We start from the raw sequence: 144,179 nt of genomic DNA on the forward strand, positions 1-144,179 counted from the left end.
GTATTCTTTAATTGGTGGACAGTTCAGATCAATTCATTGGAGTGTCCAAGTGAAGCCATGCAACTATTATCACCGTAACTTATAGTGCTATTGAAAGGACCGGAGCAGGGCCCTTACTCTTGCTCCGGTGGTAGACTCTTAAGGCCCGTTTGGCCGGGTGGATTGGGAGGGATTTGTATTAGGGTGGGTGGCATGGATTTCATGGTATTGATGGTGTTGTCAGTGAATTGTCTTAAGATCCATAGGATTGCTATATCCCTGGATTGCTACATGGAGTTGTTTGGCACGCCCGGCCAATCCCGGATTAAACCTTCCCATCCCTTTCAATCCCTCAAATCAAACACGTCTCAGGCAAATTTGAATGGATTAGGGTGGATTGGATGAGATTTAAAGGTAATGATGGTGTTGACGGTGGATTGTCTTAAGATTCATGGGATTACTATATCCCCGGATCAGATCACCCAGTCAGTTTGCCACGCCCGACCGATCCCGGGATTTAACTTCCAAACCCTTCCAATACCATCCAATCCCTTCCAATACGCCCGGCCAAAAAACGAGCAGAGTTTCAACAACTGGTAAGGGGTTCAAGTACCCATATGGGTGAAATTCCACCACGGCGTGAGTGTGCGGGGGTGGGCATTCAATTCTAACCGGCCATGTATACGGTACTCGTCGTGCGTGGCCATGTATAGGGGGGGCGGATTAGACACTGACAAAGTCAGTAGCCAAATGGCTACTGAAGTGACGCCACCAAGCTCTGTGGACCTCACCATGATGCGTGTGTTGTATCCGTACCGTCCAACCATTTGTAGAGATGGTTTTATGGCACGAGGAAAAGAATTATATAAATCTAAGGTTCAAGTGAACCCACACAGAAAACTGTGGGATCAGTCACACCCACCGTCGAAACATTTATAGGGCCCACCATGATGTATTTTTTAGATCCAACCTATTCATAAGTTAACATAGAGATAGATGACGTTAAAAAAAATATAACCTTGATCGGAAACTTCTGTGGCCCCTAAGAAGTTTTGAACGGTGAATGTCACTGTTCCCACTGTTTTCTATGGTGGGATCCACTTGAACTTTAGATCTATCTCATTAATTTTCTCATGCCATAAGACTATCTCTCCAAATGGATGAACAGTATGGATACAACACATGCATCGTGGTGGGGTCTACAAAGCTTAGTGACGTCACTTCAGTCGCCATTTGGATATTGACAAGGTCAGTATCTAATCGGCGCCCATGTATGGGGCACGTGATGCCATGCCAAGCCAAGTAAGGCCATGTGAGGCCATACGCAGCTCATTCATGAACGCAGGGTGTGGGCGGGGCGTGACAGCAGCGTGACAACAACATGACAGTGGCAAGGCACCTACCCTCCTCCTAAGGTGGTCGGTGTGAAATCCCCACTGACTTTCGATGTGCATTAGAATAAGCTTTAAAAAAAAAAGTTGATGGTCTCGATTGCGTCACATCCCTGCCCATCTCTAGCCACAGACAGATAGTTCTGTGGGCGAGCCCACCGTGATATATCTGTTTATCTATGCCGTTCATTCCATCTCTCAGATCATTTCAAGGTATGTGTACAAAAATGAGTCAAATCCAATATTCAAGTGGACCACACCAACTAGTAAGATACACAGATTATGGTGATCCCTCGGAAAATTTACTCAAAGCTAGAGCTTTTTTTTTTTTTTTTTCACGTACTCACACGCATATACACAGGCGCTCACAGTACGGTAGGCTTTCACTGTAATGGATTCTCGAACGCATGGCCTTATGTTTAAAGTTTAAACTCTTGTGAGTATATCACGAGAAAATCTGCATCTATCATCGCTGCGGTGTGTACGCCCGCTGGCTATCCGCACGTACGCAGATTACAAGATTAATCCAACACCACACGGGTACGTGGTGGAAGGACCATGTGGAGCACACTATGTTGTATGTGTTTTATCCACTCCGTCCATCCATTTTATATATATAATGTGATGTATGCGTTTTGCAAGCATATTTTATGACATAAGCTTAAAATTGAAGCATATCCAAAGCTCAAGTGGAACACACCATAAGAAACAGTTGGGATTAAACGCCTACTGTTGAGAACTTCATGGGGCCACAGAAAGTTTTGGATAGGTTGATATTTGTGTGTTCCCCCCGTTAGATGAAATGATCTCGTGGAGTAAGTGCATGGGAACTTTCCCGTGGACGCAGTTGCTTCTGGACCTGTGGGCACCCACACAAGATACTATTGGACAGTCCATCAGGTCCAATCTACTTTTCATAAGCTTCCTTGAAAAATTCATAGCAATCGAGTGACCGAACCATCCAAACACGGGTACGACACTTGAATGGACAAGTGGAGACGTGTGGCCGGCCTGATTGGTTAACTGCCCTGATTTTGGACTAGCCATGTAGAAGGGGGGTTATAGAAAAAGCACCAATGTTGAAACCTCTTTAAGAGGGTTGCTGCCATACATTTGGACATATCATGGGGACTCTAGCTGTTGGCATTTTTTATTTTTTATTTTAAAGATAGGATGTTAATTTTTTTTCAAAGATGAGATTTTATTTTTATTAATCTCAAAGGTTCCCTGGGAAAAAAAAAGAAAAAAAAAAAAGGAAGTGGCTGGGGCCTCAGAGTAAGAAAGCCCACACCACATGTTAAGAAAAAAGAAAAATTACATGCCCCATAGCAAAGATAAGAGTAAGAGTTCACACCTATGGGCTAGAGAAGAAAAAAATAAAGTAGTTTCAAATAAGGCTAAAAAACACCAAAGCAAGAAAAAGCCTCACTATCAGCAGAGGTAGAAGTAAGTAAATAAGTGACAAGCTTAGCTGAGGAAATAATGTGGTGATGTAGGATGTGACACATATATTACTGGACCAAAAGAAGGCCAAATGAAAATGGAAGTACTTCGTTAGGCTTGGGCTCATTACTATGTAGGGCATGACGTAATTGAGCCCCAATACATTCGGTTCGAAAAAATTCATTTAAGATAAGAAAAAAAATTGTCTTTTGATGTGTGAATCGTAAATTGGTTATGATATTTTATCCGAGTATTGTTACCAGACGTACAACCTATCAATCTTTATCGTAATGGGCTATCCGAAGTTAATAAACCAACAAAAGTGGGTTCCATTTATCTGTTTTATGAGAAAACGTATGCTTCCAGTTAAAAAATGGAATTTCAGAGAAAATTTACTATTTTTAGTAATTCTAATTTTTTATCATATATCTTTAATTTTAAAGTTTTAGATTTTTCATCTTTTTTTAAAATTACTTGTAATCATGCTAGTAAGGTTTATCTGGACTTTCTATTTTTGGCAAATTATGTTTTAAAGAGTTTTATTATTTTAGGTAACTTTTAATTAAGATTAAAATTTAGCTATTTTGGATAAATTCGAATTAGAATTTTAATTTTTTTTTTTTAGTGGTGTAATTGAAAAAAATCATACACATTAGACAAATATTCAATAAAAAAGATTTGAGTACTTTTATTTTTAGGTCATGGATTTAAGATTTTTACATGCTTGAGGTAGATGTTGCTCTTCCTCCTCACACCCTTCCCTACGTCAGTTGGTATTAGAGCGATGATTTTCATCAATTTGATGGCATCTAACGATAGTGTAGACAACAATTTGATGGAGGATGCTCTAGGGAACAATTCTATGATAGCGACGGCGTTTGAAGCTTTGCAGCGGGAGAATCGGCAAACCATGTAAAGACTGCAAGCAACGATCGACCATTTGACGAAAGCCTTAGGACTTACTCATGTTCATAATAATGAGTAATATGAGATTGTTTGTAACACCCCGAACTTTTCAATTCCCGAGTATTAAAAGTTCTCGAGTGTCACCATGAAGTTTAACTTAGTATGTACATGTGTACAATACCAATTTAGCTATCCTAACCTTACATCTATTCTCCCACATGAATCTGATCGTTGAGAATGATTTTCATCCATAGATCAAGTCATCTGACCGTTAATTTTAAGACAAGATCATCATATGTTCAAGTATTCCTACTTGTCCATCATAACCAACCGTTCAGTCAACTATCCACTGATATGTAAAGATATCTGACCGTCCACTTTGAGTTTGGACTACCCGATCATAGTAAACTAACTACTTGATATCTGCATCCGCTCGTACACATATTAAATTGAGATTTTGATCTGTTTATCTTATTAATCATCTATGAAAATGCTTAACCCACCATCAGAACTACAATCTGAGAAACTTACACATGTGAACAAGTCGCTTGAATCTAATGGTATATGTGTTCTACCTCTTGATTACTCCAAAAACCTACTTCTATTCATCCGTTTACCAAACCGACTATATAACCGCTTGCATACATTTTTTTTACACACGCACACGCACTCACGCCGTAGTGGGATTTTACCACCTATGGGTACTTGAACCCTTGACCAGGTGTTGAAACTCCTGAGAGTCTACCATCGGAGCAAGAGCAAGGACCCATACATGATCAGAGTACTAACCATTAAGTTTTATTATTTTAAACATATTGTCTGTACTAACCATTAAGTTTTATTATTTTAAACATATTGTCTGACCGTCCATCATATTTAGATCCGCCAAACGAGCTGCCTAAATATTAAAATGAACAGCTCAGTTCGAAGATATAAGGTATATACCACAACTACGGGTTGACTTTTCTATTAGATATATGAAAGCGTTGATTTACACCTCGGGACGGTATAGCCCATTAAAAATGTATTTTGGTCATTTATAAGCGATCAAGGCCCAAAATGGGGCGATGAAAAGAGAATAAAAAATAAAGAATGTCTATAAAATTTTAATGTATTTTGAAGATGTAGTCCGACGTTACAGACGGTGGAAGTTGAAGAAATAAAAGATGGCAAAATCGTACATAATGCCATTAACCTATACCTTGAATTCTAGATCACATAGTTCCTATGATCCGTTTCATGTAAAATTTTATACCATGCTTATTTACCATAAATTAACCATAAGCGTCAAATTTCAGCCTTTAGATTATTGTAAAAGTGGCCCAATTGACAAATCAGCCCCTTAACAGTTGATTTTGGTATTGATCGAGTGAAGAAAGCTCATGGGTAGTCGTAGCAGGATATTTTCCTTTGTATGAATGACTTGAATTTTTCATCATATAGATTAAGTGTGAAATATGAGAACTCACATTGGTATGCTTTTACATTAGGCGCGAAGTTATTCGTTTTAGGCTTACCTACTCTTTCTAACTATGGAGCTTCTAATTGACTCACTTTACACCGTCAATCACAACTCAAATTTGGACCACATTTTACCTCATATGATTACGATATCATATAAAATTTAGACCCCAATATATGATTGTACACCGTTGAATGATGACCGCCTTGACTCCAATTCATTCCTTTTGGTGCAAAAGGTCAAATTTTAGATATATACCTTATCCACCATTGATCAACCACCAACTTTTGTCTAACCATTTGTCTATCTGACTACACATTTCTTTCAAAATTGGGCACTGATCATTAAGTGTGAACCATTAATTGAGATCAAGTTCATTTTGGCACCCGTTAGAAGAATTTTCAAGATAGGCCAATCTAAATTTCGGATCACTAAAAAAACATATACTTTGACTGTATTCGACGACCCTGACATACTGGACGAATTAGATTTAAAGAAAGATTGCCAGAAAATGTCAAATTAGATAAACTCAATCCAAGTGGGATATAAAACACCCCCCTCCCACATGCCCACTCCTTTATAAAAGGAGTGTGCGTTCCCTTCTCCACTCACACACCACCTCCCAACGTCCAAGGAGAGAGAGAGAGAGAGAGAGAGAGAGAGAGAGCTAAATGTCCATTATCCTCTTCCTTCTCCACATGTATAGTGTCTCCCTCTTACTCAAGCAATGTCGTAATTCACGTAGAAGCTTTCTTACATCGAGATCTATTTAAACTTTATATCTAAGGCTAATATGAGGGATTCCTTTAAGCTTACACTAATTTAAGTTGATATGATTTATTTTATTTTTATATACTTTCGTATTACTGTGATTTTTCATGCAATTGATTGATGGACCGTTATGAATTATTTATCATTTTGAAAATTATGGTTAAGGTATAATTTTAATTACGCGTAATTTTTATGAATTTATGTGTGGTGATGGATACAAGCCTTGCCCTTTGCCAAATTTGAGAGCAACGCGTGCTTCCACATTATATTGAGTTTACCTTTTGCTCATCTCCCCTTATTCTTATTGAGTTAACATATTTTCTACTCTTCTCTTTTATTGAGATAGTTTAGTGCTACTTTTCTCCTTTATTAAGTTAGTCTTGTGTTGCCTCCCTTTATGGATTGGGCATGTGTCTTGAAATTTCAAAACCCTCATGGTTCAACTTATTTATCTATTAATGCAAGTGATGTGTTATAGGCCTTATATATAGTTGTTCATATATTTTATCTTTGACGTAATGCGCTCTGGGTAGTGACCTTCTCAGTCGACGCGTAATTCCATGAATTTTGGGTAGTGTTGCATAAATCGATGTAAGTAATTTCCAATGCGTCTTATATCACTTTCAGGATTGGATGTCGCAAATAGTCGCTCCATGAACAAATTGTGTCACATAATTCATCCAATCCATGTGTTGTGCAATCTTGAAGTGTTTACGTAAATTCACGGTAACATTAGACACACCGACGAATCTCCATAGTGTGAAAATGCGGGGCGAGCTGAGTTTTCTATGAATTATATTGCACATTATGATGATCACTACGTATGATGGATCACACACACTTTGTTAGGCATGCATTCATATATATATTTGTTGCGCATACTGATATTACTCGTAGTGGTGGAGTACAAGACCTATCAGAACTCTTACATTATTCTTATGAATCTCTTGAATTATTGTTAATGTTAAAGGATAATCATCACTATGAGTAGGACATTGGCCCTCTTCAACCATACAGATGATGCAAGTGATGTGCAAATTGAAGATACAGATGACGATTTCCCTACGGAAGATTATTCTGAATAACGGAAGATATAGCTTTATGTTTAGTTTTATTTATTTTTCACCGCATACTTTAAATAATGTAATAAGTTTCCATTTTAGAGGACATTAGACAGTTAACTGAATTTTATGTTTTGATGAAATAATAAGCACATATGATTTTGTTCTTGTGAATGTATACCTTTGTGAAGGTAATTGGATGTGATCTAAATGAAAAAAAAAATGATTTTAAAGCATCCAATTATTACTTTATTAACACTTGAAATTCTCGGGCACGAGTATGTACTCGGGCTATGAAAATTCAGGGTGTTACATCGTCGATGGAGCTCGCGGTCATCATATTCATGGTGCGACACCGGTGATGAATTGCATGCCACAACCTGATAATGGTGAATCACAGGCTACCACTCTTATCATGCAAAATTTGTTGTATATGCCAAAGGAGATTATAGACCTGCATCGACACAACATCTTTCAAATAAGGTGCACCGTGAACTAAAGAGTGCGATTTGATCATAGATAGTAGGACTAATGAGAACAGCGTATCAAAGACTATGGTGAAAAAGCTGCAATTGAAGATAGAAAGACACCTCTCTCCATACACGATTGGATAGATTAAGGGAATCAACGAAACAACAGTAACTGTGAACAATGCTATATACCCTTTTTCATTGGTAAATATAATAGTGACGAAGTAATGTGTGACATGGTTAATATGAATGTTTGTCACATTTTACTTGGTCGACCATGGCAGTACGATGTTGATGTCATGCATAGAGGCTATGATAATATTTTTATTTTTGTTAAATATAGTAAAAAGATTATTCTTGCCCCTATGAGAAAGGAGAACCAACCCAAGACTTCTACAGTGGAGGGGTGGTCTCTCGTAACTGAATGAGATATCGTCAAAGAATTTGAGAAGACATGGGAAATCAATGCATTAGTAGAAAAGAAAAAAGAAGTCGAATTCATAAACATCATAGATAAGCCGAAACCAGTATTGCAAGAGTCTATGAGGATTATGCCTGATGAATTGCCCTACGTGTGGGATATTGCTCTTGCTCAGGTGGAATTCACATTCAACAACATATATAATCGATCCACCAGCAAGTCCCATTCCAGGTTGTGTATGGTTATGTTCCCAAACATACACTCGACCTAGTCCCTTTGCCTAAGTTATTAGGTATGAGCATTACTGCGGAAAATATGGTGGACCAAATCATGACAGTGCTTACTAATGTCTTGAAGAAGTTACAGGAGTCTAACATCAAGTACTAGGAAGAGGCTAATAAACATTGGTGCCAGAAAGTGTTTAAAGTAGATGATAATGCGCTAATTCACTTGCACAAGGAGAGGTTTCTTGCTATGACATATAGCAAGTTGAGGAATAAGAAAATAGACCATGTTTCGATCTTCAGAAAAATCAATAATAACGCTTATATATTATTGATTTTCCCAATGACATAAAGGTCTCACAAGCTTTCAATGTAGCAAATTAGTATGAATATCATGAGTTGAATAACTCGAGGACGAGTTCTTTCTAAATGGAGGGGACTGATGTAAGATGTGACATAGATACATTCCCAGCATGGTTGGACCAAAAGAAGGCAAAATGAAATTAGTAGTCTATTAGATCCGGACCCATTCCTACATAAGGCATGACGTAATTGGGCCTCAGGCACATCCAGTTTGAAGAAATTCATTTTGGACAGGGAGAAATTATCGTTTGAAGTATGAATCGTAAATCACCCATAACTTTTGATCCGAGTATCGTTATGGGACACACAACATATCAATCTTTACCGTAACGAGCTATCCAAGGTCAACAGACCCACAAAATTGGGTTATATCGTAATGGGCCATCCATGCACTAGCCATTCGCCCCAACCTCGAGTAAATGTAAACATATGTAAATATGTAATAACTTTTAATTTCATTTTCTTGAAACGAAAATATGAAATAAATTTTAATTTCATTTTCTTGAAATGAAAATATGGAATAACTTTCAATTTTGTTTCAAGAAGAACACACTATTGTGAAATTGAAATTAAAATATACAAAGTATCATCCATTATGCACATGGTTAAAATGCCATTTCATTATTTTGTGTTGGTTTATGATTCATCTAAAGTGGGATCCATTATTTGGATAGTTTAATTTGAGTTACATAATTTTTTATACGTTTTGTTTATGATCCATTTAAAGTTGGATTGTTTTATTTTGAGTTATATATTTCTCATGTGTGCTTGTGGATGAGTAGTAATGGGCGCAACAACTTAGAAAGCGTGATTATGGGTTAGGTATGGATCTATTTGCTTGGCCCATGTGCCTGGCTTGGGTTAACATGCATAGCCCAATCAACTTTTCAAGCCAAGCATGGGCTTTAGTCATTTTAACCCAACTTGCCCAACCTAGCCCACTCTTACCCAACGTCATGGTCATACGTATCGTCTTGTGTCCAACAAATGTTATTCTAATCCTTGATTAGACAACTCATATGCACATTGAATTTAGACCATTAATTTGTTCTTTTTTAGTGTTTTTTTAATTATTATTTATATGTGTGTGTGTGTGTGTGTGTAGACCATTTGATCTACAAATAGATTATAAACATTAAGGTAGAAAAAATGATTTTATCCTTTTTCGAGACGAGCTTTGTTGTGCCTGGGTCCAACCAATGTTTTGGGGCTCCGACTTAGCTTACTATGCCAATCCCATTTCGGGCTTTGGGTGAAAGGCCTTAAACATCAAGCCAGACTCTGGCTCTAACGCAAACACAACCCATTGCCACAACTACTTGTGTATTTAAGAGAGAGGAAGAGACATAAAAGTGGTTAACAGGGAAGAAAACCACTAGTAAGGGATTAAAAAATAATCATTTTTAGGCTTTTTAGGATAAAATTTTAACCAAGTAAAAAACATTTTCACTTTTCATTACTTAACCAAATAATGTTAAGAAAAGTCAATTAGAAAAACTTAACTGTTTATTGGTGTATCAAAACAGTCATTTAAGGCTTCTTAAGTGGCTACTTGAGGTTAGGTTACTTATCAAGATTAATTAAGATTTTTGATAAACTTTTCTCCAATTCAATTCATTTGTACATCCAAACATTGCATCGATCTATGTCTTTTTAGGGCAAATCAAACCATCGACTACTATTTTCTACTTGATCATCATAAATAGCCTTGTCAATGGGCCAGGCAACCAACTTGGCCCCTATTGGGTTTTCATGCCTAACATGCTTTGGGCTAGGCTTTGACTCAATAATATTCATGACCGCATGTCCCAGGCCTAAAGTCTTGTTTGTTAGTCTGGTTGAGGTTAGGTTGTGTCTTAGGGTCCATTGGGTCAACTAAGCCTAACTCATATAAGATTTCCTTTTGTGCAACTCGGGTAGGTTGGGAGTCAGGTTGAAGTTCAACCCAAGCCCAACCCTTAATCAAGAGGACCCAACCCGCAACCAACTCGGCCCAAATTCCAAACCGAGATGCGAAGTCCTCTATACCTTACTCAACATGGTCGAAATACATGTGAGTATTTGAGCTTGAGCATGGGCCGACCCTAGGCTTGTTGTCAGATGTCCTCAATCTGTGTTGAAAACAGGGGCTCGATCAATCGACCAGCCTGGTCAATTTATCGAGAGCACCCTAGATTTTACAGATTGGCCTCTGGACGCTTTTAGACAAGTCGATTAATCGAACTCTTGGCTTGATTAATCGACATAATTTGAAAATTTCATGTAAACTCTTTGGGCAATTTTGAGCATGTTCGATTGATCTAACATGGGAGCTCGATCGATCGAGAGTTTGCTCGATCGATGCTTAGATTGACGGCGCGTGGGATTTTGCACAATTGTACATATTATTTTCTATTTCGAGTGTTATACTATATATGTGGGTGTAATTGCAGGATTGAGATATTCTAATTGGGGGCTAAGTTGTTTATAAAGTTTGGAGAGGAGAAAATGAGGGTTTTTTGAATTATAAGTACTTCAATCTCTTATAATTCTTTTCTATAGTGATTGCTCGTCACTTCGTGCCGTGGTTTTTCCCCACGAGGGGTTTTCCATGTACAATTTGTATGTACTTGTGCATGTTTTGTTTATCGTCGAGTGATCCGAATTCAGGGTTTGCTTTCATGGTTCCCCAACAAGTGGTATCAGAGATATACGTTGGGATTCGAGTTTGAATATGAAACATGATGATCAAGGGATCGAATATGAAGTATGAAGTAGATAAGTTCACTAGAAAAAATAACTTTAAACTATGGAAGGCGAAGATGAGAGGACTTCTAATTCAGCAAGGGATACAACATGCACTCCTTGGTGTAGTGAAGTGTCCCGCATCTACGAGCAATGAAAAGTGGAAAGAATAGGATGAGAAGGCGAAAACCTCAGTCCAATTGTGTTTGGTGGATGGTGTTCTTTATAATGTCTTTGATCAAAAGACCACCTTAGGACTTTTGACGAAGTTAGATAGCTTGTACATGACGAAATCACTCTCGAATCATTTGTATCTGAAGAAGCAATTTTATAACCTAAAGATGGCAAAAGGGTTAAATCTTAATGATCATATCAGTGTATTCAACAAGTTACTTTGCAAATTGACAAGTGTGGAAGTAAAGATCGGTGATGAAGACCAAGCCCTAATCTCATTGAACTCTCTTCTAGAATCATACAAGAGCTTCGTAGACACTATGTGCCATGATAGGGAGACCATTGATGTCGAGACTGTCATCTCAGACCTTCAGTTGAAGATGTTGAAAAAGAAGGATAACGACATAGGGTCCTCTACGGATGCATTGGTCACAAGGGGAAGAGCTTTTGAGCGGGAGAAGTGGAGATTTAGGTCCAAGTCGAAGAGCAAAGGGAAGTGCTGGAATTGTGAGAAGCTGGGGTTTATGAAGAAGGATTGTCGAAATCCTAAAGCCTAGAAGGGAAAAAAATTTAGATGAAACGCCAAAGGAGGCCAACGCAGTAGAATTTAATGCGAAGGTGGGCAGTAATGATGTTTTGACCGCATCAAAATCCAGTTATCTCAACAATGAATGTATTTTAGATTGGGGGCATCATACCACATGACCTCTCATCGGATTTAGTTCACCAATTACAGCGAGTACGATGGTGGCCAGGTGTTTATGGGTAATGACATTACCTATAAGGTTGTTGGTGTTGGATCTGTACACATTAAAATGTTTGATGAGATGGAATGTATTTTGACTGATGTGAGACATGTTCCTAACGTAAGGAAGAATATGATCTTACTAAGAGTTCTCGAGATACTTGAGTGCAAATTCACCGACTTTTATTGTGTCCTAAAACTTTCAAAAGGAGCACTCATTGTGATGAAGGCACAATGAAATAGTAAACTTTATAAGTTCATCCGAAATACCATATCGGGTGGAGCTGCAGTGTCTTTAACGGAGTCCACATTGGCACGTTTGTGGCATGTGTTGCGATATGTCTTAAATCTAAGTCCCTTCGCAACTAGGATGCGAAAGGGAAGTTGCCTAAACTATAAATAGGTGTTCCTAGGGCTTTTTTAGGTGATGAGAAATAATTTTAAGGCTTTCTAAAGGGGTTCTAGGGAAATTCAAGGGTGTAGCAAGGGTGAGATTCGAGGTTGTTCAAATCGGGTAAGTCCTCTCTCTTTGTAATTTCTATTTTCACAGTGGAGATCTGTCGCTTTGTGCTGTGGTTTTTTCCCACAAGGGTTTTCCACGTTAAAACTCTGTATTCTCTTATGTGTGCTTGGTGTCATTGTATTGCTATCTTAGATCTAGATCTGTGTGATTCTGCAACACAAATCCCAACAAGTGGTATCAAAGCAATCGTTGGGGCATAGATTTGAATCTGAGGGATTAGTAATAATGGCGAGCAATAGGTATGAGATTGAGAAGTACTCAGGAAAAATAATTTTGAGTTATGGAAAATCAAGATGATGAGTTCCTTAATCAAGCAAGGCGAAGATGGTGCTCTTGAGAAGCAAAAGTCTACTATGACTGATGATGAATGGAATACTCTGGATAAGAAGGCTTTATCATCGATCCGTTTATGTCTCACGGATGAGGTTCTCTACAACGTCATGAGGGAGAAAATTGCGGCTAAGTTATGGGCGAAGTTAAAGGATGTTTATGCGAAAAAATTCTCTGAAAATCGCCTACACTTGAAGCGGTAGTGGTATAACTTCAAGATGACAGAGGGTGGAGATATGGAAGCTCACATCAACAATTTTAATAAATTAGTTTGCAAATTGTTGGATATGAAGGAAGTGATGAAAGATGAAGAACAAGCATGTATGTTGCTGAATTCTCTTCTGGCGTTGTATGAATCATTCAAGGACACCATGTGCAGCACGAATAAAACCTTGAGTGTCGACACCGTTATCTCAGCCCTTCAAGGGAAGGCTATGAGAAAGCTAAACAGTGACATGGGGACATCTTCTGATGCACTGTTTATAATGGGTAGGAATTCTGAACAAGGTACGGGTTCTTCAGGTTATAGATCCAAATCCAAGGGCAAGGGAAAAGGAAAGGTAAAGTGCTGGAATTGTGGGAAGGAAGGACATGTGAAGAAGGATTGTGAAAATTCTAAATTTAAGAGAGAAGATTCTGAGGCTTTATACAAAGAGGCTAATGCTGCCACGTCAGATGGATCGAGTAGATGTGATGGTGATGTTTTATCTGTGTCTTTGCTCAGACGGTCATACGATGATCGTAAGGACAAGTGGATGCTAGACACAGGGGCATCTTTTCACATAACTCCTCATCGGAGTTGGTTCACCAGCTACAGGGAGTGCAATGGTGGACAGGTGTTTATGGGCAATGGCTTTGCCTATAATGTTGTGGCTGTTGGTACGGTGCGCATCAGCATGTTTGATGGGGTGAAGCGTACCTTGACTGATATCAGGCACGTTCCTAATTCGAAATAGAATCTGATTTCTCTTGGTGTATTGAGACAAAAGGATGTAAGTACACAGGTATTGATAGTGCTCTTAAGGTATCTAAGGGGGCACGGGTAATCAGGAAAGCGCAACGACTCGGTAACATGTACAGGTTGATCGGAAGCACTTCAAAAGGTGGAGCTGCAGTGGATGTAGCGGATTCCACCTCTGCGCGTGTGTGGCATGCTAGGCATGGCTACATGAGCGAGCAGGGTAGGAAGGCTGAGATACGCGAACAGGGATATAAAGCAGGTGGAGCAGCCACCTGTGAGAAGAATCACATAGCATGATCGCAGGATATCGGCGAGGTACATGGACGACTCCAATATCGCAGGGAATTTATCTTCTATTCAGATGGCTCTAGGTGAGCCTGGTGCTGAGAAGTGAAAGGTGACTATGGGTGATAGGATGGATTCGTTATACCAAACCGACATATGGGAGCAGGTGGAGCTTCCAGTGGGCCGGAGAGTGGTTGGATGAAGGTGGATCTTCAGGAGGATACAGCATAGATACAGGGCGAGGTTGGTAGTGAAGGGTTATGCTCAGAGAGAAGGGATCGGCTTCTCAGAGATATTCGCGCCGACGGATAGCAGGTGTCTATTAGATCCGTGATTGGTGTTGGTTGGCTAATGTGATCTTGAGCTGGAAGGATGGATGTGGAGTCTACACTTCTGTAAGGGAAAGTGAAGAGCAGATCTACATGAAGCAACCAGAGCAGTTCGAAGTTAAAGGGGCTGAGGAAAGACTTTGCACGAGGTCGTGGTTCGACCTGTCGCCTAGGCAGTGGTTTGATTCCTTCATGGTGAGTCAGGAATTGATGACATGTAGATCGCCAAATATGCCATGTCTGAAATCAATGTACTGAAGACTCGGTTAAGTGAGACATTCCGGATGAAGGATCGGGGGGCTGCAAAGATAGTTCTCAGCATTGAGAATGAAGGAGGAGTAGGCTTTGGTAATCACAAGAGGAATACCTTGTGTGTAGGTATTGATCAAGGATGTGATGGGTCAGGTAAAGCCGGAGAGCGTTCCCTACACGTCTCTCCTCAAGTTTTCCTCAGGACATGTCCCAAAACAGATGAGGAAAAGCAGGATATCTCATGAGCCTTATTCGAATGCGGTTGGCAGTGTATGCCATGGTTTGGATTAGACCAGTTATTTCACAGGCTGTCAGTGTTGTGAGCAAGTACCCCAGCAAGCAATATTGGGTAGCGGTGAGATGGTAAGAAGACTGCGTCTTTTCTTTTGAGAAAACATGAGCAAAGATGGTTGGGCATGTGGATTCTGATCCAATGGACATGCTCTCTTAGATCGTTCCTATAGAGAAGTTCAAGGTCTGTAAAACTTCTCTGGGCTTGACGATGGTGTAAAAGGAAGACGGAGTATGTAAGAGAAGCTATGATGTGATGCAGAAATAAGAGAAGAGGTCAAGAAGCTACACGGTTGAAGATTGAAGACATGGTGGAGATTGTTGCGATATGTCTTAAATCTGAGTCCTTTCGCAACTGGGATGCGAAAGGGTCCCTTCGCAACTGGGATGCGAAAGGAAAGTTGCCTAAACTATAAATAGGTGTTCCTAGGGCTTTTTTAGGTGATGAGAAATAATTCTAAGGCTTTTTAAAGGGGTTCTAGAAAAATCAAAGGGTGTAGCAAGGGTGAGATTCAAGGTTGTTCGAATCGAGTAAGTCCTCTCTCTTTGTAATTTCTATTTTTATAGTGGAGATCTGTCGCTTTGTGCCGTGGTTTTTTCCCGCAAGGGTTTTTCTCGTTAAAACTCTGCATTCTCTTGTGTGTGCTTGGTGTCATTGTATTGCTATCCTAGATCTAGATCTGTGTGATTTCGCAGCACAAATCCCAACAGCATGAGCGTCTAGGCCACATGAGCAAGCGCGATATGAATGTACTTTCTGATTGTTGTCTAATTCTTGCATTTAAAAGCGTTGATTTTCCTATACGCGCATATTGTATATATGGTAAACAATCAAGGTTATTTTTTAAGTTGGAAAAATATATTAGTAAATGGTACTTGATTATGTACATTCATATAAATGAGGGTCGTTACTCGTTATTTATGGAGGGGGTCATCGTTTTCTATATCATTCATAGATGACTACTGTAGAAAGTTTTGGATTTACTTTATGAAGCATAAATCTGACGTTTTCGCCACCTTCGATATATGGAAAGCGGTGGTAGAAAAATAGACATGGCAAAAATTGAAAGTGTTAAGGACAAATAATGTGATGAATTCACTTTTAAGGAATTTAACCAATTTTTTAAGGATGTAGGGATTATAAGGCACAATACAGTGAGGTATTGTAACACCCCCGTTCTCGAAACCCGAGTTTAGTACTCATTTTCTGAAAATCCGAGTATTAACTTTTAAAGATAGACCAAATTTCACGTTTATATTTTTTTCTTTTTCAGAGTTAGCAATTCGGCGAAAAAAAAAATCCAAGCATAAAGGAAACTTTGAATATACACACAAATATACGGGCGGCTGCCTATAAAGCTTACACAAACCAATGTCTCAATGCTAATAAGTGTAGAAAATAAACACTTTAACATATGAAATATATAAAAACGCAGCTAGACTTGAGTGTAAGGTCATGCAACTTCTCTTGGGCCAGATATGACCACACATCCCTGAAATCTGTTTCCTGCTCCTCATCAGTCCGAATATGAGTATTATCCAAACCACCTACACCACCTATACGGTTATATATTCAAAGGATGAGTGGCTAACTCAGTGTGAATTCCCCTCAAGATTGCACACCACTGCATTAGTTAAACATAGTTTAAATAAGAAAACGACAGTGAAAGCGTAATCAATTTGGTAAAGAATTCGGTTTACCATTCTAAAACTAAACATATTGATGTTCGTCATCATTTTATCCGATAGGTAGAGTTGGTCATGAGCCGAGTCAGCTCGAGAAACTCGCTCGACTTGACTCGAAAAAACTCAACTTGACTCTCCTCGATTTAGTGCGACGAGTAAAGGTGAGTTGTATTTAGGAGCTTGAGTCAAAAAATGAGTCGAGGTCGAGGACTGGGTCACTCGACTTGACTCGCCTCGAAACTCGACTTTGACTTCGGCTCGACTCGCCTCAACCTCGATTTGACTCGTTGTTATAAATAGTTGTAAAAAAAAAACCCTAAGCATTCTAACTTACTTGGACAACCATCACCCTTTCTTAATTCTTCCCAAAACCATAACCCTACCTAATCCTCATTCCTCATCACTTCCCCTTTCTTCCCAAAGCAAAAACCCTAATCTCTCTCTCTCTCTCTCTCTCTCCCTCTCTCTCTCTCTCTCCCCCCCCCATCCCGACCGGCGACCAACAACTTCAAGCGTTAAGGAAGCCAAGAACTCCAGCGAGCGTGGGTCTCCTCTCCCAATCCCTCTCATTCTTTTTCTTCTTTCTCTTCTTCTTCTTCATTTTTTTCCCTTTTTTCTTCATCTTTGCGGGCACAAAGTGACGAAGCAAGCTCGCAAGATTGTTGATGCTAGTTATGCCAAAAAGGTAAAAACCCTCTCGACGATGAGGTAATATCCCTCTCTCTTTATTCATCTTTGTATGTATGTATTTCGTCTTGAAACTATTCGTCGTCCGGTATTTTGTTTTTCTGTTAAGTTTGATTCTTTATGGCTTCAAACTTTGACTCATGCTTTCTGCAATGCTGAGAGAGAAGTTTATATAGTAGAAGTGGGGCTCATGGGTGATGAGGTGGTAATCTAAACCATCAATTTCATGGCCTACATGTAGATGGGAAAATGTCAATGCAGAACCTTAGGGTGAGGTGGGAGTAGGCTCACCTTAACTCGAGGTAAGCTCATCTTGAATCGTTCTACTAGCTCGCCTTGAAAGGTTTGGCAAACAAGGCAAGCTATAATGGTAAGCTCAAGGGTGAGCTTGAGGAGAGCACATATGAGGCAAGGTAAACTTGGCCCACCTCGACTCAACTCGACTCGATGTACAGCCCTATCGATAGGTGCTCAAGGAAGGCAATGTTACTCTTGAAAAGATCTATATAAGCGTGAATCCTACGAATATGCTTACAAAGGTGGTTCCCGCAGAAAAGTTCAAATTTTGTTCAACTTCTCTGGGTCTGACAAAGGTTTGATGAAGATGGAGTATGCACGAGAAGCAACGACGATAGTGAAGATATGATGGATGCGATTAGAGATGGAGCTTACAGCCATGGTTCATGATTATTGAAGCCATGGTGGAGATTATTGTCAAATGTCTTCAATCTGTGCTGAAAATAGGGGCTCGATCGATCGACTAGCTTGGTCGATTGATCGAGAGCACCTCGAATTTTACAGACTGGTCTCTGGACACTTTTATACAAGTTCGATCAATCGAACTCTCAACTTAATCAATTGACATAATTCGAAAAATTCATGTAAATGCTCTGAACAATTTTAAGCATGATTGATTGATCAAACATGGGAGCTTCATCAACCGTAGGTTTGTTCAATCGATGCTTAAATCCCGCGGATTGTTTTCTATTATGGGCGTTATACTATATATATATTGGTGTAATTGCGGGATTATGACATTCTAATCGAGGGCTAAATCATTTTTAGGATTTGGAGAGGAGAAAATGAGAATTTTCTGAATTGTAAGTATATCCATTTACTGTACTTTTCGTTTTCATATTAATTGCTTGTAGCTTTGTGTCATGGCTTTTTCTTACAAAGATTTTTTCACATAAAATTCATGTATATTTTTTTACGTTTAGTTTGCGTTTGTGTATCTTTGTTAGGGTTTGCTTCTGCGATTCCCCAACAAGACTTGCCCTGGGCATAATCATCTCAAGCCGAGCTTGGGCTGTTTGTTTTGGCCCTTCACGGGCAGGCTTGGGCCAAGGTTGCAGTCTGTGTTTGGACAGACATGGCCTAGGTGGCCCAGCCCATTAACCACGTCAGCAAAACAAGCTTAAGCTTTGGGTTGACCACAACCTTCTAATATTTAGTTTGCAATCTTTGACGAATATGTATTATAATTTCCATTTAAAAAAAAAAAAAGATGGGTCCACTTTTATGATAACAAAGGTGGGTCCCAATGTATGTGAAGTTTCACACACAATGCTTTCCTTCCCGTCAATTTACTCACCTGTGTAGAATATCTGAGCCGTTCACGTAGAGTAGAGATCATCTGGGGAGAAAATGGGACCAGAGGCACTTATTAGGTGGGTCACATCCCTACGTTGAGTAAGACCATCAGTTATTCATTGATTTGGACGGCGTAGCCCTTATAATCGTGGCCATTCTTATTTATTGCCTCAGGTGACCGTTTGTGGTGCGGCCCACCTTTTGCTTTGCTCGGATCATCTCCACAAGGGAGACGAGACGTAGGTAGGAAAGAAAAGACAGGTGAAAGTTCAGGTACAAATGGTGCATGTGAAAAAATTTTCATTAGAAAGGCCAAACATGCAGTGGGGACAGACTAATGAAGGGCTCCAAGGTCACACGTGCGCCTTGTTTCTACGTGCGAGTACAAGTGCAATCGACAGCATGCACTCGGAAAATTTCGCGGGAAATCCGCCACTGCACCTTCTAGATTCTTCTCCCTCTCTCTCAATCATAACCGTCTAAAACTTACACGTGTCTAAAATAGATGGTAGAACACGAATGGTGGAAAAGCATATGGTAGAAAGGAATCGGATTGGCTAGTCGGTGCTCTGTGGGCCCCAATATGATGTATGTATTTCATCCATGCCGTCCATCTATTTTTCTAGATCATTTTTGGATATGAGACCAAAAATGAGGTACATCCCAATGTCAATGGACCACATTAAAGAAAAAAGTGTTGAATGAACGTAGACCATTATAAGATTTTTGGGGGCCATAAAAGTTTTGGACCAAGATGATCTTTGTTTTTTCCCTTCATCTAGGCCTGTATGACATAATCAACAGATTGGATGTCAAATAAACAGTACAGTGGGCCTTAGGAGGATTTTAATGGTGGATATCCAATCACTATTATTTTCCTTTGGTGTGGTCCACCTGAGATCTATATCGTTCTCATTTTTGGGCTCAAATATAAAATGATTTGTAAAAATGGATGAACGGCATGGATGAAACACATACATGATGGTGGAGCCGACAGAGCACCGACCACTAGCCACCGGGCTAGTTGCAGGGGGGATTAGCCAATTCGTTTCCTGGTAGAAATGGTTGAAGTGAAATGGAATATAGTAGAACCCTCTCTTCACCATACACGTGGCAGTGGGCAGCATCGGAACCAACACTGTCCGTACAAATTGAGGAAGCGGATTAGGTGCAGCTCCTGCCTCACCCAAGACGGTGCGGCCCTTACCGTGGGGCCCACCTTGATATATGCTTTCCATATCAGTCGCCGTCTATCCGTTTTTCCAGATCCTTTTATGGCATGACCCCAAAAATGAAAGAGATCCAAATCTAAGGTGAACCATACCATGGGAAACAGTGGTGATGGAAAATAAACGTTACAAAATCATTACGGTGGGCCGTAGGAAGTTTTTAACGGTGGGGCGTTCAATCACCGCTGTTTCCTATAGCATGGTCCACCTGAGATTTGGATCTGCTTCATTTTTGGGCTCGTAATCTAAAATGATCTGGAAAAACGGATGGACGGCGTGGATATAGAATACATACATCAAGGTGGGCGAAGCCGGGGCCGCACTTAATCCGCTCCCATAGATGGGAGTCGAGTGCGGCCGTGGCCGTCCGATCTTCATACCAGCAGTAAAAACACAACGTTTTACTGTAGACGTTAAGCTGATGGTCCGTCAATCCAGACCACCGATCTGCTGCTTGTCGCTGTGGATGGACTATATACCAAAAATTTCCTGCGTTGAAGGATCACAGCCACAAAATTAGCCCTTTTGTCAGTTGAATGTGGAATGTTGCTGTATTTCCCCATTCAACCATTTATTTATAGCACATGACTCTGCAGTTAAGTTACATATTGAGGATATTTTCAAGGCACAATCAATCCATAGTGGGGCCCAGAAGACCAATGGTCTGGATAACCGAATGACAGTCCCCACTTATGAGAACTGAAAACCCTTGTATACTGTGCAAAGATGTGGAGTTGTGTATGATATAAGTCAATATAATTTCCCACCAAAACATGCTTTCACCCCAATCCAAGCAAAACAAACGCTTCTGGAGTGCTCTCTCTCTGTCCAGAGCTCTCTCTCTCTCTCTCTCTCTCTCATTGCTGCTACATTGACTCCTCTCATTAGTACTGTAAAAGCATTGAAGTTCCAGGCACTTCTCTCTTTGCTACCACATTGACTCCTCTCTCATTAGTAATATAAAGCATTCAAGTTCCAGGCCTCCCTCTCTCTTTCCTTAATCTAATAATCTTAACCTTCAACCCTTAATTATGATTTCTATAACTAACCCAACTCCAAAACTCAAACAGCCCTTCACCTCCAACACAGCACCAAGAACACTCTCTCTCCTTTTCAGTCCCATCTCCAACTCCCACCAAAACCCAAAAATCTCAGCCCCAAACACCACCAACTCCATAAAACGTAAAACCCATCTTGTAAAACCCCTCATAAGCCCCAAGCAACATCCAAAACCTTTCCCTGTTACCCCCTTGAAGAGCAATGGAGGTGGCAGCAGTAGCAACCATTCTCTTCATGTAGCTGACAGAAAGCTGTTGGGTTTGTGTGGTTTTGGATATTGGGTCCAGGGCTTTAGATGCATCCCATGGCTGGCACTCAACTTCTACATGGCCCAAGACCTTAACCTGCACCCCACCACCCTACAGCTGGTGCAGTACTCAGCTAACCTGCCCATGGTGGCCAAACCTCTGTATGGTGTCATCTCTGATACTATTTACTTTGGTAATGCACATAGACTACCTTACATATCCTTTGGAGGTGGGCCTTTTCCTCCCTTTCCTTCCTTATCTTTCTGTGTAGTCATGTTCATTTCTTCCTTTCCTTCTTTCATCTTTTTTGTTGGCTATGTAGAAAGTGAGTGATTTCTAGTATAAATGGAGATCCCATCTGCGTCATGGTTATTTTTCATTGATCTAATTCAAGCATCATCTCACAAACTTTTCTATGTTTGTTCAGCACTATTTTGGAAATGGTGGTGACTCATCTTCCTCACACGTGGCACTTATGCACAGCTATCCAGACCATCCACAATGCGGGTCCCGCGGTGAATGGAGCATATGTTTAACTGATCAAGCAATCCTAACCCTGCAATTGATGGCTATCAAATGGAGGATTATAAATAAAATACTGAGTGGTCTAAATTCGAAAGGAAGAATCAGGTGGTTGACACTCTGAGAAGTGCAAATTTTCAGTTATGCCTCCATCCATAGTTGGGTCAGAGATCTGGACAGTCTGAATCGTCACACAACGTGTTGGTTGGAAAATCACCACCATTTTTAAATGGTGCAAAACTAACATAGGAGCGTAACCCATCAATCCAGAACTTTCCTAGGTTAGGGTTACTTCCCAACGTTCAAACCACCATCTTAAGAAATATGTGGATTTTTGTCATAGATATAGCTATTTGGGCCTATTTAATTCAAGTGACACCCCCTGGTTTTTGTAGCTTCAGGTTTTATAAATTTGAAGTTCTTGTTATGGTTTTCTTATTTCTAATGTCTGTTTGGAATACTTCTAAACTGACTCCCTCTACAGCCATCCCATTAAAAATCTACTGTTGGATTGATGGAAAGGCCAAAACAGATCTAATGCAGTACTGGTTCTTATTCCATGAATCCGTTTGTCTCCTGTAGTTGTTGTTAGGCCTACGAATTTAAGGCTGACATAAGCTAAAAAAAATCCAAATCCACGAAAATGATTTTAAAACAAGAACAGTTTTCAGCTAATAATGTCCCACCATGCAGCTCTTTTGCAGATTCTTTCGTGGGGGGTGCTAGCATTAATGCCAGTAACCTGCGGAACTCTTCCTACCCAAATGGCATGCATTTTGCTCAGCAACCTTGGAGCATCCTTCACCGAAGTTGCAAGCGACGCTCTCGTTGCTGAATTCAGTGAAAAACAGAAAGTGGGGGAGCTCCAATCCTATGCATTCATGGCACTCGCAGCAGGAGGCATCTTAGGCAATCTGTCTGGAGGATTTTTCGTACAGAGAACCCAACAACCCAAGATCATGTCTCTCATATTTTCTCTTCTTTCCTTCCAACTAGTAGCGTCGTTAACTACCAGAGAGAATTCCATCGATTCTCCACAAATGTTGGATCATCATCTCATAGACAGCTCCATATCAGGAAATCTAAGAAAAAAGTTCACTGAGCTGAGCATAGCAATTGGCGAAGACAGAATACTCCGTCCCCTTTCTTGGGTTGTAGCTTCCATTGCTGTTGTTCCAATGCTATCTGGAACCATCTTCTGCTACCAAACACAGTGCCTAAAGATCGACCCTTCAATCATTGCAATGTCGAAAGTGATTGGGCAGTTGATGGTTTTATCTGCAACGGTCGCCTACAACAGATACTTGAAACAATTTCCCATGCAAAACCTGGTATGTTGGATGCAGATAACATATGCATTCTCAATTCTATCAGATATCTTCCTAGTGAAACAGTTCAATGTGAAGCTAGGCATTTCGAATGAGGCCTACATACTGTGCATGTCGGCTTTGGCAGAAGCTGTGGCCCAGTTTAAGCTCCTCCCTTTCTCAGTGCTGTTTGCAAACTTATGCCCACCGGGATGCGAAGGATCGCTCATTGCTTTCTTGGCTTCAGCTCTCTGTCTGTCTTCAATATTTAGCGGGTTTCTTGGTATTGGGTTTGCTAATCTGATCCGGATATCGCCAGAGAACTACTCGAAATTGCCTCTGGGGATTCTCCTGCAGTTTTTGGCGGCATTGGCACCTATGGCATGGATATCTCACATACCCGTTTCACAAGCAGTAGAGAAGATGAAGAGGAGAATCAAGAGGAGTAGAAGGAAGGTGCTTTTGCCTTCTGGCAATGAAGAGAAGTGAATACAACAGTGCCATAATCATAGAATAGTTCGTAATGGAATATGGATCCTGTTCTTAAAATCAAGGATTGAGAGAGAGAGAGAGAGAGAGAGAGAGAGAGAGAGAGAGAGAGCAGTGCCAAGTGTGAATTTGCAACGCCAATTCTTTGGTAGCTTGATTGATCCAACTGTTAGCTTACAACCAACGGCTGTAAACTAGTTTCCAAAAATATTTCTCTAGTACAGTTCTAATGGGAGATTACCCAAAATGTTCCAGAAACAAGGGTCCTAACCATCTGATCTTTGGCAGTCGGTCCAAGGGTTAGGATCTTCCAATCTGGATGATTCCGGATCAAACCCATCCCCCATCTAAGGTAGTGCTGATCAAATCAATTGTCTGAACCACCGAAACCATGGATACCACCTGTACCAGTTGGGCCCTTAAGCATATTCTCAACTAATGACCGCAGTTTATACAATGAGTGACTTTTCAACCAACCATTTTTCAAAATATCAACTAGATGAATAAGAATCATGAGGAAGTGTTTCATTTTCAATCATTGTGGATAATCCCATTCATACTGTCTATGGATTCAAACCTGAACTCGACTGATGAATGATGATTCATTATTCCCATCTTATTGGCTGTTGAAGTTGCTCCAAGAGTCACAGCTCAAGATAGGCGTAAGTAGGCCGAAGTACAGCGATGAAGATCGAAACTATATAGGTAATAGACATGACACCATGCATGCAGCATGACCCAAGATCAAAAAGATCCAATGTTTGGCCAGAAGAAAGAGGAATTCTAACAATGTTCCTTCATGTCAGATGAGGGAGCATTTTGGACGATGACACCACAATTGTAGAGGATATAGGGACATTCATAGGTGAAACACAGGCTTAAAATGCTTTGACATAACAATCATGCAAACCCCATGTTGTTAAGAGGCATTCCATCATGTACGAACACTATATTATTTCATCATCATCAAAGCCCTATCCCAACTGACTGGGGTTTGCATCCACTCGATCATGGACCATGTCCTCAATTAAATAACAATGTCTTATAACTCAAATAAAGAAAGAAAAAAAAAAAAAACAAAGGGAGAAGTGGATAGAGGAGAGGAGAGAGCTGCCTAAGAAAAAAGGATACAGGAACGGGAAAAGAAGCCTAGGAAAATGGGGGTTAAAAAAAAGAGGCTAAGTAAAATGGGCGCCGATTGTCTGTGACAAACGGGAAAGGAAGCCTAGGAAAAAGGGAAAAAAAAGGCCAAGCAAAATGGAGGCGGATTGTCTGTGACACCCAATTGCAAGAAGCGCCTGCAATTAGAAGGTAGGTGGGCCCACAGTGATGTTTGTGACAAGTCCACCCTTTCCCTCCATTGTGCCAGCTCATGTTAGGACAGGAGCCAAAAAACACACGACAGGAAAAGGTGGGTAGGAAAACCGTTGAAACCTCCCGGGGTTCACGGTGATGTTTATATGCCATCCAGGCAAACTGTTGAAACCTCCCTGGGGTTCACCGTGATGTTTATATGCCATCCAAACCATTCATTAGGTCATTCCTACTGGGATGAACTGACAATATTAGCCTGTTCCAAAACTTGTGTCCCAACGAATGTTTCAACAGTGGAAATTCATCCCTCACTGTTTCCTGCCATGCGGCCCACTTGTGTTTTGGATCTGCATCATTTTTGGGCTCATGTCCTAACATGATCTGGAAAAATGGATAGGCGGTGTAGATTTCTCACAAACATCACGGTGGCCCCCACCTAGCTTCTGACTGCAGGAACATCCTGCAACACCCTGTAGCAGGCAATCCGTGTCCAAGCAAAATGGATGGATGAAAGAAGACTACCACCATGTAGGCAGGCCCATATCCCACATACTTTTGTTTTATTACATCCATTTATTCAATAGATGCACAATAAACCAACAAATGCTCTGTAAAATCTTGTACAAGATCCATCACTAGTGGTTTCAGATGAAGAGGCATATTTCACACTGTCTGTCATGTTACCATTCCCATGCAATGTGCTGCAGGCAGACCTCCGATGCACCCTTTACCCGTTGCGGAGTGAAATTTTAACACCACCTTACAGCAGAGCAATGCTTCACAACAATTAACAGAACACTCAAATCACAAAGAGCTGCCATGTTCTGTCATCTGCTATTCTTCATCTCACTCTAAACCATGATGACAGAGCTGCGAGCGATCATGTGGCTAGAAATGGTACCTATATATATTAAAAAAAAAAAAAAAAAACCATTTAGTGATCAAGCACGCTGGAGTACACACGCAAAATGCAGACAAATGTTAAAATTTGGTGTTTGTATAGGTGTTTGAGTTCTACTATGCACATTTTCCAACAGCTATTTGACCATGTACTTTTACGTCATTAAATAAAATAAAAGGTAAGCACAAGGAACAAGCTAAGAAAACAAGGCTCATGTGAATTTTAGAAAAGACCAGCCCAAACAGAGGCATGCAACTAAAAGGGGGTGAAATTTAGATACCTGTACCCTGTTAAGGATTCAGGGCACATATTTTTGGAACAGAACCCATTTCGAGAGAGTAGAAAACGTTTGTTGTTTATCAATGCTTTTTCTTGAGACAGACTCCGATATTCCCCCTTTTTTATGATAGCAGGTCTTTCTCAAAATATGGAGTGAGAATCAAACCCATGCTTGCATTAAAACTGAGATAACAATACGAGCTTTCAATTACCCCAACAAACAATTTGAGCTAAAAATGACAATTGCTCCTGAGCAGTTCAAACTATCTATAGGGTATTAGGCATCCAAATTCGATATTTATAGACAGGCAATAATGGGCCTATCCTCCCCATTCTATCCAGTGACTGAACATAAAATGACAAACTACTCTTCTTCCCTTCAATTAATAATGAGCAGTTGCTGCTTACATGGTTGAATGAAAAGTGAACTATTTGATAGACTTGCTATCCTTAGCATATCAGTTGGGTTATTTTTTTTTTACTCCACACCAGAGGACCACTAAGATAAGCACCTAAGTCATTCAATTGTCTTGCAGGGTAATCGGCATTACAGTCACTCCTCATTGGCATCTCCACGAATGCTGACTGCTGCACTATTCTGCAAAGTGGGATAAAAAACCAGGAACCTCACTTTACAGAAAGCCTCTTGCAACAAAAACAGAGACCTTGCACAACTTAGTTTCTGTAAGCTACACAAAGCATCCCAAGTCGTAGGGTGCATCTCCCTGTAGCTACACCCAATCTGATGAAAAAGCCCAAAATATCCCTATTCAAAAGCAGAGAGAACCCAATTAGAAATCCAAACTCGAACTCACTCAGGGATGTTCTGTTTGAGCCTTGGGGCACTTTCATATAGGAATAGAACAATACTGATCTGGCAGCATGCAATCAGGAATTTCTTTCTTTCTTTTCTTGTTCTTTTTCTTTTTCTTCTTTTCTTTTTAACCTTGTCCAAAACTCAAACTCACTCCAGGATGTTCTGTTAGAGCCTTAGGGTACTTTAATATGGGAACTGTGTCATATGGATCTGGCAGCATGCAAACAGTATTCGGAGTATTTTCTTTAGCCTTAGACAGTTTAAAATATTAACAGAACACAAGGATGGATTTTGGAAATTACATTCATTTGTGAGAATTTCATGCCCATACATATCAATGTCATGAAATTCTAATAACAGTGCTTCCAAAATCATTGAAATGCATGTACTTTACAAGAGACATGGTTGACAATGCCTGTGACATGATACCTTGGCACAGGGAAGGGCGAAATAATATACCTTTGATACGGATGTTAGAGTTTAGTGCAGGATTAAAGACTCGGAGGTAAACAGATATTCTGCTGCATCAAAAGACATGGTTCTGTAAACAAAATAGAAGCTTTAGATTACAATGGATCCAATATCAATTTGAGGCTACTAGTATATTGGGTGGCACAAGCTTCAATAGCAAAATAGCAAGTGAAAGAAGGCAATACATTATTGTTATTTCTCTTCCTCAGAATCTGACTTTGCAAAAACTGGTTCTGGTTGAGTATCTTGATATGCAGGTGCAATATATTTTGGGTCTTTTGCTGCAACATCAGCGTATTTCAGTATAGCCTCTCTTGGATCTTCTTCCATCCATGTCTCCTTAATCATACCCCCTTGCTGCGATTATGTTCGATAGGTAAGCCACCACCATCCAGTTATTTATTTTTCAATTTCAAAAGAAAAAGAAAAAAAAAACATAGATTTACCAAGAGCACCATTTTTTAGTGCTTGCATACCTTGAGAAGGTACTGTGTCAATAAGCTCCCTTTAGTAGAACCAACTCTTCCACCAAAGCCAGGACCTGTGACAGGTAAGTCGGGCTTGTGTGATTTAAGTGGGTCCTTCAATGCCTTTTCTCGCTGACGTTTACGGCTTGGTTGGTCTCTAAACAAGGGGAGTGCATGAGGGTTGTGAATAACAGGCTTTGCCTCAAAATCATCGATGGACTTTTTACGAGGTGCGCGTGCAACACATACGAGAGCTCCTCTCTCACTGAGGGTTGGATCATATAGTATGTGAGTCCCTCCTTGTTTCTTGTCCCCAACAGTAGCAAGGACCTTCAGAAACAACGCATGGAAATTTTAGTGGGAAAACCATTCACTCGCAAAAATTGAGGAAGAGAAGAAGAAAAAAAAAAAAGAAAAAAAGGGAAAAAATAGAAGAGGTGAAGGAATAACAATAAAAGCTAAGCCTACAAATATTAACAATGTACAGTTCAAAACCCTTAGTAACGAAAACAGGAAGAAAAGAACATGCATGAATAAATGAATGCATGCATGCATACATACATTAAGGTAATGCTAACGATCCCACCTTTATGGGGATGTTAGCAAAATCCCCAAAAGCTTTTAAATGACACTTCGGATAGTAAGGTAATGGTAACAACTCCCACCTTCAAGGGGACATGAGCAAAATCTCCAAAATCTTTTAAATGATATTTTGGATAAAAAATCATCACTAAGGATTGTCCATTTGTTCTATAGAACTGCCAGTAGGCCATGATGCAAATATCTTACTGATCAGCTGATTCTTACCATTTGATCAATAGCTTAAAAATGGACAGTCAAGGTGGAGCCAAGAAAAATAGGTCCAATCACAATCTTTGAACATCTATTCAGTAGGACCTACCATGGATGGCTTGTGATTCCAAAGAATCAGTTTTGTTAGATGCCAATCATTAAAAAAATGTATGGTCGTGACAAAATGCCTCATTCAAAGGGTTAGGATCTTCCAATTGGGATAATTTTCACACCATGACTGCCCCCTACTAGTATGAATGAATAGACAGTTCATATTGATGATGGCGCCATTGCCATTTCACACACTAAGAAAAAGGGGGGGGGGGGGGGGGGGGGTGGGCGCGCTTCACCTGATTGAGCTTTCCATGCCAATAACATTGCACGACACTGCATGTTGGTGATATTCCCACTCTGGATACAAGTTCGAGCTTTTTCCGGTCATAGAAACACAGCAAACCTCCACTTGTGCCCTCTCTTTCAACAGAGGTTCCAGTAAAGATAAGTTGTTCATCGGGACTGAGGGCAACGTTTGTCTGAGCATAATTATTTGGCAGGTCTTCAAATACTTGAAGGGGCCTTTTCATTTGCCGCAAATCCCAAACCTAGACACAAATTTCCATATGTGATATTGACAGAGTGATAAAATCTACCAGCATATTTTCAAGACAATGAGAAGAAATCAACAAACAAAACTAGACTACCTTTAGTGTACCATCGGTGCTTCTTGACAAAAGAATCTGTCCATCACTAGAGAACTTGAGTCCGGTTATATCATCCTCATGACCTTTCTCAACATGTATATCTGGTCTGCTTCCCCATCCAGGCTTGATGTTCCATATCTGTAAAAGATGTGGTCCAGTGAATGGAAATGATGCAAAAAAGGTCTGATAGGGTTCCAACTTTCCAAATAAATGGTGACTATTGCAGTTCATGCATTCCATAATGAATTAATCAGACCAAAGCTTCCACTCATAGTTTATCAATGGTAGAGGAAAGTGAAAAGGCAGGAACAAATACCTGTATGGAACCATCTCCAATACCACCAGCAATGTATTTTCCATCATGATTCCATGCACATGTGGTAACTGGTACTCTTCCTGGCCTTGCCAGCTTGGGTTTGATGACCTATCAATGAAATGATTCATTAGATTTAGTTTGGAATATCGGATATTCATTATCTTGCAAATGAAGCACTTCAGTAACACCATAATTCAATTTCTTCTTAAGCAAGCTCACAACTGCAGCAATAGACCCCTGATTTCACAGTTTTGAATGTAACAACCAATGTGGACAATTATTTTGACAACTCTACGAATCCAGTACTCATCTTCATCTTCAGTGAAAGTAAGAAACTGAAAAGGTACCATAAAAATGCTTTCCATGAAGTAAATTTTATTTCTTTTTCATTTATAAGTTTATTTTTATTTCTTACTAATATAAAGCAGATTAATAAGCAGCCACTAGGCATCCATCAAGTGATGAGACCCATAAATAACTTATATAAAATTAGGAAGAAGAAATGGATATCTCAGATATTAGCTCAAAATGTCAAGAAACAATGAGGAAATCAATTCCATGAAAGGGTATAATGTAGGATCATTTTCACACCAGGCTCGAGTGGGGTTGCCTGTGGGATACAGAGGCACACTCAGGGTGGGCGGCCCGTGTGAGGCAGGTGGCTCGTGTGAGGCGGGTGGCTTGCGTGAGGCGGCACTCATGTGATTTGGGGCCCACGAGGGGGGTTCGGCCGAGGTCCCAACTCATGAGATGTGGGGCCTGAGCTATGAGATAAAGGGATTAATTTGCCATGCTCTATCAGTTCGAGCTTTTAGAACAAATGGTTAATTGTCATGCATCAACTTGGTATCAGAGTGGGAGGTCTCGTGTTCGAGACTCCTCACCGGGGGTGATTAATGCAAGGGCATTTTCACACCAGGCTCGAGTGGGGTTGCCTGCGGAATGCAGGTACACACTCAGGGTGGGCGGCCCGTGTGAGGCGGCACCCATGTGATTTGGGGCCCACGAGGGGGGTTCGGCTGAGGTCCTAACCCATGAGATGTGAGGCATGGGGTATGAGATAAGGGGATTAATTCGCCATGCTCTATCAATTCAAGCTTTTACAACAAGTGGTTAATTGTCCTACATCAAGGTATCTTAGCAAGAGCATTTTCTTTCAGAAACTACATCAAGATCTTCCCATCTCATGTAATTGGAAAATCTTACCTTAATGAATTTTCAGCTCCTAAACTCCTACTAAGACCAGAGAAATAAATGTGAACATTGCTCTTTTTTCTTTTTCAACCAATGGGATCAGTCCAATTTCAAATTTTGTGAACATTGAATTCACAAAGTAGCATCAGTTGGATGAAAACATACAGACCTGTTTCTGACTTTTGAAGTCAGATACATCCCATATACGCAGTGATCCATCCTCCGAGGATGTTAAGATTGTCTCCTTAGCTTTTGGGTGCCACTCTCCACAAGTCAATCCTGAGATATGCCCCTTGGTATTCTTCAAGTCACGAATGTACATGTCTCCCTTTACGAATTCACCCAAAGTAAGCCCATCACGGTCATAAATCTGAGATGTAAAGGAAAACAAGGTCATGAGTGATGAGTAATGCAGACCAGAGCTTCTAAGCATTGAGTGATTCCACAGGGGAAGCATATGCACAAACATATAGATATAAGTATACATGCATATGTACACACATTTATAATAGTGATAACAACAACAATACTAAAAAAAGGGAAGCAGCAAAGTAGCACCTTTGCCTGTGCTGAACCTGTTACACACAGAAACCGGTCTGCGGTTGGACTCCAACTTAAACTACGGACTTGGTGTCCTTCAAAAGGTTCCAGCTGTCTGAATGATGCCAACCGGGAGTTCATTCCTTGGAAATCATACATGCGAACGGAGTAGTCATAGCTGCCAGAAAGCACCCTAGATCCTGAATGATCAACAGCAAGGGCAGAGACAACCTGCCAAGAACATAACCAGCCAATTCAACCTCAAGACACTACCATCAATTAAAGACTCCATAGAAATAAAACCTTAATCACATAGTTCAAGACAATGGACAATTTCAATAATTTATAGATATATACCATTTAGTTAGAATGATCTCTATCTTTTCTTTTCTTTTCTTTTCTTCTTTGTTTTCACCACAAATATTCGGTAAACATTTTTAGCTGAATATTAGAGAAAAAAATGGTGCTAGTTATTGATAAAGCACCCACAATACGACTAAATTTATGCATTTTGATGTGGGGGATGGGTGTCTGCAGGAGAAGAAGAGCCCATAGGAAGACAGAATAGAGAAAAGAGAGATCTAAGCACAACTTTCAGACATGTTTAAGAGATGTCTAGGGTTTTCGTTTCACCCTTTGCAAGAGAGTATCTCTGGAAAAAGAAGAAATCCACTTCTTTTTTATTCCATCATGAATTGAGATACAGCACTCATGCATTCGAGGTATATAACCCCAGACAAAGCAAAACCTACCTGAAATATCAGCACTTAACATTGCCTAATCTCAGACCTTACTGTAGCATGTTATATTTCAATATTATGCAACTCACTACTACAGCAAGTACTGTAACAAGTACTACAGCATTATCTAGAACCTTCTAATAGTGAACCTAAAATTGAAACCCAACTGCAAACCCCTATTTGACAAAGATGATAACAAAAATTCTTTCAATGGTACAAATGGAAGTAAGAACCATAATTGGGATCTAGGACCCATAATATGGGCTTTTGGTAGTTGAGAACCTATTAGTGGGAAGCAGATTAGCAGGTGTACCACACACCACCGACCTCGGTGGTGTATTGACGTCACCAAGTTCTATGGGCCCCACCATGTGGTATGTGTTATATCAAAACCGTCCGTCCATTTGGCAAGCTTGTTGTAAGGCTTGAGCCCAAAAATAAGACAGATGCAAAGATCAAGTGGACCACACTGCAGAATGCAGTGGCGGATTAAACGTCTACCATTGAAACTTTCTTGGGGGTCACAGAAGTTTTGGATCAATCTGATATTTGTTTTTCCTCTTCATCCAGGTCTGTGTGACCTTATGAACAGATTGGATGGAAAATAAATATTATGGTGGGCCCCATGAATGTTTTAACGGTGGGAATCATTGTCCCCACTGCTATTTGTGGTGTGGTCCACTTGAGCTTTGGATATGACTAATTTTTTTGGATCATGCATTAAAATGATCTCGCCAAATGGATGGACGGTGTGGATATAATAAATACATCATTGTGGGGCCCACATAACCTTGATCTCCTTCCAACCATTCGTACCGGATCGGGGCTCAAGGAGCTGATGCGCTCTCTTCGAGCGCCACGTACACACACCAGCCAGGTCGGTGGTGTGCGGTACACCAGCTAATCCTCTTCCCTGGCAGTAATCCTAGAAAATGCCCTTACATCAAAAGCTCCCATGAGATGGGAACACTGGCACTACCAGCATGACACGGATACTAGCCATGGTAGTAAAAAATGGTTAAGTTACAGCCGTATCGGCTGTTACATAAAGAAAATGGTCACCTTACAGGGTGAAACGGTCCAATATGAAAACAAAAGGCTGTATCAGACCGTATCTGCACCATGAAGGGGCTGATACACCATTACATGCTGATACAGTTATAAAGGTATGATTTTGAAAATTTTTAATTTCAAAATTTCTTGGTTTTCCACTTCTTTATTCATTGTGACCATGAAGGAAACTTATAAAATAATTTTATAGCAGATCTAAGTTTATTTTGAAGATCAAAACACAAAATGTGAGTGGGATATGATGAAAAATGGAGTGGACTACATTGAAAAATATTAGGAGGGGTAAACCATCACCTTTTTTCTTTTTTTTTTTCCATTTTTAGATTTTTGTTTTACTGTATCTAATATGTAATGGGCCCTAATCCACCAAATCATACTTCACTTGTTTTCGATTAGGCCTATCTGATCAATTTTCAGCAGGTCAATTGACACTGCCCAACGGATAGCATTCTTACAAAAGAATGGTCCCTTACACCAACAAATACATGTCAAAACCAAATTTTGATGCATAATTGGAATCTTCACATTTTTCTAGAATTTACAAATATTTTTTGAGATATTTTTTTTCCCTAAGAAAAAATTTTGGCTGGTATTGAGCCATATCAGCTGATACAGCCTGTGTTGTATCAGCCAGCAAGCTGGCCGATACCATTACGTTATACCTTGATGCTGCATGCCATGGATGATCAATCCTCGGTGCTCCGACTGGATACTACAACATGAGCAGACTTTTAAGTTTTACCCATTGAACATGGAACGTTGCTCTAAGTTCCTCAACCATCCATTTGCAGGCTGCAATTCATAATAAGCTTATTGAACATATCTTTCAGGTACAACATCTCCATCGTTGAGCCCACCAGATGAACAACCTAGACCATGCCAACTTCATGCGGGTGGGGGCCCAAGGCATGGATCTCAAATCTCAATAGTGTCCTTTAAGGGTTAAACACAGTGGGGGTCATCTATTTCAAAGACTCTTAACATACACTCTATGGGACAGTTGTGAAGATAATAGAATCCACTCCAAGAAGTTGTAGCCCCTCTGTTACCAAGGTACAAGGTTTGAGGTGAAATATTAATGTGGAATACACATCACTTGCCAACTGTACACGTGGGGCCCTGATGGGGACATCACGCGCACACGCACGCCCCTACACACGTATGTAGGGAGGAGGGCTCCACCATCGATCTAGATTGATGATGATGTTCAGGGAGGGCCTCCTAGTTAGAGGACTGCATTTTGGTCCCTTGGGGTGGACCCGATCATCATGCGAATCCCACCATGGGTTCTCATGATCGTGATCCACTATTCTAAACGATCTAGTACTTTGAGTTTTGGTTATTTTTGTTATTAGGAACATCATGGACGGTTTAGATTGCTTTGATTAGTTGTTATTTGTGGTTACTTCATCTATAAGTAATAGGTTGCGCACATGGCGCGAGTTTTGGAGTATAAGATTTTATTATAAATAGACTCCCCTTGTAGTCTTTTTCTCATGGAAGATTGAATAAAATTTCTGCGTTTTCGTGCTTCTTTCTGAGTTGTAAAAGCCTAATTGGCTTCGAAACTCTCCCTTCTTTGAAGGGCAAACTACTGTGGTGCGAAGCCACACCCACCCCGATTCGCCCCTACCTTCTACCATCCATATTCCTCTTCTCGTACAGTCATTCCACCTACAAATCTATCGTTATTTTGCAGTCATTCCTTCTATGTAGCAGATTTTCTGAATCTGGCCCTGCAGGAGAGTTGAAACTTCGGCGGAGCACCACACATGGACCATACGTTGAATCGGGCCGAAACTTGGGAGGTTTGTAGCCCAGCCCTGGTCGACCAGACCCAAGGAAGGGTTTTTTCTGTTCGTGGGCCCCACGCACGTGCGTCAGGCCTGGCCTGCTGTCCAAACGCGCGGGCTGGTGTCAGGTTCATTCTTTCCTCTCTTTCACTCCTCTCTTACTTAATTTCCTTAACCCTAACCCTAGATTGTCTTAAATCCCAATTTTCATGTCATTTTCTTTAACCCTAGGGTTCCCCGAATTGAAATCTGTGAATCCCTTGGATTGGGCAAATATTTTTGTGCAAGTGTGGATGAATTTACTCTCCTTTGAGTATTGTTTGGTCTATAACTTTTATTGATCCAGCCCTAGCATGTGTAGGCCTGGACCCGCATAGATTCCCCTTGATTGAGTGCTTGACTTTATGTGAGATGTAGAATTTGTGTGATTGTTGTTGAACTAGCATGATCTAAAGCCTGGAATCTTGCATAGCATCTTTAAATTTTCATGTCCTGCATCAAACTTGGTATCAAAGCTTAGGATTCTTGTAGGGGAATGCATTGCATGTTTAAGGTTTAGTCTGTTTATGTCTAATTTGCATCAAGTCTGATCATATAGGGTTGTTTAGGACCTATAATTCACAATAGGGGCTGCTGAATTTTCTGTTGTCAGAAAATCCCTAAATTTCTTGGCTGAATTTTCTGTTAACAAGCTATTTAGGCAGTTAGGTTGCTGGAATTTTAGTAGCATTGTGTAGTTTTCCTCATATATATAGAGTCCTATAGGATCATTTAGTCCCATTTAAGCGCATATAGTTGTGTTAGAGGGCCTTTGAGTTGAATGAGTAGTTGTATGCCCACATGTACTGGTCGCGGTTTTGGTTTGCACCCTACGCTAAACATGGAGCAATTACAAGAATCAATGGACGACCTAACCCGACAGTTTGAATCTTTGGGTAAGCGCTTGGAACAACGTATTGACCATCGCCTTGAACAAATTAACGTACGCGTTACCCAATTAGAGACCTCCGTCCGGGCAAACCCCACCATTGGGGAAGATGCCCAATCTCGGGCAGGTGATCAGAAGGATAGACCAAGGAATAGAGGTGGCCAAGGAATCGATTATGGGCGCGCACCCGTGCACCCAACCCGTGAGGGACATTAAGACCACTATGACCTCGATGCGCAACTCCTCAAGGGAGTTAGAGCAGATGCCCTCACGTTTGATGACCACTTGGACCCTAAAGCTTTTCTAAATTGGTTGGCGGATATGGACCACTATTTTGAGTGGTATGACATGTCGGATGTTCGTCGAGTCCGATTCGCCAAGATAAAGCTTGTGGGCTAAGAAAAGAGGTTCTGGGCTACTATAGAGCGAAAGAAAGAAAGGGCGAGTGAGCTCCCAATAGTCCATTGGGGAGAAATGAAAGAAACTCTTAAGGAAAAATACCTCCCCCTTTCTTACCACTAGAGGTTGGTTGAGGAATGACAATCTCTTCGACAGGGTTCCATGAGTGTTGTTGAATACATTGAGAAGTTCGAAGAGTACTTGACCCACTGTGAGGTTGATGAGGACCCCGTACTCACTCTTGCTCGATTTAAGACGGGCCTCCGTTCTAACATTAAGAGAGAGTTGCTTGCCAAGGACATAAACACTCTTGAACAAATGTATCAAGTAGTGTTGGAGGTCGAGCAATACCTCAAAACACCTATGGAAAGGTGGTTTGAGCCTCGCGATTCTGGCGCTAAGGCCAACCTTTCTAGGACTAAGCATAGCACTAGATATTAATACAAGCTTTCCAGTAGTGTTCAGTCTAGGCCCAAGGATGATAAGGGTAAAGAGGTTATCTGGTCTAGCTCGCATAAAAGTGGAGCAAATAGGTGTTTTAGGTGTCAAGGGCTTGGTCACTTTGCTCACCAGTGTAGCACGAGAGAGGGCACCCAGGTGTTCCTTATTGATGGGCAAGTGGAAGTAATGCACCCAAAAAGTAACGGTGAGGAAGAAGAATATGAACGAGTAGAAGCCCCTGATGATGAGGAAGAGGGAGCGCAAGAGTATGCGACCCTTGCAGTTGTGCGTCACACCTTTACACAAGCAAATAATACCGATGATTGGCAACGTTGTTTTGTTTCTATTTAGTTTGGGTCATATAAAGCCACAATTTGGTGTGATGTTGTTCCTATGAAGCCTATTGATCTTGTCCCTATGTCACCATCCCATAGGCCATCAGAATCTGCAGAGTCCCTTGCGCATCACATTCATTCATTGCATCAAGAAATCAGGCAAAAGATCATGACTAGTAATGAACATTACATACTTTCTGCAGACCAACATAAACGTTTCAAGGAATTCAATTTAAGAGATTCTATGATAGTCCGCATCAGGCTAGAGCGGTACCCTCAGAGAGTCGTTCGTAAATTACACGCGTATAGCTCTGGACTATTCAAAATTATAAAACGAAACGGTCTCAATGCGTATTTGGTAGATCTTCCACCCTCCATGGGAATTAGTTCCACATTCAATGTGGAGGATCTAGCTGCATTTCAGAGGGCCACTGATGCATTGTCCAGCCTTTCACCTACCCATCCTGATTCCCCAAAATTTTTCCTTGATCCATGGCCCTTTCCAGACCCATTTTCCCAGCCTCTACCTCCCATACCTACCATTTCCGACCCATTGTCCCAGCCTCTACCTCTCGTACCTGCCCTTCTCGACCATGGTGTCGTAAAGGCTATTACGGGGCCATAAAGGCCGTTACGTAAAGGTAACGGTGGCAACCATTACACGTTACGGGGTCGTAACGGCCGTAATAGCTGTTATGAAAAAAATTATCTGTAATTGCCGTTAACGGCATGTTACATCCCCTATAAAGGCCATAATAGCCTTGTAATGGTCTATTATGGAACATATTTAAATCAACATTACGGGACAGATATAGGTTTTTCAGAGATTTTTTTAATAAATAAAAAAATAAAAAAGAGAGACCGTAACGGCCGTTAAGGGGCTGTAACAGCCATTATGCCCCGTATCGTAAAGGTAACGGTGGTGGCCGTTATTGTTATGTAACAACTGGTTCCCGACCCATTTTTCCAGCCTCTACCTCCCATACCTACCATTCCCACACCCAAAGAGGAGATAGGATATTCTAGACCATCAGATAATATTCACGTCGGATGGCGGGTTTAAGAAGTATCTGGTTACGTGAAAGTCACGCCCAGCTTCAGACAGTACATGACTTACTAAGAAACGCATGAAATTTACTAAAGAGAAGCTTCAGAGACTTGATCCTGACATCTTGGAGCGATTCAGGAGTTTTGTTTCGCCACTGGCGAAATCTTCGCAGCCGAGGAGAGTTAAAGGGGACATCACGCGCACACGCACGCCCCTACGCAAGGAGGGCCCCACTATCAATCTGAATCGATGACGACGTCCAGGGAGGACTGCGTTTTAGTCCCTTTTCGTGGACCTGATCGTCATTTGAATCCCATCATGGGTTCTCATGATCGTGGCCCACTATTCTAAACGATCTAGTACTTTTGAGTTTTGGTTATTTTTGTTATCAGGAACATCATGGACGGTTTAGATTGCTTTGATTAGTTATTATTTGTGGTTACTTCATTTCTAAGTAATAGGTTGCGCACATGGCGCGAGTTTTGAGGTATATGATTTTATTATAAATACACACCCATTGTAGTCTTTTTCTCATAAAAGATTGAATAAAATTTATGCGTTTTCTTGCTCCTATCTGAGTTAGGAAAGTCTAATTGGGTGCGAAACCCTCGCTTCTTCGAAGGGCTAACTACCGTGGTGCGAAGCCGCACCCACCTCAATTCGCCCCTACCTTCTACCATCCATATTCCCCTTCTCCTACAGTCATTCCACCTGCAAATCCATCGTTATTTTGCAGTCATTCCTTCTATACAGTAGATTTCTGGAATTTGGCCCTGCAGGAGGGCTGAAACTTCGGCGAAGCACCACACATAGACCGTAAGTCGGATCGGGCTGAAACTTGGGATGTTTATAGCCCAGCCTGGCCAACCAGACCCAAGGCGGGGTTTTTTCGGTTCGTGGGCCCCACGCACGTGCGTCAGGCCTGGCCTACTGTCCACACGCGCGGGCTGGTGTCAGGTTTATCTTTCCTCTCTTTCACTCCTCTCTTACTTGATTTCCTTAACCCTAACCCTAGATTGTCTTAAATCCCAATTTTCATGCCATTTTCTTCAACCCTAGGGTTCCCCAAATTGAAATCTGCGAATCCCTTGGATTGGGCAAATATTTTTGTGCAAGTGTGGATGAATTTACTCTCCTTTGAGTATTGTTTGGTCTATAACTTTTATTGATCCAGCCCTAGCATGTGTAGGCCTGGACCCGCATAGATTCCCCTTGATTGAGTGCTTGACTTTATGTGGGATGTAGAATTTGTGTGACTGTTTCTGAACTAGTATGATCTAAAGTCTGGAATCTTGCATAACATCTTTAAATTTTCATATCCTGCATTAGGCCCATTGTAATCGTCTCTATGTGCATCATCTATCTATGTTCAAGAAATTAACGGTCATGATCTGGCCCACTGTACATGTAGGATCATCCATCTATGGTCCCGCTAATCATGTACCATGTATCACCCGCTTTGTAATCTATCTATGTACCTCTCTTTATATCATGTCTCTCTTTGTATCTTATATGGCCTGCTGTGCACATGGGTTGATCGTGCATGCATGTCTAACTATACATGCATAGCCATGTACAAGTGGCCAGCATATGTGGGAGCCATTGTACCCACTATAATCTATAAACATCGCCGATACACTACATGTACACATAAATTAATAGTTAATTGTTTATATTCAATAGTTTCTAATCACAAAAGGGAATTTGAATTAGTGGGCCCACTTTTGTGGCCTACTAAATGATTGGTTCAACGTAAACATTAGCTATATATCTAATTGAGTTGAGCTTATCCCTAGTGTTGTCATACACGATTGCATAAGCGATTATGCCATCACATATGCCATTTTAGACCAATGGACCACATATGCTCTGGTGGCATATGCAGTTATTGTGTTGTTGGGGCTTATGCAATTGCATAGAAAAGTATGTGACAACATAAGCCATACTTATGCGGTTATGCCATCGTGTAGATAGTATGCGATGGAATAACCTTCAAACGGTTAGATTTCTAGCCATTGGGACTTTTTTGTATTTCATCTTCTCACTTTTTCTATAAATAAGCACTCCCACCCCTGTTTCATCTCTCTCTCTCTCTCTCTCTCTCTCTCTCTCTCTCATTCTAATACTCTCATCTCTTAATTTCTCTAACCTCACTTGTAGTATTTTTACATGAATTTTCATATATATTTTTTCATTTTCCTTGAAATTTTCATTTTTCAAAAAACAGAAAAAGAAAAAGAAAAAGAAAAAGGGCGGTTGTGCCATCGCATATGCGATTATGCTATCGCATAAGTGCACAACCCCATTGGGTCAGACAATATCTCTTATGCCATTTGACAACATTGCTTATCTTAATGATCCATCTTAAATTAACGTTTTTTTTTTAAATTTTAATTTTTTTTTATGTCATTTGATGATTTTTTTGAAGGATTTACGACTCCCAGCTTTGTCGTGTGTAAATACCCAATTATAGGTTGCAAACAATTTGCTGGTTATCCAAACACAAACAATTATTTACCTGTTAAACATATTATAAATTAAAGCCAAAAAAGATTGACTGTAAAAACTCTACACCTGTAATCCAATTGCCTATATAATCTGATAACAACTTAAGGTTAGTGCCTCGGTTTTGTCAATGACGTGAGCTAGGGTGTCTTGAGTCGGTTGAACCTCCATACAAAGACATTGAAGACTGAAGACTCAAAGCATTAAGGCCGAGAAAAATGGGTAAATCATGAGGTGCCTTGGTAAACCTAGCCCTAAACCATTTTAGATTCCAACTCAACCTACCTCTAGTTGATTCTCTTAATACGAAAACATTTATACTCATCTACCCAAGCCTTAGACCCTTAATGAACATGATAAGTTAGGCTTTTTAGAGGTGCAAAAACTGCTGTAAAAAACATAGCCCAAACAATAGTTTTTGAGTGAATCTTGATTCCATTGATAGGCCGTCAATGGGTCTGAGCGAACCTTCGATTGATCGAAGGTTCCGATCGAGAATGGCCATAAACATCCAGCAAGTTAATTGTCTTATTCTGGAGTTTCTCGATCGTATCGAATGCACGTTCAATCGATCAATTGAGAATATCATTTTCTATCTGTTTTATCGCCGTTGGAACTTAACTCCTTTACATAGGACTTTCAGACTTAGGGCTTTTTGATAGTTTTTTGTGCAAATAGGGCCTAGGTGATTCCCTACTCTTAATACCTCCTCTAGACTCTATACCAAAGAGTTTCATGCCAATCTTCTTGTGATTAATTACTCTAATGAACATTCCAAGTTCCATTATAAAGATGTGGATGAATTCTCCCATTTCTAGAGATTAGACACTAAATCTATAGGTAGATCATTGTTTAAATTCTCTAAAACACCCATCTACGTGAATCCCTACTAGTAGCCAACTAAAACCATTAGTTGTAGGAGATTCAATCCAACTCCCATTACCTTGGCATCTCATAGGAAGGTCGTTGCCGGTAGCCGATTTAAGGAAGCAGTAGAAGATTGACTTCAAAGATCGATGGAGCACAAGCAAAGCAGGTTCAAGAAGTGAAGACGCATCTCAAGAAGGCGCATCGACCGGGCTCAATACGACAAGTAAGGTTGTCACTTTTAGATTTCACAAACTCTTTCCTTGTGTAGGATTGAGTATAGAGTTTGTGACCCAAATTCGCATAGGTTCTTGTATAAGATGGTATCGCCACCAACATAGGTGAGTACGTGTGTAAGTTCTTGTGTAGGCCTCAGACAGGGGTGTACGTGTGTTAAGTCCTTGTGCAGGCCTCCGATGGGAGTGTACGTTTGTAAGACTTTGTGTAGGCCTTCGATGAGAGTGTACGTTTGTAAAACTTTGTGTAGTCCTCCGGACCTTTGGTAGGAGTATATGCTTGTAATGGATAGGGGTTAATCTATTGAAAACTCTTAAGATAGTGAAATCCGACATACTCGAGGAGAGTGCATCCGCCGGGAGTGGAGTAGGCAATTAGGTTAACCACTATACATCCTTGTGTTTGCAATTGTTAATGTTTGCAATTCTATTCATGTTTTTATGTTTAATTAGTTGAATTATATGAATGCTTGAATTGGATAGTATACTAGGCACTTAACTTTTAAGCACACACGAGATCGTTATCTCTAAACACATAGACTAGTTGCTCAATTAGTTGCATTAATTGTAGTCTATGAGAATTGGACCCTTATGCCTTAATTGTTCATAATTGGTATGAGAATTGGACCCTTATGCCTTAATTGTTCATAATTGATAAATTAGTTAATTAGACAAATTATTTTTAAGTGGTCCTATTTACCCCCCTCTAGGACTTGGTTGTAATTCTAAGCTCAGCTAAGCTTCTGCGTGCCATGGTAGACAATCCATGCAATTTCACTTGGGGATCGTTTGGATGCTTGTAAGTTAGGTTAGTGGGAAGTGACTTACAGGGAAGTCACTTACAGTAGGTGTCTAAGGAGGGAAATTCACATGTAAGTCACTTATAGGAAAAATTGCCAGGAAACTTCTAGGGGCAGGGGGTGAGAAGCTACTTCCCTGTAAGTGACTTACATGCCAACAGTTTGATTTTTGAAAAGAGGGTAGAGGGGGGAAATGCACATCCATTACAACAAAGCTCCAACCATTGAAGAAGCTCCAGTAAGCTCTCTCTATCTCTCTCTACAATGGCATTGCGTGTGTCTCCCTCCCTCTTTACAATTAGGGTTGTTGTGCACCTCTCTCTTCCCCTCTCCCTCTGCAATTAGGGTTATGAACTTTTTTCTTTTATTTAAAATGGCCTGATTTGGTGAGGTCATGACAGTGGGGCCCACCTAATGTATTTTTTGGTATATCCACATCGTCCAACAGTTTTGCCAGCTCATTTTAAGGGTTCGACCCAAACATGAAGCCAATCCAAACCTCAGGTGGGCCACACCATAGGAACCAGTGGTGATTGAAATCCATCATTAAAAACTTCCTAGGGTTGATAAGGTCATACATACCTGGATGAAAGGAAATCACAAATATTTCCTTCATACAAAACTTTTGTGGCCTACTAGAAGTTTTATGGGTGGGCATTCAATCATTGTTGTTTCATGTGGTTTGGCCCACCTGAGATTTGGATCCACTTCAATTTTTGGCCCAAGCCCTAAAATGAAAAGGCGAAATGATGGACAGCGTAGATCTGTAACTCAGCCTTCTTTCTTGTAGCCATTGGTTTCCCAATCCATGATGATATGTTTAGGAGCATATAATCAATCCCTCCAAATGGATGTTTCAAATTCCCGATTGGACCCATTATTTCCATAAACAATCTTTATTGTCCATTTTTTAGCTATTGACTGGATAGTTGCAATTCATTTGACTGGTGTAATTTTGTGATTTTTGCTTGGTGGTTCCTTTTTTTTTTTTTTTTTTTGAAAAGTCACATATCAGATTAAGGGAAAAAATGGAAATACAAAAGAAATAGGTTGCGCCGCCGAGGGAGCTACACAGCCTACTAGAATCCTAAAAATAACAGATTACAGCCCTTTAATTTTTCTACGTTAACAGCCCATTCAACAATTAACAATCTAGCTCTAGTCGCGACGCAATCAGCGGATTTTGAAATCCCGTTAAAACATCTGTCATTTCTTTCTTCCCAAACTGGCCACCAGACAGCAATCAACGCCATTCTCCATAGCGGCAACTTGTTCTTCTCAAAAGGAATCCCATGCCAAGCCTTTAAAAAACTACCTGCTGATCTTGGGGCTGCCCAATTCATTTCGAAACGAGAAAGAAAATCCTTCCGGATGAGGCTGATGAAGGGACAGTGAATGAATAGATGATTCACTGTTTCCTCATTAGACATACAGCAAAGGCAGACATTAGGGAGTATCATCCCTCTTTTTCTTAGATTATCAATTGTGAGAACTCTGTTCTTGCCCACTAACCAAGAGAAAGCAACAAACTTTGGAGGAGCTTTGTACTTCCAATTTTTATTGGTATAGATCTCTTCTTCCTTATCCACTCCTTTGTCAATGCATCTGTAAAACGATTTAACAGTAAACTTTCCTGATTTATGTTTGTTCGAAACTAACTTATCTTCACTTTCCGCATCTACCTTGACTTCTTGAATACAGTTTAGAAGAGCCACATACTCTTCAACCTCGTTGTCCCTGAGATTTCTCCTGCACTCTACATTCCAAACTACAGTACCCCCATTCACAGAAAAAGATGCTGCTACTGAAGCATCCTGATTAGCCACAATGCAGAAAATACATGGGAATTTTTGCTTTAATACTCCCTCCCCTACCCATGAATCTGACCAGAAGCTGATCCTGTCTCCTCTTCCTACAGAAAAGCCGGTCTCTTTGAGAACTTCTTCCTTAATCGTTAGCACTCCTTTCCACACCACTGAAGATCTACATATGGACGAAGATTTAGTCCACCAGCCCCTTTTTGAGCACCCATATTTACACTTAATTAAAGAGTTCCACAAATTACCTTCCTCAGATCCCAACCTCCAAGTCCACTTTCCTAGAAGAGCCCTATTCATCATTTTGAGATCTTTTATTCCAGCACCTCCATCTTGAACATACTTGCAGACCTCTTTCCAGTTCAACAGGTGAAACTTATTTTTATCTTCCTTTCCATGCCATAGGAAGTTCCTCCTTAGCTTCTCCAATTTTTGTAAGATCACACCCGGACACACAAACAGGGACATAAAGTATAAGGGAAGGTTCGGGAGGGCTGCCTTTATAAGAGTGATTCTTCCGCCCAGGGAGAGATATTTGCATTTCCATCTAGCAAGATAAGAGTCGAATCTAGAGATTACCTTTTCCCACATATGTAACGGAAGTTTTCCAAAACAGAGAGGTAAACCCACGAACATAGTTGGAAGGGAACCCACTGAACAATCGAACAAGTCAGCAAATTTCAATAACTCTTCTTTCTCCATGTTTATGCCAAACATCTTTGATTGAGCCATATTCACTTTGAGCCCCGAGACCACCTCAAAACACCGAATAATCGTACAGAGGATGATGACTTTTTCTTCCTCTGCTTTGCTAAATAACAGAATGTCATCGGCAAACTGCACATGCGAAATCGTCTTATCCATACCTTAGACTTTAATACCCCCAATGATACCTTGTTCCTGGCTATTATCCAACATTTTCGAGAGAGCTTCCACCACTATCAAAAACAGAAACAGGGACAACGGGTCCCCCTGCCTCAGTACCCTAGTGCTTTTGAAAAAACCTTTAGGAGAGCCATTAATAAGAATCGAGAAAAATGCAGACCCCACACACTCCTTCGTCCATTTCCTCCACCTCTCACCGAAGCCCATCCGATGGAGCATATACTTTAAGAAACCCCAATCTACATGGTCGTAAGCCTTTTCAATGTCCACTTTGTAAAGAATACCTTTACACTTAGATCTATGGCTCGAGTCCACACATTCTAAAGCGATTAGAGCGCTGTCAATAATCTGTCTTCCCGGTATGAATGTGCTCTGATTATGAGAAATAATCTTCCCTAACAACCCTTTTAGCCACATAGCTAAGACTTTTGCCAGAATTTTGTAAGGGCTGCCAATTAAGCTGATAGGTCTAAAGTCTTTTAACGATTCTGCACCTGAAGTCTTTGGAATTAGAGTAATGAAGAAGGCACCTAACTCTTTTGAAATATGACTTCTGTCAGAAAATTCCAGCATATAGTCCATGATGTCTACCTTTAAAACTTCCCAAAAGGATTGGAAGCAAGCTATTGGGAAGCCGTCAGGTCCGGGAGCCTTATCGCCTCCAAGATCATTGATGGCCCCCTTTACTTCTTCTAATGATATTGGAGATTCCAGCCCAATTGCTTCTTCCTCAGAAATTCTATCAAACTGCAAGAAATCTAGCCCTGGTCTCTTCCAATCTTCACCCCTTAGGAGGTCGCTGAAATATCAGATTGCCTCTTCAGAAATAATTTGCTGATCATCAGTTATCTGCCCATTGACCCTCAAGCTACTGACTTTATTCCTTTTGGCCCTTGCCCTTGCTATGGAGTGGAAGAAATGAGTATTTTTGTCACCTTCTTTGATCCATCTAGCTCTAGATTTCTGTCTCCATGATATTTCATCCTCCAACACTCTGGCTGTATACTTTTCAATAAGCTGCATTTTTTTAATTGACATCTCAGCTGTCATCTGGCCTTTTTCCCCTTCCTTATCCAAATCTAGAATCTCAGATAAGATTTCCTTCGTCTCTATTTCCCTTTTTCGAAGCACAGTGTTTTTCCACTCTTTGATTTTTATCTTTAGAAGCTTTAGCTTTCGGTAGAGTCTATACCCTGCGAACCTTCAACTTTAAGATCACGCCACCATTCTGTTATGAGCTGCTGGAAACCATCAATTTTTAACCACGCCATATCAAATCTGAAAGGCTTTGGACCCCAATTATTTTCTTCAACTGTGAGGATGATCGGGCTGTGATCTGATGTAGGTCTGGGAAGAATTGTCTGCGCTACCAAAGGGGAGACTTCTGACCATTCATTCGAAATGAGAAACTGATCCAGTCTCGACCTGGTTGGGTTCGCTCTCTCATTGGTCCATGTGAATTTGGCCCCTAACAGAGGCAAATCTAACAGTTCATGTTCTTTAATCCAGCTGGAGAAGGCTGTCATACCTGTAGTATTTTTTCGGCCATCAGATTTCTCATTTTCGAAACGCACAATGTTGAAATCTCCCCCTATGCACCATGGGCCTGTAAATTTTTTCCTGCTATCTGTCAGTTCCTCCCAGAAGTCCATTCTTTTGCCTTCTTCATTTGGGCCATAAACCGAAGTTATTAGGCATGAGAAATTAGATACAGAATCCTTCAAAACAACTGAGATTGAATAGAGGCCGTTCCAGGAGTCCAAAAGTGTCCGTCCCGATGACTTCCATGCTACCAGAATTCCTCCTGCAGAACCGTTAGCGTCCAAAGACTCCCATCTAACATCCGAAGCTCTCCAAATAGACCCTATCAATTTATCGCTGATCCCCTACACCTTTGTTTCCTGAAGACATATAATGTCCGCTTTACTTCTACCGCACACGTCCTTTATAATTCCTCTCTTTTTCTTTGACCCCACTCCTCTCACATTCCAAGATAGAATCTTCATATGGATACTACGTTGCCCCGATCTCCCTGTAGCCCGATTATCGCAGAAGTCCCTACTAACCTCTCTAGGTGGGATCTATATTTACGCATTTTCTTCCTTTTGTAGTCTTTGCTGCTCTTTGACGAGGAGGATGTGTTTGACGTAAGAGGTCTTCCCCGGCTCTCTACGGAGTGGAACAGAGCAATGAAATCTTCTGGATGGTCTCCAAACGATAGCCCGATCGATCTTCCCACATCTCCCATAGCATCTCTGATCCATTTCTTCTTCTGGATAACTTCTATCATCCTTGTTCTCTGTTCCTCGGCATCCACATTTTCCCCTTGTTGATTTCCCATCCTAACCTGAAGGGGTTCTGTTGTGATAATCTCGTCGCCCATGTCTTCACCAAACAAGCCTGATAAGTCTTTAATTGAATCTGAATCCCAGCAATAGGATGAACGAGGTGTCAGGCTATCTGGAGTTTCAACACAATCTGAGTACCATCATAGAAGATCTATATTTGGCGCGAAGAAAGCTTCCTCATCCTTTGAAGGAGCAACTACCTCAAAAAACTTTGTCATGCAGGCCGCTACCATCGGACTTTGGAGATCTTCTGCTAGCTCGAACGAACTGCTTAATCGTAGCTGAGTCGTGGGGGTGGATTCTACGGTCTTTGGGCACTCTCTTAAGGTCATCTGCTATTTATATGGAGTCAGATTCGATTCTGCGAGAGTTATCGGATCAGGATCTGTCGTCGGGTCTGGATCTCGAGCTGAGTCTGATGTCTTTATCGGGTCTAGGAGACTCATTGGGTCTGGGAACCTTATAGATTTTGAGTTCGTCATCGGATCTATAATGACCATCAGATCTTGAAGGTTCGTCGGGTCTGGATGTGTCTTTAAGTTCGGGTCTGTATAAGTGACCTCATAAGTCTTGCATCCAGAAGTCTACATTGGTTGCGTATCGGACACGTGACCTGCCAAAAGATTCAGAGATCTCTCTCCCTTCTTCCACGTGGACGGTGAAGAAGCTCCTTGCGAGGCTTGAGACAGGTTCGAGATGTCTTCTGAAGACATCGTGCCACGTGTCGCGCGTCTAGCACCGAGACGTGTTGCGTCATGATGATCCGTCCTTTCTACCTCATGGACACCTTTTTCAGTGTATGGTGCTCCGACACCATATGGGTGCGCTGCTCCTCCTTCCATCTTTGTTGGTGCTACTGCACCGACTACCGATTCTCCATCTAGTCCTCCACAGATCACCCCATCGAGGAGTGATAGAGCTTGGACTCTCCTTTTGCACAGGCAGACATAAAATCCTATCCTCAACAAGGACCTGAATATGGGTTGGTACTTCATCTCCTTTTCTCCTTCTGACTCTAACCCTGATCACCCCCATTTCCTCTCCAAGCTTCGGTTTTGGGTCGAGTTCTATCAACGTCCCCAGACATGAAGTTGCCGATAGAAAGAAATCTACATACCATAACACCAGGGGGATTGACCATATAAACATCCAGCACTCTTCCATTTCGAACATCGAAAACTCGTTCCAGCTGATTATTCTCTTGATTGGGCCTTCTTTGTGTAACGTTCCCGCCATGATCAACATATCAGGATTGATTTTTGGACTGGTCCTGATCCATAGCTCATTATAACCGATTGGCTTTACTGTATACTGGTATCTCGTTATCCTATGGCAACCATCTATCCATTCCTTCACTTGGTTTATCGAGGCTCCTTCTTTTGTCATCGCTACCACAGATCCCTGCAATTCCCGTGATTGTTTGTCAAAGGATTCTTTTTTGATATGAACCATAAACTCTTTCCCTTCCTTCACTTCTTCTCCCCCTTTCTCTAGTCTTCCTTTTTACTGGTTCGTATTGGAGGTTGTGGAAGCCTTCCTCCCTTTGCCTGAAGAAGCACTTCTTTATAGGAATGTGAGTCGCCTGTTCAAGATCGAGTTCCATTGTACTGGGAGACTGCCTCTCTAGAAGTGGTGCTCTTCCTTTGGAAGGATGCTCCCCTCGTATTTAGCTTTGAATCAGGTCCAAATCTCGCCCTCTGCACTAATAGCTTTACTCCGCCGAAGCTTTCCTCGTGTAGCATTTGAACCACCCTTGACAGTTCATCTTCTGAACTCATCCTTACAAGTGCAAAGCCCTTATACTTTCCCGCAGACTTCTCTTTTGGGATCACTACATCCATTACTGCCCCAGCTCTACCAAACACTCCAGAAAAATTAACCGGTACCCAACTTTCAGGGAAACCCTTGACAAACAAGGTCAGGAATAACGATTTTCTCCAAGTATACCTATCATATCTTTCTAGTGTCGTCTTCTTACTTTTGACTGGTTGCCATCCATCTTCTCGGTCTTGTTGTTCTTCCATTGATTTCGTGTTATCTACTACCGTCATCTTCTCGATAGGGGTGGCAGCGGCCAAAACACAGCAGTGGTGTCTCTCATCTCTCTGTCCTCTCAAGCCTTCTTTCTCTTTTGACTGCTTGGTGGTTCATTAATTGTAGGCTGAACTTGATGGAAATGACCAGATCAATTGATTGGACTGTCCATGGTATCCCTATGCAACATTTTGTTCTTGAAACAATTGATCTTGTCTCCTTTTACATGCCTTTTGCATGGCTCCATCTGAGTGGGGCCCATCAGATCAATAATATGAATCAGAGAGCCATGAATTCTAATTGTAACATTAGGACATAATTCATATGATGTGCTGCATTTGTTTATTTACAAGTCACCACTTGGATGGCTGGGATAATCTATACTGCAGATGTTGGTCATGATGATCAATCAGATGAACAACTTAGCTTACTGAAATTTGGGTCTCATCTATAATATTGTAGGGTCAAATAGTGTGTTTATCACATGGAGATGCATCTAACCAGATATCTAATTATATAATCTAGCGCTATGCCGCTATCGTACAATGCTTCTCTTCTTCTTGTGAGTTGCAGATGAGTTGTATCAGGCCATTGACTTTCTAATTTTTGTTTTGGTGCATCTTAACATTACCAGGATCTCTACATTGTAGTTGTAGGTGTTTTGAATCCGAGGCCCATTTTTATGACCCACTTGATGATTGGTTTAGCCTAAGAATCGGCTAAATATTCATCTAGATGAGCTTAATAAAATGGCATATTTGGTGTCAAGATTTCTTCTATGATTATAACATTTTGGAACAATTCCTTGCTCTAAATTTTGTTTGGTGTGAATATACAGTTTCTTACATGTAATTAACTTATAGGTTACCCAAACACAAAAACTAACTCATTTGTAAGTGACTTACAGCTTACATCCAAACAAGATAACCTTTAAGTGACTCATAAGTCACAACACAGCTTAAAGAACTTACAGTCATTCAAACAAGCCCTCAAGGATTTTACAGGCGTCCCAATGACACCTCAGAATCAATCTCCAATTGGTTTGGAATTGCCTACTTATAATATCAACCACATTTTGCATATCCACATAAACCAGAAACACTAAAAATTAGATTTTTAAAACCGTAGAAAAGATAGAGAATCATTTTAAGGATCTAAAATTTGCAAAATTCAGAAAAATCAAGATGGGCGCACCTTTGTATGCCCCTTCAAGACTATCTCATTACTGAACGGTATCCGATACGAATTCTCCAACTCACCATCCGACTCATCATCCGAATCATCATCCGAATCGGACTCAGTGGAGTCCAGAGGCGGCCGGGGAGGTCCAATCATCACTCCATCGTCACCATCTTCGTCCGCATTGAAGGTTTCTAATTCTCGAGCTTCAGGAACGCTTGGTCCGGCCGCAGCAGGCACGGAGCTAGGATTTCTGAGGTCTGAGGAGTGGGTATCGAGGCCAGGGTTTCGAGGACGAGAATTAGGGTTAGGGTTTCGGAAGTCGTTTAGCCATGACTTGGAAGAGGAGGAGAGAGAAGGGATGGTTTTGTTGGAGACGGGGGGTGGGGGTGATTCTAGGGTGCGCCGGGTGGTGTTGTGTATGGCTTCGAGAGGGGTGGGAGCTTTGGTTTGCTTGCCAAAGGAGAGAGGGAACTGCGCCCTCATGCCTTCGTAAATGTCTGCTTCTTCGTCCATCGCAGGCAGCAGCCTCCTCCCACGAGCAGATGAGAAAGCCTCTTAGTAGGAGCTCAGGCGAAGCTAACTTGCGCCTGGTGTGCGGCGAGACGCAAAGTGATGGATACAACGGGCCTTGGCGGGCCTCTTGCTTCCTACTTTCTGGACGCGGATTGCGTCATGCGCCCGCCCGTCTCTAGCCCCTGTGGGCGGGCCCACCGTGATGTATCTGTTTATTCATGCCGTCCATTTTCATCGTATCATTTTAAGGAATAGACGTAAAAATGAGGCAGATCCAACACTCAAATGGACCATACTAGAGATGACTCTTGCATTTAATGCAGGCGGTATTTAATGCTCGTAAATTTAATGTAATCAAGCTTATTATTATTTGGTGTGGTCCACTTTAGTGTTGGATTTGCCTGATTTTTGTATTTGTGCCTTTAAATGATCTCAGAAAATAGATAGACGGCATGGATAAACAAATACATAACAGTGGGCCGCCCACGGAACTGCTCATCCGGGGCTAAAGACAAGGGAAGGGGTAGGATGCAATTCCCGTCCCTTCTAACTCCGGAAGCGGATTGCGTATCGAGTAACTCAGTACGGTAAGCGTACTGAGTAAACTCCGTGAGACCCCGTGTCATTCATGCATTATATCCACTCCGTCCATCTCTTTTAACACATAATTTTAAGCTTAGTCTCAGAAATGGAGTATATCTAAATCTCAAATGAACCACACCACCAGAAACTGTGTGAATTGAACATCTACCGTTGAAAATTTCTTGGGGACAACAGAGGTTTTAGATCAAGCTGATATTCGTGTTTTCCCTTCATCCATATCGTTCTGATCTTATGAACAGGTTGGATGACAAATAAACATTACTAGGGGCCTTAGAAAATTTTCAACGGCTGAAATCAATAGTTTCACTTTTTCCAGTGGTATGGCCCACTTGAGCTTTGTATATGCATCAATTTTGGGTTAAACCTATAAAATGATCTGAAAAAATGAATGGACGGTGTGGATAAACCATGTGCATTCGCGGAGGGCCCAACTGAGTTTACTCAGTACGATAAGAGCGTACTGAGTAACTAAGTACACAATCCGATTTCTCTAACTCCCGGGAAGCGCTGGTCGGTGTTTTGTCGCCTTTTTTTTGACGCCGACTGCGTCCTGCTCACTCCCGTCTCCAGCTGGGAACGGGCAGGAGCTTTGAGCGGCCACCGTAATATATGGGTCTTATCCACACCGTCTATTCATTTTTTTCATATCTGTTTTTAGATTTAAGCCTCGAAATAAGCAGATACAGGGCTCAAGTGGCCTAATGATTAAACTCTTACCGTTGAAGACTTCTCAATGGCCACGGAAGTTTTGGATGGAGCTGATATTTATGTTTTCTCTTCATCGTCCATGTAACTTTATGAGTTGGTTAGATGGCAAAAAAACATCGGATAGAAAAGTTTCAACTGTAAGAATCATTATCACTGCTGCTTCCTGTGGTGTGGTCCACTTGAGGCTTGGAGCTGCCTCAATTTTGTTTTTTCTCCTACCTAAAATGATACGAAAAAATGGATGGCCGGTGTAGATAAGATACATACCTCACAGTGGTCACTCAAAGCTCCTGCCGGCTCCCAACTAAAGGCCGACGGGGTAGGACACAATTCACCCCTCTTTTTTCTTTATTGGACGTCGGTCCACCGTGATGTTTGTGAGATATCTACCTGCTCCAATGGGCCCAAAATGAGGTAGATCAAAACTCAAGTGGGCCACATGCTAGGAAAAAGTGCAGAGGAAAATGCCTACTGTTGAAACCTTCCTATTTATATGTCATCCAAAGCTAATGTCATTTGCACAGATGATCCCAAAAAACAAAATATTAGCCTGATCCAAAACTTATGTGGCCCATAAATATTTCAACGGTAGGTATTTAATCATCACTCTTTACTTTGAGTGGCTCGCTTGACCTTTGCATCAGCCTATTTTTAGTCTCATGTTCTAACATGAATTGGGAAAATAGAAGAATGGTGCAGATTTCTCTCAAACATCATGGTAGGGCCACCTAGCTTTAACCGCTTGAAATAGGTCTCACCACTTTGGCTTCGGTCTCGTTTACCCGGACCTTGGTCTCATTCATGCTCACATCAAATGGTTGGCCCACTTGAATGGATAGACTAGATCACACCCACCTATGCTAGTTTGATACATGAGCTTACCAAACCTCATTCGCTTGTTAGAATAATTAATAATATACTTCAAATATATAACATTACAAATAAAATAAACCTGGCCTATTTCAATCGAGTCCAATATGGTGGACCTGGGTGTGGACTCAATTAGATCTAGTCTTTTTATCAGACCCACATTCAATCCAACTACTGGGGTTTGATAAATTGGACTTGTACCTGTTTGGGATGCATGATCAAAATGTATTAAATTACATTAGGTGAAATTAATACCATTATTGCACAATGATTACATGTCTGGAAATATCATGGTATTTTGACCATTCAATCTTACGTTTTGGATCGAATTCTTCCTTTAAAAAAACATCATATTAAGTGAAACTTATGTTTGGTGGATTGTTGAGTTGCGATCTACAGATCAAATTTCATAACTATGTTGGTCACTTGTACACATATGCAACTCGATTGTCACATGTAAAAGGCATAAATAGGTGGAAAGCATGGATAAAACAAATGTATCAATGTGAGGCCCAAAGATATAGTGGATTTTGAAATCCACTGGAAATATTGTTGTATTTCTTGCTGGGCCTAGATAATATGATACTTAGATTAATCCAATCCTTCTCATCTTTTTGCAAACACCAAAATGTCAAATGAAAACTGCATACACCAAATGCAATTCCATACCACCTAATCCCATCAAATAGGCCCTCAAGTAACGACAGCTACATGTACCCATTCACATTCCTATTCCTTGGGTTATCTTGCTTCAGCTTTTAGTGGGAATAAAGAACTTGGGGAATCAAAACAAAATCTGCAGCTTCAACTTATCGTAGAACAACTTGCTCTAGCTTTTAGTGAGAATAAGAAATTTAAACTTCTCCAAAATATCTTAGGAATGCCTGTTGCATCCACCGAAAAATATTTAAACATTTTTCAAAATAAAACCCTTGGCCAACTCTAGTTTAGTTGAGTACAAAAATCAACCGTATAGCATATTAGTTGAATAGTTTTTTTTTTTTTTTTAAATCATGCTTAGATAGCGAGCAAAAATCTAAATTTATTAGATAACGGTTACCTCTATATCATACATTAGAGAGATGCTACTCTAGATAAAAGTAATCATTACTTCGCAGAATCTATAATTTGACAATACAAAAGCAAGAAATATCAAGGGAGAATGTTTTTTTTTTTAAGGAAAATATTCTCTCTTTTTCTTTTCTTTTTTTCTCATAGAAACTTTGCTCCTGATATGCCCTAACATGTAATTAAAAAATAATAATAATAAAATAAAATAAAAAGTAAAAAATAAAAACTAATTAGAACCATTTTAAGTAGGACCCACAGGTGAGGCAGATGACCCGATTATTGAGCAGCCTGACTTATCATGTGCAACATGCATTGGCATGAAATGTTGGTTATTTCCTTTACCCAGTCGGTATTTTTTTTTCTTTCTTAAGTGCACAAGTCATGTAGCTGACATGCAAATAATTTTAAAATACAATTTGTTTATCACTGAGCCATGGGTTAGAACTCATCCAAAAAATTGAAGGCAGTTGAATAGATTATAACTCCAATATTAGACCTTTTTCTCATAACGTGAACCATTGTTGTATTTTGATTTTCCACCAACAATTTCTAGCCCAATAAGAGTTATGATATCTAGGATTAGTCAACCAGTCTTTCTTTCTTTTAAAAAAATAAATAAATTTAAAGTATAGTTTGCAACGTGGCTCATCATATCAATGGTCCAGATCAATGAACCATTTCCACCACTTCCATGAACTCAGCACCCAAGAATACTTACCCTCGGGGCAAGGATCATAGATTACCTCTCTATATTAGTATTAAGAAAAAAAAAAAAAGTATAAAGTTTTGGTTGTCTATTGATTAATTTTGGTGGGTCTCCCACATGGGTCCCTTTGGTTTTGGGAAGCGGATTGAGTAACTCAGTAGGATTTATCATACTAAGAGAACTCTTTTGGGCCCACAGTGAATGTATGTGTTTATCCACACCGTTCATCTGTTTTTCCAGCTATTTTTAGAGTTAAGCCCAAAATTGAAGCATTTCCAAAGCTAAAGCGGACCACATCATAAGAAACCGTGGGAATAATAATTTCTACCATTGAAACCTTCCTAGGGCTCACAATGATGTTTATTTGTCATCCAATCTGTTAATAAGATCACACCAATAAAGGGAAAACAAAAATATCAACTAGATCCAAAACTTCTGTGGCCATTAATAATTTGTCAAAGGTAGATGTTCAATTCAAACTCTTTCCTGCGGTGTAGTCTACTTGAGCTTTGGACATGCTTCATTTTTTGATCCAAGTCTTAAAATTATCTGTTAAAATGGATGGACAGAGTGGATAAAATGTATAAACCACGGTGGGCCCCATAGAGTATACTCAGTATGCAATCCACTTGGTTTTGCCACTTGCATATAATTTTCATTTTTTCAAAATTGTATTTTGTTTTTCTAATCTTACATTAGAAAATAACAAGAAAGCTGTTGGGGATTATGCTACAGAATCACACAAAGACGAATCTAGGATAGTAATTCAAGAGCACCAAGCGAACATAAAGATTTAACGTGAAAAACCCTTTCGAGAAAAAACTACAGCACAAAGCAATAGATCATCAATATGAAAGCATAAATTACAAAGAGAAATGACCAACCTCAAATTTCACCCTTCGCTACACCCTTTGAAACTTTAGAATTATTTAGAAATCCTCTGAAATAGTTTAAGAAACCTTGGAATATCTTAGAAAATCTCTGTGTAATTCCGCAGAACAATCCACAACAAAAGCAAGCCTTAACATAGAATAAAAAATGCATTAGCTAGAGAAATGTTCTTTTAATAAAGAGTCTGATTTCTCTCTTATACTTAAAAAAAATCCTTCAACGATGTAAATTCATATGTGATTTTGTGAGAACTTCTGTTACTTGGGTTTTCTGTTCAAAGCTCTCTTCAAATTTCTATGAAATGCATGAGGGGTGTATTGATGCATCGATATAATTAGATGTAGAAATTCCATCCCAGTGAAAACTCTTCCACTTTGATAGCTTTAGGTAGGATCTCCATTTTCTTCCTGTAATGGGCTGAAAATGTCAGTTCACTTGCCTACTAACACTTTCTCTACAAGGATCGAATGCTCATGAATGATGTTGATCGGCTACGATCTGGACTGATTAGACCACTGGCTACCCATTCTTAAGGGATTGTTTGGATGACTATCTTACTTATCCTTGTCCAAAGGGCCTAAATTGAATTGAATTATTTAAAACTACACACACACACACACACACACAAAATGTTGGCAAACCGCATATGCGGTTTTGTGCGATTAGATATGCTTGTGCGCATATGCGATCGCACAATCGCATATTTTTTTTTCCCAAATTTTTTTTTTTTTGAAATTAAAAAAAAAAAAAAATTAAGGAGAAAATTAAGGAAAAAAATTGGAAAAAAAATGTAGAAAAATATAATTTAGGAGAAGCTTCCCTAAGTTAATAGATAACTAATATAATAATTATACATATATAAAATTAGTTTGTGACTTGTTAGAAAAATGAATGAAGTACATCAAATTCAACACTCAATAATACAGTTAAGTAACAAAACAATCAATAAGCTATTTATTGTACAAATACAATTTTGAAGTTACATCTTAATGTTTATTATTTATACATTATAACACTAACACTACTTACAAGTTACAATTTACAACTTAGTTATAATAAGTTACACTGCAATAAGTTACAACTTAGTTACACTAACACTAAGTTACATTTAACAATATACTTACAGTACAACTTATAATTACAAGTTATGCTAACAAAAGTTTGATTTTTTACTAAAATAAAAAATAAACAAATAAAATAATGTGCCAACAATTGGCAGATATGCAATCGCATACATCGCATATCCTCGCACATTTGGCATATCTGATGGCATATGCGATATGCATATGGGAATTTGCGATCGCATTTAACAACACTATATATATATATATATATATATATATATATATGTTCAAGGTGGGTCTCTAAAAAAAGGTTCTATTCTGCATTCCCAGCTTTATAGTGTCATCCAAAATGCACAACAACAGTATTTGTCCATGTGCCCAAACACAATTTTATATATATATATATATATATATATATTGTCAAGGTGGGTCTCTAAAAAAAATGTTCTATTCTGCGTTCCTAGCTTTATAGTGTCATCCAAAATGCACAACAGCAGTGTTTGTCCATGTGCCCAAACACAATACATGGATGTCCATGTACAGAATTTAAACCACAACATGCACATCATCTTATGGGCCCCATGTTAGATGGGGTCGGCCAAAATTCTCACATAATGGAAGATCTAACCCTTCAATTTTTTTGCTATTTTTCAATTACATATGGTATGGATTTTGGATGCTTAGGGCCTGTTTAGATACCACCAAATAAGTTACTTTTTCTACTTACAGAAGTCGATAAGTTAGTTTGGTTTAAGATCAATTATAAGTAACTTTTTTACTTAGAGGTACTTAATCACTTTAGCTTAATAAGTAGAAACATTAGCTACTTGAGATGTAAGTAGCTTATTATAAGTAACTTATGTTTCGATCCAGATACCCCCTAAATCCATTTGTAGGCCACCAATCAAATAATTTAGGAAACTATGTGTTGGAATATTTTATAATTTGAAAATTGAAAAAATTGATAAAATTATAATTTGGTAACAACCAAACTGGAGTTGCTTGACTTCTCTTATCCAAGATTGTTGATAGGCTACGTGGCTAACATCTTCTAGGATACGACAAGCCTAATAGGTCCTATATGTAGCAATCATAAAGAAATCCCTATAGAAACTCATTTAACATGATCTATCTAGTAAATTTTGATTTTTAGTCCTAATTTGATGGGAAAGAGTAGAAAAAAGTTTTCACTGAGTTTATAAACTCACTGAGTCAGGGTTCTGATTTGACTCACTGAGTTATATGCTAAGTTAACTCACTGAGTTGGATGCTAAGTTAACTCACTGAGTCGTATGCTGAGTGGACTCATCGAGTCGTGTGTTGAGCCACTGAGGAGATGTGTTTAGAGCGGGAGAGAAGAGGAGACGTGTTTGCTTCTGCTGTTGTAGAAATGATCTTAGCAAGTCTTGCTCATATAGGCACCTCTCATAAATAATATGACCGTTTCTAGTTGTTCGAAACTAGTCGTTTATGGTTATTTCTGACCGTTGGAAAATTAACCATTTACGACCATTTTCTAACTATTGTATGTAGCCAGTGATTATATGGTCATAACCATTGCATGCTTGTTGTTTAATACAACAGTTTCTACATGGTTATGACCATTGTAAGACCATTTCATGTACAACAATCATTTTTGCAATAGTAAAAAACTCAGCCTTCCCTTCTTACCTTTGCACCATCTCACGATGGTTCACATAATATCGCGAGGGAGCAATTACTCTTGTGACACAGTGCACATGTGCTCCAGTGCGGAATTGTAACTATTGACATGATGAGTTATAATTACTCTCTCCAGTGATGTAACTCTGGAGAGAGTAATTATAATTTCTCTCATTAGAGTTATAATTTCTCTTCAGATCATCTAGAGCAATTACTCTCTCTAGAGTTATAATTGTAACTATTTCAGCTATGAACTGGAGCAATTACATCTAGAGCAATTACTCTCTCTAGAGTTATAATTGTAACTATTTCAGCTATGAACTGGAGCAATTACATCTATTGACACGATGGACATGCACAACCTCTACGTTCGCATAGCTGAAATCCTTTCAGTGTCACCATTACTTTTAAAACACTTGTCCTTAAGACTGAATTTAATTAAGAGTTCTAAGACACATCCCTCTTACTATAATGGCCAATACTATCCATATTAGAAGAGGTTATTTTATCTCAATACTGAAACTTTCACGTATCAGTAACTTGTTTTTACCCATTAAATCCGGACTTAGAGATTTTTTAATGTTGGGTTGGGTTTCCACCACTAGTGGAACTTTTAGTACAAAATTTCAACCTCATCTCTCTAGATGACGTCCTTACTACCTCTCTTGTTAAATGTTTAGTAAAAGGATCGGCCAAATTATTACTTGACTTCATATATGGAATCGCAATGATTCTATCTTAAATCAATTATCTTACATAATCGTGTCTTAAGCTTATGTGTTTGAACTTTCTATTGTATTTGCCGTTGTAAGCTCTCGCTAGAGTAGCTTCACTATCACAATGAAGTGAATCAATTGGTATGCGCTTTGCACAAAATGTGATTTCTAGTAGAAGATCCTTTAGCCTCTGGATGTTGAGTTGACTCATTGAGTCGTGTGCTGAGCCACTTAGGAGATGTGTTTAGAGCAGGAGAGAAGAGGAGACGTGTTTGCTTTTACTGCCGTAGAAATGATCCCAACAAGCCTTACTTCTATAGGCACTTGGGGGTGGTGATTATGACTCAGGTTATAAATAATATAACTATAACTATTTTTGGTCGTTGGAAACTAGGAAACTAGCCATTTATGGTTTTTCTGACCGTTGAAAAACTACCTGTTTATGATTGTTTTTTGACCATTGCATGTAGCCGACAACCTCATGGTCATAACCATTACATGCTTACAACAGTTTCTACATAGTTATGACCACTGTAGGACCATTTCATACACAATGATCGTCTACCTTCGCACTCTTACGAAGAGCAAAGTAGCGTCACTACAACCACATTGCCCACACGAAGCACTGAAGTACACCACACCCCCACTCTATCATCTTTTCTTTTCCCTTCCCAAGCAATGTGGGACAAAAGAAAAAAGATTTTTTCAAACCATTTTGAAAATCTTTGTTTTAAACACACACACATATAAACCAAAAACAACACTATAGAGGCATGGCATCTCCTTTAGTGGCTGCACCAATCAGACCAATGGGTCTGCATAGCAAGCCATAGGCCTCAATATATAGCAAATCGCTGTGCAGCACTAAGCCAAGGTTCACTCATCCAAACCCTCAATCTTATAGGCCCCACCACGGATGGAACAATCCAAAATTTTCCCAGATTAGAAGATCCTGGCCGTCCAATCTCTGGTCTTACTTTCTGTTGGAGATTGTACAAGGAAACAAAATTCTTTGGTGTGCATGGTGGGTAAACTAGACTTGGCCATCACTGAAATTTCACTATCAAGATTCATTAACTCAGACCCAGCAGCAAATACAAGATGGAAGAGTTGCATGATATTGCCACACCTGTAATAGGCAGAAACATCCGCCGCTGGTGATGTCAAAATTGCTTTATTTCGTGTAGGACGGAAAATGGTCGACCGCCCATCTCTTCTTCCAACATCATCATTTTGAATTTACCCTTACAGACTTAGTTCATTAGTTATATACAGATTACATCCAATGATATGCCGAAAGAAGGCGACTCTTATAAACAGATATCAAGCTTTCGCATTTTCTTTCTTCCTTCTTGGGCTTGTTATATAACACAATGCATACATTCTCCCGTCATTCTCAGCTGCTGAACCAGCTGATTCATTCATTGGGAGAAGTTAGTGTGATGGGGTCGCTCCGTATCAGTAATCTGCATAGCTTTTCTTGAAGGGCATGTAGTCAAAATTTAAGCGTCTGATACACTACTTGACCTCGTGGAATACTCGGATACCAGCTTCATAAACATGGATGACTTATCCTCTAGCAGTCGCAGCGGACTGTCAAACTCTGCAACTCTACCTGAAAAAATAGCCGATTGTGGGCCCTCAGTATGCAGAAATGGGATTGAGAAAATGGCTTGAATATAATGGTTGAAAATACATTTGAGATTGTACAATCATGTCGAGCAAGCAAGCATTATATTTTAGAGGGCAGCGTTTCAAAATAGTGCTAGTAGCTTAACGGTAGTGTATGCCACGTAGCATAGCGCTTATGTAACATAGCTAAATAGCATAAATTATGCTATAGGGGTCATAGCATACACTACAACTACATATCGTGTAGCATTTGTCACGTGCGCTACAATGTTTTTCTTTATTTATTTATAGCTTTGTTTCTTAAATATGGTATAAAACTCACATCACATCATAAAAAACTTAAAATGTAAAGTTAAAATCAAACCTTTTTTTTCCTTTTTTCTTTTTACTTTCACTTGAAATGGTGGTGATCCTTTGTTAAAGTTGGTGTCAAACTTATGCATTAAAAAGCCTTTAAAACTAAACTTGAAAGAAAAAGGCTTTTGAATGTATTGATGACATCCATATTGTACTTGATACTCTTTAAGTCTTAACCTGCAGGATTTTTATTTCTTTTTCATCTTTGTGAGTTGTGAGTCTTGTGACTTTTAGTTTCAGTTAGACTATTAATTAAAATGGTTTGCTTAGAAAGTTGTTGGTTTGATAATTATTTGATTTGGTTTATTACTTTATATATTTGGATTGGCTTTTGCTAAGCAATAATTAATAAGCTTTTTAAACATGCTTGGACTTGAAAAAATGAATCGTCTTTTAGGCATTTTTACATTATTTTTTTTGGCTTTTTTTTTCTTACTATTTATCATGTTTTCCCTATTTTTAAATTTAAAAATAGAAGTATCGTGTAGCTCACGCTACATGCTACTCTATTTACGCTACACGTTATAGCGAGCTAAACGCTATGCAACACGCTACTGCTATTTAAAACACGGTTAGAGGGTTTTGTCAAACCCACACAAAAACTCTCAAAAAGGGCACACATGGAATATCCTAATGTTGATGATCAGGTGGGCCACATGAGAAGTTGAATGAGGACCATTGGCAATATTCTTTTAAACCGTCCATTGTTTTAGTACATATGTAGCCAGTCATCACATTTTGGAGCCCACCCGATGCACTGCTTGGAGGCCGCATGCATGTGTGGCCTGAACGTACAGGTGCATGGGTCAAGTTTAAAAACTAGAATCTCGGCTTGGGAATTAATGAGTTACTGAGTCTAAGCAGACCCAAAACATGATTGACTGCTCAATTTAATTTTCCAAATCCTTTTTTTTTTTTTTTTTTTTTTTGTGGAGTCTCATAATTAGCCTTTTTGAGGTGCCTCAGTCCCAGTCTGAAACTGGGGACAAGCTTCTAAAAGCGTGAAATCATGGTTTCAAATCTGAAAAGGAGGAATAATCTAATGGCAATTGGCTCTTCCATAGGTATGGTAATTTGTCTGGATGGAGAGGACCTATAGAGCCTTCAGAAATAAACATCAAGGTGTCACTCAGTTGGCTGAAAAGGCAGGAGCAGCGTGACCAATATCACTGAGATTTTCGCAATAATAGCGCAAGAAATGCACCAAACGATATTATCACAAGATTTCAAAACCTCGGGAGAATTTAAAATATCACATTTTTATCACGATATTAACTCAAACAATAGTAGAAGTTTAAGGACTTTGCTATCCTTATATATATAATTTATTTAATAGTTTACAATAATATTTTATTTCAACAAGATTTTCCTGATAATATCAGGACAAAAACCTTAAATTTTGAAAATCCCCCGAGAAATTTCTGGGTGCCGAGAGTGAGAATTGTCACTATGGGCAGGAGACTGGATCCTCCCATGGGCATTAGTCACAAAGGAGTTTAAGGGTGTTCCCTGTGGTGCCCTAAATCGGGAATGGCTTGAGATTACGGAAAGATCATTACTATCATTCTATCACTAGGGTGGTCTGGTTCCCATGGGCAACCCAAGTCCAATTGAAATCGAGGGTGTTATTGGAGACGACCTCGGTGAGTTTTGACTAGTGTTTGCTGGTTCTATTGGGATTTGCTGACTCCAATCAGGCCCCCCCTTCTTCTATCATTGAAGCCAGCTCTGCGACTGTCATTTGATGAGCTGATTCACCAGAAGCTTATCCCTATCAGTGTTTCACAGTGGGTTGAGGTGATTAGGGGGTTGAAGGGAACTATCTCAGTATACTTCACTCCAAGTTTCATGGATGTCAATGATGCAGCAGACAATCTGACTGATAAGGGTTCTAGACTGCTGTTGTTTGGGGACTCCCTCTTTTGCAATTACCTTTATTTTAATATACTATTTCTGGTTGACAAAAAAATCAAGTATTTTGGTTATTTTCTTCTTCTTTTTTCCTAAAACTTACCCCTTTAATCTTGATAGTTTCAAGTTGTCTCGGCAACTTTTTCTGAGTACTGGATCAACTTTCTAGAGGGTTAAGAGAAATTATGGGCTTTTTTTTTTTTTTTTGAAGAGTAGAAATTATGGGGCTTATGTAACTCAAAAGAAGAAGAAAAAAAGCAAAGCTAACAATAGTTTGATTTTCTCGAGATTTGGTAAACAAGAAGAAGAAGAAGAAGAAAAAGAAGCTAACCATGGTTTGATTATCTTGAGATTTGGTAAACTGATGTACTTACCGTCACTGAGGACCAAAACGAGATCGCTATCGATGACAGTAGGGATACGATGTGCAATGGTACAGACAGTGCAGTTTCTAAATTCTGTTCGGATGATCTTCTGAATAAGATTATCAGTGGCCGTGTCGACTGAGGCCGTTGCCTCATCAAGTACCAATATCCTTGCCTGTTTCAGCAAAGCCCTGCCCAGTGAAACAAGCTGCCGCTGGCCAACGCTCCAATTATCTCCATTCTCTAACACTGCAAATGCATGAACACCACCTTATTTTAGTTTGCACCAGAGAGACAAGGAATCTCCCTCCCTTTCCTCCCACCCTCCCTCTCTCTCTGAAGTACCTACCTGGAGTATCAAGCTTTTGTTCCTTTTTGCGGATTGTTTCTCCAAGCTGACACTTATCAAGAGCCTGAGATCAGTCACAAACAGGTCAATCAGAACTGCATCCAATCTTTGGAGATATCTTATGATACTCAAGTCAATTCATGTAAGCCTGGGGTATCATAGACATTGCAAATAGGAATCAGACCATCGATCTGTTGGGTCGATAACATATTGATTGGATTATTATGATCATCGTGAGTTCCACCCATTAAATGTGGACCACTGCTCCCTCTTATCTGAGCCTTAAACATCCGTCCGCAAGTGACTAACTAAATGGCTAGTATAGTCCAACTGCCTTGATTTTTGGGCTACAACCCATCAGCATGACGACCCACCAAATAATCAATCCTAATCACTATTCACAAGTGCCACATCTGCAGTGGAGAATTCCCAGAAATCCTTGAAGGGTAAAGATAATGGTAGGGAGAAAGGATTTACCTGCCACACTTCATGATCTGAATGCTCTTCGAGGGGGTCAAGATTTCCCCGAATGGTTCCTTCAAACAAAGTCGGATCTTGTGGTATGATACTAAGACGGGAACGTAGATCATGAAGGCCGATCGTAGAGATATCAATGTCATCTATGATGATTTTCCCAGCCTCAGGTTCAATCAGGCGAAACAAAGCCTGGATCAAAGTAGATTTACCACTGCCGGTGCGGCCCACAATCCCAATCTTCTTCCCTCCTGGAAATGTGCAGGTTACACCACGAAGGACCACAGGAAGGCTCTCCTTGTACCGAACCTTTCAGAGGAAAAGGGGAACTGCTGTTAGTGATCATTGAATTAATAAGTGCAAATTAGGAAAATGAAAATCTGCCGCCCCAAAAGTAGATTACTGAAGAACTGAAGTAGTCTTGTACATAAAAATACTACTTCCAAAAATAATACACAACAAACAAAATACAAGACCTGCCCATGGCTCAGTGATCCAAACCATTGATCTAGTAGGCCTCACCAAGGATGGGGGAAGCCCCAATTAGATATTCAATGGGACTATCCTAACCTTTCAACTAGTGGCTTGAAAATAGCTTATTATGAAAAGCCATAGAGCAACTTCCATGATGGGGACATTACGCGCACACGCGCACGCATGCCGGGCCTCTACGCACGTACGTACGTACGAAGGAGGGCCCCACCGTCGATCTGGCTCGATGACGACGTCCAGGGAGGGCCTCCTAATTAGAAGACGAAGTTTGGTTCAAAAGAGTGGGTCCGATAGTCAAGTAAAGCCCATCATGGGATCTCATGATCGTGGCCCACTGGTCGGATTGATCTCATATTTTAGGTCTTGCTTATTTATATTATTTAGAACATCATGAACGCTTTAGATTTCTTTGTTTAGTTTTTATTTTAGTTTACTTCATCGCCAAGTAATAGGTTGCGCACATGGCGCGAGTTTTGGGGTATAGTGTTTTCCTATAAATAGGCACCCCTTGTAGCTCTTTTGATTCATTGAAGTTTAATAAAAATTCCTACAAGTTTTTTTCTACTCTCTGAATTTCTGAGTTGTGGAAAAATTCAAGCGGGTGCGAAGCCCTCCCTTTTCAAAGGGCTAACTACCGTGGTGCGAAGCCACATCTATCCACATCCACCCCTACCATCTTTCATCCATACATCTCACCTCCTACAGCCATCCTCGCCTCAAATCCATCAGTTTTGCAGCGGATCTTCTCCCTACAGCCAGTTTCCAGAATCTGCCCCTGCAGGAGGGTTGAAACTTCGGCGGAGCACTGCGCACAGCCCGTAGCTCAGATCGCCCTTAAACTTTGGGGGTTTGGAGCCCACCCCTAGCCGACCAAGGCCAAGGAATCGGTTTTCGGGTGTGGGACCCGCTCGCACGTGCAGCCAGGCTAGTGCGCACGTGCGTCAAGCCCTGGGCCGTTGTCCGCTCACGGGAATTGTCTCCCAGTTCAGGTTCTCTTATTTTCTCTTTTTTATACCTATTTTCATAAACCCTAACCTTAGATTGCATCTTCCATAATTTACTTGCCCATTTTCTCACCATAGGGCTCCTTGATTTGAAATTGAGGAATCCCTTGGATTAGGGACTGATTACTATGCATGTGTGGATGATTATTTCTTATCTTTGAGTATCGTTTGGTTTATAATTTTTATTGATCCAACCCTATCATGTGTAGGCCCGGACCCGCATAGAGTCCCCTTAATTGAATGTTTGGACTTTCATGTGGGAGATGAAATTTGTGTAATTGTTTCTGAACTAACGTGATCTTAAGCCTGAATTCTCGCATATCATAATTAATTTTCATGTCCTGCATCATTCCACATTCCATGAAAAAGGCCAAAGATTAGATGACTACGATGGCTCACATCTGTTGAATGGTAAATAGGGGGTGTTTCAACAATGGGGTCTCGGGCAAACATGCAAGATTTTTGGGGCATTATACATTTCAGGCCCATTGGATCAATGGCCTGGATCACTTTAAGCATGGGCTGCAGTCATACAAACTGACAACTCAAGGAAACATTACAGTGCATCTCCCCAAGTCAAAGATCGTATGATTCCTTGTCCTAGAACCACAAATGCTTTCCACATAAGGTGAAAAAGGAACGGAACACATGCATACCTTCACATCAGTCAGTTCAATGGTTCCATGCTCTGGCCATGAAGATGGAGGGCGACAGTTCTCAATAACGGGTGGAGCTTCACTAGGGAGTTGGCAGTACTGATGAATACGTTCAATGGAAATAATTTTATTTTCAAGTTTACAGAAGCTCAATATCCACCGTGACAGACGGGCATTCAAATTGAGTCCATAAGTCACAGCAAGGCCTGCCATACCTACACAATAGAAACGGCGGCAATTAGAAGAAAGAAGGGTTAACAGATGACTGCTCTCAGAATTGCATCTGTAAAACAGAAGCACCTTCGAATTATTGGTATCATGACATATGAGAAATTATAGGGACCTGAGCCTTGGCAAATGGATAGGTTGCTGAAGCACATAAAACATGTGGGGCCATGGTTCAATGATCCATACCCTTGATCTGATGCGGCCAGCCATTGAACGGTTAGTCCCCAAATAACTCCAAGATTGGAATATCCTAGCCCTTTGATCAGTAGCCTACAAAGTAAGAGAAAAAGGTACAAAAGTCTCCTTCTAGTCAAGATTAGGCAGGAGATCGAAGGGTGGTTAGGGTCTTCCAATAAGGGAGGTCTTTGCTGAATGTCAGATCAATGGTCTAAAACACACAAGAGTAGGCCCCATGTCAAAGCAGAAAAATCATTTTCCAAAATTTTGGAGTATACAGTAATAACATCTATTAAGTGCCAAGGGAAGGCATAACAATGCTACATACTTGGATCAATGCTCCCTTGTGGAAAGCTCACGAGAAGACCCATGCAGAAAGCAAAAACGAAACAAGATAGCAATTCCATGCGCAAGCAAAGCCATTCAATAGCGGCAAGGCTGCAGAAAAACGGGCGAGCGAAGCAGTCGAGTAGATATAAGTTCCTCTTCATGAACCGTTTTTCTTGCCCAAAGCCTCTAATTGTAGCTGCTCCAGCAATCGACTCCCCGAAGAGATTGATGATTGGAGACTTCTGGATGCTCACAATGCGGACGAGTTCCCTTGATGAAGCCATGTAGTATTTCTGCATTAATCGAAAGAAGCCTAAATAGACTCATCCTTTACTATGATCTAAATGCAAATGAATGCATTGAAACGGTAGCATCAATCGGTATCAGAATTTTTTAAGTATGAATGTCTATGATCTTCACTAGTAATCTCGAAGATGATTGTTGCTTTTCTACTGAAGAAGAATTACATGACCCTCAACTGAGTATTTGCACAGCATACTCAATTTTCAGTTTGTAAAAATCGGACATGGTTTGATTATCCACATGGACCACACCACTGGATCTGTTAGGCCATGCCGTTGATGGGCTATGCCTCTAAAGATCTTCTAACCTTCCATTCTGTGGCCAGCAAATAGATGTTGAAGAAGAGAAACAGAGAAACAATTGAAAAAAGGGCCAAGATGGGTGGCTTGGATTGTCTGATCAAGAAGTTTTTGGGGACGTCAACTGTCCATGTTGGGTCCCTGCAGACCAACAGTCTGGACAACAAATGATGGGGACCCAGTTGTACAAACTGAAAAGCCAAGTATACTTGGAATATCCTTGGGTTGAGAATCTTTCTTCTTTTTCTCTTTTATTGAGAAAGCCCAACTTTGCCAGACTAAGACTCAGAATCGTAGAGTTCCACTCTTGTGACAACGCCAGTATAGATTATACGGCTTACGATTCTAAGATAGTTCAGAGCAGATGAGATGCAGTAAAACTGGATTTCCATGATGCCCATGTGCAATCCCAGATTTTTTCTCTGTTTCTCAGCAAATGGTCTACATGAAGGAAAAACATTCAACTAGATCCCAAAGGCCAACAATAATCACATGCACATAAATCAAAATATAGATCTCTACATTCTGAATATGGATTGGCATTACAAGTTAATCTACACTAGGAGTCTATTGGGTCAGTAAAAAGATCAATCTGGATTGCAAATGATCCATAATCTGTCTTGTGGGATTCGGAACAGAAAACATAGGGAGCTTGGCAATTTAGGTAATAGGGAGCTCGGCAATTCAGGTAACATTAGTCCTAATTATTGCTACAATTATGATGGTGTCAGTACCATGGTGTGCCGTAATGGCCATTACGGGGCCGTAAAGGCTGTTACATGAAGGTAACAGTTGCAACCGTTACACGTTACAAGGTCTAACGGCCGTACCGGTTGTTACAGAAAAAATGACTCATAATAGCCGTTACAGCCCTCGTAACAGCCCATAATACCCCCCATAAAGGCCATAACAGGCCGTATCGGCCGTTATAGCCTGTATCATAAAGGTAACGGTGGTGGACGTTATGGCCACCATTACCATTATAGAATACCTTGATCAATACTAATACCAGCTAAGTGAGCTTCAGTTGCTTCCGGAGCCCTTCATGCGTCATGATGGCAGCATCATACATAAGATTTAGCCTTAGGATGTTATGTGATCGTACATCTAGTTACAAGTTTAATTTCGATTATATAATCTGCGATTTTGAATTGTCTATCATGGGTTTTTAACAGAGTTACGTAACTTAAAATCATTGGCCACCCTAGAGTACTTGAGAATTGAATGAAAACTGTGTAGAACACCACGCCCACATGTGACTGAAAGTGTATCCCGTTGTAATAATTGCTTTCCCACAATACTAAATGTCAATACTGCAAGTTTTTACAGTGAAACATATTCACCAGAAGCAGGAGAAATCTTTTTAAAAAATCGTTCAATAAATGCATCAAACTTCCAGGTGGCAAAATGCAAGGATGTGATCAAAAGTGATGATGTATGAGTAGAAACAGTAAGATTTATTTGAGAAGGTGTATATATATATATATATATATATATATATATATATATATATATATATATATATATATATATATATATATATATAATCATCAAACTGCCAAAGTAGAAAATTGGATAAATGTGTAGACGATGAATTTTTTCTTTTCTTTTTTAAATTATTTTTCTTTAGAAAAAAGGATTCTTTCAATAGATACCCAGAACATAAAAGGATATTGAAAAACTGAATACCTGCATCCACAAGCAAGCAATGGCCATTGGAATGACTAGGAGCAAGACTTGCCACGTAACCTTTGTCATTACACCAACTATGCCGAGAAGTTGGATTGTTGTTGATGCAAATCCACCAAGTCTAAAAGGAATATCAAGATCGACAACACTTTGATCTACAGACACCTGAGAATCCACAAATAGTTTATAATGGTTAATACCAAATGAATAGAAAAATATAGTGTATTTCAAACCCAAACTTCCATTAAAGATGTGACAGAGCACGCCCTCCAGTAAGATCCAAGAACTTACACGATTCAAGATCCTTCCTGCCGGAGTCGAGTCAAAGAAAGACATTGGTGCCCGAAAGACACTTCTAAGCATCTTAATGAACAACTTCTGCGCAGCGGCTAAACCAAATGTAGCTACAAGGACAGCTCTAACAAATACAAAGCACGAGCTCCCGAAAGCAAGGGCCATGTAAACGACAAGAAGAACCATACTGCTTGTCTTTGGTGAGTCTCCTTTGGTTTGTGGATTTGCCCAGGCCATCCACCAATTGCTGGCTATCTGGAGCACCTGAAATGCTGTTTGGGCGAGGATAATTAACGGAATCAACAGTCCTTTATATGCAGCAGCCATATATGATAAATACACCTTCAAGCTAATTCTTCCTCTTTCCCGTTCCTCTTCCTGAACAAGCTGTTTTTTCCTTGCACGCTTTGCTTTCTTCTTTTCCTTGATCACTGCCTTATCAGATGATGATGCATTATCTGGCATTTCTTTCACCAAACTATCAATATTGCTTGGCGTGGACTGAATTCTTTTATTAAATGTAATTGTGGACCCAGCCAAATCTTCCGATATGTGCTCGGTGATATCCATAGCCTCAATTGCTTCATGGTGGGCTGAGACTAAAGCATCGAAGTCAGTTCCAGCTTGCAAAAGATCATCATATTTTCCAGCCTGTATTATACGACCATCTTTAAGGACCTGTACAGAAGGGGGACAGAAAAGGTGAGTAGTTCTTTGAGAACTTCAAGATCACTTCAACTTGAGCACTTAGGAGTAGAGATGAAACTTGGGTTGGAACAACATGAACCCAACTGGCCAAACCAGAACTTTAGGTTGGGTTGGGGTGAGGTTGGGCTCAGGTTGAAAATCCTCAACTACCCCAGGTCGGGTTGCACCTAGGTTGAAGCCTCGGGCAACCCAATCCAACCCAAGCCTGACTTTAATATGCAGTACATTTTCATACGAGTTATATCTAAACATACATGATATAAACATAAAATCATGACTTGCACAGAAAACAGGGTCCATGGTTGGAACCATCCATGCTATGGACTATGATGCATGGGGTTCATGATCGGAACCATCCGTACATGGAAAATAGGGTTCATGAGCAGAACTAACTTGGTGCTTGCACGTTGAGTGGTCCGATGAGTGATGATTGTAGACTTTATTTTGCTAATGTTATTCCGGTAGTTACATGTATTACTTTAACAGTGTTATTTGATGGTTAGTTGTTCGATCTTATGTGTTAGTTCACTAGTTGCAAGTTTTAACTTGACCTGGCACAAATTTTGTTAGGGTTAAGCATTCAATGCCTCAAGTTCGGCAGCTTGAGTTGGGTCTAGGGTGGGGTCAGTGCTTGGGCCAACTCCTCTTGAGGTTGGATTCAGCTTGGGTTGACCCTCAACCCAACCCGACCCACTTGAGTTCCACCTCCTACTCATAAGTGACAATATCAAGAAGCCCAATGCATCTTTTTCCACTTATATAAATGGCTACAACTATTGGTGGGCAAACTCTCATAACCATAGAAAATCTAGGAAAGGAAAAAAGACTAATTCCAATAAGCAAGGGGAATAATCACAAAATACAATCCACACAAAAATTAGATATTCACAGAGATACCATTAGTGAGTGAAGCAAACAGAATTGTTGAATCATGTGCAAAAGGTTCAAGAAAATTCTAATGATTACCAAAGGAAAACATGGGCAAGCTCAGTATAGAGGAATGGGCATTGCAAGCTTGTAATGATGCGCTGTCATCCTAGGAGTTTTAGCCAACCCAACCGCAGTGGTACTTGGCCAATGGAAAGTCTGCAACACGTCATCCCTTCTGAACAAATTAGATGAAAAGTTAACAATCAAGAAATGTTATTAGGCCTCGAAAGAATCCATATCTCAAGATTCTCAATGTATGAACTAAGGACCAAAGGGGCATGAGAATGATCTTTGCTTTATTCAAGATTCTCTATATCACCAGTTGAGTCACGCTTTCATTTGCAATATGAAGACCCCATCTATGATTTTCCCTTTACTAGGAAGAACCTTGGGAGGGATATATCATAATATCTGTTACTAATCTCAACCTTTCAAATAAAATCATATTTACACTTCCCACCAGGTCTTAGATCATTTAATTCAAGAGCTCCCTCCCTATTTGGGAATAGAAAAATGAAGGTAGCATTTCGACCTTGTTGTATCTAGACTCCAGAGACTCTAGACCATTCATGGACTTTATTCGTAAAATCCACTTTTTTAGCTCCCCCTCCCCTCTAATAGTTTCTCCACATTCTTGAATAAATGCTGAGACAAACCATCTACACCTATTCTTCTCAAATGCAGATGAGACATTTTTCCGTCACAATTCAATTATTTAAGAAATTCATATAGTTTGAACCAATCATCTTCAAACAACAAAGACCGTTCACAAAACTCACCACATCTTGGTCCACAAAATGTTAACCCATACCATTAATTTAGGAAACCCTGTTCAAACATGGGAAAACATGCTTATCAGAGAAAATCAAATATGAGACGATGAAAAACAGTATGGAGCAGAATTTCACAAGTCAGATTTGTGTTAACTTTGGTTTTTCATTTCATGCTAGTCAGTTTAACGTATCTTTAGTAACAGCACAAACCAAGCTTCTGGAATGCATTGAAAACTAAGCATTTTACCATGAATTTGAAACAGACCGACACATCCTGACAATATTTTTGCAAAACTTCCAGAAAACACTAATCCTTCTCTACCTCCCAGAAAACACCAATCCTTCTCTCCCTCCGCAAAAAACACCAACTACATGGATCAGTAGTAAAAAGTACCAATATCTCAGAACAACCCAAACTGCTAATGTGCCGTATAAACACCAATGGATGAAGAGAATATTGGAAAAATGTCCATTTCTAATGGTTGACGCAACAATAGGCTAGTGCAAACCTCTATGCACGTTCATAGTAGGGTAAACATCTATAAACTTCTATGTACGATCATCTTCTTATTCACTGTCCCTTTCCCGTCGAGATCTGGTCCAACATCCTCTCCATCTTCGGGGCGCAATGGGCTATGCCATATAACACTTCGCAATTGCTTTCGGCTGTTCATGGGGTGCAATTGCCAAAAGAAAGACCGACTCTTTGGAGGCTGTCCCTTCTGGCCGTATTTTGGAACATTTGGATTGAACGCGATGCTCACTGCTTCAATAACAAGATGCTGCCAAGTGCCCAAGTGTGTTGGAAGATTAAAAGGGATGTTGTGGAATGGACTGTTTTGAGTTTTAGCGTTAACAATTAACATGGATGTAGTTCGTTCTGTTTTGGCTTTGTAATTTCGTTTCTGTTTGTTCTTTTCTGTTCTGGCTGTTCAGCCAGGCAGTTCTTTGATAAAATGATTCATAGCTCCTCAAAAAAAAAAAAAAAACTGTAAATATCCCATGGCACATATCCATGTTGCATTGAAGCTAGGACAAACCATTCCTGTGCTGTGCAAGCAGACAATCCATATGACTCAAAATAAACCTTAACATCAGTCTCTACAGTCAACACTAGTAATACTTCAACATCAACCTATTCTACTCTTCTTTTCAAGTAAATCCAATCACCATCATAACCTTGTCCCAGCTATTTGGATAGTTTTAATTCTTTTATTGCTCTAATGTAATCATAACTCCCATAGTTCTGTTATTTCTAGAAACTAAACGGCTGTAATGTCTATCGGCGCTTAGAAATATTATGAAATAGGTCAAGCAAAAAAGGTTTTAATCAGCTCCAGACAATACACACTGCAATTCAAAAGCAAGAGTCTAAAGAAATGCAGAGAAAATGGCAGTCCTGTATTCACAACACTTTTAACATGATAACCTTATCGCAAAATAACAAAGCATAGAGGAGATTCTGTACCAGGATCAGATCAGCCGCGGGCAAAAACTCCACTTGATGGGTGACGAAGATCACGGTCTTTGTAGCTAATGCCGTCATTATGTATTCCTGCACCATCACACCATATGTTTAGTACGTGCAATATCTGTAAGGAAGCCATTTGGCCAGACTCCAAACTTTCAAAGGGTTGCTGACCTTAAATAGCTCTGACCCTGTATGCGCATCGACTGCACTGAAGGGATCATCAAGTAAATAAATATCTGCATCTTGATAGAGTGCTCTTGCAAGCTGCACCCTTTGTTTCTGTCCGCCACTGAGATTTATGCCTCTGTCTCCAATGATTGTCTGATCTCCATGCGAGAACAGCTCCAAGTCCTTCTTCAAAGAGCATGCATGGATAACATTCTTGTATCTCGTCTTATCCATCGGGCTGCCAAAAAGAATATTTTCCTCTATGTTTCCTGACTGTATCCAGGCTGACTGAGAGACATAAGCTGCAGAACCACTTATTCTAACCTATAAAAAAAAAAAAAAAAAATTTAAAATCCAGGAAACAAGAAAAGCCATTAGTAATCTATGGGAAATACATATGCATGCGCCCTTATTTCCACTTTTGAAACAAGTTGGAAAGAAGGGTGTTTGTATATAATGTAGGCGTACATATCATTTCCCGCTATACATGGAAAAAAGATAATCATAAAACAATATTTTAAAAAAAAAATAAATAAATAAAAATCATGAAGCAATAAAGAAATTTGTAAAAAGACCAAAAAAAAAAAAAAAAAAAAAAACAGCAACTTACTTCGCCGGAGATCTTGGGTATCTCCCCAAGGATGCAAGAAAGGAAGCTTGACTTCCCAGAACCAACCACACCGCAGACAGCCACGCGCATGCCCCGTTCGACTTTCATCTGTATTCCCGAGAGCGTTGGCCTGGGTGAGGAAGGATCCCAGCAAAACTCACCACCAACAATTTCTATTGCTGTGTTTGTGAGCCCTCGAGGAAGAACAATAGTGGCATCTGCCTGCAATTCTTCCTCTTGCAAGAATCCCGAAATCCTATCCAAGGACACCTTTGTTTGAGCCATCATCGAGACAAGGTCCGGGAAGTTCCTGAGTGGCTCTTGGAGGATCCTGAAAGTGGCCAATGCCGAAAGGACGCCTCCCGCTGTGAGCTGCCCGCCCAACAATATACACGTTGCAAAAGTGACAACCGAAACAAAAATAGGGGAGCCCCAGAAGATGAAAGTTATAAATGCTTGTGAATAGAGGGCTTTCCGGAGCCACTTGAATTCCACACCCCTCATATCTTCCAGAATCAGACGGTACCGATCCTCCCAAGCCTGCAACTTGAGAATCCTCATGTTCCTCAAACACTCCGACGTCTTCCTCATGCGATCATCCTTGGCTGTCATTAATCTATCTTGATAATCCTCTTGCATCTTTGCAAGAGGGATGGTAATGAGGATGGACACAATGGTGGCAATCAGTGTTGCAACCGATGCAATGCCAACATTCTTATATAGAATCGCCAACGCAAGAATGATTTGCAAAGGGAGCATCCATATATCATGGAGGTACCATGAATAATCACCTACTCTCTGCACATCGACCGCCATGTAATTTACAATCTCGCCACTAGTATGACTCTGCCTGGCCGTGCTCGAAAGCTTAAGACCTTTCCGATACACCATAGCTGTCAGGGCCGCCCTCACGTGCATGCCCAAGATGTCGACTCCTAAATACCACTGCCGGGTGGTTATAGTCTCCACTAACTTAGCAGCAAAAAAGATCGACGCCAGAATATAGCCCTCATGAGGAAAGGCTATGTTGCCGCTCAAATAGTCGACGAAATAGCTGATCAAATAGGGACCCACATAAGAAACAAGAGTATTCAACCCAGCGAAGATTGCATTCCAGGCCGCTTCCTTCCAAAATGACCTGAAAATCGCCAAAGCCAAAGAGGGCTGCTTCGAAGGGTTCTCGGCCTTCAATTTCTCCCAATTCGAGTTCAAGATCTTATATGAAGTCTTCGACCGATCTTTGGGTGCTAAGAGAGGGATGTCTCTGAGCTCGAGCGGCCTCTTTGCACCGATTGACAATAGAGGGTTCAGCCAAGAGAGGGTGGTAAGACTCCAAAGCCCTGCCTCACTATAAGGGGTAACCCTAAGACAGCCTGCTTCTTCTTCAAGCAATGGCTCTTGAAGATCGTGGTTTCTACATATTTCTATACCCGTAATGCCACGGATCGCAACAAAGCAGAGAAACGCAAGAGCTGGGGTCGCTGCGAAATTCGACAAGACATGGGAATTCAAGCTACTGGACCCATAAATCAGCCCCTTAGCATCGACATACACAGTGCAAATGCAGATGCCAAAGGACACAAGCCACCATATTCTCAGCAACAAAGGGAATTTCTCAGAAGCCTTGAATTTACAATGAAATGCCGAAATGCTCAAAACAAACCAAGCTAGTAATTGCACCGATGGCAAGTAAAGAACAGACCAGTTCCTAACATTCTCTTCGGCTTTCACTGAAGTGGCAATGTCGAACCCCGATACCAAAACTTGCAAAAACAGCATATAAAAGCAACAGGAGACTGCGATTTTGAATCCGCTACCTATCTCAACTGTCAGCAGCCGGTTGTCCCTGCCGACTCGACCTGAATCCACGCCATTTTCCTTGAAGATTGGGACCCGCCCGATACAAGTGAAAATCCGCCTCACTGAGACAAAGAACAGGAAGAGAATGAACAGCGTCGAATGGATAGCCACGGCAGCACGCTCCGACAGTGGAAGCTCTTGGAAATCGCCCAAAAGGGTGGCTAGCGAGGGCGATGAAAGACTGAAATTTCGCGAGAAACCCATGATTCCGATGCGAAATCAGATCGAAAACCTGGGTCTTATGACACACTTGGGTGAGGAAGAGCTCAGGGGATTGAATCCTCTTCTGGGAATTCCACCATCTGTTTTTTGGGGTGTTCTAGGAATGCAAGGAAATGGTGACAGGTCGCAGAGAGAAAGCAAGACGATTGCCACAAGCAGAGTCCGCAGGAGGGCGAGAAATGAAATGGGGTTTTAGAGAGAGAAGGTGTAGACACATTGCATGTAAAAACAAGAAGTTTTCTGAGGAGAAAACACCAAAAAGATTCCTGGGTTTTCTTCCTTTCTATCTAAAGAGAGCAGAAGCAGACAAAAGGATATATCAGAAACAATGCAAAAATACAAGATTTCTGTTGGTTTCCCTGACCTGGGTATTTCATGCAATGGTATGTGAGCCGGTGCAGATTGCCGAGGAGCTGAGGACACACCCACACAGAGAGAGAGCGAGAGAGAGAGAGAGATGGAAACAAAGAGAGAGGAGAAATGGGTTTTTGTCTCTCTGTTTGCTTTTAATGTGGTTTTGTGGTTTGCTGACACTCTTTTCACTCCCTTTTATCCTCTTTCTCCTCCCTTTTTTTTTTCCTATTCTTTTTTCCTTTTTTACCAATATGCCGTCTGATCCTCAAACTCAAATCAGGAGGGCCTTTTTTCTTGTAGGAGATGAAATAAATGCAGGTGGAATTTCGGCATTTTGGATTTCAATGCTCCGAAATCTGTTGGGAGATGCAATTGTTTAATTGGGAATGCATGCGTGCATCTGTCTGCAGGTGTGGTGTGTGTATATATAAGCCCTGCAACATACAATGTAGATCCACTACAGTTCACTATACTGTGGTAACGCCCACCGTACAAATCGTGGGCCCCGGTTAATCTGATTAGAGGCTTAGATGGATCAACCAATCAATCTGATTTGAGCTATGATCCATCCACAGTTCAAAAAGCATTTTTGACGGTCAAGATCAAATGAATAAGTGGAATAGTTGCCACTGTCTAGTGGCAAAAGCATATTATAATATTAAAAGTGGGTGCAAGTGAGAATATTGCATATGAGAGAATATGTTGTTAATCAAGTAGAGCAAAGTTAGAGATTGAGATAGTGAGAGGTTTGAAGAGAATTAGATTTTGATGGATTTTATATGGGTTTTTTTCTTCTTTTTTTTCTTTTTTCCTTTTTTGGGTTTGTGGGGTATGTTCTAAGGTGGGCCATCTGAAATTTGTCTTTGGTTTGGACGGTGGTGATGGTGCTGTAATGGGGTGTGAGTGTTTGAGGTGAGAGCATGTTTTTTAGGTTGATGTTGCCACAGTTTTCAGTGTCATCCACCAAATGTATCATTATCATATTTTGTTGCTTTTGCGAAGTGTACAATCTATCATTTTCCTCTATAGATGTTACTTGATACACTGGCCGACTACCACTCTTCATACTCATGCACACAGTTTTTGTATGCCTATAATCAATGCACCTGAATGCAAGCCGTTCGAATATCATGCCTCACTGTAGATGGGACGCAGTCCAAATTTACATCCAATGGATGGTAACAAGTCTCTGATTGGTTAACAAAGAACGGACGGTTCAGATGAGAAAATTATCGACAGTCTTAATTAGACAAAACAAAACTGTTTGCTAATCGGAGGGTAGGATTGTCCAGTCTATATGATTTTATGGTGATGTCCCATCTAAAGTATGGCCCATTTTTTGAACGGTTTGTTTGAGCTCCGTACATGCCACGTGTATGGTGGATGACTATGCGTGTACAGATCATCTTCTCTTTTCTTTTCGGTGTGTTGGTGCTGCTGTCGTAGTGGGGTTTTTAATATCTAGTGTTATTGCTTTCTACGTCTTGCATGTGGGCCATCATATCAGGAGTGGTAAGAGATCCACATGCATTATGTTGGGTCAGATACGTCCTGCAGCTTCCTCACTAGATCTATTAAAATACAGTAAATAAAGAAATGATACTGTACAACGCGTGTGCATTACAATCTAATGCAATTCATGTCCGCTCATGCACGTAGAAGGTTGGACTTCAATCTGGACCGTCCGACTAGTAGGCCCCACCTGGATTGCCAATGCCTCAATGTCCTAATAGTCAAATAAAAACTTATAGATGGTTCATGTATCCAAACCGTTGATATTCGTTTCATTAAAAATCTATCAGATGGGAAAAATGATAACCTTTCAATGGGTGGCCCCGGAAGCAGCTGGTCAAGAAATAAAATACAGCTACGGTTCATACTAGAGCTACATATTACATGGCTAGGATCTTTGGTGCATCAGCCATCCAGTACGTTGCCTGTCATATCAACGGTTTGGATTGCTGAACCATGGGCCTCAACCGTACAAACAGCAAAACCCAAGGTTTACTGACAGGAGTATCGGTCCATAACTGTGCAATACTTGCATGTTTGGTAAGCCATGACGTTTCTCTTTCCTCCACGTGTGCTGGTTGTATCGTGTCGCATATTACAAATGAATAATCGCATTATTGTTGAAATGCTTTTAGTGTGAGGAATGATCCAATGGCATCACTTTCCAACTTTCAACGGTTGAAATTTGTCTTCAGGGCTCAAGTGGACCAAGCAATGAACTCAGCTGACCATCGGCTAGGAGTGGCCGGCAGTAGATTGCACATGAACGTAGATTCGGTGAGGCTGGGGAAATACTATATCCACGCCGTCCATTCGTTTTTTCAGATCATTTTAGACCATGTGTACAAAAATAAAGAAGATACATATCTCAGGTGGACCACAACACAGAAACAAGTAGTGATTGATTGAATGCCCATCATTAAAAACTTCCTAGGCCCACCGTAATATGTATTTGCCAACCAACCTATTAACGGTGGGTACAAATATCAGCTTGATCCAAAACATTTGTGGCCCACAAGAAGTTTTTAACGGTGGCCAATCAATTACAAATGTTTCCCGCGGTGGGTCCACCTGAGATTTTGACCGGCATCATTTTTGGGTCCATGCCCTAAAATGAGCTGGCAAAACGGATGAACGGCCTGGATATACCACACATACATCAAAGTGGGCCCCACGGACACGCCTCACCTAAGTAGGTGCTTCGGGCGTCACCGAATCCTCGTTCATTGCACACAGCCTCAAGATCACCCCAGATTGGATGATCACAGAATGGATGGTCAAACTATTTTTAACCTTCACCGTCCATTTTTCGGATCGCAGAGGCCATCCATTCAGATAATTTTGGGGCCATCTGTGAAAAAAAATAAAAATCCAACGGTTGATGATCCTTTCCATTTTTAGATGCCCCCACCCAAATTCCTACGTTGATATCTCATGGAATAATGTAATAGAAGAACGCGGATTGCGTCCTAGCCATGCTTGTCTCCACCTGGGAACGGGCAGGAGCTTTGAGTGGCCACCATGATATATGGGTTTTATCCACACTGTTCATCCATTTTTCCATGGCATTTCAAGACATATTATCAAAACTGAGGAAGATCCATTAAACAGGTGGACCACACTATGGGGATTAAACTTTTACCGTTGAAAACTTCATGGAGTCCACATAAGTTTTGGATCGACCTAATATCTATGTTTTTTCTTCATCCAGGTCTATGTAACTTTATGAATAGGTTTAAAAAACATTACAGTGGGCGCTAGGAAAGTTTCAACGGTGAGAATCATTATCACTGTTTCTTCCCGTGCTGTGATATACTTGAGCCTTATTCTATCTAAATTTTGGTTTTCTCCTATAAAATGCCACAAAATAATGGATGGACGGTGTCGATAAAACCTATTTATCATGATGGCCACTCAAAGTTCCTGCCCGTTCTCAGCTGAAGATCCTGCCCGTTCGCAGCTGTAGACAGGACGGGCAGGAGCCGCAGGACGTGATCCACGTAAGTTAAAAATAAATCGCGTCCTACCCGAACGCGGATTGCGTCTTACCCGGCCCGTCTCCAACTGGAAATGGGTAGGAGGTTTGAGTGGCCTTCGTGGGTTTTATCCACACCGTTCATCCATTTTTCCGTGGTATTTCGAAATATAATACCAAAACTGAATAAGATCAAAGAAACAAGTGGACCACACGATGGGGATTAAACTTTTACCGTTGAAATGGATGGAGGTGACCTATCGGTTTGCAGCACTTTAATAAAGTGATTCTTCTCCTGAAACGGACTGCGTGAAGTGAACGTAGAATCAAAACCGTGCATCCGGTGCGTGTGTTGGTAGTCGCCGTATATCTTAAGAATCTACCCAATCCAAAACTTAGGTGGGACACACCACCCGGAGCAATGTATATACATTCTCTTCTTATATGGCCCACATAAGTTTTTGGAATGATTCTAGTTTATCTATGTCCATTGATCCTGATGGGCCACAGCTGAAGATTGGGTTGGATGACATATACACAACATGGTAGGCCCACATGCTATGTATATGTGGATCATTACTCTTGCTGAGTGGTAGACTCTCAGGAGTTTCAACGCTAGGTCAAGGGTTCGAGTACCCCTAGGCGATGAAATTCCACTATGGTGTGTGTGTGCACATGCGTACAATAAATAAATAATTTAAAAAAAAAAAAAAAAAAACATGGTGGACCCATATTCCATCTGCAAGCTGTTATGGTGCGCGCCGCCCTCCCCGATGCTGTTGTGGTGCACGCTGCCCTCCCCGATGTCCCACATTCTTCCCTTTAGTGTGGCCCACCTGATCAATCAGACTGTATTTTCGGATTTAGGCCTAAGATTGGAGGGTTCTTTTGTCCAATGGACGCATTGGATGGCAAGACAAAACATCACAATGGGCCCCACACAGATCGAGCGAATGGTGATTACCATATTCTCAAAAGCATGCGATAATTCCCCAAATATCAAGATCTTGTAAAAGGAAACTCCTCATATTCAAATATTCTTAGAATAAAACTCAGTAGAGATGCATGGAACACAATTCCCGTTTGCTGGACAGGTTCCTACAAGCCTGTTCTTGGGATATTCTACCTTCATGTACATGATCATTCAAGGACTACTTGACGAAAGATGCATGCAATGTATGCATTTGCATAGGAATAATTAGAGAGAGAGAGAGAGAGGGAGAAAAAAAGGTGAGACTAGCAAAAGAGAATTGCATATGCTCTTGGCATTTGTAGAACTTCACTAGGTGGTCCTACGTGATTAGCTATATTGGAAAATATCATACTGATTGGCATGTATTGATGGCTCATTCGAGTTGGATGTGACTCGTCCAGTCGATGCCAATTCGGTCTAAGATTCAGCACCAAGAGTCAAAAATGAAAATGTGCCTGACCCCCAACTCAGTTGTGTCCCAACCAAACTTAGAACCTAAGGAGTCGTGTGGTTGTTAATGATTTGCGAGGATTAGAGCTGGGCATCGAGTCGAGTCGAACCGAGTTAGGGCTGACTCGACTCAATCCGGTTTTGAAATAGGCATCACCCGAACTCGACTCAATTCGGTACTGAGTCCAGCATGCCTGAACCGATCCGAATCTGAGTCTGGCCTAGACTAATCCGGACCAAGTCTGACCTAGTAAAAAGTACTGAGTCGGTTCAAGTTAGCACCAATTCGAATTGAGAGATGAGGGAGGGAGCGGAGAGGAGAGAGAGGAGGACGGTGGTGAATTCGGTGATGGTGGTGGGTGGCTGCCAGGCTTGGAAGAGGATGGTGGGAGGGGGTAGAGAGAGAGAGAGAGAGAGAGAGAGAGAGAGGAGGGTGGTGGTGGTGGTAGGAGGTTGCCGGGCTTGAAAATGAATGATGAGGGAGGAAGAGAGAGTTTGGGATCGGGTCGGGTGTGTCTATAGGGTTAGAGATACTTAAAAATTATAATTTTTTTATTATATATATACCTAAATTCGAGTCAAGTTGGTTACAGATCAAGTTTCGGGTCGAGATACTGGGTAAATCGAACTCGACTCGGTTTGAGTTCAGATTGGGCAAAGCCTACTCGGCTCGGGTCAAGTTGGGTCCGAACGAGTTGGACGAGTCGAGTTAGGCGAGTTGAGTCGGTTCGTGCCCAACTCTAGCAGGGATGTGTGGTTGTTGAAATTTTGGTTTTGAAAAATCAAAATATTTGAAAATTTTATTTTCCTACCAAAATTTTCAAATGAAAAGTGTAGTTTTTCTTTACTCACACATTGGAAAGGAGGAAAGATTTTTTGTGCTTTATAAGTGGATGTGTGTGTAATATTATTACTTGGATATTTGGAGGTTGAGATGCTTGGGTTGTACTATTCCAGTGCATACGCACGTGCTCAGGCATGAGCATAGGCAGTATGGCTGTAGTAGTGCATTTCGCATGTGCATATCGTATCATAAAGTGGTCGCTCCCTCGTAACCTTACAATAACCGTCACGAGACGGTGCAAGGGGTGTGAGATGAGTTTGGGTTCTATAGGCTACCGAGAATGATTAGATTTATGGATTCGAAACCTTCAGTCGTTTTGAGAATGACTAACAATCTTAAAGGTCACAACAGTTCAAAAACGGATGGGCTTTGATGGTCCAATGATTTGAAACGCCCCAAATTAAACATCAACGGTCATAAACGTTTTCAAACATTTTAAACTATTGATGACCACCTAGCAACGGTCCACTCCCCTGGTGCTTATACAAACTGGATCATTCTAGTTCAAAACCAATAAACTCCAATAGATCTCTCCAAAAACATTCTCATTCTAAGAATATTTATAGATGATCGTTAATCCAGTATGCCAGATGATCAGTTGTGTTAGAAAAGTTCCTAAGTAGACCATTCATGATTGTTGCATGCAAAATCTAGATAGAAGTGTTGTCTTATCCTGTAAGTAATTCGCCTGTAACCCATCAACAATTGATAGGGGTGAATCAAGCTTGAAGGACAACATATTTATATTGATTCAGCCTGGTGCTAAAAAGAAATTATTTTAATTTTATTTTTTTTGACTTTCTAACATATTTTCCAACAGTGGGTACTCCTGTTAAGATTTGTGGAGCTTGATCATCCGAGATGTATTGTTCATTCCATCATTATTTTCACAATTTCATAATTTTACGTAGAGTTTTATGTAAAGCTTAATTTATTTTGGGTAATATATATCTTTTAATGTGTGTGTGTGTGTGTGTGTGTGTGTGTGAGAGAGAGAGAGAGAGATTATTGTAATGTAGTGAGAGTTGTTTCTTCATTTTTTTACCTTTGAGTATAACGGATCACTGTGAATCCATGAACGTATCAAAAGGAAATCACATAAATATTTGTGGTATATTTTGCATCTTTTAAAAAAAAATCGATATTATTGTGTGTGTAGTTGAGAAGAGATCCTTCTCCTAATAACTCATTGGGTATGAGTGACATTTTTGGAATTGTTAAAGAAACTGGATGTAGTTGGATTAAGTTAAGTGTAACTTAGGCCTAGTTAAAATGAGGACAGGGCGAGATAGTTTTACTAGTACAGTTAACATTAGATAATTAAATAAATATTGATTATTTTAATAATAAAATAAGGTTTCATAAGTGTTAAAGTATGGAATGCTTACTATAGATACTTAGATTTATGTCTATGTTAAGATCTCTATAAATCTCTACATTATATACAAGTGTTAAAATATAAGATAGATATATACGTTTCTATTATTTTTAATAAAATAAATAAGTTATAGTCCCCACAATGTGATATTTTATAGTTTGACATAGTATCATAGTGACGGTTTTGATCTACCATGCCATTCAACCACCACCGTCCATCCCGATCTACATATCTAGCACATGTAACCCATCTCGTCCCCACCATAAGAATGCAACTTGTCTCGTTCTCTAGTTGTCCCATTAGGATATTGTCCTTTACCATCTTAAGATTTGTCAATCTTTGCACCTATTTTTAGATCTAGCGTCTTGATTCACCAAACCTCTATAGTCCATCCATTAACATTTGTAACTCGTTGTATCCATATACAATCCGTTGCCCATCTGTAAAACCATTATCGGTAATTCATTCAAACTTCTGACACTGCATCTTCATAATATGTAAAATATGAGAGATTTTGAAAATTTATCCAATGGTTTTCTTGTATTTTATTATCCCAATAAGGGCTTCTTATAGAGATACGTTATCATATACAAGAAAGCCAATAAATGTGACATCTATTTATAATTAAATTTACATGAAAAGATTTTAAATACAATATCTACCTACAGTTATTGTCATCCTTAAAACTGATGTGGCAAATCAACCAACAACTGTTTACGAACTAGGAAAGAGTGGCAAATAGTCATAAAAGTCTTCGTGAGAATATCCACAATATGATCCCTGGACACTGCGTATGGAAGAGAAATAACCCTAAATTGAAACTTTTCTCAAATTAAGTGACAATCGGCCTCAATTTGTTTTATATGCTCATGAAAGACAAGATTAAAATTAATCTGTATAGTGTTAGTGTTATTTACATGAAACGAAATCGAGGCAGTAATACGAATTATGATATTTGAAAGGAGGCCTCGTAACCAGATGATATTACTGCAGGCGGAGGACGTAGCTTGATACCTAGCTCTATACTAAACTTATAAATTATGGGACGCTTCTTTATAGCGTCCTGTTATATTCCATACCGAAATGCTAGAATGTCCACAAGTGAAATCGTCAAAGAATTGTATTAGTCCAACTAAATGCCTTAATTAGACAGAAATTGACGGATTTAGAATAATTAGAATTAAACGTCCATGTCTTCTAATCATAAATGTATAGCATCGTGAACTTAACTAATCCCGACACTAACTAACGTCCACGAGAAACCCCAAAGATTAACTTATCCTGAAAATGCCTCGATTAATTAGATTAGGTGCAGACTGCACGTCTGTGGTCCGTTAGACTCGAAACTATAAAATAAAGTCCGTCTTGTCGGGCTTGATTAGAGTCGGGCATCGGATCGAGTCGGACCGGATTGGGTCCAACTCGATTCAGTTTGAAATCTACACGGGCTGATACGAACTCGATCTGATCCGGGACCGAGTTCAAGACATTTGACTCGAACTGATTCGATGCACAGTTGGCCTGACCCAAACCGAGTCTGACTCAGTTAGGGAAACCGAGTTGGATCGGGTTGGGTCTGTGAGTCAAATTATGAGGCATGTGTTATATCCAAACCGTCCATCCATTTGGAGAACTCGTCTTAAGGCTTGAGCTGAAAAATAAGACAGATCTAAAGATCAGTTGGACCACACTACAAAAAATAGTTGGGGATTGAATGTTTACCATCCAAACATTTTTGGAGATCACAGAAGTTTTGGAACAATATTAAATTTGTTTTTCCTATTCACCCATGTATTTTTAGCCTTATTAACAGATTAGATGGAAAATAAACGTTATGGTGGGCCCCTGTAACTTTGATCTCATTTGAGTCGTTCGTACAACTCAGAGCTCAAGGCGCATCTGGGCTCGTCTTTGCACGACACGTATCTACAGCAGCTGTATCGCTGGCTGGCGTGTCTCACGAGAAATTGGGTTACTGGCTGGAAATTGGATTCCGTACTGAGTTACTCAGTATGCTTTTCTCATACTAAGTAAACTCAGTTGAGCCCACCGTGAATGTATCCAATCAGTCCTTCTGTTGTTTCATCTAATTTTAGACGTTGAACCAAAAATTGAAGCATATCCAAAGCTCAAATGGACCATACCACAGGAAACAGAGGCAATAATGATTTTGACTGTTGAAACCTTTCTAGTGCCCAAAGTGATCTTTATTTGTCATCCAACATGTTCATAAGATTAAAAAGACCTGGATGAGGGGAAAACAAAAATATTAGCTTGATCCAAAACTTCTATGACCCCAGAATCTTTCAATGGTAGACACTCAATTCACACAATTTCATGTAGTGTGGTTTACTTGATTTTTAGATATACTTTATTTTTGGTATTAGTACCTGAAATGAACTTTTAAAATGGATGGACGGGGTGGATCAAATACATAAATCATGGTGGATCCCATGGAGTTTACTCATTACGCCTAGTGTAATGAGTTACTCAGTATACAATCCGCTTCCTACTGGTGTGTCTCACAAGTCATAAGAAATTTGGTTGGCGTGTCTCACAAGTCACAAAAAATCTGGCTGCAGTATGTTACTGCTTATGGTACTGAGTAAACTCTGTTGGGCCCACCTTGAATGCATGCGGTTTATCCACGCCATCCATTCGTTTTTCCAGATCATTTTAGGGGTTGAACCCAAAACTGATGCATATCCCCAGCTCTAACTGTGGGCCCATATAACTTTGATCTCCTTTGAACCATTCGTACAACTCGGAGCTCGAGGAGTGCCAGTACTCATCTTCGCACACGACACGTACCTACAACAGCTATATAGCTGGTGTGTGGAGTAAACTCTGTGGGGCCCACCGTGAAAATGTACGTGGTTTATCCACTCCTGATCAGGTCGGATCCAATCGGATCAGATAGGTCCGAGTAGGCATGGATCTGAACTTGATTCGAAAAGCTTTCAGATATGAACTACCCTACTCGATCCACACCGATCCAGGCCGTCGGATCGGTTCAGATCGGGTTGGGATCTAGTCGGATCGGGTCAGGATTGGCCAGCTCTAGGCTTAATATCCATCACAGATATTGAGCCGAGATAGTTTTTAAGGTTGCTCAACTTTGGCTCGCGAGCCGAGTGCATGGAATGTGTGAGTGCCTTAGGTGATAACATGAATTTAAGTGAAATTAGCAACCTTCATTCTTTTGTTAGAGTTGTAACTTTCGAACCGTTGGATGATAACCAAACTTAAGACATCGATCAAGGTTATTACCATACTCACATCCGTATAGTTATAGACTCGATTAGCGCTCAATGACCATTGATCTAAGTCAGAGTCTACCCAATTGATGGCACATCCAATCATCGGATGGTTGTATCCAAACATAAATCCCTTAGTCGGACACCTATCTCATAGCTTAGATTGACCCATACACCTCCCGGTGGGTCGGATTGGTTGAAAATGACCTCCTTTGGAGTTAATATAATGAACAAAGGGCCATTATTGCCATTTATGCACTTTCTAGCACTATAAATACCATTTTTATTTCATACCCATCTTCCAATATGATTTTTTTGCCCTAACCTTGGAAGAGAGAGAAAGTGGAGAAATAAGAAGAGAGAGTGAGAGAGAGAGAGAGATCGAAAGAGATTATCCTTCTCTCATACGATCAGCGATCTAGTCGCAATCAGATTTTTTATTGGAGTCTCTGTGAAATTGGAGGTAAGTGTTGAGTCACACTTGTAAGTTAGGTCTTATAGTTTGATTTTTTTCCAAATCTTACAAAGTTGCATGCTTGCTTAGGTTTTCCGCAATCTTTTCCTAAAACCCTAATCCTAGAAACTTTAAGTCGGCCAAATCATCGCAAATGTGCAGACTATTACTCGTAGATTACAGTTTATCGACCTTTGAGGGTTTCAGTTAATGATTACTTATTGTAAATGACTCGATGTATGATAATATGTTTACGTTTCGATTTTAATTGCAAATCTTGCTATTACTTGCTTATCAATATTACTATGTTCGATGAAATGCCTGAATGGATAAGTTATCAAATTTAGGATTTATGCAGGAACTCATTATGATTGGTTAACAATTAGCTAGTCCTTAGTTGATGATTAGAATTAATCACGATGTTGGGTCAGTCGGTGAACCGCCTGAATTAAGGGGTGGCCTGAATTATGTTGGCTACCCTACGCTTGTTCGATCGACCGAGGTTGAACACGGACGACTAACAATAGCTGGACTATGTGAGATGATTGCACCTAATGCCGGTTGTGTCAAGGTTCTCACAAGTCAATCAAATTAACCTAACGGCCAGCTGATCATGTTATGTTCACAATGTATGGCAATGACTAATTGTATCTATGATACCCCATTCCCATTAGATGAGTTTACTTATAACTATTAGAAATGCAATGCATAAGACTCATGAGCTAAGCATGATGGTATGAGATACCGTGTTCTAGTTGTCAGCCTATGCTAGGGTGACGAGCCTCCCCATAATGTCTGTTGAGCAATGTTGATAACGACTTGCCTATCATATGTGACTGACTGGGAGTGACGAACCCAAAACAGATCAAGGCACACAAGTAAGGAGCCTCTACAGGCGTTCCAAGCCTAGTGATCCGGTTGACACCGGTGATAAAATTGAGGTATGCTAACTTCTCAAATATGCAAGATGAGTGGAACTTAATAACTACTTGGCTAAATATACATATTAATCACATTACATTAGATTATGTTGTTGCAATTTGCTGTTGGAGTCGTGTGATGAGGGAGTGTTACCATTTGGGAAATAGACATTGAAGTTGCTTGTGAGGGAGTATTGGGTGGTAAGGGCATGCATCATTTCATAATTTCATTCGTGCATTAACAAAAGTATTTAAGAAATTTTTATTTACTCGCTTCATCATTGCTTGTGTTGCTTGAGTTGTAACATGTGTAACTTAGAATTAATGGAATTACTGAGTTGGTCACTCACTCTCACTCTAAGACGGTGTTTTAAAACATCAACCAAACGATGTAGTATATGCAGGGGTTACTAAGGGAGACACATACATGGACCCGAAGGAAGAGTTCTCGTACTTTCAGCTGTCTGACGGACCAATGTAGCCAATGCGCCGCTTGATTAGATGTGGCGGATGTTTTAATGTTGGGTGGATTTTGCGTTGACATATTTTATTTACTTTTAGAACTGTATATTGGGCCCCAGTTATGGACCCATACTCTGGATAGATGTGCATTATATGTTTTAGTTGATTTGCTTACTTCAGATGTAGTTATTTTAGAGTATATTACATTGTTTAACTTAGTTCTATGATTGCTTGGATATTAGGTTAAACATATCAAATGATCAAGTCTCCACAAAGTATAAGTGACACTGGAATATCGGTGATCGAGTACGTGATCGACTCCTGAAATTCAGGGCGCTACATTCTTACACTTTCAAGAGATATGAGAAGTACCAAGAAATATACAATATCCAGTAATAAATTTAATAGTGCTAGCACAACCGACCCAATCAGCATCGACATGAGAAACCAGTTCAAGAAATGATGTAGATGAGAAGAAGAATAATCAATCTAATATGCCCCTCAAATAGTAGATAATCCTCAAGACTACTAGTCATATGTAAGATACAGAGCTAGGCAACAAAATGACTAACCACTTGTAGAGCATAGGCGATATCGGGCCTGATCATCATCAGATAAACAAGACTTCCAACAAGGTGATAGAATGGAGTAGGCTACTCCAAGAGATCACCATCTTGTTTACCATATTGAACATTCAAATCTGTCGAAGTTTTAACTATCCTTTGATCAGAAAGTTATACGAGGTTGATGAAATCCTGAGTATATTTTTTTTGGCTGACAAGTATACCACGATCAGTATGAGAAACCTCAAATCCAAGAAAGTATGTAAGCAAACCCAAATCCTATATATATATTTTTTTGTTCCAGGCGTCTGAACCGACTTATTTTTATATCGAACATTTGGACCAGACTTGTTTTCGTGCCAAGAATATAGATTGAATCTTGTTACACTATTACTATTATGATGAGACTTGTTTTCATTTTCTGTCAGAATATCTAAAGCCATCAAAAGAGCAATGGTTAAACTCCCAACCATAAAATGAGTACATCCACCAAAAGAGCAATTGTTAAAATTTCGGCTGCCAAAAGTGACTCTGGATCATCTCTCGGTTGTTTGAAGTGTCAATAATTCACATCTTATAAGTCATCAAAAGTACTTGTTCGCCTCATACTACTAGTAGTTTTCTCATGCTCATGCTACCGTTGAATTTTTCTTTTGTTTTTTCATAAATGTTCATCGTAACTTTAAACTCAAATTACTCTTTTCAGAGTATATTCAAAATCTCTAAAAATCTCGATCTAACATATTTTTCTCTTTTTCTATGTATTATTGTCATTCTCAATAGAATAAAAAAAGCACAATTTTGATAATATAGTCTTTTATTGTTTAATAGTAATTAACATACATGTAAAAAAGCTTCTTTATATGTAATACATGTGTCAAAAAAGCACATGCATACGATCTAATCCATCCGTTAAGCGGGTTTGGCTATGTAAAAGCTTTTATTTGTACCAGACCCAACTCAAAACCTAGATATAAAGACATGAGTGGTATCTTATGGGTACTTGAACCTAATCGGATTAATTCGGATCTTAGAAAATGAGGCTTTGACCTGAACTTAGTTAGGCCATGTAAGGGTACTATAGGACCTGATTGGTCAATGACCCCAATCACTAAGTCTTTAAGCTATGTTGATCAGCAGTTAGACATTATTTTAGGTGTCCATCTCACCAAGGGGTAAGGTCAGACAAAGCCTGACTAGTGAATCTTCTTCAGGTCGTCCATCGATGGTGGGACCTTTCACATAAAGGGTTGAGTGTTCTAACACTTATATCTTTTAACTATTTTTTTCTCTTATTTTTATTTGTAAATATGGACTATTTTTTCAACTATTATTTTGTGGATAATTAATGATTTTTATTTTTTTCTCTTATTTTTTATTTTTAATTATGGACTATCTTCTCAACCATTATTTTATGGATAATTAATAATTTTTCAATCATCAAGATTTTTCAAGAGCTACCCAGAACTAATGGCTATAGTTTATGTAAGGCCTGTATCCTAGTCCGTGCCATTCCGTTGCCTTCCGCGGTCCTTTCGGTCGAATTCCACCAACTCTCTACCCGTATCCGACGTTTGTACGCGATCCTAAACCGGGTCCCACATACCGAAGTCGGTTCGAACCGAAACTTGTACCTTAGCGACCGCGCCGTCGCCACGGTTCCAACGCCGCGACTTACGCACCGAACAAATACCTAGGCTAGAAGATGTGGGCCTGCGTTCGTTCTGAAGAAACGCCGCGCGTTGCGAATTTCGAGGGAATCTCTACGATATGTCCCATCATCTAATCAATCACTCATGTCAAGTACAAGCCATACCCCTAAGTACATCAACCCATCCCTCCTTTCCCATAAGTCAACTCTCTCTCTCCCCTCACCATTCCCCTTTACAAAATTTCAACCACAACCATACCTCTTTTACCAAAAATCAAACTAAACCATACCCTCCCATCTCCTTCCTTACATCATCTCATCCATATCATTCCCATCACCTCACTCTCTCTCTCATTTCTCAAATCTCCCAAGCAACCCAAAATTTCCAACGTCCAACTCTCTCTCCCAAACCAAGTGTGGCTCACCCTCTCATCTCTCATCCCCACCATCAAACTCTCATCAACCTCCATCAAACTTGAAGGCAGAGAGCTTACAAGCCTTAGGGAGCAATGAGAAGGCCTAAAAGTGGGTGATCTACCGTTGTTTTCGATTTTTAAGGGCCCACTTGTTGTGGGACCCACTTAATGTATGCATTGTATTTGGGAGGGCCCAATAGTGGCGAGGTCCCTTCCCTTCACGTGTCACTCTCTCTCTCTCTCTACCTATCTTTCCCCTAGAATAATGTGGGCCCCACCGAATCGTGTTAAATCTACTCCATCCATCAAACGGTGTGGCCCACCACATTTCAGGAGAAATCCACCATCCATTTTGGGATGGTGGGGAGTCCCACATGCTATATAATATATTATGTTTATTTTTTATATATATATATATATATATATATATATATATATATATAAACATATATACATGCATGGTGGGCCATGTACATGTGGGACCCACCATGGTGCATGTGTTGTATCAACGCTATCCAGCATCCAGGGACCCTAGACGCGGCCCCACCATGAAGTGTGGACTGGCGTGAGGGGTGGGTGGCTAACAGTGACGTATAAATTGATGTGAGGTGTACTAGGCTTGGGGTAGGCCAATCATGTAGGCCCAACCTTGATGTATGTATATAATCCACGCCGTCTATTTCATTGCTCAACCTATTTTAGGCGTTGAGCCGAAAAATGGAGTCAAACCGATAATCAAGCGGGCCATACCATAGGAAATAGTGGGGTTAACCGTTAAAATCCGCCTTGATGCTTTTATCCGCCAAAACATGCTGCATATCGGGCTCGATGGGTTTGTCCCGAGCTATGGAATTCAATGGTTGGGTCGGATTTGTTTGAGGCAGGCCCCACCTACCAAAAATCGTAGAAAAAAAAAGATATGTGCAACAGCTGACGCTACTGCTGTCAGAGTGCACGCAGGCGCTGACGGACGGGCAGACGGGCTGGGACCCACGGCCCCAGCCGTGGGCCCCATTGTGATGTGCATGACCCATCAACACCGTTCATTTGGTGGGCCCCTTTTACTATGAACCCCACTCCAAAAATTAGCCTCATCTGAAGCTCAGGTGGCCCACACCACTGGAAACAGTTGGAGTGAATGTCTGCCCTTGAAACCCTTTTTGAGTTTGCTGAAGTTTTGGATCAATACGAAATTTGTTTTTCCTCCTCAATCCAGGTCCACATGACCTTATGAACAGTTTGGATGGCAGATAAATATTATGGTGGGCCCAAGGTCCACGTGAAATTATCAACAGATTGGAGGAAAATAAACATTTTGGTGGGCCCCTGGTCCATGTGACCTCATAAACAGGTTGGACGCAAATAAACATTATAGTGGGCCCCTGGTCCGTGTGACCTCATAAATAGGTTGGATGCAAATAAACATTATGGTGGGCCCCTGGTCCGTGTGACCTCTTAAACAGGTTGGTGTAAATAAACATTTCCATGGGCCCCAGGTTTGTGTGACCTTATCCACAGGATGGGTGGAAAATAAACACTATGGTGGGCCCCACAGGAGTTTCCGTTATTTGCATTATCTTGTATTTTCCTTCATATGCACTGTATTCAAAGTTTTTGATCATAGTGGATTTTGTGATGGTGTTCTTGTGGTTATTGTTCGTGGGTTATGCTTATGGTTATGCTCATTACAAATCAAATTGATGATTAGAAATCCTCCTTGTAGCATCCCAGGATCGGAACCTGGCGTATGGGTACTGGGAGCCGAGAATGGGGTACTACGGAGGCTGTCGGCGCCGGATTCGGCAATCGAAAATTTTGTGAGCCCAGTTTCCGAGTTCGGGGCGTGACAGTTTAGATGTACCCTATAGCAATACAATCGGGAATTCGAGATGTTTTGTAGCAAATTTATTCACTTAATGCGAAATTTTGAAATATATTAGGATTCCTAACATGTATATTAGAAAATCGCAACATGCACATTTCTTTTAGATTTTATTATGAATGAATCGGAGATCTAGATTTTTTCTAACTCTTTATAAATTCGTTTTATTTGTTAGGAAATTGCACATATTTCTCTTATATGCGCAAATCAATGAATTTAACAATATAAGAAATTTAATAGATGATAATAACTTTTAATACAAGCAAGCAAATCATCAAACATGTAGGATACAAGAGATAAAACAAAATTATGTGGAAAAAACTTTCGATGTGAAGGGAAAAACAATAGTACCTAGTCCAACACAAATCAACTATATTAGAGATAATGGAAATACAATCATTAAGAAACTAATTTCTCTTGAATATACAAATACATGACCTAAAGGTAGATTTCAAGCAATAACAAAAGAAAGAAATTTTCTCACCAACTAAAGATTGAACAAATCTCAAACACAATTCTTGGAGAAAATAATTGGCGAAATCAACATTGTGTATGGAGCTTCACAAACCGGAATACGAAGATTTCTGTGGCAGAAAGTTCCTGATCTTCTTTTTATACAAAACTCTTATTTTACTTTCCTTTCTCATTTTTTTTTTAACTAAAAAAAAAAAAACAACAAAAAACTCTCTTTTTTTAGATTGCACGGCCAAAAGATTAAAATACCTATACACACATGTAGTCCAAAAAAAAGAAGAAAAAAAAAAGACTACTTAAACTAAAACATGTGGGTCCGACCTCTACATGATGAGAGACCCTCAACACTATTGTAAGAGCAATCGAATTAATTAAATAATAAGTTTTCCTATTCATTCTCATTTTTTCAATTTTATCAAAATTTGAATCCCAAATCTAATTATCACAGTCTCAGCAAACCTCCTTAACTTATCATATATGCTTGAACTATGATCTTCCTTGAACCCTCTTATAAGGGGCAGCATATGTACTTACCAACAGCTCACAAGATGATGTGCAACATCAGAGCTATACATCAAGTGGGCCTTGTAAATATTCTCGGCCAAAATCGAATCTAATCCTGTAAGCTAGTCTCTCACAGCCGTACAATTTTTAAAGATATCCTTAGCCAAATTCGAATCTAATCCACTAAGCAAGTCTTTCACAAGCGTACAGTTTTGGTAGATATTTTTGGAAGCGGATTTACTTCCAGCGCTGGAAAGGTTGGGATTTTTGAAAGCGGATTTACTAAATTCTTGGTAGATATTTTTGAAAGCGGATTCCTCACTGTTGTTTGTGAGGAATCCATACCGGTCATCCATTTTAGGAGCTCATTTTACAATATAAAATCTAAAATTAGTGGATCCAAAACTCAAGTAGGCCACACGAGAGGAGAAATTGGAAAAAGAAATGCATACCGTTGAAACCTTCTAAACTCGATGTTTATATGCCATCCAAACCTTTTATAAGAAGTCATTACCACCGGGATGAACTTAAACCACAAAAACTTCACCTTCTACAAAAAATTGTAGCCATATTAATGTTTCAACGGTGGTCATTCAATCCCCAATGTTTCATCTCGTATCAATGTTTCAACGGTGGTCATTTAATCCCCATTGTTTCATCTAGTGTGGCGTACTTGACCTTTAGATCATCCTCAATTTTTGTCTCTAGTGCTAAAATGAGCTCACAAAATGAATAGACGGTGTGGATTTTTCACACACATCACAGTGGGGCCAATCTACCTTTCCCAGATCTTCCTTAGAAAGCCTTTGCCAGGGAATCCGTGTCGGATATTCTTGGCCAAAATGGAATCTATCCCACTGGGCAAGTCTTTTACAGCCGTACATTTTTCAGTAAATAACTGGCCCACCTGACTAATGGACTGACCTGATACTTGAGCTCGGTACCCAACGGCTGGTTAAAATCCTTAGTCAAAATTTTCATAATTCTACCTTCTACTTCTTCTTCTTCTTCTTCTTTTTTTTTAAAAAAATAAATAAATACTGTGGCCCACCTGACTACTGGACAGCCTGATATCTGCCACCTGGCACATGAGTAGTAATACCCCAGGGTGGATTAAAACGCTTCAGTCATGTTTTCTATACATGTAAATGTTCCATGAATCATGGCCCACCTTACTAGGACTGACTTGATAGTACCCCATGCCTATATGCCATGCATGTAAACGTGTGGTGTGTACATGAGCTGACTCACACATGCATTTAGGTGTACCTGAGCTCTTTAATATCTTACCACCTAATGAGAAATATCTGCATCCATGTGTATTATTTACAATGCCAATGGTGGTGATTGACTTAAACTTGGAAGTTTAATATTAAAAGATATTAATATTTTAAGAATTTGAAAATTGTGATTATTATGTTATTTTGATTTACCTATCAAGTTATTACTCTTTTGTGACTGTCTACTTTCTACACTGGTCTACTTCATGTAGCCCTAACCCCATTCATGATGGGAGGGATTAGGTCCGACTGGCCTCACCAAAGATTGCGGTGCCTCTTGCCGTAGGGCCCACCTTGATGTATGTATTCTACATCCACACTGTCCATCCATTTTTCCAGTACAAAAATGAAGCAGATCTAAATCAAGGGTTGGACCATATTATAGGAAATAGTAGTGATTGAATGGTGCAAAGTAAAAACTTTCTAGGGCCCGCTGTAATGTTTATTTGTTATCTAATCCGCGGATATGGTCACAAAAACCTAGATGAAAGGGAAAAACAAATATCACCTTCATCCAAAACTTTTGTGACTTGCAGGGAGTTTTTAATAGTCAATCACCACTGTTTGCTATGGTATGGTCTGCCTGTGATTTGGATCTATTTCATTTTTGGGTTCATGCGATGATGTGATCTAGAAAAGGGGATGGACGGCATGGATATAGAATACAAATATTAAGGTAGGTCACACGGTAACGGCCACACTGCCTTGGGTGGAGCAGGGGCGCACCTGATCGGCCGCCTTCCGTGTCTCTGCGTGATTTTATTCTTCCTTCACTTCTCATCCCTTCTTCCCTTCACGTACATTGTGTACGTGTCATACTTTAGTACTAAGCTACGGCTATCTTATAGAAGGGCTTAATTGTTCTTTACATACGAGACGGGGCATGGATTAAGTGTAGAGCTATAACGTAGTTGAGCTTGGCATAGCTCTGCTCGACTCGGCCAATTGCTAACCTTAGCTCAAATTTGACTTGGCTCGGTTCACGAGCCTCTCTTGCTAGCTCGCTTGGTTTGGTCAACAGCTTGGGGTAGTTTGAGTCAAGTTCGAGCCTGTTCAGCATTTTCTCAAATAAGTAAAATGCATCTTCAATTTCTCACATAATGTAAAACAAAAGCAATATTTTATAGGTATTTCATTAAATACCTAGCGAGCAACATCAAAATCAAATAGTCGATATATCTATTCCTTCCTCGCCAACACTTCGTTGAGTCATTTCATCAAACACTTGGCGAGCAGCATTCATATCAGAGTAACTGAATCACCAAGTTGATTTGATTTGAGTTGAGTTGAGCTTGGGCAAGCTTGAACTCAACTCAAAATTTTTTCAAGCTTCAAAAACTAGCTTAACTCGGTCCGAATCCAATTTCAAGGCAAGGTGAGTCGAACTTTTCCAAGTCTAATCGAGCAAGCTGACCAAGCTAACATGACTGGCGTACAACTCTAATTAGACTCGACTTGCATAGAACTCTAATTAAGTGTGTCCACTGTAACAAATTAGTGGGCCAGTCCCCGTCAATGGGGCCCACCTTGATGTATGTGTTGTATTAATCCACGTTGTCAATCCATTTTACCAGCTCACTTTAGGTCATGGTCCAAAAAATGAAGCAGATCTAAACCTCAGGTGGGTCACATCACAAGAAATTTTGACAATTGACCATTATAAACTTTTTGTGGGCCACAAAAGGTTTGGATCAAGCTAATATTTATATTTTTCCGTCATTCAGGTCTTTGTAACCTTACGGTGAATAAACATTATGGTAGACCTTGCAATGTTTTCAATGGTGGGTGTTTAATGACTATTGTTTCCTGCTATATGGTCCACCTGATATTTAGGTCTGCTTCATTTTTGGAACCATGTTATAAAATGAGCTAGCAAAATAGATGGACAACGTGGATATATATAGTACATACATATATGGCCTCCATGGTCAGGGACTCACCCACTAAGTTGTTATACCACACTCATCTAATCCATGCCCAACAAGAATCGCCTGTGAACTGATGATGAATGAAACGTTTGTTTGAGCGCCCGTTCATCTGTAAGTTGTCGCACTAAATGTTATTCACCAACGTCCAAACACTTATAATAAATGGTTGCCTATGCAGGGAACACCATGTCTTGTGTATGCCACCCAAAAGTTAGGCCTGTCCAATAAATCAGGTGTCACACATCATAAAAATTAGTGAACAACCAAAAAAAAAAAAAAAAAAAATCATAACTCAGTGGTGGCCGACATCATGGTTGGATCAACCTAACTTTAGGGGAAACGGATTGGCTACTCCCCCTGCCACCAGCCCGTGGCTGGTGGTTGGTGCTCTGTGGGCCCCACGATGATGTATGTGTTTCATCCATTCCGTTCATCCATTTTTTCAGATTATTTTAGTATTGATCCCAAAAATGAGAGGGATATAAATCTCAGTTGGACCACACAATAGGAAAATAATAGTGATTGATATCCACCATTAAAATCCTCCAAGGCCCACTGTATTGTTTATTTGACATCCAATCTGTCGATTATGTCATACAGATCCAGATGAAGGGAAAAGACAAAGATAAGCTTGATCCAAAACTTTTGTGGGGAAAATGATCAATTGGACACATTAAGCATGATTAATGGACTACTCAGATTTTGCACTTGTAGGACCTACTTTCGAACTAGTTCAAATGCTTGGTTTTACTGAACATGTGACACCCAATCATGGAGTGCTACTTTCAAACATAAAGCCACGCAAAGCATGATCGAAAGTTATTATCATATCTCATTACATTAAAACTCACTGAATCTGCTCCCCTTGAATGGTGGTCCACATGGAGATCTCAACCATTCACATGGAGACATTTGTAACTTCATCTGAATCTCACGAAGACATTGCTCAATTTTCAAGGTATGGTGGAATGTGAGAGCACCTACGTGCAAGTGTCTTCCCAGGTAAATACAAAGTATAAGGTGTTGTGTTGAATTTCTACTAAGTCAAAGATATTGAAGTTGATTCCTCAACAAGTCCTCATGCAGTAAGCTTACTCTACAGCAGTTTCACTCTCATCTAAAAAGCTATTCACATGCATTTATAAGTTATTCACTTGCCTATTCATTGATGCACCTGTTTATACTTGTGTGGGCCCACCCTATCATGTGCATTTCATCCAACCATGCATTAAATGAGCTCAGCCACTATGAAGGGATGATTTAAAAATCAGGCTTATCAGGCCACAACATAGAAACAACTGACAACCACTAAAAAAACTTCTAAATTCATTTTGCCTTAAAAAATAAAAAAAGAAAATTTACCTTTAAAAAAATGCAATTCAATTTTTTTTCTTCCTATTTTTGTCTTCTAAAGAATTTTTTACCTTTAAAAAAATCTAAATTCATGTTGTGGCCCACATAATGGTTGGATCGCCTAACTTTTAGGTTGTCCAACTTTGACAAGTATGAACCTTCTAGATGGGTTGGATGCACAAACAACGCCCAACCTTGCAAAATAAACCTATTCTAAAAGGACCTATGGAGGAACTGGCCTCTTAATGAATTTCCTAATTGAGAGATTTGCATGCAAGTGCCGAATACAAATGGTTTATACACGTACCTTGTATAACCGGTATGAAGCTAACATCACATCTATTTTGAACATATTAGCATTATAGCATAAAAAATTAACCCATTCATTTGGACTAAAGTTTAATAAAACTTACCAAAGGTGTGTGTGTGTGTGTGTGTATGGAAATGGTACTATGAGGTCGACCTCATGGGAACCTTCCATGAGGTCGAGCAGTGTGGGCCCCACCATGATGTGTCAAACTTGGACGCCATCAGCCATATCCCAAAAATCAATCATATACATTTGAATGAGCTAGATTTGTGAAACACATCTTAGTGGGCTCAATAAATGATTATAAATGTTTCAATGGAAGGAAACCCCTCTCAACTGTTTTATGTGGGGTCCTTACTCTTACACGGGTGGTAGACTCCCAGGAGTTTCAACACCGGGTCAAGGGTTCAAGTAACCACCAATGGTGAAATCCCACGGTGTGCATGTCTGGGGTGTGTGTGTGTGCGCCTGTAAAAAAAAAAAAAAAATATATATATATATGGTGAGGCCCAATTGTGGTGTCCGAGTTCCATTTTACCCTTGCACCATGCTACCCTTCAATGAAAATGGAATGCTCCAAAAATTAAGACAATTCAACCATTAGATGAACTCATATAAACATTTGCACGTTTTATACACACACACACCTGATAGTTAGATTGACCAGATTTTCGGTGAGAGCCAGACAAGTTGAATGTTGTACCAAAACCATGGTGAGCCTTACAAACGAATAATTGGAAATGCAAGTAGCTGTGTTTGGGCATTTCTCGTAATTATGGCAAACCTTATTTTGGACTATTTAAGTTGGGACTGTTTTACAAACAGGATTCATTTAAGTTAGGTAACTTAAGCAGGGAACACCATCAGACGCTTGATACATGCACCCTCAGAAATGGTACGCGTGGCAAGCATTGACTCAAGTTAACCTGACTTGGGGAATCCACTGTCACTACGTTACTTCCCAGTAATTATTTGAACAAGCCTTTGATTCATGGACCCTTATTTGTGAAAATACGGCCTAGGTTATTTTTCTTTTTTAACCTTTTAATAAATGTCCTTGATACACTATTTTGATAATGAAATAAGTATAATTTTGGTTCACAGTATATTAAAGATGAGAGTGAATAGTTTTATTTTGACTTATTTGTATGTGAGGAGGATATCATTCATTGGACTATGCTGTGATATGAAAGTTTTCGTCAAAGAAAAGGCCAAAGAGATTAGAGGCCGGTTCCTCTACTAGAGTTGTGTGTAGGGCCCACATAAGGTATGTTTATATCGTCTCACTCATTTATCATGATTTCCTCACCATGAAAGTTGGACGTCCCAAAAATTAGGCTGATTCAACCTTCATGTGCGCAACTAGAATTTGGATGTTTTGCATATATGGTTGTCCATTGCATTCAAAGTGAGGCTCCATTAATGATATCATTATAGTGGGGAGCAGATTATGAACGTCATTTCAAGTCAAAGATTGAAAAGACATACGATGCGTAATATCAATCAAGACCAAGAAGAAAGTGAGATCCCAAAGATAGAAAAAGAAAATAATCTACCGTTTGATACACATCAAAAGCTTGTGAGAACCAGTAACGAAGCAACAAACTGGTGGAGACAGACAACAATAAGGGATGAAATTATAAAGCTTATGTTTTAAATTTGAAAATTTTGAGTTTGTAATTTGTTATTATAACTTTATAGCTTGTAGTTTGTATAATATATTTATTATTTATACATCAAACCATTAATAAAATTTCTATAATATTTCTACTTACATTCTTAGAAACTTTATATATATATATGGGAAAAGGTACTATGCGCTCGACCTCACGATAAGCTCCCGTGAGGTTGAGCTGTGTGGGCCCCACCGTGATGCGTGTCGACCATCAACACCGTGCATTTGCTAGGTCCCCTCTAAATTATGGGATAGCCCAAAAATCAGCTGTATGCGGAAGTCAGGTGGGCCATACCATCTAAGATCATGTGAAGACACCATTAAAACATATAAAAGCACTTGGTGGGGCCCACCTGAGTTTTGAATGCTTCTGAAACTTGGTTTGAACCCTCATCCAAGTGGGACACACATAATGGATGGGCTGGATTTGCAAACCACATCTCTGTGGGCCCAAAAAATGATTATGAATGTTTTAATGGTGCACGGCCCCTCCCCACTTCCGGATTGACTTGATTTTTGAGACCTAGGCCCATGATGGAATGGTGCATCTGACTGATGGGGTAGATGTTCGAAACGCATCACGGTGGGGCTCACACAGCTCGACCTCATGGGATGGACTCATGAGGTCGAGCGCATAATACCTTTTCCATATATATATATATATATATATATATATATATATATAAAGTCCATGAGATGTGGTATTGATTGGCTCTCATGTTACGGATTTGATACTTACTCTAGCTAGGAGCAGACAGGGTCTCTAACAGGTCACTCCTATAAGGATTTTATCTAGGTTATCCATATATTTTTTCTGCATCATTTTAAAGTACGAGTCTAAAAATAAGTTAATTCCAAGCCTCAAATGGACCATGCAGTGGCAATTAAACACCTATCATTGAAAATTTTTCAAGGGCAGCAAAAGCTCGGGATCAAGTTGATATCTGTGTTTTTCCATCGTTTATGTTTCTGCCCCCTTATAAAATGGTAGGTTGCATCAAGGTGGGTCCTAAGAAGGCTTCAATGGTGGGTGTCATTATCACCCTCTTTCAGTGGTTGGTCCACTTATGCTTTGAATCTGCCTCATTTAAGAGGGGTACCTAAAATGATAAGACAAATTGGATGGACCACGCTGATAAAACCCATACATCACGGTGGCAGCAGTCCCAGCCGTTCAAGGTCGCATATGCCATCTGACAACACTGATAGCGAGTGATTTGATGGTTAGGATTACTCAGTTAATTTGATTTTAGAGCTATGCTCCATCTACAATTCGGACGGTCTAGATGGATGTACACGTGTGGCGTGAAATTACCACTTAAGGTTGTACTTGCTGCGTTCTTCTGTCACGGTCATTTCTCTTTATCGTTCGACCGTCATGACGCGTGCCGACATATCCATGATGTGATCATAATACTGCTTTTGAAAAATTAAAAATAATATAACGCGAGGGTAACGGCACAACTATCTGAGAAGATAGGGACCAATATGGCACGTTTATACGCCTAGAAATACTCCCGGGGGAGGTCCACTAAATGTACGGTCGTCCTGAAATCACGCTGTCATTCACAAAAGTGGTCCACGCGTGTACGGCGCACTGTGTCCTCGCTACCTCCACAGCTGTTAACCACTTTGGACCAGCGCACATTTCCATGGTGGGCCCCATCTGATGGAAGCTAGATTGCCGGGTGACATGTGGGCCCCACTGTGATGGGTGTGTTTTATCTGTTCCATCCATCTGTATTTTTTGCTCATTTTAGAGCAAGAGCCTAAAAATGATGTTGTTCTTGAGCTTGAGTAGACCACACTGTAGGAAATAGTGGGGATGACGAGGTTTATCATGTCATTTATTTTCCATCCAGCTAGTTGATATCGTCACGAAGATCTAAATTCAAGGAAAACACAAATATCAACTTGATCCAAAACTTTTGTGGGTCACATAAGTCTTCAATGATAGGCATTTAATTTCCACTGTTTTTGTGGTGTGGCCAGCTTGAGTTATAAATCTGCCCCATTTTAAAGCTCATTTCCTAACTTCATATGGCAAAATGAATGAATGGTGTGGATAAAACACGTGCATGACTAAATAAGGCCGTACACCAACTGAGTTAGCTTACTTTACTTGGTTATTACGCTCGGCTCGGCTTGAAAAAGCTTGATTTGATTCGGTTTGGGACTGAGTTTGAGCCAAATTGAGTTAAGTTTTTGAGCTTGAAAAATTTTTGAATCGAGTTTAAGCTTTTCAATCTCGACTCGATTCACATCTCGACTCGACTTGAATCGTACCAATTCTATGACTCGGTTACTTTGACATTGACATTGCTCACCAAGTGTTTGTTGAAATAACTCAACGTAGTGTGGTAGGTGGCAGAGTAGGTATATATATGAAACAAATATTGTTTTTTCTTAATGTTTATGTTGCTTACAAGGTATTTGATGAAATACCTATAAAATCACTATTGTTGTTTTACATATAGTGAGATTTTGAAGGTACAGTTCATGTGTTTGTGAAAATGATGCACATGCGAACTTGGCTCAATCTGGCCTAAGCTATTGGCCAAGCTAAGTTCAAATTGGGGTATCTTGCTGGCGTGAGTCAAGTTGAACTGAGCAAAGCTTGACTCAAATTGGCTCACCATTCAAACATTTCGGACATGAATAAAAGGAAAACATAAACATTCAAAACTTCTGTGGCCACCTAAGAAACTTTTAACAATATACATCCAATTTATATTATTTTCTCTATTAGGCTCCACCTGATATTTGATTATACTTCATTTATGGGCTCAAGCTTGAATATCACAGTGGATAGACGCAATAAATAAAATACATAAATAACGGTGGACGCCGAAAAATTTACTCATTACGCTTAGCCTATTGGGTTACTCATACGCAATCCGCGTCATAAATGGGTGGCGTGAATAAGATACATGTATCATGGTAGGAAGGCCACGTAGCATCGACAGTAGCAAGGTCGGTAGTGATAGGTTCCGTATGCAATCTGCGTCCCGTCCATTCCCACCGGCACCGGCACCGGCGTCAGTCCCTGCCTTTGCCACGGAAGCGGATTGACCGCGCGACAAGCAGACAAGCGCACGCGGTACGAACGGTTCAAAGGACATCACGACAATCAAGTATTTATTATATACACACGGCTTATCCGTTCATCCATTTGGTGGAATCATTTTATAGCGTCAAGCCAGAAATCATGACCAATATTAAGTGGACTACATCACAAATAGCAATGGTGTGATGATTCTCACCGTTAAAACATTGGTAGGCCCATCATAATGTTTATTTTTTTATTCAATCGGTTCATAAGGTCATATAGTCATCGATGAAGAGTGAAAACAAATATCATATTGATCTAAAACTTTGATAACTCCCAGAAGAATTTCAATGGTAGAGGTTTAATCCCCGGCTGCATTTTTGCAGTGTGGTCGACTTAATCTTTAGATTTTTTTTATTTTTTTTAGAATCAAGCCTTATGACTAACTCGCTAAATGGACGGACGGTTTAGATATAACACATACCTCATGATGGGACCCACAAATTTTGGTGACGTCAACACACCAGCTAGGTCGGTGGTGTGTGGGACATCAGCCAATCTACTTGGTGGCAGTTTCCTGCGCTGAGATGCTAGGTGGGCCTGCGTAGATGTTTGTGAGAAATCCACACCGGCCATCTGCTTTCAAATCTCATTTTAGCACATATTACCAAAAATAAGGTGTATCTCAAACTCAAGTAGGCCGCAAGAGAGGAAATAGTGGGAATTCAGTGACCACCATTACCATTTGAAATATTCATATGGCCATCAAATTTCATATCAGGCCAAGCTTTTGGTATTTTCACTACATCCTAGTTGGAATGACCCTATAAATGGTTTGGATGACATATAAACATCAAGGTAGATCCGAGGAAGGTTTCAACGGTAGGAAATTCTTTTCCTAAGTTTCCCTCTATTGCGGCTCACTTGAGTTGTGGATATCTCAATTTTGGTCACGTGTCCTAAAATGAACTCTCAAACCAGGTGGATGGTGTGGATTCTCACAACATCATGATAGATCCAACCGAAATGCTTTCAGAGGATGTCCAACGGCCACTACTTCCTACCCCCTCCGTCTCTAGCCCCCAATGGGCAAATTTGGGTGGGCCCACCATAATGTATCTATTTATCTACTCCGGCCACGCATTATCTTATATCAATTTAAGTAATGAGCCTAAAATGAATCAATTCAATGCTCTTGCATTTAATGTTTTGTGCATTCAATGCATCTCAAGCTTAGGTTGAAAGTTTGGTGGGTTCAACCCAGCCAACCCAATATTGGGTTGGGCTTTGGCAGGATGTATTAGTTCCTATCTTTGGCTTAGGTTATACAAACACCAACTCGATAAAACTTGGGTTGGGCTTGGGTTAAGGTCTCGGGCTGTCTGAGCCAACCTGAACCCAATTGATATATAAGTTATTTATAAATTATAATTGAGTGTGGATCATCAGTGTTGAAGGCATAGGTATTTCCACTGCCATCGGGTCTCATTGGCCCACGTCATTTCTAATGGCTCAAGCTAACAAGATACGAGGGATTTCTCTCTCCCAAATAAATTATGTGCTACACAACATGACTTTTAAAGGAGTAATTATCCAATATTTTAGCTTGTTTGTCTAGAAATACGATGGAAATAAAATGTGTATTAAAATATAATAGACTAATATTGTAATAACGGAGATATTAGCATGTATTCACTTGACCAACCCATCCAACCCGAACGAGTCCCGCATGACTTGGGCTTAGGCTTGGGTTGAGAATTCCAAACCTGAGGTTAGGTTGGGTTGGATTAGGGTTGAGCTACAGAAATCTTGAGATGGGCTAGAGTTGAGCACCAACCCGCCCAACTTTCAGCCCCACCCAAGTGTACTGTTTAGTAGGACGCAATCCCCATACATGGCATGTGGGGCTCACTATGATGTACTTATTTTATCTACTGCCTTCATTCATATTTTCACATCATTTTAGGGCTCATGCAGTACCAAGGTTCAAGTGGGCTGCTCCCAAGAAGTTTTTAACGGTGGGTGTTCAATCCCACTATACGGTCCACGGTCCACCTGAGCCTTAGATCCGCCTCATCTGTGTCATTTTTAGCTTATATATACACAGATAAAACACATACAAAAAAAAAATTTACCTAGTGAGAACGACTCTGTACAATCAATGCATTCACCGCACCCCTCCGGACTTTGCTGCTACCCAAAATCAGCCATGTGGGTGGAAAGCACACCTCCATGTATGCATTGTATATCCACGGTAGATCTGTTTTTTCTGCTTATTTTAGGACATGGTCTTAAAAATGCATCTGATAAAATATTCAAGTAGACCACACAACAGAAAATAATGATCATGGAATGCTCACCATTAAAAACTTCGCGGAGTATATATCGACCATCCAGCATATTAATAAAGTCACACAAACTGGCGTGAAAAGAAAGTCACACAAACTTACGTGAAAAGAAAAAATAAATATCAGCCTAAATCAAAACTTTCGTTTCCCACAAAAGGTTTTTAACGGTCGCTACAGTGGGCCACGTAGCATACAGCCACCCACCAGTAACAACATAGATACTCTGCAGGGTCTGCATGGAATCCTCGTCCCGGGACTACTTTCGGGACGAGGATTGCCTCCTGACGAGGCACTCAGTGACCTGAGGTAGGGGCTATGTGGGGCTAGTATATATTTTATCCACACCATTCATTCATTTTTTAAATATAATTCTAGAACATGAAACTAAAATTGAGACAGATTTCAGTCTCAATCGGACCACACAAGAAGCAGTGGTGATAATAATGCCCACGTTTGAAAACTAGTCAGAGCCAACGTTGATGTTTATATGCCATCCAATCTGTTTATAAAAGTCACGTGGATGTAGACGAAGGGAAAAGAAAAATATCCGCTGGATCAAAACTTCCACGGCTCCCATGTAGTTTTTACTGGTGGACGTTCAATCCCATTGTGTGGTCCACTCGAGTCTTACATCTGTATTTTTGTTTTTTGGGATTATATTCTAAGATAACATATCAAAATAGTTGGACGGCATGGATAAGACACATATATCATGTTGGGCCCACAAAGTCCCTATGAATCCGTCCTGGCAGTGATAGCACGCATTCCGCGTACCCCTCCCAAGCGCGATCTGGCCGCGATCCCGAACCAACGATGTAGGTGGGACTTAACCGTAGGGCTCAGATCAATGTATGAATTGTAAATCCACACCGTCCATCTGTTTTACCAGCTTATTTTATGTCCCAGAAACGAAGCTGATATAATTTCCGTCAGACGAAGTAACATAAAGCAGTGGCCACTGAACGTCCACCATTAAAAACTTCTTAAGGCCCACCATAATGTTCACTGGCCATCCAACCTATTTATAAGGTCATACAGACTTGAATGAAAGGAAAAAAATAAATATAATCTTGATCCAAAACTTTTATGGCTCATAAAAGCCTTTTAATGGTCAATAGTCACTCTTCCATATTGTCTAGTTCATCTAAAATTTCTATGCGTTTCATTTTTTGAACCATATCTTAAAATAATCCAGAAAAACAGATGACCGGCGTGGATATGTAATTCATAAATGGAGGTGAGCCGAGGGTCCTACCCACATCTGAAAACGAATTGGCTACTGACCCAACGGCTAGTGATCGGTGCTCAATGGGCTTTATCACGATGCATATGTTTCATCTATGTCGTCCACCTATTCTTTCCACCTATTCTTTCCTATCATTTGATCCAAAAATAAGGTAAATCTAAATCTCAGGTGTACCGCAAAATACTGCAAAATGTTTATCGAACACCCACCATTAAAAACTTCCTGGGGGCATAAAAGTTTTGGATCAAGTTGATACGTATTTTTCCCCTTCATCCAAGTCTGCCTAGCTTAATCAACAGGTTAGATGCCAAATAACCATTACCGTGAGCCTTAAGAGGTTTTTAACGGTGTACATTCAATCCCCTCTGTTTTCTCGTGGTGTGGTTCATATGAGATTTAGATCTACCTCATTTTAGAGATCAAGCCTAAATTATCTTTCAAAATGGATGGACAGCGTTTATAAAACACGTACATGACGGTGGGGTCCACGTAGAACCGAGGTGGCAGCACACTCCCCGAAGCCTATGTCAGGTTTGTACGTTCTGGGCAGGAAAAGCAGTGCGTGGGGCGTCAGTAGCGTTCTTATCCACGAAAGTGAAGTGCACATGATAAGTTTTCGGAGAGGTTTGTTAAAGTACACCCCGCTGCCGTACTGAAACCTGATGCGTCGCGACTTTAGTTATTGGAACGCCAGTCAGTGTCCCAAACCTGTCATGTGGTGGCCCTCACCATGCCTGGGCTATTAAAAAAACTCCCAGAAATGAGTCATTTGATAATCAAATCAAAAGAGTCAAAAGATGAAAAGGACAAAATATTTTTAACTCCTGCGTGGGCGCAAGGAAGCGGACGGTGTACTTAGTAAATACTGTGGGGCCCACAGTAGATGTATGTGTCTTATCCACGCCGTTCATCCGTTTTTTCTGCTCATTTCAGGGTATGATCCCAAAATTGAAGCATATACAAAGCTCAAGTTGACCACACCATAGGAAATAGTGGGGATCATGACATCCACCGTTAAAACCATCCTAGTGTGGGGGAAAACATAAATATCAGATTGATCCAAAACTTCTATGGCCCAAAAAGTTTTCAATGGTAGGCATTCAATTCACACAGTTTCCTGTAGTGTGGTCCACCTGATCTATTGATAAGCTTCAATTTTAGGCTTATGTACTAAAATGAGCTGTTAAAACAGGTGGACGGTGTGGATAAGACACATAAATCATGGTAGGCCCTATATAAGCTACTCATTAGGCTGCTTCCAGGGCACAGGCTCATGATATGACACATACATCATGATGGACCCTTATAATCTACTCATTATGCCCCTTCCCGGGCACAGGCCCATGATATGAACGGTTTTGCTCATCAAGGATTGACCATTAAATATTGACAACCTAGTATATGGGTATTAGGAACATAAATTAAAAATTTCGTACTCTAGTAAACATATAATACTGAGAACTTTGATTCAATAAACATGTAATACTGAGAACTTTGGTTCTCCTTTTCTCTCTCTATGGAAAAGGTTCTATGCCGTCGACCTCATGGAACTTCCCATGAGGTTGAGCTGTGTGGGCCCTACCATGATGTGTGTCGAACATTAACACTGTGCATTTGATCGGTACTCTTTAAATTATGGGATATCCCAAAAATCAGCCTTACACGGAACTTAGGTGGGTCATTCCATCTAAAATCATAGGAAAATACGGCTAAAATATATAAAAGCATTTGGTGGGGCCCACATGAAATTTGGATGCATCTGAAACTTGGTTTGACCCCTCATCCAAGTGGGACACACATAATGGATGGGCTGGATTTGTGAACCAGTTCTTATTGGGCCCAACAAATGATTATGAATGTTTTAATGGAGGGTAACCCCTCTCAACTTTTGTAGCTGGTGTGGCCCACACAAGTGACGGATTGCCTTTATTTTTAAGCCCTAGGCCCACCATGGAATAGTGCATTTGACTGATGGGATAGATGTTTGACACGCATCACAGTGGACCCACATAGCTCGAACTCATGAGAAGTTTCCATGAGCTCGACCGACACACAGATATATATGGAAATGGTACTGTGAGGTTGACTTGATGAGAGCTTCGAATGAGGGAGAGCTCTATGGCCCCATTGTGACGTGTGATGGACGCCCCTGTCATGCATTAGCTAGGTCCAGTGGGCTATTAGATGTGTAAAAAATCGGCTATATACAGAACTCAGGTAAGTCACACCGTCTAGAATTATGAAAAATCATGCTTAAAATATCTCATAATATTTGGGGGGCTTACTTAAGTTTTGAAATGGCCCCAAATTTGGTGTGACCCTTCGTCCAACTGGGACACACATGTTGCATGGGTTGGATGTTTAAACCACATCTCATTAGGCTTTATATACAGTTAAGTAGGTTTCAATTTGCTGCATCTACTTTCAATTATTGTTTGTAGTGTGGCCTACCTAAGTCATGGATGTACCAATTTTTTAAGCTAATGGCTAAGCCTTTGAAGGGTGCATCTAATTTATGAGATGGATGTCAATCATGCATTGCTTTCGGGTCAACAAAGCTCAACCTCATGGGAAACTCTCATGAAGTCAATATTATATTACCATCCACCAACGCACATGAAAATCTCTGCCAGACTTTTTTTATTTTTTTATTTTTTTTCTTTTTACGCACTCTCATTGGGGCTCTTAATGGGTTAAATCTATATTGGTGTAACGCCCCTATAGACATCCCACCCAGGCTAACATCTCGAGAAGACTAAGACAATCCAAGAATCATAATTATATCCAAAACCAAATCCTAATCCCAGCTTAAGCCTAAAATCCTGACCCGAAATCATAAACTTCCAACCCGCAACCAAAAATCGTAATCCAAACCGTTCAGTCCGCGTATAGCCCTCACATGTACTATATATCCTGACTAGAACCCTTCACCCAACCTCAAGACTACCTATCCGAGCCGCAAAAACCCCAAAAGGAGACCATCGGACGAATCAACGCATCAAGCGAAGCCCACACGGGCCCGAGCACGCCCCGAGCGGTAGTTGGACTACCACTGGCGGTACTCCAATTACCATCACTTGTAGCCCGCGTGTGGATAGTTGTCCCAGCGTCCGAAACACAACTTTCTCCTGGATTTACCCCATCTATCTTCACTATTTACAGTTTTACCGGCCTCAAGAGCCAATGGGAACACGCCACATGGCGCTTCTCTCTCCCTAGTCAATCACAAGCCTCCATTTCATCATTTCAACCCTTACCTACCCCCTATTTACCAAAGAGCTATTGGAGAAGGCTATAAATAGCCCTCTCCTCTTCTCATTTCCACACACCCAACAACAACTTCCACTTTCCAAGTAAGAGAGAAAGAGGGAGAGAAGAAGAGAGTGAGAGTGAGAGTGAGAGTGAGCTCAAGCTCCCAAGATTGAATTTTTTTTAGCCATCTCTTAGCCTCCTCCTAATCTCCTTAACCCTAAATTTAACCTGGATTGGTCATGATGCAACTTATGTCTTAGCCAACTCAAGTCCAAGCCAAAGATCCATTCACCCACATCCAAGCATTCATCATGACATTTATTCCCTTCTCAACCCCTCTGCTTTTCTAAATATTTAGTAAACATATGCTCTGTGACTTGTCCTACCCCGAATCCTGTTACATCAGAAATTTCTAATGATCTAGTCCAGTCTTCTTACTTTTTATATAAGCATCGTCACAATCGCCTTTTAGACACGCCGTTGGACGTATGCTCTGTGGCTTGCCGAAATCTCGGATCTTGCCACATCAGAAATCCATGTGTGTGCCTAGTCTTATCTCAATCACATCATTCATCCCTTGAGATTGTTTTATCACACAAAGTAGAGACCATACGTTTGTATGGACAAAGATGGTGCCTAATACTTTCCCTCTTTGTAACCGAGGTCCCTTACCCGAAATCCCAGATCGCAAATCAGGAATCAATCTAAGGTAGGAGAGTCTTCAGATTTCTCTAACCTTACATATTCCGGGTTCTAGCCGACTACGGGATTTTGATATTAATTGGTTAGTGGCGACTCCAACATACATAAATCAGCCTAATCACCCCACCACCAAAACCAAACATACAAATTAGCGTGGGCACCAAATATTCAGTGTTTATAACCCTGAAAATCGGTACCCAAGTACATAGACTCTGATTCTGAGTTCTCAGGTGTTAACTTAATAAACTGCACTTGCGTCTTCATTCTAATTCACATTAAGTCCGCACACAAATAATCAGAATTGCGCAATTCAACTTATCAGAACCAAAAGCGAGGCAGAGATAACAAAAATTAATAAATATAAGGCAAACAGTTAAAGTACAATTGAAAAGTGGTGTCCACCCTAATGAGGATTATACAGGCCACAATATACATACCCAAAATGGTTAAAGTGTAAAGTTTTTAGTTTATTCCAAATCTTCTAGAATATAATAGTGGTTGTGCAAGCCGATCTAATCTTACCTGCCGGAGGCCTCGATAGAACCTGCATCAATAATATGCCTGATTAATGTTTTAAAATACTGTCCCATGTAGGAGTGAGTAGGTAACTCAGTGGTTCCATTAGTTCTAAGTTACATATGTTATTGACACAATCAGCGCAGTTAATGATAAACAAAAAATAAACAATTTTTAAATACTCTTATTAAATGTGCATATGAAGATATGACATGATGAATGCTCTTTCCAAACAACACTCCCTCACACGCGACTCCGACCACCTGTTTCGTAAATGACAACACTTCCTCAACATGCGACTTCAACGCATGTTTTGCCATATTCTAATCTAATGTGATGCGATGAATGATCACATTAGCCGAGTAATTATTGAGTTTAATTTATCCAGCATATTAGCGAATCTAGGATACCGACGTTATATCAAGAGTCTTTATCCGGATCATATGGCTCGTTGCCGCACGTAGTTACTCCTTACTAGTGTCCATTGATCTAAATTTAGATGTCACCGATTTATCTCATAAATCAACAATTACAAAGGCACAGTATAATACTTAAATGTATTAGGATCAACTTGGTATGGGTCGTCACCCAAACTGAGTATGATCAGTCAGTTCCGAGGTATGGGCTTGTCACATAAAATCAAAAACACATAAAGGAAAGGGCTTGTCACTCAATTCCATTTACACCCGAGTCATTCGAACTGTACTCAGGCACGAAATCATCGGTCGGGTAATTTGACGGGGCCATTCGAGCAATGATTTATTACATCTATCAACGCTCACTTATCATTATGGGGAGGTTCGTCACCCCAGCATAGGCTGACAGCTTGGATACGGTGTCCCGTGCCACCATGTCCGGTTCATGAGTTTGAGTTGCTCACTGGTCACTATGGGGAGACTCGTCACCCAAGCGTGGGCCGACAGCTAAGACATGGGTCCCATACCACCATGCCTGGCTCATGAGTATTAGGGGGATTGTTTCGCATTAACGGTTATAAATGGACCATCCATTGAGAACGTGGTATCCTAGATTCAATTTAGACGTGTCATACATTGTGAACATACATGATTAGTCGGCTAGTGGACTAATTTGATTGACCTGGAAGAACCCCGGCGCAATCGGCATTGGGTGCAAGCAGCCCGTGTAGTCCAGCTACTGTCGGTCGTCTGTGTTCAACCCGGGTTGATTGAACAAGCCTAGGGTGGCCACCTTAACTTGAGCCACTCCTTTAGTTTGGGCGGTTAGCCAACTGACCCAACATCATATAAATCCTAAGTATCGCTACAGACTAAACATTACATTACACAATTATATCATGGGTTCTACTACATAATCACTTAAGCATTTCATCGAACATGTGAGCATCAATAGAAGTAACATACTTAGGCATTTTATCGAACATGTAAGCATTAATGGAACAACATATCTACTTAATCATTTCATCAAACATGTGGGTATTAATAAAATAACACATTCAGTTGTGCATTCAATCAAGCATATGAGCATCCATAAAACAACTCATTCAATCACCTAGACCTTTTATCAAACACGTAAGCATCCATATGCAACCAATAACATATATTATAGAAAAAAATCAAAATCTCAACATATTAGCATGCACAAATTCATCTACAAGCATTTAATCATTAACCGAGACCTCAAGGGTCGATAAATGATAACCTAAAGATAATAGTCGGTACCTTTAAGAAGAAATCTACGATTTTGAGCTCCTAAGGTTAGGAATTTGGGAAAAAATCATCAATTCCTAAATCAAAATCAAGAAAACACAATTAATGACTAAAAATCTACACTAAGTTGCTTAATCGAAGTATAAGATATAATTTTTACCTCCGATTCTTGGCATGGGTGGATTTGGTGGAGGTTTGGTATTAACAAAAAGTTTGGTTAAAGAAATACTAACCTTATAAGCATCAAGATTTCCATCACTCAAACACACACACTCTCTTCATTCTCTTTCTCTTTCTTTTCACTCCATTTCTTTCTTTCTTTTTCTCTTCTCCCTCACCCAAGCTAGGGTATGAAATTCGTATGAGAGAAGGGGGTGACCAAATGAGGCCCTTATATAGTGTCAGAAGTGGTGTAAATGGCCCTAATGGCCTTTTATTGATTATATTAACCCTAAAGGAGGTTGTTTTTCACTTATAGGGTCTTTCCAGGGGCCCACTAGCTCATCTACGTCAGGGGAAAGGTGCCCTACTATAGGATCTATATTTTATCAGAATCGGGCGGCAATCGGACTCTTCGATCAACCGTGGGGCCCCACTTACGATGAACGGTCATTGATTATTGATCGGGGCCGTGACTATACGATATGAGTAGGGAAATATCCTTAACTCATATCTTAAGTTTGATTGCGATCTAACGGTCGAAAATCGACAACTTCACGAAAGAGCAAAAAGTCTATTTCACTTAAGTTTTAGCCTTCAACTTAGGGTATTTGCGCATTTCAAGCACTCGGCATCAGGCCCAAGTTGTGCAGTTCTATGTACTATCTTGATTCTCCACCCGCGATGGACGTTAAGCCCAACGAGACGGACATTATTGTATAGTTTCGGAACAAGTGGCCTACTAACGAGCGGTCTAAAGCTTGTTCGAAAAATCGGGGCATTTCTATAATGAATTAGGTATCAAGATTTCTTGTGGGCAATGATTAGGGTTTAGATTAATTATGTTCATAGTGTGTCCTATTTGCAATTAGTGAAAATGGCGATTCGATTATAATCACTTTAAACCGTCGATTCTTAGAATAAAAGGATACTGGGTCAGTTTAGTTTGTTAATTAAGATCCGACCCTTAGTTGTCTCAACTTTGGGTATATTTTTAATTTAGTTGTGGTTGTCTTGATTAGTCAGTGATGGGTCGACTAGATTTGTACCCTATATGAACAAATCATGAGGTTATACTCGATGCTTATATGATCGGGTGGATTCGTTGGCTTTATACGATTGATTAATCAAAATTGTGCGGTTCTTTATTAGTACTACCCGCAACTAATAAAGAAATTGTACAGTTCTTTATTAGTACTGCCCACAACTAACAAATCATGAGGTTATATTCGATGCTTATATGATTGGGTGGATTTGTTGGCTTTATACGGTTGATTAATCAAAATTGTGCGGTTCTTTATTAATCACTCTAAACCGTCAATTCTTAGGATAAAAGGATACTGGGTCAGTTTGGTTTGTTAAATAAGATCCGACCCTTAGTTGTCTCAACTTTGGGTATATCTTTGATTTAGTTTTGGTTGTCTTGATTAGTTAGTGATAGGTCGGCTAGATTTGTACCCTATGTGAACAAATCATGAGGTTATACTCGATGCTTATATGATCAGGTGGATTCGTTGGCTTTATACGGTTGATTAATCAAAATTGTGCAGTTCTTTATTAGTACTGCCCGCATATAGGCTCACCACGAGTATTAAGGGACGGTTAGTGACAATGCGAGCTAATTATAGCAAAAAAATTACAAGGGTTTTTGGAAATCCAAAACAATGAAAATCCAGGACGTTACAATTGGATCCAGTAGGATCTGGCTCCAAGTCCAAAATTTGTAGCCGCATTCAGATCCAAATTTGGATTTGACTCGGATCGAAAAAGTGATATCCTTATCTGATCCAGTTATAAATAGCTAAATTCCTTTCCGATTAAAAAATCTATATAACTATCGAAATTGAGTCAGATCTGGTCCAAATCCACCACATCACAAATAAAAAAAAAAGAAGATAATTTATTTAATTTAGCAATAAAATAGTGTGATTTAAATATTTTCAATTTAAATTATGCAGGAGTATTGAAGTCTGAAAAGTAGAAGTCAAATGGTCACACATAATTTACCACTATGGAAGTTGAAATAGTTGACAGCTTGAAACATGCAATAGTGAGAATCCGATCGGATCTCACCACTAGATCCGATTCCGACTCGAATATGATTCGGATTTATTTTTATGAACCTGAATCTAGTCCATTTAATTAATAGGACCTATTTTGAGATCCAACTTTATATTATATGGATTCGGAGCGAATCGAATCTCGAATTTGACCCGCTCCATTAAGAGCCCTAACTCCCATCCTCTCCACACCCACCCCATATAGTCTCGCGTGATCGCACCACAAGGCATGTTCGAAACCATGACCTCTTGTTGAAAATCTCAAGACTCTAACCACTCAACATCACCCATTCGAAAAAAGATCAGTAGCTTAGGTGGGCCCTACCATAGTGTTTATGAGAAATCCATCTCAGCCACTAGGTGCGTCACCTTATGTTAGGCCACAAGACTAGAAATTAGTCCCATCTGTGATTCAGGCAGATCAAACAATTAGAATTAGCGTATAGGGCAACACTCACCCTCCAAATATTTTCTCTCTATTTGACCCATTTGAATTGTGGATGAGCCCAATTTTTAGGCAGCAAATCTAAGTTTTGATGTGGCATCTAGTGGATGGAGTTGATTTAATATAATCATTATGGTGAAGCCTATAAGGGTGGCTGCCTATCTCCCAACTGTTTCTCTTACTGTGGCCCACCTAGATCATAGATCAACCTAGTTTTTTTTTTTTTTTCTCTAACCATAACATGGGATTACACATCTAATGGCCTAAGTAGATTTCACATATTATATATATATATGGGAAAAGGTACTATGCGCTTGAGCTAACAAGACCGTCCCATGAGGTCGAGCGGTGTGGGCCCCACCGTGATGTGTTTTGAACATCTACCCCATCAGTCCGATGCACCATTCCATTGTGGGCCTAGGTCTCAAAAATCAAGTCAATCCGTGACTTGTGTGGGCCACACCACATACAGAAGTGGGGAGGGGCCGTGCACCATTAAAACATTTATAATCATTTTTTAGGCCCACCGAGATGTGGTTTGCAGATCCAGCCCATCCATTATGTGTGTCCCACTTGGATGAGGGTTCAGACCAAGTTTCAGCAGCATTCAAAACTCAGGTGGGCCCCACCAAGTGCTTTTATATGTTTTAACGGTGTCTTCACATGATTTTAGATGGTATGGCCCACCTGAGTTCCGTATACGGCTGATTTTTGAGATATCCTATAATTTAGAGGGGACCCATCAAATGCACGGTGTTGATGGTCGACACGCATCACGATGGGGCCCACACAACTCGACCTCATGGGAGCTTATCGTAAGGTAAAGCGCATAGTACCTTTTCCCTATATATATATATATATATGGCCTTATTAAAAGTTAAGGGACACAATGTGTAAAATTAGTTGTTTTTAACAAAGAATATGTTGGTGTTGGGGGACCGCAAAAGCATACAGAGATGAATCAAGTAGAGTAATCCAATAGTACCAAGCAAGCATAATGCAAACACTCTGAATTTAACGTGAAAAAATTCTTGTGAAAAAAAAAAATCATGACATAAAGCGACAATAAACACTATGAAAGCAGAAAATTACAAGAGATGGAGAGAATGCACTATTCAAACAAGCTTCGAATCTCCCTTTCAAGCCCTTTAAACCCTAGGAACGAATTAGAAGGCCTTAAATACCTCTCAATCCCAATATCACCCAAATAAATAGCCTTTAGAAGAATCCCAATTAGATTTGAAAACAAATCCCGTAAATTCATAAATCTGCGTCACTCTACGATATGCTTGATGACACTTTCGATGTGACTTTGATGTCATCGAACTAAACCTTCGATGTCATCAAACCTACTTCGATGTTATCGGAATAACAACGAAATGTTTTAGTGACCAAACATGAAAATTCAGATTTTATTGATGGCATCGAACAGTCTTCAATGACATCAAAACTTACTTCGATGGTATCGAACAACCTTCGATAACATTAGAAATGACACCTAAAGTGTTTAGCAACCAATTCGATTTATTCCGAAAAATCTCGATGGCATCGAGCCGACTTCTATGGCATCGAAGCTTACTCGATAGCACCGAACATGTCATCGATAGACTATTGGATTACAGATTTAAGACATTTATCAATAATAATTAGGCTCTCAGTTAAGGTCCAACCAATAGATAACTTCCAATTTATCATGTATACATAGACATCCAACCCATCTAATAGGTTTGCCCTATTATGCCAATCACATTTTCAAGAACTTCACAACATCCGCTCATCAAATGGACCATAGTTATGTTTTGCTATTTACCAATATCTAGATGATGTTTTACATGGCGTGTGGCCCACTTAATTTGTAAATAAAATTGACCATTGTACTAAGAAATCATAGTGGTGGATTGGAAAGTCTGAATGTTAGATGTACTTAATTCTTCAAAAGTTATCATACAGGTGTACTACCTTGTGGTGAAACCGATTGAACTAAGTACTCCTAATTTTTTTGAAAAAAAAAAATATCATTTTTTTTCTTGATCAGATCAGAGATGGACAACCACCCTTTATTTTGAGAGGATATAACCAATTTGCCTGGCTCAGGCCTTCAGTGCGGAGGGCTAGAGCCGAGACCTTGTTTGCCCATTAGAGCTTGGGCCCGGCTAGGTCAGGGTTTAGTGCTCTAGGCCGGTGCCTGGGCAAACCTCCGCCTGGTGCTAACATGCTCCATTGCCATCTGTTGCCCGGACGCGGATTGCGTCCTGCCCCGGGGTTTCTAGCCCCGAGCGGGCAGTTCTGTGGGTGGGCCCACCGTGATGTATCTATTTATCCATGCCATCTACCATTTTTCTCAGATCATTCTAATATCTGAAGACAAAAATGAGGCAGATTCAACGCTCAACTGGACCGCACCAAATAATAAGCTTGGTTGCGTTAAATGCCAGTTGCATTAAATGCAGGAGTCATCTGTGGTATGGTCTATTTAAGCGTTGGATTTACTTCGTTTTTGTGTTATGCCTTAAAATAATCTGATAAAAGGGATGTACGGCATGGATAAAAAGATACATCAAGGTGGGCCCGCTCACAGAACTGCCCGTTCGGGGCAAGAGAGGTCGGGGGCAGGACGCAATCCACGTCCCTGTTGCCCGGACGTTATACTGTGTGTCGCGATGCATTGTAGCGAATCTCACCACTATTTGGAGTTTGGGACCACAATCTCATGATATGCGATGGAGGTTAAAGCACCCATGATTCCAAACGTCTGTTTCTTTCAGTCGTCCGCGTGAGATTCGTCCGTGCAGATGTTTGCTGGTCCCACTACACCCTTCTCCACACGCGCTACACATGCTTCTGAGATTTCAAACCATCAGACATGTCACAGGACCTAGCTAGATATGGACGGTCCTGGGAGGGGCTCTGTGGGGCCCACCGTGATGTATGTTTTAATCTATGCCATCTATCCATTTTGACAAATCATTTTTGGTGATAAACTCAAAAATGAGGCAGATCGAAGGGTCAAGTGGACCACACCACAGGAAGCAGTGGTGATAATGATGACCACCGTTGAAACCTTACTAGGCCCACCATGATGTTTATTTTCCATCCAATCAGTTCATAAGGTCACATCGATCTGGATGAAGGGAAAACATGAATATCAGCTTGATCGGGAAACTTCTGGAGCCTCTTAATAGGTTTTCGATGGTAGGTGTCCAATCCCCACTACATCCTGTGGTGTGGTCTACTTAAGTCTTCAATCTACCTCATTTTGGGGTTCATCACCTAAAATGATATGCCAAAATGGATGGATGGCTTGGATTAAAAATAAATCACGGTGGCCCCCACAGAGCCCCGTTCATCTAGTAAAGCTATTATTTGAACCGTACATACAAGTGATCAGCCAGATAAAAACCTCTGATGGACCACACCATCGGGAACAATCTAAAACTAAGATACAGCCCAAACATAAACCCACGGTGAGAATCCCGTTACCTATTGTGTGGTCCATCTGAACGGTTGATCTCTCTCATTTTTGCTACACTATTCTGAAATCAAGGATAGAATCTGATGGACGGAGTGGATGTTTACACATACACAATGGTGGGCCCGGCTGTTTACCACGTTGCCTAAAAGAGGTTTTGCATAGGATTCCGGTCTCCAAACATCGACCCATGCAGGAGGCAGAGTACAAGGACGCTGAAAAAGAATATGACAGGTGTGGTCTGCATGTATGTCCGGACGCACAAACATTGCAATGTGACAGGTGAGGGCCATGTCCTGATGAGTCAGACCGTTGTTTGGTCGAGTCCCACCAGACCGTGGATGGAGTATGTGCCTCGAAATGCTTATCAATTGGACAGATGCGATGGTGACCCTTGATAGTGGATTCCACACAGATCATGGGATATGTTTGGTATTATGCTCCACTTATGATTGGACTCAATGTACCTTTGTATCAATTTTAAAATAAAAATTAAAAAATAGTTTTTCTGTTGTCTTGGAACGTTATCTTTCTTAACTTATCTTTTTAGAATATTTATACTTACATTAAAATGGGTGAGGTGAGAAAGTCAGTCTTTATACTAGATTCATCATTATTTAAGTTACATGTGAAAATATGTCTTAAAAGTAATTTATATGTGGGGCCATGATAATATTTGTAAGAACTCTACTTTGGTCATCTTTAAAATGGGTTGTAATGTTTATATTGCATCCATACTCCAACAACAATAATATTAGCTTAATTTAAAACTATTGTGGCCCCATGATTTCAACCATCGATACTCAATCATCACTATAATCCATTTTAGTGTAACTTACTTGAGAATTGGATCTGCCTCGTATTTTGACCATGTCCTCTGATGATTTATATGGCTTCACCTCCTCATAGCACGAAGTTTTTGTCGAAGGCTTTTGTGGTCAATCTGCGTCTCATGTGTTTAGAGGACCCTGATTGAAGAGGTAGGATGCCTTAATAAGTGAACATTTGGGTCTGAATCTCCCTAAAACAAGCCCCAAAAGATGAATGGTTTGGATCACTAAACCATAGCCCTCATTCTCTGAGACGCAGATTATGTCCTATGGGCAATCTCCAACTCTGAACTGCAGGTAGGAGCTTTGAGCGGCCACCGTGATGTATGGGTCTTATCTAAACCTTTCATTTTTAAATTTTTTTTTATTTATTTAACCATCATTTTATGGTAAAATTCCAAAAATGAGCGGATACAAGGCTCAACTGGACTACAAAATAGGGATTAAACTCTTACCATTCAAAACTTCTTGAGAGCCAAAAGTTTTGGATGTATTGATATTTGTGTTTTCTTTTCATACAGGTCTATGTAACTTTATAACAGGTTGGATGGCAATAAACATCACGGTGGGCCCTAGAAAAGCTTCAATGGTGAGAATCGTCATTACCACTGCTTCCTGTGGTGTGGTTCACTTGAGCCTTGGATCTGCCTCATTATTGGGTTCATATCCTAAAATGATATGAAACAATGAATGGATGGTGTGGATAAGACCCATACATCACGAAAGCCACTCAAAGCCCCTGCCCATTCCCAGCCGGAGAGGGGCGAGGTCGGACGCAATCCGCATCCCATTTGTGCGAGCGGATGGTGCAGCCCTTAATGTGGGGCCCACATTGATGTGTGTGTATTGTATATCCACACCATCCATTCATTTTTCCAGATGGCATAAGCCCAAAAATGAAGCAGATCCAAGTCTCAAGTGGACCATACCAAAAGAAACAATGATGATTGTCCCGCCATTAAAAACTTTCTCGGGCCCACTATTATTTAGGTAATGTTTATTTGCCAACCAACCTATTGATAAGGTCACAAACTTAGATGAAGGGTAAAGACATATCTGCTTGATCGAAAACTTACTTAGCCCACAAAATTTTTTTAATGGTCAATCACCATTGTTTCCTCTGGTATGGTACACCTGAGATTTGTATCTGCTTTATTATTGGGCTCATGCCTTAAACAGATATGTCAAAATAGATGGAGAGTGTGGATATACAATACACACATCAAGGTGGGCCCCACATTTGTAACTATCCACTTTTTTTTAAAAAATTGTTTCATAAAGGACCTTATAATCTCCTCATGAAGAGAGAACGGCCTTTCGGGACTCGGATTGCGTTGTGTAGAACACAGCACCCATCTCCCTACCGTCTATATTTGGCAAAACTCTGTCTGCCCCATCATGATGTATGTGTATTATCTATGCATCCATTCATTTTTTAAGATCATTTTAGGGCATTAGTCTAAAAATGAGCCAGACACAAAGCATAAGTGAGCCTCACCACAAAAATAGTGGTCATTGAAGATCCACCGTTAAAAGTTTCCTAAGGTCTATAGTAATATTTATTTGCCATCCAACTTGTTGATAAGGTCAACATACATAGATGAAGGGAAAATACAACTATGGCTTGACCCAAGACTTTTGTCGCCCACAAGAAGCTTTTAGTAGCCAATAACCATGCTTTCCTGCCGTGTAGTTTGCCTGAGATTTGGATCTACTTTATTTTTAGGCTCATGAACGAAAGTGAGGTGGCAAAACAGATCAACAAGATATGTATACAACAGATACATTGAGGTAGGCTCTACAGATCAAATCAAACCAAAGTCTCAAAGTCAAGTTCGTTTTAAAAAAACCAAGATCAAATCAAGGCAAGTACCAGCTCAGCTCAAATCAAAGCTTGGTTTGATTCAGTTCGGCTTGATTCAACTTGATTTGACGCATAAAATGTATGCACATTGTTTCTTCTGGTGTAATCCACTTAAGCTTTGGATATAATTTAAATTTGGGATGATGTTCTAATATGATATGTAAAAATGGATGTACAACTTGATAATACATAATACACATACATGAAAGCACCAATTCCCATGGTTTGGTCCACTTAAGTTTTGATATGATTCAATTTTGGATCATGTCCTAAAATGATACTTAAAAATGGATTGACAGCATATATACATGTATGATGGGCCTACAAAATTTACTTAACTATGCTAAAGTGGGATTTAAATTAGCTAGTGACCTCAACACTCGCTACAAAGCTCTAAGGGCCTTACCATGACATATGTATTTCATCCGGCTGTCCATCAAATTTTCCAACTTACTTTTACGATATGGAACAAAAAATAAGATTCAAACCTTTGGTACATACAACACATGATCTAAAATTGTTCGTGAATAGAAGTTTTGGATCAATACCATTTTCTTGTCGTGGAGCCCACCTTAATTTACGTGATGCATATCCATACCACAAATTCATTTTCTAGCTCATTTTGTAATGTTACTTCCAATAAAAAAAATTTATATCATGTATATTGTTTATTTTATAAAATAAAACAAGCTAACTCTTATTCGAACTTGGCTAAGCTCAACTTGACTCAGTTTGAATATTTGGCCCAAGCTAAACCAAGCTCAAATTCAAATGATCCAGACCAAATCAAGCTTAAGTAGTAGGGATATGTAAAGCTCGGTAAGGAGTGCCCTGTAAACAAGCCAAACCAGAACTTAGTTCAATTGTATACTTCTCTAGTTGAGGCCACTAAATACTGTGGACTCCACTTATATCCACATTGTCTATCTATTTTGTTCAGTCATTTTAAGACAGGAGGCAAAAAATGAGACAGATCCAAAGCTCAACTGAACCACACCACATAAAGCAGTGGGGACAATGATTCTCACCGTTGAAGCCTTCCTAGGGCCCACAATGGTGTTTAACTGCCATCCAACTGGTTCATAAGATCACACAGACCTAGATGAAAGGGAAAAATCAGATTAATCCAAAACTTCAGTGATCGCTGAGAAATTTTCAATGGTAGATGTTTAATCCACTTGAGCTTTCTGTTGTGTGGTCCACTTGATAAGTGGATCTGTCTACTTTTTATGATCATACCGTAAAACGATCTTACCAAATGGACAGATGGTTTGGATATAACACATAAACCATTGTGGGCCCCACAGAACTTGGTGACGTCAACACACTACCAAAGTCAGTGGTGTGTGGCACACCACAAAATCCGCTTCCCTCACGATGGCTTTGATGATCAGAAGGGTAGAATTCTTTAATATGAGACGTTAACCATCCTTGCTATGACCGTGCATATAGGTGGACCTTACTTGCACATCACTCTGCCACGTGTACCGCAGAGTGATGGATCTATCATACTCGGATCTTTCAGCTCCCCTTCATTAATGCATGGGAGCAATGAACAAAAGCTTCTCACCTTTTCAACGTGTGGCTGGTATTCTTTGGGACCATATCTCTTCAAAATGACTATGACATTGCTCAGTCTCTTTTGGCCGAACCTCTGGTGTCTTCCTGGCCGTAGATCCTGCCATCAGAGAAGATTACACTCAAGTACAAATCAGAGAAGATTCATTACTAACCATTCAAGTGCAACAGGTCCCTGGAATTGGAAGGTTGCCCGGTTAATTAATGTATGCGAAGCAAGAATGAAAAAGCGCCAGGCCGGCGTATCATCATGCATGGAACCACAGTAAAAAAGAAAGCCCTTTCCATGGGAAGCCAAGTGGGGCCCACCATGATGTTTGTGAGAAATCCACACCATCCATCCGTTTTTTATAGATATTTTATGACATGGGTTTTGAAATAAGGCATATCTAAAACTCAACTGGGCCACACGATTGGAAACAATGAGTAGGGAAATGCCTACCGTTGAAGCCTCTCTAGGGATCATCGTGATGTTTATATGCCATCCGTACTATTCATAAGGTCATTCCTACTGGGATGAACTGAAAACACAAAAATTATTAGCCTGATCCAAAACTTCTGTCGCCTTACAAATGTTTCAATGGTGAACATTCAATCCTCACCGTTCCCTGTCATGCCGTCCACTTGAATTTTAGATCTGCCTCATTTTTGTCCCGTGTACTAAAATGATCTGAAAAAACATAGTAACGAAATAGATTTCTCACAAACATCACGGTGGGCCGTACCTAGCTTCGGAAATCTCCTGCCAAAGCTAGTTTCCACACGTGTACATGCGCACGTGACGTTTTTCGTTGGTGGGGCTGGAAACGATCCGCATCCTTGTGACGTTAGCTTATCTGGTCAGCTGATCACATGTATCAAGAAGCTAATGTTGGGAAAGATCTTTTGGCTTCATCTACATCCCATCAATATCATGAATGGCCTGATACTGTTTATCTGTTTTGGTGGATATGATAAACGTGGACCTTTTTGTCTTGTACGTATTGGCATTTCTTGTGTATATTATTCTATAGTTTAAATAAATTTATAATGGTTTAAAATATCCTCCCGTATTGTGGAGGTTGACTAATGGGAGGGATATTTTCTATAGCATATGTTTAATTTACTTGATGGAGGGGCATTTTCTATAACATATTTTTTACATATCAAGTAAAACAATCAAGCTCCATGAAACCCAACGTGTTTTTTTTTTTTTTCTGTTTACTTTTGGGTGGGTACCATTGTTTTCACCCCACGGGGAAAAAGACTTAGTATGGGAAAATGCTTAGACGATGGGCCACACCAACTGGAACAATGTAAGATTGTGCTTAAAACCTATATGATCAGAGAGTGTGGCCGCATGAGTTATCAATCAGGCTAAATTTTGTATCTTGTCTTTTTTTTTTTTTGGTTAGCTTGTTAGTAGAATTCACTGTTAGCTGCCCCTCACTAGGGAATTGATACCAAGACCTCAGTGTTGAAATGAGGCATCTTTCACTCAGTCTACCACTTAGCTATTGATTATTCCTGCGTGACACAAATGATGAACGGGTTTGATAAAGTATGTAGGTGTAATGTTTAAGATATTTGGTAATTTGTATTTAAATTTTTTCTGAAAATTTTAAAATTAGCTTATTTTATTACTTACTGATCTTTAATAATCAATCATATCATATACATAGGTGTTATTAGTAAAGATCCACATAAATTCAATTACTTAATTGTAAAAGGCTAACAAATATATCTGATTATTAAAATATTGGGCCTAACCTTGTGACCTATTCATCTAGCGCCGCCGTTCATAAATCAGATGTAATTGTAACTCAATGAAGATCCACCTAAAATCAAGATAACTATGGATCAAAACTTGATTATCCCAAATACATAAACCAAATTTACCATATTACCTTTTCAGCCAAAGAATCAATGATTTAGGGAAATTGATACCAAATTATCATTTTCGCAAACTGCAAATAATTTATGTCACAAACTTAAGTAATCCAGGCTTAGCTAATCGCATACGATAAGTTTCGTTAATTATTTTATTCTAGAAATGTTCAAATTACCAAACAAGTTCTAAATCACTCGTTAGTGGGCCGCTAGACATGAAACTATAGAAAGATGTTTATCTTAGCAGGTTTGACGTCTATCACGGAACATACCACAAAGATTGCGTATCGAATTGCTCAACTTGGACTCGCAAGGCCAGTGCATGAGATGTGTGAATATTCCTAAAATTAAACATGAACTTGAGTTAATTATCTATATCCGATCATTGCGAAAGTTATGGCTTTCAGACTGTTAGATCACAACCAAGTTTAGGGCACCAATCTAAGTCAATACCCTACACCTATTACTATAGTCGAGGCCCCAATCGATGATCGGTGACCGTCGAACTAACCTTTGATCATAACCGTTGATCGATACATCTAAATGGTGGGATGATCGAACCATACATAGATCATCGCTAAGGATAACTATCATGAAGTGTAAATCAACTCGTAAACCTTCCAGTGGACCCCAACAGCTAGAAACAACTTTCCATAGGGTTATAATACTAAATACCTAGTCTTTGAGGCCATTTACACAACTTCTGACCCTATAAAAATTCAACCATGTGTAGCCCCTTTATTTCATACGAATTTGTCCTAAAAATTTAGAGAGAGAGAGAGAGAGAGAGAGAGAGAGAGAGAGAGGAAAATTGAGAGATTGGATTTGCGTGTATTTGTTATCAAGTAGTACGATCTCTATAACAAACTCTAATGTTTATCCATATCATCATTTAATCAAAACTTATCACAGATTAGAGGTAAGAAATGTATCCTACCTTCCGATTTTAAACTTTTTTTTTTTTTATGAATCCTATGAACCTTACGTAAACCCTTTTAAATTAATATAGGTATCAGTTTTCCCCAAAACCCTAACCCTAGGTACCTAGAGATTGAGAAATCTTTATTCTGAGGTGCGGACCATTCTTTTAAGTTTCATTTTATCAACCCTTCATAGTGTTAGATAATGATTGTTTGTTGTTGTTAGAATTTCATAAGTTATTTGTGCTTGAAGTGCTTTATTTTTACATCCCTAATGTTAGTTGATGTCGGTAGCCAACATGTTTGATGAAATGCTTGATCAATGTGAAATTCCTACTATTAGATCTCATTTATACCAATTGATAAATGATGTTGATATATGTTAGGTTGTATTGAGATACATTGGAATGCAATGATTTGTACATGTGTCATATTAATATATCCGAGTGTGGTATTAATTTGGGTTATTAATTCACGTTGGTTTGTATTGATATAGATGGGATTGTGTTGATTTGTACATGTGTTCAATTGATATACCATGTTGTGGTATTAGATTGTTTTGTGCTCATGATTATGTATTTGATAATCCGTATTGTTGTTATGGTAGATCGAACTGTGCAAATTGTCTAAGTGGATGCTTTGGTTGGCTATCCTAGACTTATATAGCTAACCGGGGTGGAACACAAACAACTGACAGTAGTTCGAACTACACGGAATGCTTTGCACCAAATGCCATTTTGCCTGGAGTTCTCCATAGTCAATCGAATCAATCCAATGCAGAGACGATCATTCTTATGTTTGGTGATTGAATAACATCCGATGAAATCTGGGATATCACTGTTACCGTTGTTCTAAGTCCATCCATAACCGTTAGTGCGCAAAGATCTTATAAAGACTCATGAGCCGGACATAGTGGTATAGGACACTGTGTCCGAGTGTCGGCCTACGCTGGGGTGGTGCCTCTCCATAGTGACCATTGTGCACCATTGGAGGCGACATGCCATATCACATTAGGATGTTTAGTTGTGGTGATATTAATGATGGCCTACCATGCTATTGTAAGAATTGGGTAATGAGCCATTTTTGCCTTGATGAGTGTTGGCTAACAAGTCCTTACATTAATTGTGATTGCCCTTAGGTGATGAGCCCTTACCATTATTTGATTGTGTAATTTCAAACAATTGGGTGATGAATTATAAATTGGATCAAGGGACATTAGTGAGGAGTCTCTGCATGCCACAACGAGCCACGTGATCCGATTAGTGACTTGTGATATGATGGTGGTATCTCGGCTTCGTCAAATTTGCTGTTTCAACTTGAAATAATAAATGTTTGGCTAATCATATATATCATGGCATTTGTGGGTTGTGCTAGTGATAGACCATTGTTCAATTGATTGATTATTGTGTTGATGAGAAAGTGCTAAAATTGTTAGGGCGTAATTGGTTGCCTGGCTGACTGTTAAAGGACAGGCCATTATGCCTGATTGTTTGTTAAAGCCCAGTGCACTGTTCGAGCCCTTTTGTTACATGGGCGTAATTGAATGCTTGACTTACTGTTAAAGGCCAGAGCATCATGCCTATCTAACTGTTAAAGGCCAATCCATTGTTCAAACTACCATTTTGGTTACTCTCACGACATGTATTCGCATATAATGACATACATACACCTTAATAACGAACTTAAGAAATTGCTTGTTTTGTTATGTTATCATTATTTACGCTTGATTGCATTGATAACATGTGTAATTGGAAAATTGTACTACTGAGTTAGCTATTCACTCTCACATATGATGGTGTTTTAAAACACCAATCAGACGATATTATTGATGTAAGCACCACCGAGATCTCAAATGGACAGGCTTATATCATCATGCACCATTGTCAGAATGTTTTTGGAATGTTGAACTAAAATAGAAAACTTTATACTTCTTCATTTTGGACATGTATATATTGGAGTCGTCAATCCTAAGGTGGACTGCGTAGTTTGGTTTTATTGAATGAATATTGTAGCTTGTGTAGTCCCCATCTGAGCGGACACCACTTTTTGAGTTAGACATTTTAAATATTAATAATATATTTTCGGATTTAGTTATCGCTGCTTAACTTTTGATATCATTGATTTAAAAACTACTCTGATTATTGATTATAGGTGAATGTTAATCGGACTGCACGAGCACATGAAAACTTGTCCACATGCATTTTACTAAGTTCACACTCGAAAACTCGGGACCGGAGTCTCGGTACTTCGGTACCAAATTTTAAGATGTGATAGGCCATTATGGCCCCACTCACGAATATAAAGGTTGATGCTCGCATTCATATTTTTCCTATTAGTATAGCTCATTTGAGTGAGCGTGACTTGGCCAGGACTTAAAACCAACGATGTGGGCGAGACCCTAACTGCAGGGCTCACCTCAATTTATTCATTGTATATCCAAGCCATCCATTTGTTTTTACAACTTATTTTAGGAAATGGTACCAAAAATGAATAAAACACAAATTTCAGGTGGACCACACTATAGGAAACACTGGTCATTGAACGCCCATTGTTAAAAGCTTACTAGCGTCCACCTTTATGTATATTGACCATCAACCCGTTGATTAGGATAGAAGACCAGAATGAAGTGGAGGAAAAAGCAAGTATCAGCTTGATTTAAAACTTTTGTGGCCCACAAAAGGCTTTTAATGGTCAATAACCATTATTTACTTTGGTGTGGTCCACCTGAAATTTGCATCTACTTCAGTTTTGAGACTATGGTCTAAAATAAGCTGGAAAATAAATGACTGGCATAGATATGCAATGCATACACTAAGGTAGACCCATATGGTTAAGATCTCACCCACATTGCTGGTTCTAGGGTTATAGCCAAGTCCCGCTCCATCTGAGTTGCCTATTTGAGTTATGCGGTTCTAAGGGTTAAAGAGCATATATGAAGATTGAGTGGACGTTAAGAAGGCATCATAATAAATGAGTTATATTATTTTATGCAGAGGTATTAATGGGGATTCTGAAGCAATAACTAACTTAGAGATAGTAAATACTTTGGAAGAGCACCATGGTTCATGTACATGCACTTGAAATTGTATCTTGGTTGACCGTAGGCGTCATCATAATCAAGATAGCCTTATCATGTTTATTTGGGCTCCACCCATACATGAAATTCAAAACAGAGCATTCCATTTGTGAGACCTAGTGTCAGTATGTCATGACCTGACGGTTGGCTGTTTATGATGTTAGTAATCCAATGTACATGGCTGATAGGTGATTTAAAACATTGGTTCAATGTAAGTCTTAGATTAATTGTCTTATTAAGGTAGGGCCCGCAATTCTAAAGGTTCAATCAAGACGTAGGTGAGCCACACCATTAGGAATGGTATAAAACTGTAAATTCATGCGGTGTGGCCCACATGAGTGTTGGAATGTCCTGATTGTAGTGGAATGCATTCATGTGGTGTGGTGCGATCAGATGAGTGGATTAAATGGCATACACATGTGACAGTGGACCTACATGTAATTGGGACAATTTTGATGGTGGGACCTCCCATCTTAACTTTTTTCAATGGTGCAACTAATCTGAGTGTTGAATTAGCCTGATTTTGGGGGACCGGTCCAAATACATGGTGGTGCACTTGATGGACGAGGTGGATCTCATTAACATGTACTCCTTCCATCTAAGTCAGCCAAAGTAACACCTATCCTTACCAAAGTCACCAAAGGGTTTTAGTTTCGTGAAAGGGTTTTAGTTTCGTGAAATCCCCTGTCCATCTGTTTTGTTGGATCATGTTAGGACATGGGACCAAAAATAAGGTAGATTTAAAACTTAACCGAACAACATGATAGGAAAAAGTGGGTAGAAAAATGCCTACCATTGATACCTCCCTCGTCCACCGTGATGTTTATATGCCATCTATACCATCCAAAAGGTCATTCCTACTGTGATGAACTGAAAAGACAAAAATATTAGATAATTCAAGCCTGCTCAACCCCACAATGTAATGTGATATTTTTGAGAAATCCATTCCATCCATCTATTTTGTTAGATCATGTTAGCACATGGGCCAAAAAATGAGGCAAATCTAAAACTCGAATAAGCTGCACAAGAGAAACAATGAAGATTAAATGTTCCTTGTTGAAACTGTAATGTCTTGTAAAATTTCGTATAAAAATCTTAATACATTTGCAAGCAGAACTGCCAGCGGGTTGTACTGACCCAACGAGATACCTCAGTTATACTAAGATTGTTAGATTAATGGTAATTAGAGCTGATCAGTCATTTATGCTAATCACAAATTAGTAGCATCGCAAACTTAGCTAATCCCAACACTAACTATTACCTATGAAAAATCTCAAGGTTTAACTTAATTTAGAAATATCCCAATTAACCGAAATAGCTAAAGATCGTGCGTTCGTGGTCCCCTAGACTCCAAACTAAAGGAAAATGATTGTCTTGTCGGGCTTGATATCCATCACAGATATGGAGCCAAGATGACGTCTATGATCACTCAACTTTAGCTCACAAGCCAAGTACATGGAATGTGTGAGTGTCTTAGGTGATAACTTAAACTTAAGTTAAATGTTCACCTTTTATTACTTGTCGAAGTTGTGGCTTTTGGACCATTAGATTGTAATCATAATCAAACTTAGGATATAAATATAGATTACTACCCTTCAAATATCCATATAATTATAACCTTGATCGACACACGGAAACCGTCGAATTGAATTAGGACATTTCATGTCGATCGGTACATCTGATCATCGGATGGTTATATCCCAATATAGATCTCCTAGTGAGGCACTAATCCCATGACGTAGATCGACTCATACATCTCCCTATGGATCCCAATGGTTGGAAACTATCTCCAATAGGGTTAGTATAACAAATACTTGACCTTTGGGGTCATTTGTACCCATTTTGTCACCATAAATAGCTAGATATTTCTAGTCTCCTCTTCCCATACTAATTGTGTGCCCTAATATTGAAGAGAAATAGAGAAATAGGGGAAGAAGAAGAAGAAGAAGAAGAAGAAGAAGAGAGAGAGAGAGAGAGAGAGAGAGAGAGAGAGAGAGAGAGAGAGATTGTCCAGGGGTTTACCTCTCTCCCCTTCGATCAACATTTTAGTTGTTCCCGAATCCTTTGTCACAACTTTGTCACCAGCGATTGAAGGTAAAGTTTGAGTCGCACTTCTTAATCTTAATTTTTGAGGTTGAGTTTCCCCAAATCTTATGAAAGCTTATATTATTGTCTAGGTTCTAGTGATGTTTCTCTAAAATTCTAACCTTATAAGCACTCTTAAGTCTGACGAACCATCATGAGGTGCGGACCATTATTCTTAGGTTATCTTTTATCAACCAATGAGGGTCTTAGTTAATGATCTTTATTGTGAATATGATTTTGTAAGATAATATGGCTACATTTTATTTATTACTACAAATCTTACTATTACTTGCTTTCGATTGTTTACATGCTTGATGAAATGCCTATATGAATAAGCTTGCTGATTTTAGGGTTTGTGCATAATCTTAGTATGATTGCTTAATGATTATATAGTTATTAGCTTGATGAATAGAATTGCCTTTGATGTGGGGTCAGCCGGCGAATTGTCCAAAATTAAGGGGTGGCTCGTATTAGGTCAGTCACCTTAGGCCTGTTCGAATAACTGAGGTTGAACACAGACGACCGATAGTAGCTGAACTACGCGGGATGCTTTGCACCCAATGCCGATTGCACCAGGGTTCTCCCACATTAATCGGATTAGTCTAATGCATGACTGATTATATTTATTCCTAATATATGATAATCTTTGACAGTAGCACATGGACCGATCAAATCCTTACCCATCGAGTCACTATAGATGTCCATGGTGATACACATGGTGGCAGAGTCACCACATAATCCATGTCTATTACGATCCACTCCATAGTTTAGTTCTCTAAGAATCCACGGTCCTTTATAGGTCCAATTAGATCAACAAGCTTATACATGGCCCCACTTATCCACGCTCAAGGCTCGAAGACCTCTGAGCTTGTTTGGTACACAAAATTAAATGGTATTGAATTGCATTAGGTGGAATTAACATTATTATTGTACAATGATCATAAGTTTAGAAATACTATGATATTTTGACCATCGAATCCCACGTTTGAGATTGAATTCTTCCTTTTTTAAAAAATACTATGCTAAGTGAAACATGTGCTTAGTGGACCATGGAATTGTAATGAACGGATCAGATTTCACATTGATATTAATTACTTAGATGCATATGTAACTTGATTGTCATACGTAAAGGGCACATATAGATAAACAATGTGGATAAAACACAGGCATCAATGTGGGGCCCACAAATGTAAAGGATTTCAAAATGCACCAGGATCCCATGCATGCATCAATGCGAGGCTCACAAATGTTTCAAAATCCACGAGAATCTTATCATATCTCCCGCTGGGACACGATGAATGATATCTGGATTAATTTAATCCTTTCTATTATTTCCATACACAGACTCAATGCAATTCCATACCATCTAATCTCACAATCCAAACAAGACCTGATCTGTCTTTCCTAGACCTGAGGTGTGTACTATCATAATTATATCAATTTTAAAGTGCTTCCGTCCAATCAAATACTGCCACATTATTTATATACAAAAAGGTAAGTATCCAATCAACATCGGTCTCTCCTGAATCACGCCTATCATCTTCATAGATGATAGTCATGAGACATGTTACCAAAAGCCCCGTCGATTGGATGTCTCCGTCAATGTCAATAAGCTTTTCATATGGATTTAGTCTCTCATGTGGTGGTATTTGATTGGGCCATGTATAGCTGTTAAAGATTGACTACAATAAAATATGTTTGAAAATTTATATACGTAGGCCCATATCTGACATGTATACATGATCTAGTCTAATCTCACCACTTCAAGAAATTCGGTCTTCGTGAAAAACATCCCATTCTGTAACCGTCCCTACCACATGGACGGCTCAGATATAGTGATGCCGACCCATTCGGAGGAAATGTGGAAAGGCGAGACATATGACTCGTGAAAGCGCGGCGAGCTTCATGCACTCCACCTAACCATCCGTAGTACACGTGGTGCGACTTTCGCCTTTGGAAATTAAGTAGTTGCTCATTCTATTACTCAAACTTTCTCGACCACTCATTTGGAGACCACTGAAAAGGACCGCTGAGATTTTCCAGATGCTTGATTTTTGGGCCACTGTACAAGTGGACGGCCTAAAAATCAGGCCAATGGGACCCTTGATGCTCAAAGAGAAATTAGCCCAGAACAGGTAGTTATAATTTCGTTACTTCGACTAAGTAGGTCCTGTCAATGGAATGGGCTGGCCTGTTGGGTTTCTGGGCCTGGCTAGCTTTAGGCCGAGCTTGGAGTGGAACACTAGGCCCGAATGCTAGTCTAAATTTAAACATTTTTATTAGTTGGAGCAGGTTTTGACTAATAAGCCCAGCCCAGCCTGTATAGGTTTTCAGGTCAAGCCCTTAGTTCTAGTGCATGAGTGAGTTTAACAATTCATGAGGAAGCTGTCTAACCTGGGCTTAGATTTAAGCCCAATAATCTTAAAGGTCTTTTAGTGAAATAAAATGCTTTGTTGGCAAAAAATTCATAGATAGTAATGTTGGCCATCTTTCTTTAATATTAAAAAAAAAGAAAAAAAAGTCCAATCCAAGTGCTAGGATCATCAAATTTGTGTGCCTTTTTGGGATATTTCTCATCCAACATGGAGCCCACACAACCATCTTTGAAAATCTCTTATCGGGATATGGAGTTTTTCGAGAAAAGGTCCAATCTTTCAATATCAATAGTCTTTCAGTGACATGTTTCGGTCCTCTTCCCCATTGCTTAGAAAAAGTGAGACACTGGTTCTAGTACAAGAGACTTTCGTTACTGCCTGACAATTAGACATCCAACCCATCACAACTACCCGCTTGGATCAATTTTAGGCTTATTGATAACCCATGATCAACTTACTTTCGTAATACCCTACCCCCGGGAAATGGGCTAATAAAAGAAAGGGGCTTCATTGATATTCCCTAATTTGGAATATATGTATTTGGGATGAGTAGAGCCAATACGATGAATAAAAAAAAAAAAAAAAAAACATTCGTTCATCAAGAATACACAAAAAAAGCACTTCGAATTGTTGATTCATCACTAGATGTGACTTAGAACCAATATTTCATTATCTAATGGATCTCTCCGTTCTAATACTCCATTTGCGAGTTATCAGTATTTATCAAAAGTTATTAGTATTTATCAAATTTGTTCCTATCTAACTGAACGAGATATTGGAAAACAAAGCCAATGCTTTTTCTGCATTCCATCCCTCATTTCCCTGCTTGAGACTGTTTTTTATTAGCCCAGTCATGAACCACCCTAGTTGGAGCCATGGTCTACCCAGCAGTGCTGAATATCCTCCTTGCTCTGTCTAAGATTGGGGTGAACTAGCAAAGAGGTCGCTTGTTATTCCCTTCATTCTATTTTTCGAGGTCGCTTGTTATTCCCTTCGTTCTATTTTTCTTTATAATGTAATCTATTTTTCTTTGATGTTATCCTGGAATTTTCTGAAGGGTAGTTAAGGGTTCAGATACTATCAATCGGCAAATTAATATGACTTGTGAGGTACAGTAATTATTAGGAAATAATTGAGTTAGAGCTGTAGCTATGAGTGCTACATATGGGATTACCAGCATAATGTCTGTTTCACGTCCACTCCATTGGTATGTTGTGCCAGCTCATGTTAGTACGTGTTAAAATGTAGATAGATCTAAACTAAAGTAAGCCACCATAAGGAATAATGGGATAAGGATCCCATAACTGAAAACTTCCTGGGCAACGGTGGGCCCACAATGCTTTTTGTTGCTCAAGCTTTGTTTGGCAGAAAATTGGCAGAAAAAACAAGCACTGCAGCAGAGAGTTAGACTTTACTAGGGTTTCAACGGCCGGATTATGCTGCCGGACTGAGCCCGTAATGAGCTAAAATAGTCCAGCCAGAGCCCAGCCCAAACTGTTGTTGTTGGGCCGAAGCACAAGCTCAGCTCAAGCCCGAGCCTGAAACGATCCAGTGGTCCAAGTCGCATACAGTCACGTGGACAGTCCAATCGATAAATCAGGATCGTTCATTATGTCCAGCTCATCAACATGCAAAAAAACAAAAAAAACAAAACTGATCTAACAATTGTATCCCTCTGAAAGTCAGCCTTCTTTTTTCTACTGAGATGTACCCATCCGTTTTAAAACGCATGAATGGATTAATCACTGCCATCCGTACAAATTGATTCTGTACAAATCCATATGAGCCTGTCTTGACCGTCCATTTTATAGTTTATTTATCCGATGGTTAAAACTGTCCAACTAGACTGAATTGTTTTTGCTCGTTCACTGAAAATAGTGCTGGACCAAATGGACGGTCGGTGCATCGGTGCACCACCCTTTGTTTGACCTTCATGTGTCTCACATCATTGAATGTGTGGCCCACTTAGTTTTGGATCCCATCCCTATTCCCTATTGTGTGGCCCCACTCAAATTTTGATCGGCCTGAATTTTGGGTTCCTAGTGGCCATGAGGCAACACCTGTTGGACGGTTTGGATCTTATGCACATTATCCACAGGGTGCACAGCGAGTGATAGATACACCCTCTTCAATAATCCTGGTTAGACGGCAGAATCTTGTTACCCTCAGCTCTGTATGGCCCACCTCGATTGGAAATGATCTTTAAAATTTAGGTAGATTGAGAATTCAAATAGGCCACGTACGCCACAAAATAAAATTTATATATATATATATATATATATAAACATCAGAACTTAAAAGTTTCAACCGTTAGCATTTCCATCACCACTCTTTCCTGTAGTGTGGCCAATATAAGTTTAAAATTTATTTCTTTTTTACGCTCATGTATTAATATTAGCCGTGAAATCAAAGAATTGGATGTCACGAAAACATCATGGTAACTTCTCATAACCCAAGCTTGTAGGGCTCTCTGTCACCTACTATAATAAGTTGTCATCCAAATATAGTCAGCGAATTCTTATGAGTAGAAGCTATGTGGAGCCCACTGTGAAGCCCGTGTGACATCTACTCGGCCCCTTAATTTCTCATGAGTGAAGTAGATCTAAAATTCAAGTGAGTTACACTACAAGAAAAGGTGGGGATAGAACCCTATCATTGAAATAAGGAACCTATCATTGAAATAAGGAACCTTAGTAGTTCTAAATCAGGTTAATATTTGTGTTTCCAGTTCATCCCAGCAAGAATAACCTTATGTATGGTTTAAATGACTAAAAAACATCACAGTGGGCCCAAGATGATTTGAACGGTGGTCATTTCCATCCCCATCTAGCCTACTTGATTTTTGGATCTATTTTATTTTTGGGCTCATGTCTTAACATAACCAGAGTGAAAGCCACATAGATATTGCAGTGAGCCTCACATAGCTTTTGCCTGAGTAAGTTCATTTTGGTGGGGCACGAGAAATTACATTGCCTGTGAATCAGCTAGCATAGTTCCCTTTGTAAACTGTGAAAATCCTACTGCAAGTAGAGATCATCAAGTTGCCTGCGTCAGGGGGATTATATTCAGATCAAAATTCACTCTTAAGTAGAATCCTAGCTTCTGAAATGGAGAACTTTTTATGATTTTTTTTTGCATAGAAAATGGATGGTCTTATTTGATACTCAGGCTGCGTATGGCACTTGATATGCGGACACTTAAAGATGGTACATGCGGAATATATTAACCTTGGAGTACACATAACTGGGAGGATTTAATTCCTAAGCAATTTGTAACTGTGCATCGTCCATCAAACTCTGCCAGAGTATCAAACCTCTCTCTCTGTCTCTCCCCCGAAAAGTCTTGCCATAGTTAAGAATGTCATGAATCTTGGAAAGTAGTGTTTTGACATATGGCACATCCAAGCTAAACCATTCGTAATGGGTGATTGGGATATCCTTGTCTCGTGTGGCAGGCAAGTCATTGATAAGGTAAAAGATATTTATTTGAGTTGGGTTAGTTGTTTGATACTCTGAATTATGATGCTTGATAGGCAGGCTGTCATAAATTGTACATGTGGCTTAGGTTAGCACAAGTAAATTGACTAAAATCACAATCCTAAAATCAGATTAGTTTAACAATATTGAGCTCTGATTCGTGGATGACCGTTTGTTGAAAAGGGTTGATTGAATATTTTCATCTTAGCCGTCCAGTCATGTCAGCCGGTCAAGTGCATGGAGGATGTGGATGGCCTGTGACAGGAAGCTAGGTGGGGCCACTGTGATGTTTGTGAGAAATTTACCCCAGTCATTCATTTTGCTGAATTAGTTTGGATATGGACCAAAAATGCTGAATTACGTTTGGAAATGGAAAAAAAACGAGGCAGATGTAAAACACAATTCGACTACCTCATGGGAAAATGTGAGCAGCAAATTACCCTTGAAACTTCCCCGGGTCTACCGCTATGTTTATACGACCATCCGTACCACACATTCTTCTAGATTTTCTTTTATCAACCATTGATATTGTTGGATAATAATTTTTTATTTTGTTATTGTTAGGACTTCATATGTTAAGCGTGCTTAAATTACTTTAATATCCCTACCTTGATATTACTTGCTGTTAGTAGCCAACATGTATAATAAAATGTTTAATCAAGATGAAATTTCTACTATTAAAACTCTTGTATGATAATGGATAAGTGATGTTGATATACATTGAATTTTACTGATTCGTACATATGTTCGGTTGATGCACTCCATTGTGGTATTAAGTTAGTTGTTTCGCTCAATAATCTGATTTGTAGTTGTGGTAGATTGAACTTAGCAAAATGTTAAGTGGATGTTCCGTTTTGAGTTGGCTATCTTAGACTTATATGGCTGAACGGAGTTGAATATGGATGACCGGTAGTATTTGGAACTACATAGGATGCTTTACATCGAATGCTGATTTTGTCGTGGTTCATCGTCGTCGATCAGTTCAGTTTAAGGCAGAGTTGACCATTTATATGTTTGATGATTTTGCAATATATAAATCAAATTTTAGATACTACCATTACCATTGAATTGAGTTCATTCATAACCGTTGGTGTGTTACGATCTTACAAAAACTTAAAAGTCAAGCATGATGATATGAGACATCGTGTCCGAATTGTTGGTCTATATTGAGGTGACATGTCTGTTATGTTAGTAAAGAATGGGGTGATGAGCCCACCATATTAGTACAAAATTTGTTGACAAGCGTTCTCGTAGTAATCATTGAGCACTAATGAAGGCCATGAGCTCTTACCGTTATTGATTGTGTAAGTTAGACTATTGGGTGACGAACTCTAAATTAGATAAAGGGATAATAGTAAGAAGTTGCTTCACGTCGCAATGAGACATGCGATCAAGGTGGAGACTCGTGATATAATTATGGTATCATGGCTTCGCCAAAATTTTGCTTGAATTGGAATTAATAATTATTGGCTAATCATGCATATCATTGCGCTTTTTAGGATATGCATTTTTTTGATAGGCATGGGAGTCGCGTAATGAGAAAGTGTTGGTATCAATGCAAAAAATGCGTTGAAGTTAATTTGATGATGGAGTGTTGGATTTGTGTAAAACATGCATTCGCATGTCATGCCATCTATACACTTAATAAATCAATTATATATATATATATATATATATATATATATATATATATATATCATTATATGCGATTAATTGTTTTGATAACATACGTAGCTTAGGAAAATAAAACCACTAAGTTGGCTACTCACTCCCGGTGTTTTAAAATACTGACCATATGATATTGTTAATGTAGGTACCACCAAGATCTCAGACGGGTAGGCTTGCACTAGCTTGCATGTTTTATGTAATGTTCCGTCCAACCAGAAAAGTGTCCTAGGGCATCCACGTAGGATTTGCCACAGGACTGTTCGTTTAAGTCATTCGTAGTGAGGTACCATAAATAAATTAATCCAAGATTAGCCCAATTGAATAGACTAGACGGATCATAACAGGACCAAGTGCGGGCCGCCAAGCCAGACGGCCGTTTGCACTCAGCAATTGCCCATGCGGGCTATACCGTGATGCGGGAAGGTTAGAAAATTATAAAAATTTAGGGAAGCATAGATCTCACTGGGCTTGTGGGCCATCGCGGACCACGGACCCAGTGGACGCCCAGAATTGGGATCTGATACTTACCCAATGTACCCCACCAATGCTAGGAGTGGAACCTGACACTTGTAATAAAACTGAGATTCCAGGCTTTTTAGCCGTCGGATCTCTTCTACGTTTACGGTGAAGGTCTAATGGATTTTTTTACGCCCGTCCATAAACTCTGGGACCCAATCGTGGAATGGTGACCGTTGATCGCAAATCGGACCCGTACTATCAAACCCCATATCCAATCGTTTCCAAATTTTGTATGGCCCTTCATCAGGCCATGGAGCACCTATCCTATAAGTTTCGTGACCAGAGAGCCACCAAAACCGCTCCAATCACCGGAATGGCCCCCATAGGGCCATTTAAAGATCGGAACGGTTTACTCGAACCCCATAATCGTTCATCCGTTTGTTCCCAAATTTTATATGGCCCCTCACAGGGCCATAAGGCACTTACACACCAAAATTGGTAGCCAAGGGGGTGTTGAGTCTACCCCAAAGTCAATGAGGAGTTCTAGAGGGTCATTATGGGAATTCATTGAAACTTAAGGCCACTTAGCCCAACTCTAGGAAATAAAGCCCTAGCCCCTTATCTCATAACTCTCACCACAACTACCATTACCAAGAGAGTAAAGAGAGAGCAAGGGAGTAAAAGGAGAAGAAAGAGAGAGTGAAGGTGAGCAAGGTGGACCCTAGATCGAGGTGGGGCCCAAGGAAGATCAAACCTTGCAACTCCCTATCCCTTTCCTAAAAGGGAACCCAACACATCAACTACAATAATCGTTTCGTTGGTCGTCTAGGTAAGATCCATCATCCATTTTTCTTGAAACCCATGTGTTGAGATGAGATTGACTTGGATTTCTAACATGCACATGCTTACTTTAGAGATTCCGGCTGTCCGACCCCGAAGCCCTCATTGTAGGTCGTTTTCCAAGTCTCCAACAATTCATAGGTGTGGACTATTATCCTTAGGTGGCCTATCACCAATTATAGTAGGAGTTTAATGATTTTGTTTGCTTGATATGTTGTATGGAAGAATCTAGAGGAACCTAGGAATGGTATGGTGTTAGAATTGTATGGAATTACATGTTTAGTTCTCCTTGATGTAAATCTTACCTCTCATGATTTATTGTATGGATGATTACATGCTCATGTTTGTTTGATTTCTTTTTCTCACATGTATTGCTTCATGGTGTGTATGATTCACTACTCTTGTGTATTTGATCCCTTGAGGTGTAGGAAGTGTTTAACTTCCTCCCTACTCCACACCACTCACATGCACTTTGTTCATGTTGTTGTAGCATGCTTGTTAGGTATAATTGAACCGTATGTTATGATGTATGTAAGCATGCTACTACTGTGCTAGTTGGTAAGCTTGATGGTTGGTGTACTATGAAGTAACATTTGACCCTTGGGTTGGTCGGGAACATGAGAAGAGACGGTAGTCCCGTTGGTAGGACTATGCTAGGGCTAAAGCCGTGGGTTTGGGCAGGTGTGTACCGGCGGCAGTGGTTTGACTACATGGGTCCCTTGTACCTGATGTCATTCGTCGTATGCTCGCCTGACTCGTGCGGTTTAGTCTACTTACTATCCAACCCTGTTTGTTAACCATATTTGCTCACTTATGTACGGAATCTGGAACACCCTACCATCGTTGTAGCTCATCGATACCGAATGGAATACTGATCCACAGTCTCATGAGCCGGGCATGGTGAAATGAGATACTGTGTCCGAGCTGTCGCCTACGATGGGGTGACGTGCCCCCCGTAGTGACTGCGAGCGATCCCTTTCTCTCAGCACTCCCAGTGTGCTTAAAGTCGAATATGGGGAACCCGACAGGATCAAGGATCGCGGGGTCTTAGCCTCACACATTGGGAGTCTTGGCCTTGCAACTCGTTCAGGGCATTTAATACATGGGGTGTATCAGATTTCCAAATCTACTGGATGAATAGACTTAACTAAGAACTCGGCTAACACTATCGCATTACATCAAATTAGATAGGGTGGCGACTCGACAGTCGAGGTCACTCTGAGGGAGTGTTGGTCATATGTGATCGTTAGATAGAGTCGCTCGAGGGAGTGTTGTGGTAAGGGCATGCATCATATCATCCGTCATGCATACGCATTAACAGATTAGTTAGGTGTTTATGAATACTTGCTTTTCATTAAATTCTTAATATCATTGATGCCTGTTACAACTTAAGTCTAATATAGCACCCACTGAGTTGATCACTCACTCCCACTCTGGGACGGTGTTTTAAAACATCAACCAGATTCGCCCGTAGATGCAGGTAATGCAGGGTACGTGGAGCATGGCGACGCGAGCCTCGAGGAGGAGGACAAGTTCTCCTACTTCCAGCTGATGAGCGAGACCTTATCGGATCAGTAGGCAGGACGTTGGAATGCTGAGTAGCAGACTCAGTCATATTCTTTTGGACATGATATTTTTATGATTTTTGTTGGGCAACACCTTGGGCGACCCATCTGTATTCTTTTGGACTTGTATATTATATATATATATATATATATATATATTTCATTCCAGTAGACCAGTTGTGGTTGTGTTCATGCTCCAGGTAATTCCAAGTTGCGCAATTAAATTTGATTAATCTCGAAACCATAAAATTTATGATAAGTGACACTCAGGAACTCGGGAGTCGGGTGTATGCACGACCCTCGATTTCCAGGGCGTTACATTTTAAGAATGTTAGGCAAAAATATAACACTTTAAACTATTTTTTATTTATTTTGGACATATGTATTATATTGTTGCTTATGTAGTCCCCATTTAGGTGGACACCACTTTTGGAGTTATACATTTTAAATATTAGCCATATATTTTTGGGTTTACTTATCTCTGCTTAACTTTTGATGCCATTGATTTAGAGTTATTCTGATTATTGATCATGGGTGAATGTTAACCAGATTGTGCAGGCATATGAGAACTTGCTCACGTGCATGTTTGCTATGTTCACACTTGGGAACTAGGGATTGGAGTCACCAGACTCAATTTTTGAGGCATGACAAACGGTCATGTGCCATCTTTTCTCAATTTCTGATGTGCGTACAACTTTGAAATGTGCTGATTTTGACAAGTTCATATCATGAAAGGGTGTGGATCAAAGATTTGTCAATGCCCGAGTACGATT

The 144,179-nt window shown here is 40.0% G+C and overlaps 3 protein-coding genes across 10 annotated transcripts; 1 reads left to right on the forward strand and 2 right to left on the reverse strand.

The window, feature by feature from the left end:
* Positions 1–22,615: 22,615 nt before the first annotated feature.
* Positions 22,616–24,009, forward strand: LOC131245744 (probable folate-biopterin transporter 9, chloroplastic). Its single transcript, XM_058245411.1, has one exon. The coding sequence runs from the start codon at positions 22,807–22,809 to the stop codon at positions 23,923–23,925; it is 1,119 nt and encodes a 372-aa protein (XP_058101394.1). The 5' UTR covers positions 22,616–22,806; the 3' UTR covers positions 23,926–24,009.
* Positions 24,010–25,747: 1,738 nt separating this feature from the next.
* LOC131245743 (uncharacterized) lies at positions 25,748–51,834 on the reverse strand. Of its 5 annotated transcripts, XR_009170966.1 has the most exons (11): positions 51,159–51,834; positions 31,736–31,948; positions 31,347–31,547; positions 29,984–30,091; positions 29,668–29,805; positions 29,317–29,568; positions 28,184–28,504; positions 27,893–28,064; positions 27,696–27,777; positions 27,235–27,446; positions 26,695–27,017 (listed from the first exon to the last, which is right to left on the reverse strand). XR_009170966.1 is itself a non-coding variant. In XM_058245410.1 (9 exons), the coding sequence occupies exons 1-8, from the start codon at positions 51,657–51,659 to the stop codon at positions 27,900–27,902; spliced, it is 1,899 nt and encodes a 632-aa protein (XP_058101393.1). In that variant the 5' UTR covers positions 51,660–51,834; the 3' UTR covers positions 27,456–27,777; positions 27,893–27,899. The 5 variants fall into 5 exon arrangements, 1 of the variants encoding a protein (XP_058101393.1); XR_009170965.1 differs by lacking the exons at positions 26,695–27,017; positions 27,235–27,446 and adding an exon at positions 25,748–26,140; XR_009170963.1 differs by lacking the exon at positions 27,235–27,446.
* A 9,251-nt stretch (positions 51,835–61,085) lies between these two features.
* Positions 61,086–77,992, reverse strand: LOC131245745 (ABC transporter C family member 5). Of its 4 annotated transcripts, none has more exons than XM_058245413.1 (11): positions 75,171–77,988; positions 74,564–74,884; positions 74,390–74,476; positions 70,508–71,188; positions 70,217–70,381; positions 67,924–68,218; positions 67,191–67,405; positions 65,042–65,347; positions 64,565–64,628; positions 64,182–64,464; positions 61,086–61,565 (listed from the first exon to the last, which is right to left on the reverse strand). In XM_058245413.1, exons 1-11 carry the CDS (start codon positions 77,232–77,234, stop codon positions 61,562–61,564), a joined length of 4,485 nt encoding a protein of 1,494 aa, XP_058101396.1. In that variant the 5' UTR covers positions 77,235–77,988; the 3' UTR covers positions 61,086–61,561. The 4 variants fall into 4 exon arrangements, with proteins under 4 accessions (XP_058101396.1, XP_058101395.1, XP_058101398.1 ...); XM_058245412.1 differs by having other exon boundaries at positions 64,225–64,464; positions 75,171–77,984; XM_058245414.1 differs by lacking the exons at positions 61,086–61,565; positions 64,182–64,464; positions 64,565–64,628 and having other exon boundaries at positions 65,159–65,367; positions 75,171–77,991.
* Positions 77,993–144,179: the final 66,187 nt, after the last annotated feature.

Source organism: Magnolia sinica, chromosome 5, assembly GCF_029962835.1.
Source record: "Magnolia sinica isolate HGM2019 chromosome 5, MsV1, whole genome shotgun sequence".
Lineage (NCBI taxonomy): Eukaryota > Viridiplantae > Streptophyta > Magnoliopsida > Magnoliales > Magnoliaceae > Magnolia > Magnolia sinica.

Excerpts from the sequence above, each read along its gene's own strand:
- LOC131245745 (XM_058245412.1), bottom strand. The coding sequence starts at position 77,234 with ATGGGTTTCTCGCGAAATTTCAGTCTTTCATCGCCCTCGCTAGCCACC. Across the intron at positions 74,477-74,563 it reads CAGGGTCAGAGCTATTTAAG|GAATACATAATGACGGCATT; the intron begins GTCAGCAACCCT and ends GTGATGGTGCAG. Across the intron at positions 68,219-70,216 it reads TTGCTTGCTTGTGGATGCAG|AAATACTACATGGCTTCATC; the intron begins GTATTCAGTTTT and ends CGATTAATGCAG.
- LOC131245743 (XM_058245410.1), bottom strand. The coding sequence starts at position 51,659 with ATGGACGAAGAAGCAGACATTTACGAAGGCATGAGGGCGCAGTTCCCT. Across the intron at positions 29,569-29,667 it reads GCACCGATGGTACACTAAAG|GTTTGGGATTTGCGGCAAAT; the intron begins GTAGTCTAGTTT and ends ATTTGTGTCTAG. Across the intron at positions 28,065-28,183 it reads TGACACAGTACCTTCTCAAG|CAAGGGGGTATGATTAAGGA; the intron begins GTATGCAAGCAC and ends ACATAATCGCAG.
- LOC131245744 (XM_058245411.1), top strand. The coding sequence starts at position 22,807 with ATGTCCCACCATGCAGCTCTTTTGCAGATTCTTTCGTGGGGGGTGCTA.